Source organism: Talpa europaea, assembly GCF_964194135.1.
Source record: "Talpa europaea genome assembly, chromosome: 6".
Classification (NCBI taxonomy): Eukaryota; Metazoa; Chordata; class Mammalia; order Eulipotyphla; family Talpidae; genus Talpa; species Talpa europaea.
Genome location: NC_140072.1, coordinates 25,122,532 through 25,244,557, shown reverse-complemented (window position 1 = coordinate 25,244,557; position 122,026 = coordinate 25,122,532). Strand labels below are relative to the sequence as shown.

At 39.0% G+C, this 122,026-nt stretch overlaps 1 protein-coding gene across 2 annotated transcripts; it reads right to left on the bottom strand.

Moving 5' to 3' along the window:
• Positions 1–2,359: 2,359 nt before the first annotated feature.
• On the bottom strand, positions 2,360–120,439 carry MTA3 (metastasis associated 1 family member 3; the record flags this gene model as incomplete). Of its 2 annotated transcripts, XM_084235737.1 has the most annotated exons (16): positions 2,360–2,514; positions 5,146–5,232; positions 12,336–12,558; positions 13,393–13,544; positions 16,224–16,345; positions 21,825–21,883; positions 23,724–23,798; positions 28,787–28,975; positions 41,353–41,452; positions 44,188–44,290; positions 52,248–52,365; positions 55,977–56,040; positions 75,552–75,678; positions 110,614–110,707; positions 118,689–118,756; positions 120,412–120,439. In XM_084235737.1, the coding sequence occupies 16 exons, from the start codon at positions 120,437–120,439 to the stop codon at positions 2,360–2,362; spliced, it is 1,764 nt and encodes a 587-aa protein (XP_084091863.1). The 2 variants fall into 2 exon arrangements, with proteins under 2 accessions (XP_084091863.1, XP_084091864.1); XM_084235738.1 differs by lacking the exons at positions 2,360–2,514; positions 5,146–5,232 and having other exon boundaries at positions 12,214–12,558; positions 16,224–16,348.
• Between the last annotated feature and the right edge of the window lie 1,587 nt (positions 120,440–122,026).

Below are 122,026 nucleotides of genomic sequence, written 5' to 3'. Positions count from 1 at the left end.
GTCTCTCTAGATCTCATTTTTCTCAATCACTTTCATTTGTTTAATTAACATTTATTGAGTACCTACTAAGTGCCAGGCAGTAGAGATGCACTATGTAGGGTAAGGAAAAATGTCAGGTTTTTCTGCCCTCCCGCCATCAGGATAGATGATGGATCCTTGAGGTCCTGAATGCATGCCTGATGGCGGGCACCTGGAATAGGGTGTGGGCAGAGGTAGATGGGATTCACCTGGGCTAAGACTGTGCTTTTTTTTTTTAAGGGCGGCATCATGGGGACGCCAGCAGAAGCCGAGAGAGAAGCAAGAGAAGCAGAAGCTGAGAGAAGGCTGGAGAGCCCAGATAGAATGAAGACTTGCTGGGGGCTGGGAGGCCTGCCAGCCTCCCGGCCCCCCAGCACCCCCTGCCTGCTGTGTACCGGGTAAATCCCAATAAAAAGACCTGCAAAAAGCCACTAAGGACTCTGATTCCTCCTTTACCCGATCTGCTGGATCAGAAAACCTGCACTGTGGTCCTGTCCTGCCCTTACACACTGTTATACGAAACTGTCAAATTCCATGACCTAGAACCTTCTGCCATATGAATCAAATGAGATAAATCAGGTAAGGATCTTGTCATTAGTCTCCCTCTGAATACCATGTCAGGAGAACAAAGGTGAATGTGTCTTGAAGAAAGAAATGTTTGAACAGCTAGGGCTCTTCAGAAAATGAGACAAGTGTCTTTTCCTCAACAAGAGTGAAGATCTCATGCAATACGACACCAGGATTCACTGTATGTCCCATCCATTCCTCCTGTTCAGAGCAGAGAAGCAATGACCTCACAGCAGAATTTAATCAGATGGAAATGAGTCAACAGCCCAAGAAAAGAACACTACATTATTTAGAAATTCCAAGGAGTCAGGTTAACTGTGATACAAGGCAAGAGCAAAGGGAGCTAGGCACAGGGATAGGACTGGAGTGCAGAATAATGATGATATGAGATGCAAGTAGAAGATACCAGAAAATGGCTATTCCAGCATCAGTCACAAAGAGTCTTTGCATTATAAACTATATATGTTTATATACTAAGTTTCAATTCATTTGAGAGATATAGCTTAGAGTTTACTTTAAGCTTTCTGCAGTATGACTATACATCTGGAGATGCCAGGAAGGTGATGAAATGGAAAAGAAAGATCCTGATTCCCTTTAAGTCTGAATCCATAGGTCCCAAACTGTAGGCAGAAAAAAGCTGGGGGAAAATCCAATCTCCATGTTCTGACATGTCCTTTTGTCTTCTGCTCTCTGGACATCAAGCATATTGAGTCAAGGGTGGCCAATGTTCTCAGGAGCAAGGAAATATTTCTGCAGGCCTACTATGTAGCTAAAACCACTGTCTACAACACATTGCTACCCTACAAATGCAAACTAAATTCCTATGTTCATTTTTACTCATTCTGACAATTCTATGACCATCAAAAAATATGCTAAAGGAAAACTACCATGGGAAATTGTTACTTGAAGGTCTATTCCACATCCTTGCTCTAGGGCCTCATTATTAATCATTTGCTATCACTGAAGTAATTTAGAGATCCATAAGAGAGCTTTATTCATAAATAAATATGCCAACATTTAAACAATCAAGAGAGCGTCAAACTCTAGGACTACTAAAATGAAATACATACACACACACACACACACACACTGCCTGGATGATTTATTATGCTTGTGTTTATAGTCCAAATGGGAAGATAATTCAATTCCACCTGAAGAGGCATTATATGGCCAAGCCCAAGAGAAGTACTTTGGACAAGAGGTGACATTTCTCAGTTTCTCCATTCCAAACAAATTATTATATCTGATTTTAGGACATCACTCAGGCAATTCCTTTCATGAATTGCTACACTCTTGGGCAATTAAAAAAATTATAAGGTAAAAGAAGTAGGGGACAAATGCCAGATTCAAAGCGATCCAGAGAACTGAAGAACCCCCAGAGAGCAGTGCTCTCTCAGACATAAGGCCAGATAATCCCTTCTGCTCATGAAAACATAAATGAGCAGTGACTATGCATCACAGCAAGAACATTATTACCCAGCAGAGGCAACCTGCTAAATGCAGACTTCATCTCCAAACAACCCTCCCAACAGGAATATGAGCAAAAAGATCCCTCCCAATGAGATGGAGAAATAACACTTGGCAAAATAGCTTCACTGTGGCACATGGCAGCCTTCCCTCTTGCACCCTCCCCCCGCCTCCACCACACTTTTAATTCAACCTGGTATTAGAAGAATCTGTTTGGTTTATATCCTTGAACTTGGCAGAGGATAATCTGGTGCCAGCAAGGGCAAAGACACCCTGGCTTATCAGAATAGCCCTGGAATTCCTGGGCTTACGTACCATCCAGGCCATTGTGATGGCTGTAGTTTCTTTTCCCCAAAATGCTCAGAGACGTGTGATTCGGGGTAGTTAGCATCCGCTTGGTAGTGGGGGTTTGCAGGCTTGGTGCAGATCGAATTATATTAGGTTTCTTCGAAGGATGAATCTCTGACAGGGGAAAAAAAGGTTTCTCAACTCAGAACATGATATTAAAAATCTCTGTGTGCACTCACGTTGGCTAATAGACACACATCTCATTTCTTAATGAGCTGGGAGTCAATTCCTCATGAGCCAGCCTGTTTTAAGGACTTGCATAATGAATCAGCTTCAAGGGCTGTTACCATGGCTTTGCTTATCAAAAGTGAGCTGGCTCTCCTGTTAGCTGGAGCTCTGTGCCTCATGTTGTGAGTACAAGGTGGGGGGGAGGGTAGTTGCAGAGACTACTTCTACTTCGGAAGGTTGCTTAAACACGAGGTTTACTAAGCGAATAAGGCATCTGACCCTTCAAGGTGTTAGACATCCAAAGGTTAGCTACACTGATCACCTCAGAGAAAAAGATACCTCTGTGTTCTAGCAAACCAGGAAAATAGCATGTGGCATGTCTGGTGTGTGAGAACTTCCTGGAAAACAGGATCCCTCCTGTCTCCACAACTGGGGTATTGGGCCAGGGTCGATCACTCCCACTCCAGAGCATTTTAATACAGACAAAATCTGACACCAAACTCAGAATACTAGAGTCCGAGGCTGTCCATGAAAAGCTCTGGTGGAGGATCACACAAACAGGTAAGGGTGCATAAGTGTGATGAAGGATGTTGTCAGTCACACAGCCCAGAACAGCACTTTCTGCACAGTGTAGGGACGGAAATGGTAATACTGTTGGAACTGGATTTAGGGACCTCAGTATATTAATTCTGGGCAACCTCTTCCCTAAGACTCACCATGCTCACTGATTCTCAGGGTCATTACCCATGCAGACTACCAGGCACAAGCTGCCCTGTCTCCTCAGGTGACAGCCAGGATTTTTGTCTCATTTATTGAAATTTAGCAACTCATTAGGGTTGTTGTAATAACTATATCTTTGTCTGATTAAAATCCTACATTTGCCAAAATATAAGCATGGATCAAGTACTAACCAAAATATAGCAATTTTTTTTTTTCCCAAGTGGCACTGACAATTTGCCAACCTCGTTTTTTACTATAACCTCTAGACTCTGTGCTCCATCTAGACTAAAGAATTTGCCTTCTCTGAACTTTTCAGGTCCTTGAGATCTTTGTTCATCTGGCTCATTTGGTCTCCTAAGGGGATATTCTTTTTCTATTTTTCTACCAATTCAAATATTCATACTTTCAAGGATGAGATAAAATATTACTTTTTCACTTAGTTGTGCTAACACTCATCAGAAAGAATTACTCCATCCTCCAAGTGCCCCATGCATTCTAGCTATGATTCTTTCATGGTATCTAATCCTTATCCATGTTTTCCCCAACAGACTAAGATTTTTGAATGCAAGGACTCAAAAATCCTAAATCACTAAGCACAATGTCTTGTACAGAGTAAAGACTCAGAAATATGTGATGTAGGGAAGTAGTTTGTTAATAAGGAGAACACACCTTACAGCTTATCTGGCAAAGATAGGACAAAGGGAACACACAATTCATGGAAAGACTGACTAGTATGCAATGCTGTATTTCTTTTTTTTAAAATCAGAAATTCTCCCTTCTAAAAGGCTTCTAGGATTAGGTAACACAAGGGAATACAGACAGCAGACTATAAGGTTTGAGCACCATGAATTGGTTTATGCCTGTGCTGATATGTGACATTTCCAGGGGCTATGAAAGCAACTCTTTAGCCCCTAAGGAATAAAACAAGAAATAAGATGGCAGAGTAACATCAAAGAGGGAGCTGTGAGCTTCTGATTTCTACAATGTTCTGAGGATCAGATAATATACCAAGTTCAAGGCTACACTTTGATTTTTAAAAGACTGGGTGTCTGAAGTCTGAACACTTCATAACTATAAATCTTTCTGACACAGCAATAAGGTTCAATGTAACTCTGAGCACATATTTCACTTTCACTGAGAAAATGGAAAAGCAAGAATATTATTAGAAGTATAAAAACATGTCATTATAGCTTGTAGGTATATTAGGCATCGTTATTTTATAATCTGTTTTCCTTAAAACTGCAATAAAAAGATTACTGCCAAGTAATATTTATACTATTTTTAATTGCAATATTTCAACATGCAAATAGAAACATCATCTTTATGACATTCAATTTAAATCACATAAAATCAGAAAGCATACAAATGCTCCCTTTTAAAATAACATTAGCTGGCACATCAAAATTATAAATATTTCTTTGAAGGTAAGTTAAAAATTATTTTTATCTAATTTTTTATGAAGAAAGCAAACCAACCATTCCTTCTCTATTTAAGGGAAGAGGTAAAAAGTGAGTTAGAAATCATGGAAGGAGCCAAATAAGAATATGGACTATTCATTTCTAATTTGGTGATTTTATTTTCATCTTTTTGCTTAATCTGACTGAATTTATATCCATAAACACATATTTTTATTCAATAATTTTTTTGGGGGGTGGAAAGTAAACCTACCCATGATATGTTTGTTATACATGTTTTGGTAATAAAAGTTTCCAAAACCAAATAAATTATTCATATGAAGGTATCCAATTTCAAGTATTTGAAATATTTGAGTATAGTTTAGATAAATCCATTTAACATAACCAAGTATTTATATTATGCAGAAACTGTTGAGTTTTTACTTTATTAGAAAATACCCACCTAAATACCCAATGATACATGCCAAAGGTTTCCTAGTGCTTTTGCTTTTCAGAGGACTTCCAGAAAGTTCAGCATGTCTGTCTGCATCTGAGGAGAGAAAGAAACATGGAGACAACCAGTTAAGCTGCTTTCTCTACCTACACTCCACACATGGCAGAAATAAAAGTTGCACATGGAAAACAGCACAAAATACCCACCAAATTCCTGCATAACTTCCTGTGGGACTTGAGAAAACCATTTCTATTCCTGGTTTCAAATTAGTGGATGAGGGATTCATCTGAAGAATACTCACTTCAAAGCCCAACATAAGTGCACTAATACACATCTTACATATACACGCTTTCTTTCCATGCCTACCTGGAAAGCAGTGGAAATATACCTCCTGTCTAGCCAGGGCATTTCTACAATATAGTAGACTTTTTCTGTATAACACAAGGTGGTATGAGAACTAACATAAGATTAGTTTGTCACAGAAGACAAAAATAAGAGCTAACTAAAGCAATACACTTGGCCATCATGACATTGACGGAATGGGTCTCCACTGAGAAGTCTTTATCTTGGTGAAACTGAATTCTGATAGATTAGAGCTTCACAGGGTAAAAATGGGCTACTTGGTTTTATCACTGGGTTTCTTCTATTCTTCATATCCTGGGATGTCACTAGTGCTGAAGTTTAAACTTATATGTACACAGAATATTTAATACAATAGTCATGAATAGTAAGATACTCTAAGGATGGATATTACCTCATAAATGTTGACATTATACTTGTCATATTCTACCATAAAACAGAAAGGTAAAAATAAGGCATAGAACACAAATATTCCCTGAGTTTTACTTAGCTGTTGTTAGGATGGAAGAAAAGTGGAACATTGCTGCATCTCATAATGAAGAATTAATTTATAAATATAGAATTTGAAAGGATGAAACAAAGCATATATTGAAATATTTAACTTTGCAGACACTGTCATAAAGCTGAGAGTAATTTTTAACAGATAAGTTGTAACATTTATGCCGCTCCCTGTCTTTACATATTTCACAAAGATGTCCCAGTGGTTTTCTGATACCACTGAAGAAACTGTGCTTTCAGAGACTGAGACCACATTTTCAGGCACACACACTGGAAATTCTCTTTGGCAGCCATAGAAATTCTCTATTAGTGTTAAAATGTATAGTTCAATCAGGTACCTCAAATAATTTAAACTTTTTCATAAACTCTAGCATTCTTTTTCACCAAGAAAGCCCTTTTCTAATAAGGACTAAACAGGAAAAGGTGAGAATGCAGCATTTTAAAAATATTAAAACAGACAAAGCAACACTGCAGAGAACCTTGAACAAGAATCTAAATATGTATCCCAAGCACTGGCTAATTACTATGCAACCACTGACAACTATAAATGATGCAATTTCTTTTCCTTCTATTCAGATGACTTCCTTTGGGGAAAAAAAGTTACTAAGCCTTGAAGCTTATCACCTGTTGTTGAATAATAGTGAAGATACAGGGAGAACCATAATAAGTATCTTTTGGAGAAACAATCCAAACAAAGATTAAAAAGCAACTCCAACCCTGCAAAGATCAAACACCTGTCAAATTACTGTCAGTTAATACTAAATAATTCCTTCCTGATATTCCTAAGACACCTGAACTTTAAATTCTATTTGGGATGAGGATAAAAGAAAATTTTCTCTCTTTTATTAATAAAATATACCTTGAATGACTATTATTTATGTTCTCAATGTTTTAGACAAACACAATTGTTTTATTACTAGCAATAAGATTAACTTTGCCCTTTATTCCTTTACCCTTTATTAACTTTATGCCCTTTATAAGGTCCAAAGGAAAATTGCCAATGTGCTGTATGATGGACTCCCATGTCACCGTGCATCAACAAATCCATCAAAGGATTACCAACACCATATCTAATGTATTTCACTCTGAACTATACTACTCTGCTCTTAATTTCTCATTCAATGAATGAGATTAATGATGGGATGTTGCAAGTGACAATTTACAGAGCATCTGAATGGGACATCAAAGCTCTTTATAAAAAGATTTCATTAATTCTCATTTTAAAGAAAATAGTGGCAAGAATTAACAGTCTCAACTAGGAAGAAATGGGGATGAAAGGTGCTGAAAGTACCCAGTCACCGTTTAACATCAAAATGCAGCCATTCGATAATATACAGTGAATACAAAAGAGAAAAATATCCTGTTCCCAGGGGATGATCATAAACAAAGGATTCTCAGGCCCACACTTGAGGTTTAAAAAATGTGGTCTGCATTCAAAATCAGACCAAAGAATGACTGAAAGTGATTGGTTCTTGTCAGTCATTCTTTCTCTCAAACTATTCATCGAATCTCTTTCAGCACCAGTAATTCATTAGTATTCATTAAAAATGCACAGAAGAAAGCAACCTGAGAAATGCCCAAGGAACCCAGAAGGAATCAAAACCTGCCTAAAGAGAGGGAAAGCATTTGCGTCTCACTCAGTCTGAGCCCAGGCACATCTCTTTGGCTTCCTAGAGGAGGAACTACATCTCCTTGAGGTAAACTTGGAAAAACACAGCTGCTTTTATTGCAATTCATGACTACTTTTCTAAAATGTTTTAGAAATATTAGGAGAGAAAATGAAATAGAAAAATTACACACTGGATTAAAATTCACAAAAACATCTCACACGGGCTTTCACGATGGCTGTCAAAATGAAACCATAAAATTTTCTTAAAGGAATTGTAAAAGCATTTCTAAATGAGACAAAAAACTCAGGTACCATAAAAAAATAATTCAGCTACATTATTTTTAAAACTCTGCTTAGCAAATATATCATAAAGTCATTGACAATGGAGGAAGGGACATATTGGCATCACATATCACAGATCAAGAGCTAACTTCCTTGAAATGTAAGTTCCCAAGTCAATAAAACTGCTATCAGAAAACAGGAAGGTCAGGGATGAAAACATTCGGCTGATGAAAATACAAATGATTTTCAAATATATGTAAAGATTTCTATCTCATTCAAAATGAGAAATGCAAGCTAATGTAACTTACATTGTCACCTGTCAACTAGTCATGATTTCCAAAGACAGATAACACTGCTGCCAAGATCCTAGAGAAGTGGAATCACACTGTGGGTATGTATAAGTTTTTAGTTTTTTGGAGAGCAACTGAGTAGTGACTATCAAAATCCAAAATTCTTGTTCCCTGGCCCAGATGTTTTATTTTAGAGATGTTTCTGAAGGATGTATATTCACATTTCACATACCTGCATTAAATTTGTATAAGGATATTTATTGCGATATATTTATAATAAAAAAATTATTAGAAATCACCGGGGCAATGTCTAACAGGAAAATGTTAAAAGTACGAAATAATTATTGTGCAGCTGATGTAAAAGGAGTTATCTCTCAATGGACTGGTATAGAATGGCCTTCAAATATATTAGGTAAAAAGTGCAAGGTGCTGAAGAGACATTAACAACTATATAAAAACAAGAAATACACCTACTCGGATTGTTTTACACAGAATTTCTCTACTTTAGGCACTGATGACAATGGTCGACTTTAGAGAGGGTAAATTAGGAATGGGAATAGAGATATGTCGTTATTTTGGTATCTGTAGAAAAATGTCACATATCCACTCAAAAACAAGTTTTTATTAAAAAACTCTACCAAAAGTATTAAAAGAAGCCAAAAACAGTTGTCTCCTAATGCTGTTTCACAAAGTGTGTATAATAGTAACTTGCTGAGAAATGTCTAGAAAAACTCAAAACATTTTCTTATGAATATAGTTTTGGGATACGTAGGAAGTTGAATTAGGATTTTCAAAGAGAAAAAAAAAAAAAAAGGCCTCTGGGAGAACTTCCTATTAGGGATTCTGCTGCTGTCATTCAAATCTGGTATTTTCAACTCAGAAACCACTTGATTGCCCATGTAAGCCCAAAGATGACAGGTACATGAGTTGGATCCACTTCTCTAGGCACTTGGGCTTCATCTATGGAACACTGCTAATACACCTTCTACTTAACCTTCATCTCTGAGGCTCCTCAGTCTTAAATAGTAACCCTATGGTTGTTAGGTGTCACGTGATTTTATAGCTCGCGGATGACATCATCTTGGTAAAAACTCACTGGTAATGTCTGATAGCAAGAACAAATAAGGAACACCATCACCACATCATGGCTTTTGGAATGCAGGGAGAGTGTCACAGAGGAGAAGAGACAGGTTCTCTGAAACTTGGTCAAAGTTAATAAGGATGTCATTAGGCTGCAGATTTTGTCAAGAACAGGGTACCTCTCTTTGTGCAATGTTTTATTAGTTTTTGGTCTATCAATCCATTTTCAATAAGCACTATCTATGTGGTAGAACAGGCATTCCAATGTTTACTATGGACTTACATAGTCACATATAAAGCTCTATTAAAATAAATAGGTATTTGGGGAAATTAGTTTCCATATATATGGAAAATGATTTAATATATATATCATATGTAGGTATTTATAGTATTTTTGAACATGTTGGCCATACTATATACTTATTTCAGCTTTTAAATTATTTTTAAAAGTAGGCAGTCTCTTTCCATGGTTCAAAACTAAAGGCATTTAAAATGATCAGCAGGGTCTCCTTCCAACCCTTTCCCCCCAGCTTCCCATCTCACTAATGCTATTATTTCTGACCTTTCTTGACATTACATACATATGCAAACACAATTCCTTTTACTATAACATATTCCTTACTACCAACTTTTTAATGAAAAGTCAGAGTATTGGTATAACCAATCAAAATGTTTTCCTGAACAAGGATAAATTTGTAAGTATTCATTCATGGTTATGATTATCTCTCCCAAACTGAGTTTCTCTCCTTTGCACCTCATTTCTTCACTGTTACATAATCGTCATCTCATAAACTGAGGCCATAAAATACTCTCTGTGATGGTGCTGCCCAGGGGCAGACGTCACAAAGGGATCAACTTCCATGAGAATCTTGTAAGTCTCATAATTACAGGAGAAAATGATACTCCTTTCTCAATATTACAAGGAATTATTCTAAAATGCATTAACTGGAGCTCTTGATCCACCAATATCTATAAAACTACAAACTTTCACCTGATTTGAAATTACATTCCTAACGACCAGTGATTAATTTGGGGTAGTGGTGGAAGGGGTCGCCACTACCTTTGTGAAACCATCAAACAAAAACACCTATCCACTCCTTCAGGACATAGACATGGTTGCCGACGAACATCAGGTGATTAACGCTTCATCTTGCTAACAAGCCAAGGCGAAGGGATCTGTTGAAGAGGTTATATGTTTCATATAAGGAAGGAAATGATGAAAAGAATTAGATGCTAGGAAAAGTGCTAGTTATGTGGAAAAAAAAAAACTGAGTAGCTGACTGCTGAAACTATTACTTTAAATCTCAATGTAAATTGTATGAGAATCTGTAACTTGACCAATTATGGTAGGTATAAAATATACTCTATCTCATCACAGTAAATGATTCTGCTCTTTTATTATCTGTTTGTAGAAATTATATGCAGGTAATTTAATTGAGTCTTTTTTTTAAAGCAGCATAACAATTGAGAAAAAAATTAAAACAAGATACTGAAAAATATACTTCATTGAAAAATAATCAAAGACAATCTGCAAATTAGCTGAGAAACTAACAGAATAGCCAGGGGAAACAGAAGCTTCCCCAGCAGCCAATTCAGACAGTGATGGTTTCTTTTCCATTCACAGGAACAAAGATGATACTGGATCCTGGCCAGTTTTCATGGAAGAATTTCATTCATTTTCTTTCTCAAATGTTTTATTTTAAAAATTATATAAAAGTATGTTTTAAATGAACTACACATTTAGATGAACATAAATATTTTCCAGTTCCTTGAAATGGGTAAGAAAGTGGTAACACAAACCTATGAAACCTCACTATAAGACATGTTCTCAAATATACAAGAATCTACTGTAGCTGAATTTCCCTCCCGGGGACTCAAAGATTAATAGCAATTTTTACTCTTTTAAAGCACTTTTCTTGTAAAGCTTTTACCTGTAAGTTTTAATGCCTTTCAAATGTTCTGCTGAAATTATCTTTAGGAACAAAAAGTTTTCTTCAATCATTACTCCTTTTATGGAGTCCACTCTTTAAATGAAAATGGGATGTCTCATAGTAAGAAATGTATTACCTCACAAGAAAGATCATCTACTGAATGACTCTAGGATTTCCTATCTATTCAGCCAGGTGGCAAGCTTTCTTATTTTTTAAAGGGACAAAAATTTGGTGGCACGCTGACACTGTAGTCAGGACTGTGATTTAAAAGTATCAAGACTAGAATCACAGTTAACATACAATTCATGAACAGATTTAGGGGGACATAATTACAGAATAATCCACAATTCATTGGCACATATGACCTTTGTTCTAACAACAACAACAAAATGAAACATAAGCAAGACTGAATGTGTTGAAAATGAGAGTAATAAAGTCACATAAATGTTATGTGATATTTATGATATATGATTATGAAATGGAAACCAAATTGGACAAATAGAAAGAATGCTCAACCCATAAATTTGGACACTATTTGGTAAAAACTTAATATGTACTTTCAAAAATCCACCCCAAAAGACTTCAAATTTCATTTATAAATTGCTAAATCTTCTAATAAATGTGGTATTTGTGATGAAGCACTGTGAATGTCCATAATATCGTATAACTGTAAAAGGTTTGTGAGAAAATAAGAGATTTACAAAGACATACAATTTCTTATTAGTGCAAATTGGCAAATTTTATTTAAACCTAATGAATTCATGTAAGATTAGACTGCATGTCTCAATTATGGGGTTTCACTAATCCTGAGGGATGATATTGTGGCACTACCTTGTAGGTAAATGTGCCTCGATTAGCGTTGTTAGCAATTCTATCACAAAACCCTGTAGGCAGCAGTACCTCCCACCAATTTCTTGTTGAGCACTACTCTCTCATAAAGCCTGCAGAAGTTTCAGTGTTTTCTTTTCAGGTTGGCATGATACAAATGGCAGCAGACAAAAACAATGTTAAAAAAAAATAAACCAAATAAAAGGCTGTACACAAGAACTTATGTTTATTGCAAACAAAAACAAAAACGAGAGAGAGAGGGAAAGAAAGAAAATGGTCAGAAGCACAACATATAAGGTTAAGAATTTAAAAGCATCTTACATTCTGCCCTAATGGCAGCATAATTAATAGGAACAAACGGCCGTCTTGCTGCCTGCCGCAGCCGGAGGGTATTTTTGCAGACCTGACGAGCAAATTTTGTGAAATATGTAGTGTGAAGGAAGAAAGCTTGGCGGGTCTTCACGGCAGACTTTGGGCTCCCGGTGTTTCGGACCGGCATCCCCTGCATGGCCTGGCGGGACATGTGACTTCTAACACGGGAGTCCTGCAAAATAGACACCAACAAATGTAAAGAGGAGAACGTGCCAAAACAGCAGCACTACTGACATCACCCTTAATGAAAAACGCAATTTTGAAACCTTCCGCTGAAGCACCTTTAACTAAATGCAGTACCCTGTCCCCAAAGGAGAGGACTGCACAGTGTGTAGTACTGGGAAGGAGAAGGGGAATGCAGAGGGAAACTGGGAGGTAGGGGAATGTGATCACACACTTCTGTTTTTAAATTAACCCTAGCAACCCGAAATCACAATCACAACAGCAAAAAAATAAATAAATAAAAATAAAAATCACTAATGTTGAAGGAGCCCTGAGATGAGTTTAGTACTCAAAAATAGCCTCCCCAGGTAGACACAGGTATATCTTCAATCTCTGAGAATTTTACCAAAGTCACATTTCAACTGTTGATGGCCTCACCTGCTGAGCCCATGACAGCCCTGAGGCGGAAAAGATGCTCAATTTGTATTTGTTACTTCATATAAGACACATTTTCCAACAGTATCTAAAGGTTGCATTTCAAAAAAAGCAATTAACACAAACATTTAATTTGGAAGCTCTCTACATCTCCTACACACATTGTTCTCCTTTTGTCTGAATAATCTCACAAAATCAATATTTTGAATACCTGAAAATTTTTTATTTGTCCCTAGACCATTCTCCATCACCACAATGAATATTGTGGTGCTGTTTATCTATAAAAATAGCTTTGTTTTTAAATTATCCCATACTGTACTTCTGGTTTCCAAGGTGTGATCTAGCCACTGAAAAACATGACATTTCTCTAGACTCCTCCCCACCCCCCAAAGGACTATTGCTTCTGTACCTCTGTAGTCGGGCTAGGAGATAACTTCTCTTCTTCTGACTGGGTGGGCATTTTCAGGCCTCCGTATTTTTTCCAATAAAGCCAACAGGTTGCACATAATCTACACTGCATATTGGGGGGGCCCCAAGAATACCACTGATGAGACTGTGTAGCTAAAAGATATAGGAAAAAGCAAATAATGCTATAATATGAAATATTAATATACATATAACCAAATATTTAAAATAATATCCCAAAGCCATCTTTTGTTTACAATGCTATTTTTCTTTCCCTAGCTTAAAAGCCAAATGTGAAAATCTAACACATATACATAGATTTTTCAAGACTCAGAATTAATTAAGTCATTTCTATCTATATCTCAAGTACAGTAGGTGAAACATCCTTCATTATACAGTGTGCTGCCTAGGGAGGTTTTATTAATTTAAAATGTTTCCATTTTGTAAATTTCCAGAAGTAAGTTATCATAAAGGCATTATTATTAGTGTTTAAAGTTTCCAAACCCATGATTCAAAATCAGGATAATTTTGCTCAAAGGGGACCCACTGATAAAGACAGGAATCTAATAGAAACAGGTCTATATCTGCTTTCCATTCCTTTATTTTAATCAAAACACAAAATAATTATTTTAATATTCTCCCTTTAAAAACAGAATCCTTTTCAAAACTGGAAGTCCATATCAAGTTAGCACTGCACAGCTGAGCTCACAGCATGCTTAAAACCTAATGATTCGGTTGATTTATCACTTTGCAAAATACTGCAAGCCTGGGTTAGTTTTGTTCTGCAGTTTAAATTACTGTCATATAGCATCTAAAGTCCCACCATGGATCTGAAGTTTAAGAAAGAAAACACTCATGTTAAAACATTAAGTTAATGAGGTACATAAATCATTGTAGTTCTATAAATTAGCCTTGGAAAATATTCTTCCCCTGGATCTGTAAGTTACCTTACCCAGTTCAAGATGCTCAGATAGCACATCAAGGCATTAACACTTCACAAACCAATGTCAGGAAGAGGAAATACAGCGGCCACCATAATCAAACTGCCTTTTAGTTTGCCAAGAATAACACTGTACACCTTACACTCTCTGTCGTGTTATTTTTGGAGGGCTCCTGGCAAACAGCAGCCTAAAGACCTTTCCTCTTATGATCTAAAAATCGGTAACAAATGTGTTTCTTGTTACATAATTAACTCACAGTCAGCTAAAATGTAACAAATAGAAAACACCAAATTCTGTCTTTCCACAAAAATTGTCTTATTTGTATTTGTATATTAAGGTATAGTTTATGATTTATTATTTAATATATGGATCTAAAATATTATAAAATATTGCTTATTCGTCATGCACACATAAAAATAACTAAAGAGGTAAGTGAAACTACATTTGATTCTGAAAGGGGTTTCTAAATCAAAAGTAAAACAGATTAAAGCTACTACCATTTGTCTATAGGATTCTTTTTATTTTCACTTAAATATACATGAAACTCCAAAATCTAAGAATTCCCAATTCAAACACTTTCATGATGTGAGCTATATAAAGTCTTGACCAAAAGAATCTAATTTTCCACAAACTGTTTCCCTTTGTGTCCCCGTGGTGCAGAGGGTGGTTAGATACGTACCATTTCTATGAAGTCAGTAATTCTCTGGCTCACACCTTCCTTGGTCTCAGGGGAGATAATTAGATGATTTGGTTTTAAAAGCCTTTTCTAATGCTTAAGGCTGGTGTGGAGCAAGAAGCAAAGTGGCAAACTTCCCTTATCCCTACATGTTAGGGCAACAGACCACATCCACCCCAAAGAGCTGCTAAGAGACAAAAACTGGGCACCAGTTTTAGTTTCCTTCCCTCTTCCACTCAAACCACATTGATAGGAAGGGAACACAGGTGATAATGTCACCAATAAGTAAGAGATTTTATATTGTGTGAGATTTTAAATAAACATAAAAAGTTTATCACCTACCTAATAGTTGACCTCCCCAACTCAATTTAGCTCCTAGGGCAAATATAAATAATACCATCCACCTCTGGTAGGTCTCTTGACATGAACAAATACTTTGGGACCCTGAGACCAAAAGCAAGTCTCACAGAATAGTACTCCCTAAACTGGTGCCTAAGAAGAACCCGGTCTGGGATTATAAACAGCAGTTTGTCCACACACAGGTCTTTCCTACATAGAATTATTTGGAGTCTTTAACTTGTCAAAGTATAACAAGACACACTAAAGGGGCTCTTGGTAGCTTTCATGGGACAGTAACAACTCTGACAGCAGCCTTTAAAATGCTGCCTTGGTGCAAGGGGTTAAGACGCAACCTATGAAGCTGTCCGCAGCCACTGCAGCACGAGTTTGATCCCCAGCTAGGGAACTACTCACATGGCACAGCAGACCTCTCCTGACTCACCCGCTGCTCCCCTCAGCTGTGTATTTCCGTCAGTCTGCCTGTTCTGTTCTCTATTCTGTCTCTGGTGAATCCTCTCACCACCACCCCCACCTCTGGCCTGTACCCCAGTTCTTGTATACAAAAATAAAATTAATCTTTTAAAAAAAAATAAAGAAAATATGTATCTGGACCTATTGGAATGAAATTTACAAAAAAAAAAAGCTGCCTTGGAATAGACAGCCCACACAGGACCCCACAGAAGTGAGGCAAAGGAAACACAAGGTCAAAACATGTCGTGTCCAGGTGCAAGGTGAGGATGGGCTTCTCTCCTTCTTCAGAAACTGTACTGCTTTGTGCAGGACCCACCTCTCCCCCTTCCCACGCCCTCCCACTTTCCTGAACTTCACCCCAAGGTAGGCCTCAAGCCAGAAAAGACAGCCTTGTTGGAGGAGACTTACCATAGCAGCTCTCACAGGCTCGCCCCAAAAGAGGATTCTGTGGCTGGAATGTGGTCCCCACAGCTCCATTCACAGTGCCAGGCTTACCATTGCTTGTGGATATTTGGTTGGGATTTGGTTTGCTGCTTTCAATAAAATATAAAGTGAGGTGATAAAAATGGCATGTATAACAAAGACAAAAGACTTTATACCCCATTACTGATTTAACAACACATTAATATCTGAATGTTTGGTGAAGAAAAAAACAAACTGGTTAAAGTGTTAAAAAGAACCCAAACCATTCATCTTTATGAAACAGGGCTATGTAAAAACTATTCTTATGCCTGACACTCACAGAATAAATACAGCCATATCTCTTCTCTATCCAAATATGATTTCCTTACAATACGCTGATATTTTTGAAAGATAAATGTTATTAAGCTTTATTACTTATCACAAATTCTCCTAAGAAAATGATATTTTTGATCATATAAATTAAGCCAAAGGTAGTGTGCTCTGTTCAGAGAAAATCACGCTCCCATTCCTGCTGCTGGTGTGAGAACTGCTAACTCTACCCACTGGCTCTGGAGGGAGCTGCCCAAGGGCCACACGTCCAGGCCAGACAGGTACATTAGCATTTCAGAAGATTTAAACTGCTCACCATAACTTCTATTACCATGAATGTGTATGAGACTATACACAGCACTTGAACATACAAAAACTAATAAATGTATTCTGAGGATTTGCATTTAGAATATAAAATTTTTGGAGGACAAAAGGAACATCTATTAAAAGTCTACATGCAAATTCCCCAGAGCTGTAATTCTTCACCCAAGGTAGGGTGTGTCTCAGATTATCTTTGTCCTTAATGTGGAAACATGGCCAGCTTCCTCATCTAGGATAGGCTAACTCACTGCGGATCAGCCATGAATCCGCATACACAGGTACATACAGCACGTGCTCAATAAACTCACTGTTCATTTAGCATGTATTTATCCAGTGCCTAGAGTAAACGAAAGTGCCTGACCTCAAAGAGTTTTCATTCTAGAGGCGCTTTCATGTCTACTGCTAGAGAGAAAATAAGCAAAATAAATTAGCAAATTATTTATTAGAAATAAATGCTGATGGACTGAATGCAGACTGTCTTACTGTGCTTCAGATACAATGAGAATTCACAACTATCAAGACATTTGAGTTTCAACATAGATGGCTCAGTGTTTCCTCTTTGTTGCTTCCCTTTCCCGCAGTTCTGTTTACCAGTGAAATCCTAATATGTAAACCTAACTTGATAGCAAATTAAGGTTTCTCTCTAACACCGCTGCTCTGCCTCATAGGTGACACCTCACCACCGTCCCAGAAGGAATCACTTAACCCCTGTGAACACTGAGGTCCCTATGTAAACAGGGGTATTATTTACACTTTGAGCCAGCAATGTTTTGAAGACAGATTAGCATTAAAAACACATTTTCAACAAGGCAGAATTGTTTATCTTCTTACAGTTTTCAGTTGAAAACATACACAATGAAAAGTGATGATTTAGAATAACCAAGATTTCCAGGGATATATAATAATACTCTTGATTTTAAAAAATATACTGCATATAAATGATGGATCAAATGACTGATAAAATGTCAGAAGGCTTCCCAGAAATACAAAAATCCTAAACTAATGGCTAAATATAAATGTTGAAATGGAGCTGATACAAATCTACAGTAGAGCTACCTGGGGAAAAAAACCCCACAAATTTAGGTATTCAACTGAATCTATATCATCCTTTCATTTACTAAACCACTCGTCTTAATTATAATAATCATAAAAGGAAAACATATGTAAAGGCTGACTATAGATTTAAAAATGTGCTAAGAAAACTAAGTACCTACAGATTCTCAGAGGACTAATGATTGATCTCAATGTGACCATTTGAATAAACATTTACTGTAAGACAAATATTTGAAAAAATGCTTTCAAAGCTGCATTATATGAAACTGCCCTTACTTTTACCTCATGCCCAAATCTTTCCTCCTCTCAACAGTGTTCCAGATTTCACTCTCCAGCCCTCTTGAGAACTTTCCCCAATAGATTCTCTTTCCTGGAACCTTCCCATTATCATGTAAACATTTCTGCCATTTAAAAAACTCTCCCATGGCCCTATCCCAACACACACACACACACACACCCACTCAAGAACACTCTCAACTGCCCTTTCGACAGTTTTCTTGAGAACTGTCTGTATTCCTCAGCTTATACACAATCCTCACCAGTACATTAACAGTCACCATGATCTCTGTTTGTTGCTGAAGTCCTTGGCAATGTCTTACCAGCACTATTAAGCACAATATGACACTACTAAGCTCTTTCCCTCTTTGAAATACATTTCTTCAGCTTTTGTGAGAATGCACTCACCTCCAGATCCTTTTTGCTACCATACTCTGATATATAAGCACTGAATTTACTCAAGACTTGATCCAAGATCCTTTTTCTTAATGCACTCCCTAAGAAATTTCATCCATAGTTTCAAAATCAGAATTTTTTTTTTTAATTTTCTAGAGGCATGTCTTATTTATTTATTTATTTATTTATTTATTTATTTATTTATTATTTGTTTGTTTGTTTGGTTTATACATGCACTGGGTACAGTCAGAAGCACGAGAGGGTGAGAGAATTCACCAGAGCCAGAGCGGGGAGCAGAGCAGGCAGAAGGACCGAAGTACACTGCTGAGGGGAGCAGCGGGCGGCAGGAGAGGTCTGCGCGCCATGTGGGACCCTCCTCAGGTGGCCGGGGAGCAGCCGGGGATCGAACCGGCGCCGCAGAGGCCGCGGGCCGCTTCACAACCCAGCGCTCAACCGCTGCGCCACCGGGGAGGCCCTCAAAATCAGAATTAAATGCTGATGAAAAGCTCAAAGTTATAGCTCTAGCCTAAACTCTTCCCTGAGTTTGGCAGCATATTTAATATACCTCCTTTTGAATAGTGCAAACTTGAAATGACCTAACTTGTTCTCTGCCACAGTTTCTTAGCTTAGCGAGCAGCATAGCAATCCACCTAGTTATGCTAGCCAGACACCCCCTTCTAGCCTCCACACCGAGTTAATCACCTCCAAACAGCACACCATGTCCAGGGCCACTACTCTGTCACGCTCCTACTCTGTCACACTCCTCTCCAAGAACCTCATAGTCCTTACACCCACTCTTCCTCTCCCCTTCTCCAGACCATTTCATGGTACAGCCAGTGGTATTAAAGTACAAATTTGATCATGACACTTCTTTGTTTAAATCTGTTTCTACTGTTCACCAAACTAGGTAAGCTCGTGGCTCTTGCCTACCCTACCAGCCCTCCTTCCCTCCAAGCTTTCTCTTTTTATGCCAGCCACATTGTCTTTTCCTCAGCTCCTCAACTATATTCTGCCCCTTCCCATCTCAAGATCCCATAGGTCTGGAAGCTTCTACCAGAGTTAATTCCTCTTCATCATTCTCCAGAGTTCATTTAAATTCACCTCCTCCAGAAACCTTCCAGACAGTGTCGACTGAGTTTGGTCCCTCCAGTATAAATTCTCATAAAAGTTATTCTTCTGAGGCCTTGCTGGTGGCCTAGGGGTTGGGCCTCAGCACCATCACACTGTGGCCTGAGTTCAATTCGTGGCCAAGGAACTAACCTACATGGCACAGCAGACCTCTCCAGGCTTGCCCGCTGCCTATTTCTGTAGATCCACCTATTGTGCCCCCCACTCTGTCTCTGGTGGGTTCTCTCTCTCTCTCTCTCTCTCACACACACACACACACATACACACACACCACACACACATACACACCCCACCCCGCACCACTGGCCTACACCCCAGTTCTACTATGCAGAAATAATTTTTTTAAAAAAATGTTATTCTTCTCAACTGTAGTACTCATCACACTGGGTGACTAGCTGTTTGGCATCTTTCTCCCTGCAAGAGAATATAGGCTGCAGAAGACAGCCTGTCTTCTTAATCTTTCTAACTCTAGTACTGAACAGGATGCTCTCATATAGAAGACCTACCAAGCTCAAACGAATGACAGAATAAAATAATTCTTGATCTGTTATTTGTTTTAAAATATTTCATTTCACAGTCAATTGGAAAATTTTTCAAAGTGTTCAGATTCTTACCCAACTCAGAAATGCAGCTTCATCTAGTCTATTTATGTATATAGGCTTATATAACTTTTTTAAAAGTATGATTAGAAACTCTGTCTTGATCTCTAAAACCATTCACTTAAATCAGGCGTTGGCATAGTAACCTTTGTGGATATTGTAATTTCTGCTGCAACCACTGAACTCTGCCATTGTAGCACAAAAGCAAACCTAGACAAGACATAAGTGAGCATGGTCGCATTACTGCAACACTTGGTTTACAAAAACAGGTCAGTCAGATTTGGCCTGGAGACTATAGTTTGTTGGTCTTATGACTTAGAACAAAACTCCAAGGTCAGTGCAAAGAGAACAGAAATAATTATCTGGGTTAGCTCTTCAAAACTGGTTCAGTGTTATTTTTCCTCTGCTGTGACACACTGCATAGCACAAGAAAGTTGGTGTGCTTGCTTCTGAAAGTCTAAGACAGGTGGATCACAACAGTGCTTTCTTTAGGGAATGGCTCTTTTATAAACTAGTCAAATAAAATATATAATTTTCTAAAATATTAGAAACCACTCTGCAGAAGGGACATTATAGTTGAGTTAAAAATTATGGACCCTGTAAATCACATGTTTTTAAAATTAAGCTAGAGTTATCTGCTTGAGGTAAAAGATGAATAAGAAATATCACAAATCATTATCTATGAATAAAATGTATTATATATAAAAATATGTATTAACATATCAAAATTCAGTAAAAAAAAAATGCTGGGTATAAAACAACTGTACTGAACTCAAAGAGTAAGGAAAAATCTTGGGACACAAAACTCTGTAGTAAATTTCATTTTAATTCCCAAAGACCGTAGGATAGCACTATATTTCTGGTACTCAATAAACAAAATTTTCCTGAACAAATGAACAAGAGAACTCTTAAAGATCTGAAGAAAACATTATAATTCATTTAAAACAGCAAGCAGTGCTTGCTTCAGCAGCACACATACTAAAATTAAAACATAGCAAACAAAAAAATAAGAGGCATTCATTTGGATGGGACAATGCTTTCTAAATTCAAAGGATGATACTGACTGAAGGCTAGGCACTAGAAACGATCAAACACCTTTATTTCTCCAACGTGTACAAAAGTATGGTCCTGATTACTTTCTCAAGCCTTTCCCCCAAGCAATGCACACTACCCAAACAAAACCCACTCTATAACAAAGAAATTTCAAAAGTTGTTAGCTTTCTGAAACACATTTGCTTCAAACTACAGACTTTCCTGACACTTTTCTGCATTTGATGGGGGAGCAGACATGACATTCTTCCTTGCTACTCCTTTTGTTAGTGTCTACCCGGGGTCTGTCTTACAAGCCATCTTCTTTCTAAAAAAAAATCACTCTAGGAATACAATGCAAAGCATGTCTCATTCTTTGAGTATAAGAAATTTGCTCAAACTGACCAACATGACGTATTTTGTATTGACGGAATTAACACCATAACAAATATTTTAAAATATCTCCACTACTTACTAAGTTGGGATATATACTTGTTTCAGCTTACTTTCAGCTTCTGCTGCTTTTAGACGTTTCTAATTCAAAAGAGAGATAAGACATTTTACATATAATGCTTAATAATTATTATAAACTCACTGTCTTTAAAAAATCAAAACAGTGAAATATTCAAGCATAATTCAAAAATTACCACTTTTAGACTGGCTTTTCTTTCATGTGCATATTCTTAAATTGTAGCAATTTGTAAGCAAAGCCACTAGATTCTGAGGTATAGTACTACAAGCATTAAAAACATCTTAAACATGCATTTAAAAAACTAAACCAAGAACAACTTCATTTCCCATTCCTCTGTGAGTGAATCCACAGGATTTCTAAGAAAACATTTTTACTTTTCATATTTAATTTCTACTTTATTTCTTTCCTTACTTCTGGGAGAAAAAAACCCACAATCCTTGTCTTTGGAAAAAATATTCAGAGATGGTTAGTTTCCAAAGTCTATGCAAAAGAAATAGTAACTACTCTAAGTACAATTAAATAACCATTTACCCTCAAATGGTGGGAGATAGGCAGTAAATTTTAAAGCTTGGCTGAACTCACATCCTATTTTAGGAACCAATTAGGAGTCAAATGCAAGGAAAGGAATGGGGGGAAAAAATCATACATATATCTATAAATCTTATATATACTAAAAAAAATCCCTCTCTCTCTGAATGCAGAGTGGAAAACAATGAATGCAAATGAAGAAGAAAAAAAATATATGTTAGATAACCAACACGAAGACAAACCAGAATATAAGGTAATCTTTCATTTTCTCATTGAGAAGAAAACAAACATTAAGGGGAACAACTTAAAACTTTGAGAGACAAAATTGAAATTTTTGGAAATAATTTTATCCAAATACTTTCATACTATCCCTGATACCATCACCTCAATCATCTTTACAGACTCCTTTATTGCTTTAAACAAAACTTATTTCCAGAGTACATAGCCTCTGTTTGAAATTTGCACCTTTTGAGTTATAAGACACTGATACCAAAAATTATTCAACGAGCCATGGGCACTTTATTCACTATTCATATCTCAACAACACAGGATGGTTATTTTTAAAGTGATCCTTAAGTGTATTTTTATAGTATCCAAGGCGTGCCACTATATGATCACATATTTAGGAAAAATAATGTCTGTGTTAAATATATTTGCCCCTTTCCTTACCAGTTCTGGCATGTGACCAGAAGTATATAAAAACAAGTGCCAACTAAGAGAGGTCACTTCAGGAAAATGTACCTTTTTCCAAAAGTAGTACTATTCAAAATAAAAACCTCAATTTGGGACATTTCAGAAGCACTCAAAAATAAATAACACCCTCCTTTCAGAAATAATTTTGTAGAAAAATTTATGTACAGTACCAAAGACTCAAATTTGTAAGATTAACTACTACAGTTAAGATCAAAGACTTGGGGGATATATTCACACAAATGTTACACAGAGGATTTTTAGGTGTTTCAAAATAACTCAGATTGTATGGCTGATGGCATGGGTCTACATTTTCAATAGTTCATAAAAATAACTTGTTCAAAAGGCTGTGCTGGCATCACATCTTAGGTCATTCCTGCCAACTTTCCTCATTACCCAAAGACGCACCAGCTACCTGAGAGGAAAGTAAAGTGGTCACTCTGCCTGTCATCTTTCTAAAATATTTGTCATAATGAATTCTGAAGTTTAATATCAAGACTAGAATCATGTTAACATAATGTTTTAAAGGTAAAAAAATCATGCAGTTTAAAATAGTTTAAATAGTCTAGAACAGACAAAGCAAGCAAAACAAATTTTAAAATAGATATACTGCTAAGAAATATTAAAATATAAACAACATTCACTTAAACGCAATCATATTGGTCACAGTATGAAAACAATTACCTGCTGCACATATCTGTCAGTAGTTTTCCACATGTAATAATATTCAATGATGCTAGTCAACGATTTCCAAGGGAGCTGAAAAAAGAAATTAACATTAATGAAGACAAGTTACTGCATAAACTGCTTTCTTTTAAAACCACTTCTTTAAAATGAGGCAATATCCACATGGAAGACTGGTTCCAGAAGAAATGTTTGAAGAAATTTAAGAGAATTTTTAGCAAAGGTTACCTTGAACAGGTTAGAGAGTTGAATACAACACACTATATATTTTGTTTAAAAATTATAAACATAACGACTGACAGTATTTCATGACTTAGGAAAGTTGTTCTTGGGCTGAGGTGGGGCTGAAGTGCAATTTTTATAAAGGATTTAGTCTGAGTTGCTTAACTTCCAAAGATGCTAGCTACAATTGGGTGTCATTACATCTCCACCGTATTTTCTGTCCTCTTCAAAACTGCTCTATTTTTACTTACTTTGTTATACATAAATAAAAACCTAAATCTCTAAAAAGTGTGGTTCATGGGCCTCCCTGGTGGCGCAGCGGTTGAGCGCTGGGTTGCGAAGCTGCCCGCGGCCTCTGCGGCGCCGGTTCAATCCCCGGCTGCTCCCCGGCCACTGGCGGAGGGTCCCACATGGCGCGCAGACCTCTCCTGCCGCCCGCTGCTCCCCTCAGCAGTGTACTTCGGTCCTTCTGCCTGCTCTGCTCCCCGCTCTGGCTCTGGTGAATTCTCTCACCCTCCCGCACTTCTGACTGTACCCAATGCATGTGTGTATAAACAAACAAATAAATAAAACATGCCTCTAAAAAAATAATAATAATAATAATAAAAAGTGTGGTTCATAATTATCCAAAAGTGGTCAAATGAACTATCGAGACCCACAATCAAAGAATATATCCAGTACGTTCCTCTGTAAAGGGAGAAGCTGGTCACACGAGATGCAAATCAGGACAAGTCAAGTCTCCATACAAAATGACTGATGCTACATAGCTGTCGCAGCAGATACACAGATAGTGACTGATCACTCTCTCTGACTCCCACCTAACTTTCCCTAATGCACCATTACGAGGGTTAAGGAGTTAAAACGGTGCTTCCCAGAGCAGCCAGGGGTCTGTTAGTGACTTGTGTACAAACTCCATGCCATTCCTTTGATCTCCACATTAAACCCATTTGCTTGGTCTGAGGAACAGATAGAGTTTAAAGAAAGAAATTATCTTAAGTTTAATTGGGTGGCAACTCCAACACTACTTACAAGTAGTGCAGGACAAAATCAGCAGTCACTGGCATTTGCCTTGCAGTTACAGCAAATACAGATTTTCCCCAATCCTACAAGCACGCTAATGGAGTTCAAAATGTCTAAAGGATGGTGTAAGGCACCTGTAAGGCGAGACCTCACAGGACAGTCACTGGCATGGTGCCCTAGCGTTTTAAGCAAGCTAAGACTGCTTCAGTTCCAAAGTACTTCTCTTTCGAGAAATAGCCCCTGGTATGCAATTGCACAGAAGGCTGAGAAAAGGAAACCAAATGACTTTGTAACCTGAGCCTCACTGTGAGCCAGATTTTATCTAAACCAACATGTCCTAATCAGCTGTGCTCTCAGCAGCACCACTCTTATCAAGGAGAAGTGAAGGTCAAGGAGGCAGGTGTAATACATCCCAGTCTATCTACTCTCAATGCAGCATCATTTCTTCTCCACTGTCACTCACAGCTTCAAGGGAGTTCCCTTTGACATGTCAATTAAAGAGGAAAAATTCTACTATGGCAGATGGCATTGTATGATACACTGGCACTAACCAGAGTTATACTGCCAAGCATTTCAGCCCCAAGCAGGAGTGGATTTGAAGCACAGTGAAGAAGAGTGAAGGGAGATCCTAATGGAGGACAGAACATTAGGGTGAACATTTGGTTGCCTACTTAGAGTGGAAGAGATGGCCAGAGGCACTAATCCAAAACCATTGTGTTATTTAACTGTCACAATGAACATGGCGAAACCAAGAAAGGAGTCAGATTAGAGGATTCCTAACTCTGAGGCTTTGGAAAGAGGCTTGTGGGAATGGCAGTTTGGGATGGACTTCCTCTGTAAAAGATGTTTTCATTTGGTGACTAAGATTGTCTTCACTGTGGCTATCAGTCTTTCCCTAGTCATCCAATGATGGCTCAAAGGATACATAAACACGTGAACACAGAAGCAAGGAGACAGATCATACATGGTACCACCATGTGGATGTCCTCTCATCCAATCTGATCTGACTACTCCAGGTGACCAATCTGTGAGGAGCAAAGCGCACTGGCCTCCGATCTGGCACCACTCCTTTTATTTATTTTTATTTAATTTCTATATTCCCCATACAATTACAACCCCCTTATTTTGACCCCAAGCCCTCCTTTCCCCGCCCCCCACCCCCCATAGAGTGTCTTTGGTTCATAGTTGTTTGTTGATTTTGTTATTTTCTTTCTTATAGTTATTTTTTTTCCTGGTCCCTTATTTAAGTTTTCTAGATTCCTGCTATGAGTGAGACCATCCGGTATTTTCCTTTTTCTTTCTGGCTTATTTCGTTGAGCATGATCCCTTCCAGCGCCATCCATGTTGCTGCAAATTGCATGTGTTTATCTTTTTTGAATGCTGAGTAATATTCCATGGTGTATATGTACCACATCTTCTTGATCCAGTCATCTATTTTTGGGCATTTGGGTTGTTTCCAAACCTTAGCTATTGTAAAAAGGTGCTGCTATAAACATAGGGGTGCAGGTGCTCTTTGGAATTGATGTTTCTGTGTCCTTTGGGTAAATACCTAGGAGTGGAATTGCTGGATCACATGGAAGCTCTATGTCTAGTAGGTCAAGAAATCTCTACACAGCTCTCCATAGTGGTTGGACCAGTTTGCACTCCCACCAGCAGTGCAGGAGAGTTCCTTTTTCTCCACAACCTCGCCAACATTTGTTGTTGCTAGTTTTTTTAATATGTGCCATTCTCACTGGTGTAAGATGGTATCTCATGGTAGTTTTGATTTGCATTTCCCTGATTACAAGTGATGTCGAACATTTTTTCATATGCCTGTTGGCCATTTGCATTTCCTCTTCAGAGAAGTTTCTTTTTAGCTCTTCTGCCCATTTTTTGATTGGATTATTTTCTTTGTTGTTGTTGAGTCTCATCAGCTCTTTGTAGATTTTTGTGATCAGTCCTTTATCATTAGGCACCACTCCTTTTAATACCTCAGTTATATTAGACTCTCAGCATACTGGAATAGCAGTTATCTATTTGTAGTGAGTTAACAATTATTCTAAATATGATTTGCCTTTTCTGTCTGTAATGCAGACTAATACCCAAAGAACACTGAATCTAATCCAGAGCTCAGACCCCTCAGGAATGAAGGTTTAGGTCACTTATCAGACTAAGAATTCTGGACATCTAGGGAGGACAATAGTGGGGAAATTTGATTTTGAAAGCCAACAAAGAATGAGTTTCAGAAATGGAAAAAAGACTAAAGAAGCTACACACACACACACACATTTCTGCCCTTGCTTGGTATAATTATTTTCCTTCTATACCTTAATTCCCTTTCTATTTTTATATAAGGTTTATAGGTGTATACTGCTTTCTCTCTTTATCATCAGAGATCCAGTTGGAATACTGTTAATCTGGGAGGCCACTCCTGAGTTCACTGGCACAACTAATAGTTTCCTTTCTAATATTCCCATACTTGTCACACTACATATTTCACTTGGGAGTATGTATTTCAATCTCTTGGTCTTGACAATGAACTCATTCCCTAGAGTGAGGACTTTGTTAGATTTCTGGTGTGTGCCTAGCACCTGCTGTAGCTAGTGTTGAAGGCCTGGCATGGTGTGGGCGCTCTATAAACAGATGTTGAACGGAACAGCTTGATTCCTAGAACATAAAGTGAGCATGCCACACTCACTGCAAGGAAAAGCGGTCTCATGTCAGTGTTTCTTACCTTCCGCTCCTTCATCAGACCTGCAGATTTTGTTCTTCAGGGGGTTTTGTTTTTGCAGTTTCTATCTAGTGGTATTGCTATGTAACAGTAATAACTCCTATATTAATAACATTGCATTAGTGTACTATTCTATTTGAAGCTAAATGCCACCAATGCATTTTAAATTTTCAGCTGTACATCCTAAATGAAAAGATCTACCGATCTGGGTATGAGTGAAGTCTTCCATTAGAAAAAATGTCAGTGACACTAACAGCTCCAATTATCATATCTGGGATTTCACATAACAACTCATATTGTTAAGTAATAATTCTGCTTCAGAAATAATTTTTAAAATGCCACAACATAAGAGGTAGGATATATTAGTTTACGCCAAATATTTCAGTCTATAAAAATTTTATTTTCTTAACTAAAAATGAATGACCTCTACCAAAATATATTTATGAAATTATCAAATAGATACTTTTCCATTTAAAAAAATGTGAAAAAAACTACATAAATATCAAATATTAACATACAATGTAGAAAGACTATATATATATATAAATATATATAACACAGACATATATAATAGAGACAAAGACAAAAGGAAGTACCTAAAAATCTAGTATTTAAAATGCAAGTAAGATACTGCATATCATTAAGAAGAGCCAAAGATCAAAAACTCATGAAGCCAATTTTCACTCTGCTTTTTATCTTACAATGATAAAGGTCCACATCAAATTCGGGATCAATGGTAAAAAAGGCACCTAGAAAAATATCAGAGGTCTAAAGCAGAGAAACAAGAGTAAACAGCAGAATTCAGAAATATTTAGTGCAAATGGTTAGAAAAGCTGAACCTAATTTAGACCTGGAACTCAGAAAGAGGTAAAGAGGATGTCCAGGTTCAGAGTATGAACTTAGGTCTCCTGACCTTGAGCCTTATTCACAATTACTTTCCAAACAAATATCAAATTCTCCTTCTACTAGACTGCCTTCATTCTATGCTGAGCAGATGAAATTACTGAAAGTCACAGGCTTGCTAAATGAACACGTTAAGGTTTGCCAGATTACTAAAACTGATAAATATTCCCAACCCAACATTTTATTTTATTCATAATCTTCTACTTACAAAGTCTTGACGTATATCGTTGAAGTCTTTGCCATACTTTTCCAGTGCCTCTTCAAATAAACTAGCTTCAGAGGCCGACCATTCTTCCATTTCATCTCTGCATAAAACAGGTCCTCCAAGGGGTACTAAGACACTAATAGCACTGCTCAAATCATAACTGTGTCTGTACAAGGTATCCATAGCATGAAACTAAAGAAAACAAAATAGAGAGAAATGATCAGCCAGAAAGACTAAAATGCATGATGCACTTAATTGACAATTATATCTTTAATGACATTTTAAAAATATGAATATCACTTATTGCTTTAGAAAATGCTGATACACCTTTAAAGGTGTGTACTTATAAAAATACATGCATTTGTTATAGCAGCCTAACTGTGAAGATCAAGGACCTCGAAATATTAAATTGTAAACCCAGCATACTTCACCATGCTTTTGGTTAAAAATACCAAAGTCACTTTAGCTATTCCCCAAGGTTGGCACAACCTTCTTTGACCACGGGGAATGAGATAATTATCAGAGAGTGAAGAAAATTTTTCTCAGGTTGGAATAAGAAAATTATACACTAAGATTAAGATATGGAAAGAAAAAGAATCTGAGAGTGATGGTAAGAAAATAACTATACCTCTATGTTAAACAGACAAAATTATATATCCATGTTAAAATCATAATTTGGTTAAAAATTTTTTATAGATTTTTTTTGGGTAAAGATTTATCTATTCATACAAGAGCCGGGGTACAGGCCAGAGATGTGGGGAGGATTCACCAGAGACAGAGTGGGAAACAGAACAGGAAGACCTACTGAAATACACTGCCGAGGGGAGCAGTGGGCGAGCCAGGAGAGGTCCGCTGCGCCACGTGGGTCACCTCCCTGGCTGGGGATTGAACTTGTGCTGTAGTGGCTGCGGATTGCTTCATAGGTTGCGTCTTAACCCCTTGCACCACCAGGGAGGCCCCTACAGATTATTTTTTTACTTGTTTGTGCATGCAAGATCTGGGGTGTAAGCCAGAGGTATGGGAGGTGAAAGGATTCAGCAGAGACAGAATGGATGGTAGAACAGGTAGATCTACTGAAATACATTGCTGAAGGGAGCAGTAGGTAAGACAGAAGAGGTCTGCTGCACCATGTGGGATAGCTCCTTGGCCAGGGCTGTAGCTGGTGATAGCTTAATACCGCTGAGACTTTAACCCCTGCGCCACCAGAGCGGCCCTGGTTGAGGTTTTTGAAGACCAAGAATAGATGAACTGGTTTGCTTGAAACAGTTAGGCTGCTGGAGGTTTCCCATATATTTCAAGGGAGAAAGATTTAAAGAGTAATTTTAATGGAGTAAAGATATATTAGGATAGTATAATTGGCTTTCTGCAAATAAATACCTTGGACATAGGTTACGTAGAAAGCATTTTCCAACCACCAGAAGCAGTGAATAAAGTAGGTCCCAAAGTTTTAAAAGTTTTAGGTTCTGAAAAACTTTAGATGGTTTTTCTACTGGAGAGGAAGAGATTCATTCATAACGTGTGCACACCTATATATGTAACAGGAAAAATTGCTACACAGGACAATCAGTTCTGTCTGTGCCCAAATCAGCACTTAGGTATGGAAAAAATTTGGTCGGCAAGATAATCAAATCCTTGCCAAGGGAGAACTAGATTGTTCAAAACTGCTAACATATGAAAGCCAAGCATTATATCTTTTACATTACCCCCTAATATTAAAAATGTCACAAATAAAGTCCCAAATGGGGATAATATTACAATTATGGGAGATAACACATCTCTTTAAAATATAGCTTATTAAGTGGTCACTAAATATCTGGTAGAGAATAGTGGACAGCTCGATACTGTTACAAGGGCATAAAGTGAGCTCAAGTATCATCTTACATCTATTGTTCAACTTACATCTATGGAAGAGAAAAAATTATTAGCAAAAAAATATGTCCATGGGGGGCCTCCCCAGTGGCCTAAGGGTTAAGTCTCAGTGTTATCACCACAACAGCCTGAGTTCAATCCTTGGCCACAACAGGTTGAGTTCAATCCCTGGCCAGGGAGCTAACCCACACATGGCGCAATAGACCTCTCCTGTCTCACCCACTGCGCCCCTTACCAGTGTATTTCAGTAAATCCACTTCTTGGGCCTCCCTAGTGGCAAAGCATTAAAGTCTCAGGGCTATCAAGCTATCACCAGCCACTGCAGCATGAGTTGGATCACCGGCCAGGGAGTTAATCCACATGGCACAGCAGACCTCTCCTGTCTCGCCCTTGCTCCCTTGAGACTTAACCCTTAGGCCACTGGAGAGGCCCTCCTTGGACATATTTTTTTGCTAATATTTTTTTCTCTTCAGTAGATGTAAGTTGAACAATAGATATAAGTTGATACTTCAGCTCAGTTTATGCCCTTGTAACTATATGGAGCTGTCCACTATCTGCTACCAGATATTTAGTGATCATTTAATAAACTATATTTTAAAGCAGTGTATTTCAGTAGATCTGCCTGTTCTGCTCCCCACTCTGTGTCTGGTGAATCCTCTTACCCCCCACACCTCTGTTCTACATCCCAGTTCTTATGCGCATAAATAAATAAAAATAAATCTTAAAAAATATGTCCAGTGCCTAAAAATGTATACTAGTATACATTAAGACACTGAATAAGGGGCAGAGTATGGATTTGCTGACAGAGCTAAAGGCAGGATACATAGAGATGTTTAGGTACAGTAACTGTTTTAACAAGGGCTGACATCTCACATAAATAATTGAATTCCACAAAATAAAAGCAAGAGGGGATTTCACTATCAATTTCCTAGACCACTGACCATGTGTAGTCATAACTTCAACGTTCAAGAGAATTTCTTCTTACCCTCCCACAACAGGGGTTACAAAATGATAGAAGTGATCTTTGTTCTTTGCTCATGTTCTGCAAACTTCAACATCAACTGAACTCTACTTCCCTAGCTATTCTTCTCACAGACTTGGCAGTTTAGTTGGAGCGTTCATGTTTAACATCATCTCTGAAACTAAATAACTGCTGTTTCTGGATAACTTATCCATGAAAAGAAAGTTCAATAGTACTTGGGTCCTTTTAATCAATAATACATCTCTATAAATGGTTATTTTTGAAAACACCTAAATTTACAATGGATAACAAAACTGAAAAAGATTAAATGGTATTCAAAATCAGTAAATATAAAGTTAACTAGGATGCTGAGATCCCTCAGAAGGTAGAAGTAATTTTTATGATTAACAGGTTCTCTGAACTCAAAAGTCATGGATTAAGTGAGTTTTTCTCAGCTAATATTATACCAGCCACTCAAAGCATGAATGGATTTTCAGTCTTTTGTTCATGTTAGATGGATGAAAATGCCTTTTTTATAGGCACTTTTAAAAATGATAATGGGCTGTTACCTAATTAGGTTTCAAAAAACCAAAGCAATATCTTAGCTTTTATAAGTGATTATGACCAAATCATTAGAAGACTAATTCCTGCTGTATCACAAATCAAATGAAAAAAACGGTCAGGCTTTTAGCTCAGAAACCTCCCAAGCCCACATGTATCTCATAGCCCAGAGGAAAGTGCAGTAACAATCAGTATGTGTAAAAAATAAACACCCCATCAGGCATATGCTCTATAGGATTTCTAGGGAACAAATATGTTGGAAAAATGAATGACCAAATTCACAAAGGAAACCAAGGGCTGAGTCACAGTATTTGCCAGGAGTCCAAATGAACTTGAACTCCATCTTTTTTGACACACACACACAAGTTTCTTCAGAATCACCTTTGATATAGTTTAATCATACCCTAAAGAACATTTGATAAAACACAGAATGTACTTTTTACAACAGAAAATATAACATCCAATTTTTAAGATTCAAAGAAATAAGTTAACAAAAGACAAAGAAGTTTAACATATGAATGCGTTATGGTTTATCAGTAAGATAATAAAAACCTGAAGAAGCAGACACATTAAGAGAACATAATGGCCGACTCCATATATGTGAACTTTGAGAAAAACAGTCAGTGGTAAGAGAAGGGAGGATTACTGACTACGAGATTAATGAGGGAGCCTTTTGGGATACTGGGAATGCTCTTTTTTCTCCCAGATCTGGGTGGTAGTTACATGGATGTATACATATGTAAAATTTTTTAAGTGGTACACCTAAGTGTATTTAATATACTTCACCATGTGCATACCCCAAATTAAAATAAAGAATTTAGAAATTAAATATAAAAATAAAACTAAACAAAATCTCCAAGATAAATACTTTGCAAAGATACCATCCTTTCAATAGAGATACAGATACACACAAGACCCATTCAAATCTAAATTTTAAAAAACATAAGAACTCAGCACAAGCTGTTCCCTCTGCCAAACAGCAGTGAAGGTGTTGTCACATTTCATCTCATTCATAGCAGATGGAGATGACAAACAGAAGTATTTTAGGAGAAAGACTGACAATGAAATCCTGGCAGTAGAAATATCATCTTTTGTTCATTAAGTAGAATCATACTGTGGTAGACTTGATTACTGTTCAGCAAATATTCCCCCCTCCCCCGGACCTTGATAGCAGGGTATTCTTCCACATCACTGAGGTTGGCCCTGGCCACGCAGCTTATATGGCCAACAGGATGTTAAAACACGTGACTTAGCAGAACCTTGACACGTGCCTGTGCATCTGGACTTGCCCTCTTGTGTTACTGACTTTTGTCAACAGAGGATGAGAAGTAAGTATAGCCGATCTGAACTTAACCTGTAGTTTGGCACCTAAGTCACCCCAGATATGAAAAGCTATTTACTACAGATAATAGCAAATGTTTCTAATTAAAAAATAATGTTTACAAGTTTGAAAACTTACGGGCAATCTCCCAGACCAACTTAAGTGACCACAATAGACATAGAATAAAAGCCTATTCCAGCCATAAATCAACTTATAGCCACAACCCAAAATGAGGCACAGTCTATAAAAATAAGTAGTTTTTACTCTCAAAATGCCATTGTCATGAAAGACAAAGAATGAGGAACTTTTCAGGATTGAAGGAAATTATTAAAGAGAGCTGACAACTGAACACAGTGAGTGACTCTCAAGCAAACCCTGGAATAGAAAAGTGTTTTTTTCTTTTGTCATAAAGGACACTGAGACATCTAGCAAGTCTGACTGAAGTCTCTAGATTAGATAATAGTACTACAGTAATGTTCATTTGCTGCATCTGAGAATTGTACTGTGGGTATATAAGAGAATATTCTTGCTCATAGGAAATACCGTCTCAAATATTTAGCAATAAAGGGACATCCATTCTGTAACTCAGTCTAAAACTTTTCAGAAATAAGACTATATAGAGAATGATAAGGAAATGTGGTAAAATGGGGAATGTGGGTGAAAGAAATACAGAAGTCTTCCTACTGTTTTTGTATTGCCTCAAACTATAAAGATTATGAGTTAAGACATTATAACTCATAGCATTCATTAACTTACACCTGTAAATTCAAATCTCTTCACAATAACCCTAGGCAAGTTAAAACGATTTTACGGTATTTCCTATAGTTCAGATATACAATCATTTTCTGATGCTAAGTGTCAAATTCATAGGGTAGAAAAAAGTGAGAAGCAATATATAACCAAAAAACCTAATTTAGGCTTAAATTTAAACGAGAGATGGATAAATAGACCTAGCTCACACAGTTCTCCTATGAGAATTTGCAGTGCCTCTAAACTCATTTAACTGTATTCTAAAAGTCTTATCTGCAACAAATCATCAGACAAACTATGCCAAATGTAGGTTATTGCCTTAATGATGTACTGAGAAGACAGGAAAACTTCATGTTTCATATTTTTACTGCAGTGGTAGTCTATTAGTTCTAATTCTAATTTTACAGTCTTGGAAACATGGACAGCACTTACAAGCAAATTGAATTTTAAAAAATTATAGGAATTCTCATTTTACCAATTTATATTCATTTTGAAGACTAGACTTTTGGTGTAAGTTGATAGCTAAAATTTTAATCAAAAGATGTATATGTTCTATTGAGTACATTTTCTTTAAATGATGTAATGACAGTGATTTAAAAACTATCCTCAAATTTCCAGTACCCTCAAGGCCCTAAATGAAATAAATGTATGTATGAGTTGAACAGGTCTCACAGAAAATGAAGTACATGATTGATGGCTAGCATTTTTACAAAGAGCTAATATTTGAAAAAATAAAATTATGTTTCATTATATCAAGTTTCTTTTATCAAGGAAATAAGCTAATTATTTTCCTAGGATTTTCCTAATAGGAAAATTTTTATTGTAAAAATACAGCTCATTTTAAGATCTTTAAATTTTATGATGATTTCCTTTCAACAATTATATTTAAAGCCATCCTAGCTTAATAGTCATATTCAAATTGTATAATCTACTACAATGACAGTAAATATAGCATGATAAAACTCCCTTCAGACAATCAATAATGATATAAAATCAGAAGAAAAATGATACTCAACAAAGATTAAAGAGGTGGGGAATCAAATGTTATCATCTCAACAATTACTAGTGTTTATTGAGTTTTTACAGTGTGCTAGTCACTGTTCTAAATGATTTATAAGTTATCTCATTTAATCCTCAAGTTAATGCCACATGGCAGCTCACAGAGACAGGCTTTTCTGGAGGCTGGAGAAAGGGTGTCGGAGAACTGGTTGAGGACACTCAGGCAGCACCTGCTTTCTCTCCCAGTGGAGGACAGGGCACACTGTTCGAGAATCAAAACAGCCCAGTGTTTATGACCATTACCTTAAATGGATGTACGTAAACTGCTGAATGCAATTTAATGTTGGAATGGAATGTGGATGAAAGTTCAAAGTAAAGATTTGTGACAAAGCAATAAATCAGTTCTCATCCCCCCAAGCCAGACAGTTGATTTCACAGAGTTGGATACTCCTCTGAGAAGCCACAAACCTAAGAAAAATAGCCCTGAGACAAGATCTAGGGTACTAGTATAGTTAGATCAAGTTCTACAACCTTGGGCACATATATCAGCAACTTACAGAGAAATGTCTGCATTCCATTTTCCTGTCAATCAATAAACTCTCTGAAACGGGACAGATAAATTCTATTATTCCCACTGGAGATGAGGAAACTAAGACACAGGGAAGTTAACTAACCTGCTAATGCTACATGGCTCAAAGCCTATAAATCCAGGGTGGGAACCCATAGAACAAGAAAAGTACATAGATTTGTATACCCAAGCTCATGGCAGTATTTTTCACACAGGTAGAAGAAACCAAGTATCTATTAATAGATGAACAGATAAAATGTACTACACACATAAAGTGGAATATTACTCAGTCTTAAAAAGGAAGCGCTAGCAAGCCACAACAAAGATGATTTTTGAAGACTTTACATTAAGTGAAATAAGCAAGTCACAAAAAGGCAAATGTCATGGCTCCATTTACATGACACACCCAGAGTAGTCAGATTCACAGGGACATAAAGTGAAAGGGTGCTTAAGACAATTTGCAAAATATGTTATCAGACATATTAATTTTTAACCACTCCTTATTTTTATTGAACTGCCTCAGGAGCTCATATTTTAACATCAAAATAAAGAGAAAATACACCTGGGCAAGCAAGATTAAAGGTGTAGGTCATAGCATCCGAAATAACGAAGATATTATCTATTTCTCTCTGCTTCGATGACTTCAAGTCATAATTTTATGGCACCAAAAAATGATATAATCTCAACCTAAGAACAACATAAAGAATCCAAATAAAGTTAGATTTTGAGTAGTCAGAACAAGAAACCAAGGCATTTAGATGTTGCAGATAAAAGAACAGATCATCCTAAGTATTACCAAATCCAAGACAACACTACTGATCTTTCAACCCAAGGCATTTTAATGAAAATGAATTAGAAGGCAGGGATAAGACATTTTCTGCTGGAGTAGAGAGAACTCCTCAGTGGCAATTAAGAACAGATTCACATCGCATCTCAGAAACCAACTGTACAAACCTAACAAAACACAAAGTCCTGAGCCTCTTAGTATGCTTCTGCCGTCTCATCAGTCACCAGTAGTGGGAAGCAGAGAGCTGCCACAGCTATGAATCAAGAATTCATACACCTGGTCACCTGTCACCCCCATCTTTTCAGGCAAATGAGCTCCAATAGTCACAAGAGCTCTGTAATTTCAGAAACCGGCTTTCCACTCTCGCTCTTCAGGCAGAGCAGAGGGAATTTACTGGTCTATAACAAGGACAGCATCCCCAGTTAATATAGAAGCATTCTGTCATAAGAACAGTGTTAAGACCACAGAGACTGCTTATAGAAATAACAGCACATGGGCCTCCCCAGTGGCACAGCGGTTGAGCGTTGGGTTGTGAAGCTGCCCGCAGTCTCTGCAGCGCCAGTTCAATCCCCGGCTGCTCCCCAGCCACCAGAGGAGGGTCCCACATGGTGCGCAGACCTCTCCTGCTACCCGCTGTTCCCCTCAGCAGTGTACTTCAGTCCTTCTGCCTGCTCTGCTCCCTGCTCTGGCTCTGGTGAATTCTCTCACCCTCCCACGCTTCTGACTGTACCCAGTGCTTGTATAAATAAATAAATCTTAAAAAAAAAAAAAAAAAGAAATAACAGCACAGCTGACTCATGAACAGCACTGGGGTAAAAGGGGATGGGGGAGCCAACTAGTGTGTAGTAAAAACTCTGCCCATAACTCATCGTTGGAACTCCTCATCCGTGGGTTCAGCATCTTTGGATTCAACCAAGTGAAATGCACAGTTGGCTGAATTCAAGAGTGCAGCCACCTGCAGGGAGAAAAAAACCTGCACTCAGTGGACCAGCCCTGTTCAAACCCATGTTGTTCAAGGGTCAACTGTATCTAGAAGGTAAGATCATGCAACATTAGAAAAAAGCTTTCCTAGTATGGAAAATTAAAAAGAAAAAGAAAAGGCTTTCCAGGTCCTTATAATGACATGAAAAAGTATTTCTATTGTTATGAAAACACTGGGAAGAAAAGACAAAGAACAAAACTGTTGTAAATGACCACAACTATGCATTAAAAAGACAGTCACATGGGGCTTGTCTTAGTTATCCAAATTTATTACAATGTATGCTTACACAAAAACAGATAAATAAATCAACAAACGAGAAGATATTAAGAGTCCAGAGTAGACCTAAGTGTAGTTGAGACCTTGACATTAGATATAGAGGGAGCATTACAAAAGTATGAGAAAACTTTGTGATGATTAATTGGAGAAAAACAGAATTAGAACACCCTATATCTTACTGAGTTCTTAAAAATATATTCCACATACAGTTATGGTTTTTTTTGTTTGTTTAAAGATTTATTTATTTATTTATACAAGCACTGGGTACAGTCAGAAGCACTGGAGTGTGAGAAAATTCACCAGAGCCAGAGCAGGGAACAGAACAGGGAGGCTGACGAAACAAACTGCTGAGGGGAGCAGCAGGCGGCAGGAAAGGTCTGCGCACCATGTGGGATCCTCGACTGACGGGGAACGAACCAGCGCTGCAGAGGCTGTGGGCAGCTTCACAACCCAGCGCTCAACCGCTGCGCCACCCGGGAGGCCCCAGTTATGGTTTTAAATATGAATAAAAATTTAAAACTATTAGGAAAGAACTAGAATGCAAATGAGGAATGGACAAAAAAAAATCTAAATAAAATATAAATATAAATCTACAAAATAAAAAAATATGTACCTACAAAAAATCTACAAAATAAAAAATATAAATCTACCAAAAAAAAATCTAAAATACAAGAAAAAAAACCTGGAGAGCTAGTAAATACACTTAATCCTAGGAAGATACAAATTTAAATGAGTAGCATCAGGCTAGTAAAAATTTTTAAGTCTGAATATATCAAGTGTTGAACTGGATGAAGAAAGAAAAACTCTCATTAACTGCGTGTGGGGATATATATTTTTACCATAATGTGCAGAGTAATTTTGTTGCATGTGGTCAAATTCAAAATGAGCACTGCTCTGTTAGTCACCGCTCTCTGGAACTATTTCAAATCTAGTAATAGCCTAGAAAGCTCATGCACGGGCTCAGGAAAGGGACATGTGTTGGAATTTTCAACGTGGCATTATGGGTAAGGAAAAATGTTTCTAAAGCAGTCTAGAGTTCACTGGTAAGAAAATACACAAATAGGGCCTCCCTGGTGTCGCAAAGTTTAGGACACAACCTATGAAGCTATCTGCAGCCTGAGTTCAATTCCCAGCCAGCCAGTTCGATTCCCACATGGCGCCACAGACCTCTCCTGACTTGCCCGCTGCTCCCCTCAGAAGTGTATTTCAGTAGATCTGCCTGTTCTGTTCCCCACTCTGTCTCTGGTGAATCCTCTCACTCCCCCATACCTCTGGCCTGTACCCCAGTTCTTATATGCATAAATAAATAAACCTTAAAAAAAAAAGAAAATACACAAATAATGTGGTGCAGGATATTCATAAAATACTAGATACTATAAAGTACTTAAAATGGATGAACTAGGTATGCATTTATTAATCTCAGTAGTAGGCAAATAGCAAACATTGCAGAGTAGGTTTATGCTAAACAATCAGTTGTTTTTGGATACATAAATACATAGTAAAATACAAAGACATAAACGAGACATACAGCAGATTTATTAGAAAGGCTCTCTCTTGACTAGAGGCAGGGTATTGGGGGTCAGAGGTACAGATAGAGGCCAGGCAATAAGACTAGGGGAGAATATTACAATTTGAGAACTCAACATTAACTAAAATGGCTGAATATTTTTTAGTCCAACAAACTAAAATATTAATAACCTTTGCTTAGGTGACATCGTGTAAAGTTTAATTACATTGTCCCCTGTTTCAATTCTGTAATTTTCTGTTATTGTTGTTTCTAATGCACAAAAAGTCCCTGAAAGGAATTCTAAGAACCGTCTATTCTGGGCAATGAGAACAAAACTTTTGGGGGGTGAGTGGCAGTTGCTATACTGTAGTTTGTAAGTATAGGTCCATTTTAGAATTGGAAAAAATCCTTTTTTCCCAATCTTGTGTGTGCACACACATATAGGCAGTGATTAGATTCCATGTAGTTTTGGCTCACATATACATATACTAACAGGATTTTGAAGGTTTTTATAAATGTGACTTGTACACTGTTCTCCAGTAAAGTACCCTATGGGTTCTTTTTTTTTTTTTTTAAATTATTCAGAGGCATGATACCTCTGAAATTTATTCTTTTTTAAAAAGATTTATTTATTTATTTATACAAGCACTAGGTTATAGTCAGAAGCAGGGAGGGTGAGAGAATTCACCAGAGCCAGAAACAGAACAGGCAGAGTGACGAAATACACTGCTAAGGGGAGCAGCGGGCGGCAGGAGAGGTCTGCGCGCCATGTGGGACCCTCGCTGGAGGCCAGGGATCGAACTGGCGCTGCAGAGGCTGTGGGCAGCTTGGCAGCCCAGCGCTCAACCGCTGCGCCACCAGGGGAGGCCCCCCTATGGGTTCTTACACTACCAAAACACAAAACTATTTTGAAACCCCTAAATATTTATATAAAATGTTAAAGCACTGAGAAGAAAACCTGCTTCTATAAACAACATTTTAGTCCTTGAAAAGAGATAAAGGGTTCCACAATACCTATAGACTATCAATGTTTTATAACGCTTTATTGGCTATAGTGTCCATTTATCTATAGTATGCAAAATTACAAGAAAATGCTATAATGAGAAACAAATTTGGTGTGCATTCCAGAATGAACTTTTACATTATTGTGGCAGCTTGTGGAAAATATGTCAAATTGAAATATAATGAGAAAGCAATAAAATCTCTCATTGTACTCCATTCCATCAGAAAACGAAGTTGAAACTGTCATTACATATAATGAATATTGGTCAAATAACTTCACTGAATCTGTTTTTTCATCTTTAAAATAAGCATCCTACCATGCCTATCTCAAAGGGTTATGGTAATCTAATATAGTAACTTTGATTGGCAAAAACCTGTAGATCTACTTGGCAGGTGCGGAGAAAGCAGCTAGTGCCAAGTCAATGTCCAGGCACAGCAAGCCCTAGTGGTATAATTAAACTGAACAAGGAGAACTTCCTTTGATCACCCACAGAAAAAAGGGAGCATAATCATAATGAAATAATGTAAGAAAACAACCTCCTCCCAATGTATAGACAAAAAACTTTTAAATATGGAAATTGAATAACATGACAACAGAATAACTTCTACAGCAATGGTTTCAAGAGGCAATCCTTTCAATTAAAAAAATTGTAAAGCATTATGTAATACATAGATGGAATACAGTTTAAGGAAAAAAAAAAAAGAACAAAAGTGAAAACAGATGGGTCTGAATGCTGAATGGTGTTCCCCAAAATATTTTTTACCATTTTGTGATAACTGTTGTTCTTACTTGTCTCAGCTCACAAACATAAGTGGTGCATTAGGAATGAGACATCCCGGTTAGCCAACCTGCCAAGCCAAATCACCGCAGTACACAGCAGGGCTATGTGCCAAAATGCTCTCACATCTACAGTGTTGCTATACTGGCTTCAAAACTAAAAAGAGCAAAAGAAATAATATGCCCAAACTTTTAAAAAGCATCTTACCAGAGTGATGTCTCGAGAAGCTGCAGCTGCGCTCATATGCAAACTAGGCTGCCTCACAGAGCTGCTGCAATCAAGGGCACGGGCAAATGTCCCGACAGCCCTGGGGAGAAGAGAGAGAATTAAGGTTGATGCTTTTTTATTTTTTATATTTTCACACACACACACACACACACACACATTTGGGTAGTGAATGAAAAACAGGAGAAAAAACAAATTCTTGGGTGTGTATCAGACAAAGTATTTTCTAGAAGATTTAAGAACTGACAAGTCAATTTGCCACATATTGGCCATTATAATTAAAAAGTAGCCTGTGTGGCATATAGGAGGTAAAGATTATTATGAAATGCCAAGGAGTAAACAATTTGTTGTTCAAATTGTGCTCAAAAATCGAGGAGCGAATAAGCAGCAGTTTCACTATTACAGCAAAGCAAGTTCTGACCACGTTCTTAGCCCAAAATCGGGTAATCCAAGTAACTTTTTTTTCTTGAAATATCAATTTGAAGCAACCTCTTCCTACAAGGAGTCAATATATAACAGATTTCCATTAAAAAAGCAAAACCATTATCTCAGCACTTGCACTCACTACACCCCCTTTGCCAAAGGGCAGCACCACCTGGATTCTAACCACACAGGTTTGTTGTGTTCATGGGAACTTAAACAGAAGAATCACATGTGATTTACTGTTTTCCAGTCTAGCTTCTTTTGTCCAAAATTATGATTGTTGTTTCATTCATAATGCTGGACGTAGCATGTTCATCCCTCCCGAGGTCCCGACCACAGAGGATGATGCCTCTCTCTCCTCCACCTCCACTCTCTGGATGGACAATTGTTTCCTATCTGTGGGTAGCAACAATGGATAGTGCCACCAACACCATCTGTGTAGGTATCTGCTGGTGCAAGGGTATAAGGATGCATTTCTGCTGAGCACATATTTAGTAGTGAAATTTAAGGGCTGTGTATGCTACGCGACAGCAAATAGTTTTCCAAAGCAGCTACACACCAAATGACACTGTCTGCCCCAGCAGGATGTGAGAGCACTGGCTACTCCACTGAGGCGCTGCACTGCTGGTCAATTTTACCATCGTGGTCGGGTGTGCATGGGTCTTTCATTGCAGTGTCTTAATCTCTATTAAGATTTTTTTAAACAAAAATTGAAAAAGACATTGGATGTATCACCTTGGTGCTTCTCATGATAGCTTCAGGGATAAAGGAAACATATGCCCCCTGGCAATCAGGAGAAGGAAATAGAATGAAGACAACTCTGAAACTGCAATGTCCACTAAACAATCCAAATCCGGGCAACCTGTTTGGACTCTTTAGACAAGTGGTTCTACCTTTGGCTCTTTTCTACTCCTGAATCTTCAGTCTTTATTCTACTGACAGGCTCCTTCCCAACAAAGTACATCAAGGCTCTTCACCTAATCACTTCGTGTCTAGGCGAGGGAACTCTGGAGTCTAAACACCTACCTGCCTATTTAACTTCCCTGAGGACAGGCACACAGGTCCAGGTCACACACCTGAAATCTCTTACAAATCCTAAGAATAAATTTCCCCAACACCTCTAGACCATTAACCCTGGCCCTTCCGAGGGACCCAGTAGGAACAGTGAGGCCCAGACAGAATAATGAGTAGTTGTTCTGAGTAGTTGAGGCAAGGCCAAGTCCCCTCTCTCCTAAACCCCAACTTGTTTCCATTCCCCTTTCAACGACTGCACAGGCACCCCCACCTGAAGGCCCTCCGGGGGCCCAGCCCTTAACCATGTCATGAGATAATGTGAAATTCCAAATGTGGACTAAAGGCAACAAAACCTTTATTTATATATATTTATCTATATATATAACATATAGATACACACACACACACACACACACACAACTAGAGAATAAAATGAAGACCCTTGTATTCATGTCCAGATCTACCTGATTTTAATATTTTGCCATGTTTGGTTCATTTATTTAAAGCAATATTACAAATTTTGTTAGATTCCTCTGTATTTATTCCCAGAACTCATTCATTCACACACATACACACACAACCTGTGCCCAGTAATGAAATGACATTATTTACCCATTATGAAAATTTTCATAGGGGATTCTACCGGATGTATCGTCTCTCAACATTACTTGCAAGATTTATCTCATTGCTACATAAAGCTCTAATTTATTCATTTTAATTGAAGTAAGTATTAATGGATCACTGAGTATACCTCCGTTCATCATTTGCTTGCTGGTGTACTTTTAACTTTTTTCTAATTTTCCCACGATCACAATGCTATGCTAATCTCATTTTACTTTCAACTTTGCAGCAACTCCCCCATGAGCATTGCTTATTTTTACAACTGGGAAAAAAAAAAAGGTTTCTAACCCATTCATTTTCTCAAGAAAAGATAAGAGGAAGGAAGCAAGTCAGCCAGACTGAGAGTTCTCAGAGGGGAGCCTGTGCTTAGCAACAGGCCTTCCTCACACACAGGTGTAATCACAGGAATCTGAGGTGTGCAATACTGACAAATGAATAATCTCTGTCCAGACTAACGGAGATCGCTACCTCACTTGAAAATATTAGATTTCATGTGTTGAATTTCCTCTTTGTATTGAATTTCTTCTCTGTAGTAATTAAATTCTACAAGATGTATTTAGTGTCATCTTAGTAAAAATCTATTTTTATTTTTCAAATACAAACTAATGATAATAAATGTTATTATTCAGGAAACAGTGTGATAGACAGCAGGCCTTCTTATACGAACAGAAAAAGCATACAACCGATGAAAAAGACATATACCTATACATTCTTTTATAAAAAGAAAGTTATTTCTTAACTCAGTAGCACCATACTCACCGTGCTACAACTAAAAACTGGTCGATCTGACGATCAGTCAGTGGGCTATTGGGATCCCAAACTTTAACTTCCAACTTCGACTGTTCTCTCTCATCAGATTCTCCTGTCAGAAAACAAAGGAAATAAAGTCTCGTCACTCACAAAGCACACTGTCACATATGGTTGGTGACTGCAGTCACCACAGCATTCAAAATATAAAGTAAGTGGCGATGATCTGAGTATCTTCTCTCAGATAGCAGAGGTACAGCACTCTGTAAACACTGACAATAATACAAACCAACCAACTACAAGATACCGTCTTTTCATCATTAATATTTCCCAAGAAGCTCTACTACATGAGGCACTAAGCCTTTTGTCATAAAGACAAGAGAGTGTGCCTGCCACAAAGACACTATGCTAAAACTTACACATATAAAAAACAAAAACTATGATTCAAAGAGGAAAAAAAAATGTCACCAGAGACATACAGATCTAGCTCTAAGATTCCAAAGATTAGAGGAATTGTTTCACGATGCCATTGCCTTGTGAAGGAGGTGGCATTTCTACTAGGAACTGAAGGGTGTGAATGTACTGGCAGAGAAAGAGGACTTAAAGAAATGAGAACATGAACAATGTTACAGGGCTTTAAAATGCAGGAGAGAAAAGTAGCTCATTTTGTCAAGAGTACATTGAGAGTGTGCCTCCCCGGTGGCGCAGCGGTTGAGTGCTGGGTTGCGAAGCTGCCAGCAGCTTCTGCAGCGCCAGTTCGATCCCCGGCTGCTCCCCAGCCACCGGAGGAGGGTCCCACATGGCGCACAGACCTCTCCTGCCGCCCGCTGCTCCCCTCAGCAGTGTACTTCGGTCCTTCTGCCTGCTCTGCTCCCCGCTCTGGCTCTGGTGAATTCTCTCACCCTCCCGCACCTCTGACTGTACCCAGTGCTTGTCTAAATAAATAAATCTTTTAAAAAAAAATTAGAAAAAAAAAAGAGTACATTGAGGGGAATGAGACGAGGGAGCTAGGAGAAATGAGTTATAAATATACTACTCAAGATGTTACATAGACCGGCTGAATAGATTTCATGTGGAGGTAAAGGGAAGCCCTTGATTTTAGTAGGAATGTAACCAGTCCAAAACCAAGCTTCACATCATACACTTAGCAATGGTACGTATTTCCTCTACAGGGACACTGATGACGATAGATATGGTTTTAAAAGTGATAGCATGGAGCAAAGAGAAGATTTAGGAACATCCGTGATGAGCTGGAGGTAACTGGCAAATTTGAAATCTTGAAATTGTATGCACAGAGTTGGCAATAATAGAAAAAAGGAAACAACAGAGTGAGGGTTGACTACTGATAAAGCAGGATGCTTTGTTTCAGGAATCTCTCGTAGAGAGATGTAACCATCAGGCAGGACTCACTGTCCGGACGAAATACAATAGTGGTAAGTAGACTTGGGCGTCAACTGAAATTCTGATTTACAGCTAAGGATCTCTTATTGAGGCTAAGGGCTGGTTTTATCTGTGTTTCATTTTTGACCACTGCATCTATAACATCAGGAAGAGGGCCTTGCACTGGCTGACAGAGTGTGAAGGTAAACATCTCCTGGGTGACTGACAAACCTAGGCTATGGTTCTAGTCTTAGTGCAGGAGCATGCAGGCATCCAAGGCTGAAACAGAGAATAGCAAAGGGACAATCAGATCTTTCACATGCAGTCTCCTAAGTCAGTCACAGCTGTCTGGTAGGAGGCTTGTCCATTCTGCCCCCTGTTTAAAGGCAGGTCATAGAAGGCCAATTGCAACTCCCAACATAGAGAAGCAGAGCAAGTATTAAGATTAAAGAGATCAAGTGTTTTACAAGGATTTCAGTCTACACTGTTTTTATTTACATTTATTAGCATGTGGAGCCAAGACATTTAACATTTGGTTCACCTTTAAAACACAGTTATAAACCAAAAGTTTACAAATCATTCAAATTTGCTTGAGAAAGGATAACATTATCAATATACTTGCCTCTATCTTCAAATAACACATTTTATTTTATTTTATTTTTAAAGATTTATTTATTTTTGTATAAGAACCGGGGTACAGGCCAGATGCGTGGGAGGGTGAGAGGATTCACCAGAGACAGAGTGGGGAACAGAACAGGCAGACTGACTGAAATACACTGCTGAGGGGAGCAGGAGAGGTCTGCTTCACCATGTAGGATTTTCGCCAGCCGGCCAAAATCAAACCCGCGCTGCAAAGGCTGCGGACACCTTCACAGTGTATCACTCAACCGCCTGCGCCACCAGGGAGGCCCAAATAACACATTTTAACTTAAGATTTTAAATAATGGTTAAAAAGACAGTAGTAGAAAAAAAAAATAAGTCTACATTTGAAATCTGTTTTTTGAAATAATACAAGATAAAATGATGAAGCTGTTTGGTATTAAGCCCCTTTTGTAATATGTACCAGAATGTAAGGAAGGGTAACGAAGGGTAATATAAGCAAGGGTAAAACTGATATTTATGTTTCAAATACAAGGTATTTAAATTGATAAATTTCAATCCTATCCATACTTTCTGGAGCTCACAGTAGAAAGAGAATTCAGTAGAAGAATTTAATTCACTATAAGCAATCAGTGAAATACTCCCAGGTGCATTTCTACTACCACCTAAAATATAATCCCATGGAGTGAGAACAAAAGTAATAAAAACAAATATATATACATATACTCTTCTAGTCAATCTAGACTAAATGATATTTCCTCATTTTGGATTCATCATGTAACTATATATCACAGTTTGATTACTTCACAGAAAAAACCTTTAAGAAGAACTTGAATTAAGTTATTTAGAATATGTGCAACAAAAATCCTAAATTAAGCTAGCAGTAATCGTTGGCATGGTCTTAATAACTATGCTATGAACTCTTTAAGATAACTTGAGTAGATAATAAGGAAGATTTAAAATTTTAAGGATATCACACTTTTACACATGTACTTCAATATAAAATAAAAAAGGATCAAAAGCAGAGATGTAGACTAGTTCATATAATTTATATTTAAGTGTTTAAACATTATTATAATTATGTAGATACTAACATTTACTCAGTGCTTACTGTGTGTTAAGAACCTTTTAGAGCGGTATTTCTCACTCTCTGCACCACTGACACGTTGGGCTAAATACTCTGATCTAGAGGCTACACTGGGCATTATAAGATGTTCAGCAGCATCCCGGTCTCTACTCACTAGACACCAGTTGTATCTTACCCTTCCCCAATTGGTACAACAAGACAAAACTGCCCCAAGTTGAGAATTACTGATCTACATAGTTGCAATCAACTCCTGCTTACACCTTTATGGTATGGGCTGGTATTCTGTAAGTTGGTTAACATTGACCACATGTAGAAAGTATATTCAGCAAATTTACAAACAAAAGTTATTGGGCTTATGGAAAAATAGGATAAAGCTTTGAAAATCTATTAAACTTGGTAACCAAAGAACTAAAAAAAAAAAAAAAAAAAAAAAGCAACAATTATCATAAAAATACCAGTACAGTTACATCTCTGCTGACATTTGCAACAAGCACAAAGGTCTTCCATCCTTTATCTCCTTAAGCCCTAGACTCATGCTTCTCCCACAGATATGTAGGTCATTATGTACGGTGTCAATAAAATTAAAAATAGAATCCAGGATGGGTGTAGGTTTTTAGAACACTGGGAGAAACCTCTTCATAGCCCCTTCATACACAACTGCAAGCTGCCCCACCTAGCAGAGTGGAGAGTGCCACAGATTCTGAGGCTACTAAATCACTCTACTTGCAGTAGGGGAAGGTACTTCTGTAGAATTTCCTTCTTTTTGTTCTTAAACTGCTCATTGGTGAGACTACTTGCTTGGAAAAGCCTGAGATGAACTAACACAATCACTGAACTACACTGACATTTTACTCTTTACTGACTGTGTATGAGCTAATTCATTTTTAAAAAGCATTACTGTAGCTGAAGAAATTATCATTTTTTTAACTCTCAAAGAGAGACCTCCTAAAATTCCCAAACACAAAGAAGTTACTTATTCAGTAGCAACAGACAATGGTGACCAGGTGAGAAGAAACTGTGACAGCTAACATTGAGCGCTGGGGACTGTGGACTGTGCTACAAGAATCACTTCACTTAATCATCACAATATTATGATGTACATAATTATTCCCTTTTTAAAGAGGAAGAAATGGGAAAGTGGAGGGGTTAAATCACTTTTCCAAGGTTATTCAGAACATAGCATAGCCAGGTTTCACCCAAACCTGTGAATCCAGAGTCATTAATTTAATAACTTACGATGATAATAATGCTTTTAAACAGTTACAAATTTTAATTTAATATGCACATAATTTCATTCTTAAAATTCCAGTGTTACAATACAGTTAAAGAATAATTGAAAACGTCCCACGGATGACATCTTCTCTATGAAAAATTTCCTAGGTGGTTTATTCAAAGATTTAAAATCTCAAACTTTTACCTGCCTTTGCAAATGACATATTGATCTTTCTAAATCTCAAGAGTTAGAAGATTAGCGAACATAACAAATTTAAATATTCTGAAGTGACAAAAGGTTTATTCACTAACTGCCACAATCCATCAAGACACACTCAACAAGAAAGCGAGTCTGTAACGCATCCTGGCCCAGTGTGATGCTGCTGGCTACTCAAAATACTAATTCAGGTTTTACATCTCAAGTCAGTGCATGAGATTGGAAAACGGGTCACCAAATGAAATGTAGTCCCTCAAGAGCATCAAATAAGTTAACAGCCACAGACTGCAGCAAATCCTCAGTATCTGTTCATGAATAAGATGTTGTCTACTGGTAATGGCCATGTTTTTCAAATGTGGTTTAACAGTTAGTTTGACTATATTGTCACCCTACACCATTCTCCTCTGGAAATACAAACTTTAGGGAAAAGGGACGGAGGGGATCTTTAAAACTTCAAACATTTTGAATATGCTAAAAGCTAAATGCTTGAAGTTGAAATAACAGTTCAAACTGACTTATTCATTTATACTAAAATATATGATGCTTTTCTTTGTTAAAGATGAATACTTATAAAGCAACAAGTTATAAACTTAAAAACACACTTTATAAAAAAATATATAAAATCTATATAAAAAACAAAAACATTCGCAAAATCCGAGAGCCTCGAACAAAGGGTAAGGTTAGAAAATGTAAAAAGCATCAAAATATCTATTCTCCCCTAAATTAACTTAAAAATTAATGGCAACTCCAATAAAAATAGGAAGGGAAGTTTTTTTCTTCTGGAGTTAGTCAAACTGATTAACAAATTCGTTTGGAAAAATAAGAGGGGAACTAGCTTTACCAGATGCTAACATATACAATCCAAAGCTCCATAATTACAAGTCAGTTACTAAAGCATAAACAAACAGACCAGTGGAACAGAATGAAAACCTCAGAAATAGACCCACATACTGCTAATAGTATAAAAGGATCAATCATGTCCCAAAACAATAAATGATATTAATACATTTGCAATCAGAATCCTAATGAAATCTGGCAGTAAAGAAAATGACTGACAGTTTTTTTTAAAAGCTACTAAGATGAGGCTCCCCAACACCAAGCAATTTTAAAGAAGAATGAGGGGAAAACTTACCATAAAATATATGATAGATAACATAAATTTGGCTCTATCAAACAATGGAATACTGTACAGACAATACTATGGAATTCTCTGTATTTATGTAATGAACAGTCTGGGAGAACATGCTGAATTAATAACAGAGGCTAAGTTTGGGTTAGAAGGAATGACCTGAATATAACTGCATTTTGTACAATTCATAAAGTTTGCAATAAAATAAATTCAAAGACTTAAAAACTGGGGGAAAGCTCCCTCTGCTAAGCTATGTTACAAAAGGACTTCACCATAAGTACTTAAAATTGTGCAAAATTTATTTGGGGACTTTGACTGTAATGACAAGATGGGATTCTAACAGCAGCCTTCAAACTAATTCTCTGAGTACTAAACTGCACTGGAGTACCTTGGGACACTTAGTGAGGCCTCCTCCCTGCAAAGGTCTTATTTTTCTCATTTTATTTAGGGTTATGTACAATATTTCATTGAAAGAAAGGTTTCTTTTGCTCAAAGTTTGTAAGCCACTCACTCAGCAGACTACCAGGAGAAACGTTATGTTAAAAGCAACTAATAGTTGCTAATGAATATAAGATCTATTACATTAATGAATATTTATTTAGTCACATTTTATAAATACAAAGAATGCCCTTGTCAGATAACTGGCATAATTCTCTACATGCTGCAAGCTGTTATGCAACATTCCTTTTGTAATGGAAATTCTTTTTTTTTTTTAAGATTTATTTTTTTATTTATACATACAAGAGCTGGGGTATAGGCCAGAGGTGTGTGGGGGTGAGAGGATTCACCAGAGACAGAGTGGGGAGCAGAACAAGTGGATCTACTAAAATACACTTCTGAGGGGAGCAGTGGGAGAGACAGGAGAGGTCTGCTGTGCCACGTGGGTCAGCTCCTTGGCGGGGGGACTGAACTCATGCCACAGTGGCTGCAAATAGCTTCATAGTGTGGAGAATTAACCCCTTGCGCCACCAGGGATTAGACTTTCAGTGAACATAATGTAGCATGAACAGATATTAATTTGTAACACTGTATGTCTAAAACATATATAACCTTATAAGCCAATGTTACTTCAATAAAAATAAATTTTATGTTTAACTTTTTTTTTCATTTTTATTTATGTATTTTTACATTGTCCTTCACTTTTGTACAATGTTTGATTTCTCCTCTCAGGAGTTTTTCCCATATAATTACCACCACCAAGGCCCCCTTGAGCAGTCACCATGGACTCTGGTGCTCTTTTGCCTCCCGTTTTGATGCTTTTCCCTCTCCCTCCCCTGCTGAATGTCTCCTGATTCATAGTTTGCCTACTAGTTTTGTCTTTTAATAAAAAAATATTTTATTAACTCCATTTTACCTGCAAGGTTCTTACGCTTGAAACCCTCAAGTCCTAGAAAACTATAGAATAACTTACTGTCTTTCATGCTTTGTTTTGATTACTAAAATAATGTTTTTTTAATTTCTAAGTGAGACAGATAAGCTTTCCAAATTATGTCACTCTAACTGGCCTTCCTTTACATTTTTCAGGGCAAATATCATTATCTAGTTTTTCAGAAAAATGGGAACTTGTGGAACTGACATTTCTGCCCACTGTTACTTGAAACATCCCAACTTCATTGCTTAATTTGTCATTACCTTAGCTGTACACAAAAATTTGGGGGCTTTCCACAAATTTGCTGACTTACATTCACTGCTCAAGAGAGAACCACACTAGGGCCTCCCCGGTGGCGCAGCGGTTGAGCGCTGGGTTGCGAAACTGCGCGCGGCCTCTGCGGCGCCGGTTCGATCCCCGGCTGCTCCCCGGCCACCAGAGGAGGGTCCCACATGGCGCGCAGACCTCTCCTGCCGCCCGCTGCTCCCCTCAGCAGTGTACCTCGGTCCTTCTGCCTGCTCTGCTCCCCGCTCTGGCTCTGGTGAATTCTCTCACCCTCCCGTGCTTCTGACTGTACCCAGTGCATGTATAAACAAAACAAACAAACAAACCAGCAAACAAATAAATAAAGCATGCCTCTATTAAAAAAAAAAAAAAAAAAAAAAAAAAGAGAGAACCACACTAGCTCAGAAAATATGAGATTTTGAGTCAAAAAATAAAATGGCATATAAGATAACATGAGTGACATGTGTGATCACATGTAACTGTTCACCAGATTACATGGCCACTTCAGGTAGCTGTAAAGGCACAAGTGTGTCCCATAAAAACTCAAGTTCAACAACGCTAACATTCTTAAAGTTATACCTAAAAGAAAAACACAGCCAGGAAAATCATAAACATGAATAAATGATGAAATAAAATATTTTCTGTTGTTAACTGTTACTTTTCTAATATTGGAAGAACTACTAATTCTTTAACTTTTGCCTAAAAGTTGTTTCGCTCCCATATAAAGAAAACAACATTCAAGTTTTAAGATATATTTGTTTTCACAGGTGTTGAAACCTGAAGAAAAACATACCTTCTAAGAGCATTTCTGGAATGTCTGCTTGATATCTAGGTCCCACTCTGATTTCACCTTTGTCAGCTAATAGTGTTTTCACTGAGGGGTCATAGACCAATGAATAGAAAAAGGAATCCTGAAAAATAATGACAGAAAATATCTAGGTAAACTTAATTCCTTATACTTTTTATAAAGAAATAAATTGTCACAATGAAACTATTTACTTCAGAGCATGTACAAATTGTCGTATTGGAGAATAATTCCTAAATCCCTAAGGAGAGCATGATGTTATTGCCATCATGTAAAACAGTTTAAAATTAAATCAAGCCAAAACAAATAGCTGACCATAAATGCATATTACAAAGTTTCATTATTTTTATTAGTTTAAAAGACAACCATTTAACTACTCTAAAACAGGATTTTGAAAAGCCAGTAAAGTTAAGCTATAAATCAAAGGCAGGACACCTGGAATCACATAATCATTTAAACTTCTAATCACATAATCATTTAAACTTCTAAGCCCAAAACAAACAGTAAAGGTAGCTTTATAGATACCAGGAGCTCTGATTTTTGGAGTGTGCATCCCATATTTTATCAAAAAAAATTAAAATGCACACATATCTCACTTTAAATAAATGATATTACAGTTAAGCTTACATGTGGTTTACTAATTAAAATGCCATATTGCATAATTTAATTAAACACTAATAATAAGTCTGTAATTCTTTAAATTCTGTAGCAATCATATTTATATACAGATAGGCATATAAATTTAACTTTACATGCCACTAAGATCAATACATCCAGCTAACTTTCCCACAGTTCCTTAAAAAACAAGAATGCTCTAGTAGCTAAGCCTCATGAATAAAATGCCCTGGCCACTAGTCCTTTGCTGAATTCTGCACAAACAGTGGAGGTCATTTAAACCAGCAAAGTCCTGTCTCTGCTTCCCACTGTAATTCTAAAGGTCATCTACTGCATGACTCTTGTAAGGGGCTATCCCTACCATCAGCACCTTACTAAGACCCAGCTGAGCACGGCGCAAATAAGAAATAATCTGTCAGATGGTAAATCTCTCTCCTCTCTAGGTCTTGCAGACTGAAAAATGGGAGGGAGAAAACTAGAGATGGCAGTATCATCTCTTGAAGAACTCTAGCGCTGTGTTTCACTCATGGATCACTGTGTCAGGAGGAAAGATTAAATAGCAAAAAATGTTTAAAAGTCACACCAGTGTGACAATTTATGCATGTAAAGAAATGCCATCTAAGGGAAACAAAAAAATATCAGTGGGGATATATAAACCAACCTGCTAAAATGGATAATGTGAGAATTCAGTATGTAATCATTGTTTTTTGACATTGTTTTCTGACCTAGTAACAGAAAGTTACTATGTAACTAAAAGCTACTGCCACAGGCTCAAACTGCATCAAACTTAAAAGTATAATTTATAGTAAATTGAAATGCAATTATCATTTAGGTCCACATAAGTTGCTTAGACATGGAGATTTACATGTATTGATAACAAAATATTCAAAATGTTCAGTAAAAAAAGGGAAAGAGTTCCAAAATTTGCTTAATGTGCCAATTTTAAAAATATTGTATTTTAAGAATACAGAGTTAGAAAGTTGCCCTTTCACTGGAGTTTTGGTGGAGGGTGAGTGAATCAGGTGTACATTAATATGGAGGGTGAGGTTGTCCTCCCAAAATTAGTTATGCAAAAATTGGAAAATCAAAAAATTTATTTATTAATGCCTTTTGAGTTACCATCTTCAAACATAACAATCTCAAGAGTTTAATCTGATTGAAAAACAGGACAGATTTCTATCAAGGAAAGCATTATAATAATAAAGTAAGTAGTCTAAATCACAAAAGTATTTTTGAAATTTAACATAATGTAAGCAGTTTTGGTTACCCTAAACTGCCCCTCCTACCAAATTAAAAAAAAAAGTTTCCTTAAATATACTGCTATAAAGTCAGTTTGACTCAAAGGCTGAGAGACTGATGAAAGAACTTAGGGGTAAAAAAATCAAGAAAAATCAAGAAAGTAAGAAAAAATTTCTTTGCAAATGTTTATCTACTACAGACCTTTGCAAATATTTATATACTATAATCTTTAGACTATACAACAAATTAGCAGGCAAAAAAGAATAGTTAAAAGGAAAAAAATCTCTCTTAGCAGCCAAATGCACTAAAATAAAATATACTTCAACATACTAAGTGTTTCCTTTTATTTCTGTCTCTATGAACTAATGCCAAATTTCTCAGCATCATATTCAAATTATTATCCATCATTCTGTTGAACTGACAATAAATCCTCCTTCTTATTCTAAATGTCAAAAGCCTAAGTTATAAAAATTATTAATCTTTTTCCTGCCTGAGTATTTACTTTTCTTTTTCTTCATAGATATTTCTAAAGCATAGTATTATAACAATCTTTTTTTCTGGTTGAGTATATGAAATTTTTTTTAAAGATTTATTTATTTATTTATTTATGCATACAAGAGCGGGGGTATGGGCCAGAGGTACGGGAGCGTAGGGGGGTGGTGAGAGGATTCACCAGAGAGTGGAGAGCATAAAAGGCAAATCCACTGAAATACACTGCTGAGGGGAGCAGCAGGCAAAACAGGAGAGGTCTACTGTGCCCTGTGGGTTAGTTCCCAGGCAGAAGATCGAACTTGTGCAGCAGTGGCTGCCAATAGCTTGATAGTGCTGAGGCCTAACCCCTTGCACCACCAGGGAGGCCCAAGTATATGAAATTTTTTAAAGGAAATATGTCTATTTAATTCTTTAAAAAAACAACACATGTAATAAATATTTTGGGAAAATAAAAATAGCATGAGAAAATGAAGGTTAAATACTGAAACATCACCAAAATAAAATATTTTCCCATAATCAAATGATAAATCACATAAAAGTGCAAAAATGCAATACTGTTTTACAAGAATTTCTTCCCTTCAATGAAGTACTTGCTTAAATTTAACTTGTGAAAAACACATCAGAAATGTCTCTTGTTGACATTTTCAGAAAGAAGTATTTTTATTAACAAAGCTTATTAGGTTTCCAGGAAAGAAAACAGATCACCAAAAATAAAATCTCATTTGGAAAAAGTTTGCAAGTTATTTAAAAAATAGCAAAAGCAGAAAACATGGAGGACCAAATAAAGGCACTTATTTCATAAAAACAATAATATATCTGCTACGAACTAAATCATGTACTTCATTAAACTTTATAAAAACTTCCATTACCTGTGGCCTCCCTGGTAGCGGAAGGGGTTAAAAAACAACCTATAAAGCTATCCACAGCCACTGCAGCATGAGTTCAATCCCCACCCCCGCCAGGTGACCATGTGGCGCAGCAGACCTCTCCTGACTTGCCTGCTGCTCCCCTTGGCAGTGTGTTTCTGTCAATCTGCCTGTTCTGTTCCCCCCTCTGTCTCTGGTGGATCCTCTCACCCCCCACACCTCTGGCCTGTACCCCAGTTCTTGTATGCATAAATAAATAAATCTTTAAAAAAAAAAAAAAAAACTTCCATTACCAAATCAAAAAAGATAGTGAGATACAGGAATTTTTGCCAACTTTTCTTTCAGTTAACCAGAAACATTTAATTACCCAAATGCATTCTGGTAAAAATAATTTTATTATTACTATTGCTATCAAGGGGCTCTAATTAGCTACAAGAAGAAGTAAATTCAAAAGTACTGGCTTCATGTGAATTAAAAGGGGGAAACAAGTGTAACTGTTAGTTACCTCTTTATCAAGATATGACAGTACTGACTCTGTCTCATTCAGAAGGGCAACACTGCATTTTCCCCTGTCAAAAGAAGGAAAAAGTGAGTAAATGAGGGAGAAACCACCTCACCTTCACAATGATGACATATACAAAGCTGATAATATTCAAAATATATTAAGAAATTAGATAACAGCTGGGAATATATACATAAATACATAGACACACTTTGCGATCCTAATGTTACGTAACCTAAAAATAAGATTTTCTGTAGATGTTTATTAAGAGGCTAACCTGTGGAAGGAACTGTGTTAGATAGTAAATTCTCATAACAAAAAACTTCACAGGCATTTCCTAAGTATTCAAGGGAAAAAATTATAATGTAACTGCAGATGAAGTGTCAATTTCTCAATCTATAAAAGGTTAATATAAGGTAATTTTAAATAAGAGAACTTCAAATCAAGACATCACCATGCAAACTGATGCATAAAGTAACACACATTCATATCAGGATTAACTAATTTATATCAATAATGAAAAGCTCTAAAGACTAGTTAAAATTTAAACACAATGAACTACTTTCTATACAACAAGAGGCAAAATAAAGATCTACAGATCCACAAACCTTGAAGTCTAACAGTATTTTACCTCTGGTAATAGCCCTGAATGTGAGTTTGAAAATGATGCTTATTTAAAAAAGCTTGTCTAGATTTCAGAAAAATTAAGGTTATCCATGTAGGAATATTTATTACAAGCACTTTTAAAATTTTTCTCACCAGTCTGAAAAATTCAGTTCAGCTACAAATTTGATAGATAATTTTGACAGATTATTCCAGTTAAAAGTATTGGTCAAAGCACACAAAATATTTTTAAATGTCATAATATAATTTGATTTTCTAAACTAAAGTCATTATTTCCTCTCCACAAAAAAAAACAAAACCAAATATATCACATATACATTAAATAGGAAGCTCGAAGAGTCACTGTTGAATTATCAGAATGAGATACAATGCAAAAGAAAAAAATTACCAAAAGCACAAAAAAATAGCAAGAGTTAAGTGCTATCACATAGTTTAAATTATAATTTTCTAAACATCTTACAACTGATAGTCCTTAATTAAAATAAAAAATCTCCCTTCTTGAAACAACATTTTCTGGTACTCATCTTAGGTCAGTGACACTTCAAAGAATTCCTCTGAGACCATCTGGTATTTCTATATTATCCTATAAAATTTCTAATTTTATTACCAGGATTAGGATTATAAAGGTTTGTTTTTCTAATATATATATTCATATTCCTGAAGTATTACAATTAACATTATTATTTCTGTACACATAACAACATTCAAAATCAACATTTACCTAACATGCACTCATGAAAGACAGAATTATGAGCAGAGAAATCGCTATTTTGCTATTAGCACATCTACAGCTGTCACAGAAGAACTTCTATGACCTGTGAATACAAAGCAAGCTTACGTAATAAATGGAGTTTCCAAAAATAGTTCTCATTTACTTTTTTTGCCTCAATACTCTGGTTTCTCTGAAATCTTTCCCCATTTACTTTTTTCCTCAATAAGAGCTGACAAAGCATTATTTCTAATTCTTAATACTTAATCACCTAGAACAAATAGTCTTTGTAAATGTCTCTAAAGTCAGGTTGTTGTTTTTAATGTGGAGGGGCAAAACTGCTGAATGTTATTTTAATAAATGCCACTTTAAATACCTGAATTTTAAGGGTTACAGATACTGAAACCTCATACAAACAATACAGCATACTTCATACTGTCTGAAATAATGAAAGAATTTAAATTGAATCATTATTTCCATAATTACCTTAAGACACAAAGAAATGCTGGTTACACTGTTTTATAGGCACAACATGGGCCTCCCTGGTGGTGCAAGGGGTTAAGCACCGAAGCAATCCAAAGCTTCTGCAGCAGCCAGGGAGCAACCCACATGGAGCAGCAGACCTCTCCCATCTCGCCCACTACTCCCCTCAACAGTGTATTTCAGGCAGTCTGCCTGTTCTGTTCCCCACTCTGTCTCTGGTAAATCCTCTCATCCCCTGCATCTCTGGCCTGTACCCCAGCTCTTGTATGCATAAATAAATAAATCTTTAAAATATATATATATATAGAGAGAGAGAGGGGGGGGGGCACAACATAATTACAAAATCAATAGGATACCACAATCTAAAATACACATTATTTTTTGGAATATAGCTTTTATGCAAAGATGAAATAGAAAACTTTAGATTTTAATTTTTCTTTACTGCAACTGTAGTGTACTTTCCCCTAAATTAAAAATGAAAAACCAGATTCTTCTTCTCCTAAAGCGTCTAGGTGATCTCTGAAAATAAATCTTTAAAAAAAAAAAAAAGTAGCAGTAGTTCAAATACTTGTGTTCACAGTAAGAAGGCTGGTAATACTGCCTAGGCCATCAAGGCGATGCATGTCCCAGAAGCCACCAAATATTGGATGCAGCATGTATTCCATTCTGCTGTTACATGGTGGAGTTAGGTGTTAGGAGTTAGGTGGGCCCAGGCCAAACAAACACTGGGGTTGGACTCAGTGTCAGAGTCCAAAGGGTTCTGAAGTGTTACTGCACATGCTTAGCAAATGCAGAGAGTGATGCTCAACTTGAAGGTTTAGATATATAGATTCTGTGGTCAAGCACATCCAGGTGAACAAAGGTCCCCTCCCCCACAAGATGTGTGTCACAGAATTTACAGAGTTTATGGCTGGATTAACACACATGTGTCCTCCCTGCCACACTGAGATGGCATTTACTGAGGAAGAGCAGACTATTCCTAAACCAGAAATGGAGCCTGCAGAAGAAAAAGAGGTCCCACAAGAAATAAAAACTTAGGCCCAGGAATAAATTCTGCATAAAATAAACGCAAATGAAAGCAGGAAAAAAAATGAAAACCCAAAACTGAAAATTTTCATGTAAATTAACAGCTAACACAAAAGTAGGAGGCTGAGTCAGAATTCTTTTGTGAAATAAATACGAATATATAATTAAGAATCGAGAATTGTTGGGCCTCCCCTGGTGGCGAAGCGGTTGAGCACTGGGCTGCGAAGCTGCCTGCAGCCTCTTCAGCGCCGGTTTGATCCCCCCCAGCTGCTGGCGAGGGTCCCACATGGCGCGCAGACCTTTCCTGCTGCCCGCTGCTCCCCTCAGCAGTGCATTTCGTCGGTCTGCCTGTTCTGTTCCCAGCTCTGTCTCTGGTGAATTCTCTCACCCTCCCAGGCTTCTGACTGTACCCAGAGCTTGTATAAATAAATAAATTAATCTTTAAAAAAAATTTTTAAAAAAATAAAGAATCAAAAATTGTTGATAAATATAATTTTAAAAGAGATTTAAGGTGTTGACTTCCTGTATGCCAAACAAATCTTGGCTCATAGATAAAAACCTAAGTTGCAAGCTAACCCCAAACTAATGGATTTATTGTCAATTTCTGAATACAGATAACCCAACTGATTTATATTGAATCACAAACAATAATTCTAATTGTTCTTTTCCACAATATTTCAGTCCTTCATGAATGACATTCTCAGCTAAAACATGATGAAATAAAACACATAAAAGGCCATAGCACAAAGGGTGGTTAATCCAGGTCTGTAAATATTAATACTGCTATTTTCCAGGGAACCACATAGGAACTCTGAAATCCAACAGATCACATACCTTCTCACAGATAATTAAGAAGTTTAAAAAATATACTTTCGGCCTCCCTGGTGGTGCAAGGGGTTAAGCACCATACTATGAAGCAATCCGCAGCCTCTGCAGCACAAGTTCAAACTCCCGCTGGCCAGAGAGAAACCCACATGGTGCAGCAGACCTCTCCTATCTCACCTGCTGCTCCCCTCAGCTGTGGCCTGTACCCCAGCTCTTGTATGCATAAACAAAGAAATCTTTAAAATACACACACACAGTTTTGGAGACTGTGCAGGTTGCTGAGACAGAGAGACATGAATAAATAAGACACAAAATAGTTCCATGCTGAAGGGCAGCTGCTGATCAGTCTGAAACCTGCTATTTGCTTAACAGGAAGTCCAGTATAATCCCACTGCCTCAAAGTCATATGTAAATATGTGCATACAGCTTATATAATGCTTTTATCTCAAAATGCCACCTATTTGTATAAATGAAAAAAACTAAATCTTCGTCCATTTCCCTGAGGTTCATACAACTTTTGGAATGGCTCTGGACTACCCCACTGTTTGGAATACATGCAAATTTCTCAGTGCCACACCACACTTACTGAATCAAAATACCTTGGAGGGGGTGGGTACAGGACTCTAGGTTATTAACAAGGATCACATGTGATCTTTAGACACAACGAGCTTGGGAAACTAGGCTCTTTCAACTTTTCTTGTTCAATGAAAATCATGACTGAGGCATTTTTCTCACTGACCTTAACTTCTGCCATATTTAAGTTCTTCATTTCCCAAACCCTGGTGGCATAATCTGGCATTTATGTACACTGGATAGGCAAGCCCTAGACCTGAGGGTATCAATTCCTTCAAAGTTTTTTGTTTTTAAGATTAATTTATTTATTTATATAAGCACTGGATACAGTCAAAAGAGCGGGAGGGTGAGAGAACTCACCAGAGCCAGAGCGGGGAACAGAACAGGCAGACCAACGAAACACACTGCTGAGGGGAGCAGCGGGCGAGGCAGGAGAGGTCTGCATGCCATGTGGGACCCTCGCAGGCGGCTGGGGTTCGAACCGACGCTGCAGAGGCTGTGAGCAGCCTCGCAGCCCAGCACTCAACCGCTGCGCCACCAGGGGAGGCCCAATTCCTTCAAAGTTTTAAGGGAAAATCATTTCAACCCAAAATTCAATAGCAAGCAAAACTACCTACCATGAAAGAGGAAATAAATTATCTATGAATTTCATTTCAGAATAGCATAGGATGTAATATAAAATATGTGAAGGAGAAACTGATCTATCTGATAGAGTTGAGAACCTCTGCTGTAAGGTATTATACACTAAAATATAAAACTAAAACTAAGAATCAGAACAAAAAATCATAGAAGTCTTCCAACGAGCACATACAGAAAAGACAGTGTAATTAGAGTATCACCCCTGTCTAACAATGATGAATGAATCTCTACACAATAATCAAATGTCAGCAACAGTCAGAAAAGAAATATCACATACCTTCTGATGTACAATATCATACCTATGAAGAACTTGTTTCTTGCAAAGAAGGGAAGGGAGGGAGGAACTGAACTATACCCTCTATCTATATTTATTCACCAATTCAAGAAAATATGAGGGAGAGCAAAACATAGGGATATAATCAGTAAAAGCCACACAGTAAGAAACCAAACTCATTCAGTCAACTGATAACAGCAAGGAAGAAAAGAGAGAGAAAGGAAAAAAGGACGATTCGCTTTTCCTCTCCTATTGACTTGGCACCGCTCTACTCTCTACCATGCAGTGGGGCCTTCATCAAATATCAAGTGGGATTATTTATGTAGATCTGATCTGGCTTTTCTATTCTGTCCCGTGTATTTTTTCTTATCCTAATTATTGTAAGTACACAGGTGTCTCAACAGCTAATGGCATACGCCTTTACCACTTTGGTTCTATGGGCCTGACTTTGTCAATGGTTTCAAACATTTGGGTCTCGAGATCGCTTCACATTTCTAGAACTATTAAGGAACTCAAAGAACTTTTGTCTCTGCTGTTATAAATTAAAATTGAGGGGAAAATTAACATTTACCAATTCACTTAAAATAAAACTACATATTTGCGAACACTTTCCATATTACTGTTTTCCAAAAGAAAATTTTCATTAGAACAAGCATCGTCTTTATTTTTTTGTGAATGTTCTCAATGACTGGCTTCAATTGCAACTGAGTATGCCATTGAGTAACAATGCTACTTCATATTAAAAAATTATCCATAAAACACTGAGTCCAAATAACCCTATTCTGCCGTTGAGTGGTTATTTAAAGTGAAAATGGTATTCCATAAGAAGGCACTACTTTGAGCTCACACTGCACACAAGCTTGGGGATGTTCTCTCAAGGTGACCATCCACGTCCACCTGCTGCAAGAATGATGTTGTACACTTGCCACTTCCTCACACAGTTAGATGTGTCATTGGGCCTCCCTGGTTTTGCAAGGGGTTAAGTCTCAGCTCTATCAAACTATCACCGGCCAGGCAGCTACCCACATAGCGCAGCAGATGTCATCTCTCTTGCCCGCTGCTCCCCTCAGCAGTGTACTTCGGTCAGTCTGCCTGTTCTGCTCCCCACTCTGTCCCTGGTGAATCTTCTCACCCCATCCCCACACCTCTGGCCTGTACCCCAGTTCGTGTATGAATAAATAAATCAATCTTTAAAATAAAAAAAAGATGTGTCACTTCTTGGAAGGAGACAGAGGTGATGGATGCACAACTTGATTGGCCCTGAAATACACACCGTGTGATGGTTATTTTCATGTTGTAGGATTTTTATCTCTTTTTTTTAAGGCACGAAGGATCAAGATTTATTAAAATAAATAAATTGTATTGTTTTGTCAATAACAGTCTTAAGTGGAACTTTGTTCTTTAACTGCAAGTGCACAGGGGAAGAAAGCAAGCACACTGAAGCGCAGCACGCTGCCACTGGCTTGACACCTGCTAGGATGCCAGCAGTTTCACCCACCATGGCTTTGGCACCATCAGTGCAAATTCAACACAGGGAAAGGGCAAAAAACATCTTTTTATTTTTTTAAGATTTATTTATTTATGCATACAAGAACTGGCGTACAAGCCAGAGGTGTGGAGGGTGAGAAGATTCACCAAAGACAGAGTGGGGAAGAGAACAGGCAGACTGACTAAAATGCACTGCTGAGGGGAGCAGCGGGCAAGTCAGGTGAGGTCTGCTGCACCATGAGGGTAGCTCCCTGGCTGGCCAGGAGAGGGGTTGAACTCAAGCTGCTATGGATAGCTTCACAGTGCTGTGCTTAACCCCTTGCACCGCCAAGGAGGCCCTCAAATAACATCTTACTGTAGTTATCAAAATATGGGCCTCCCCGGTGGTGCAGCGGTTGAGCACTGGGTTGCGAAGCTGCCCGCAGCCTCTGCAGCCCCGGTTCGATCCCTGGCTGCTCTGCTCCCTGGCCACCGGAGGAGGGTCCCACATGGCGTGCAGACCTCTCCTGCCACCCGCTGCTCCCCTCAGCAGTGTACTTCGGTCCTTCTGCCTGTTCTGTTCCCCACTCTGGCTCTGGTGAATTCTCTCACCCTCCCACGCTTCTGACTATACCCAGTGCTTGTATAAATAAATAAATAAATCTTTAAAACAAACAAACAAACAAACAAAAAAAAATAGTTTCGATTTCACAAAGCCCCTGAAAGGATCTAGGGTGACACCCAGGAGAAAGTGAGCCACGCTCTAGAAATCCCTCATTTTCACTGTTTGTGGTCCTTCCTGTTTCATAAATTTTGGAATCACTGCCCCAATTTTCAGACACTTAACACACACACAATGCTGCAGACCCTTTCTATGGAACTATACTGAATCTTTGAAACAATCTGGGAAAAACTGATATATCGACCTGTATCTCCAGCAATTTACTCAAATCTTTAATTCCTTCAGCATTACTTTGTGGTTTCTGTGTAGTTTTTACACATCTTTCTTTGTTTTAACACATCTTGTTTTAGATTTATTCCTGTGTTCAATGTTTTATGGTGATATTGTAAATGGCACCTTTTTATACTTAGTTTTCTAACTGACTCCTTGTTACCGGATATACCTAGAACAGAAAAATACAAAAGCAAAACCTGGGTCCTCCCCTGGTGGCGCAGCAGTTGAGCGCTGGGCTGAGAAGCTGCCCACAGCCTCTGCAGCGCCGGTTCGATCCCTGGCTGCCGTCGAGGGTCCTACATGGTGCACAGACCTCTCCAGCTGCGCCCGCTGCTCCCCTCAGCAGTGTACTTCGTCAGTCTGCCTGTTCTGCTCCCTGCTCTGGCTCTGGTGAATTCTCTCACCCTCCTGCGCTTCTGACTGTACCCAGAGCTTGTATAAATAAATAAACAAATTAAAAAAAAAAAAAGGCAAAACCTCAGGAGGAAAACACAAGAGGGTATCTTCACATTCTTAAGAAATCTTTGCTATTCCAAAATGATAACATTGGATTCCATTTTTTATGAGCTCTCTGAGTTAAGCATTCTTACTCTAGTTTCATTCTGCTCCTTGATATTCTGTTCCTTCATATATATCAAATCTAACAGGCACGTCTGTTAACTTCTCAAGAATGGAATCTTTCCAGCCTTTATTTAACTGTCCTCCCCTCCTCCTGCTGCTCCATCTTTCATTTTCCATCCATATTTCTCACATATTTAAAAACAAACCAGTCAACCTAGAAAGAGCAAAGATGACAATAGCAGCACTGAAGAATAAGCACTAATTTATGAGAGGAACCTAAAACATACAAGTAACACAGCTCCCCTGCCATTCCAAGTAAATCCCAGCAAAGGAGGCCAGGTTCCAATGACTACACATAGATTAGAAAAGAAAGATACGATAATGATACCTCCAGATGTTAGCATTTATGGGCAGGAGAATTACAGGATTGTGAGGTAGAGATTAGGTGTTTTTCTGTATTTTCCACATATCACAGCCAATTATCATGCTTTCATTATCAAAAAATAAATTTATTTAAAAATTTTAATAGGCAATAATGTCGAGGGAACAGCATAATGTACATAAGCACAGTATACTCTAGTGGGACTATAAACTGACACTAATTCTTGAGGGAAATGTATGTTTTACAACCAAAATATTTGAAATGAGTGCCCCTAATTTAGAAACAGGTTTGTTGTGAAAGTGTTACTACTTTGGGCCTCCCCGGTGGCGCAGCGGTTGAGCGCTGGGTTGCGAAGCTGCCCGCGGCCTCTGCGGTGCCGGTTCAATCCCCGGCTGCTCCCCGGCCACCTGAGGAGGGTCCCACAGGGCGCGCAGACCTCTCCTGCCGCCCGCTGCTCCCCTCAGCAGTGTACTTTGGTCCTTCTGCCTGCTCTGCTCCCCGCTCTGGCTCTGGTGAGTTCTCTCACCCTCCCGGCCCTTCTGACTGTACCCAGTGCATGTATAAACAAATAAACAAACAAACAAATAAATAAATAATGCATGCCTCTTTAAAAAAAGAAAGGAAAGTATTAGTACTTTACTGCCACAGGGGAAGGGGAGATAAAGAGGGACTTTTGGCAGATTTCCATCTATCCTATTCTGCCTTCATCAGAAGAACCCAATCCTGTAAGGCAAGGAATGGGCTAAAAATGAATGCAAAACAGCATTTTCCTGCTCTACTTATTGTCCAAATGGGCAAATTAAAATAATTTCCTTTACATACCTAATGTGTTTTCATTTCAGAAAATTTGGAAATAAAGAAAACCGTAAGTGTAAGGTTGTATGCATTTGCTGATATTTAAACAATTTTGAAATCTCTCAGATGCCCAAGTTTGTACTTATGTTTGTAAATCAGACATGTGCTTATGAATGAAAATGATCTCATTTGTTCACAAAGTAAAAATCACTAAGTTAAAAAAAAAAACTGCAATAGATTTATCAATATACATTTTCTCACAGACTTGCATGAAACTTCGGTTAGATAAAGTCAAAAAAGTGGAATTTCCAGGTCATAGGATAGGCACATATTACAATTTGATGGATTTTTCTGATTATACTAACACTTGAATATAGAAAAGTTATCTATTTCCCCACCCTTACCAATAGTGGGCATTAAGATAATACCTGTAGTGTTCTGTCCCTCAAATAAATTTTGTTGGCTAGGAACTTTCCATTTTTCCCTTTCTCATGGCTATGATATACTGCTCACAAACTCATTTTCCTTAGTGACAAATAATATGTCTATAAAAAAGATTCCCTGCCCTCCGCCTAGCCTACCACGTAAACACTTGGTGGTACTGACTCTCAGTGAGTCACCTCCCACAGAGTCCTGAGCAGTCTGTGAATCCATATATCCAATCTTTAATTTTCATGAAAAGAGAAAGGGACAGAATCTAAATTTTTATTTAAAGTCAGGAATAATTGAGAAGAGGTTATTCTATTATATGTCAAGGACTTCTATTTCACTAAAGAACAAAAATAAATGTGAACTTCAAATTCTGACTGTCTATTCTGTTCTGTATTCCACACAAGGAGGGGAAAAATAAAAAGATACTGACAACCACCAGGAGCTAAGATGATGTCTGAGTCGGACAACCTAGACAAATTTTACATAAAACCTAAGATTTTTATCAGCTGCATGGGATACTTTTTCTACTTAATTAAGAAAGGCACCCCTAATTTCAGAGGTCAGGAGACCACAAAGAAGCATCATGGTCACTTAAAAGATGAAAAGTCCTCTACAAACTGTGGTTGCTGTCAGTCTTTCTGTAATAATAATGGTGATAATTTTTGTATTCTGGAATATGGAATATGCTAAAAATGAATTAAAAGGAAAAGAATGTAAGGCTTTCTCTGAAATATCCTGCAATTAAGAGATCACTTGGACACTATGTACTTTAAGACCTAAGCTTACTAGTGACATCAAATTGAGGTTCTGGGGGCCTCCCTGGTGGCACAGGGAGTTAAAGTCTCAACGCTATCAACCTCTCACCAGCCACTGCGGCATGAGTCTGATACCCTGCCAGAGAGCTAACCCACATGACACAGAAGACCTCTCCTGTCTTGCCCACTGCTCCCCTCAGCAGTGTATTTCAGCAGACCTGCCTGTTCTGTTCCCCACTCTGTCCCTGGTGGATCCTCTCACCCCCCTGCATCTCTAGCCCACATTCCAGTTCCTGTATGCATTAAAAAAAAAAATTTAGGGGCCTCCCTGGTGGCACAAAGGGTTAAGCACAGCACTATGAAGCAATCTCCAGCTTCTGCAATACGAATTCGATCCCCAGCCTGCCAGGGAGCAACACACATAGCGCAGCAGACCTCTCCTGTCTCGCCCACTGCTCCCCTCAGCAGTGTATTTCAGTCAGTCTGCCTGTTCTGTTCCCCACTCTGTCTCTGGTGAATCCTCTCACCCCTCAAACTTCTGGCCTGTACCCCAGCTCTTGCATGCATAAATAAATCAATCTTTAACAAAATTTTTTTTTTTTTATATATATACATATATAATTTATTTATTTTTTACATTGTTCTTCCTTTTCCTACAATGCATGCTTTCTTCTTTCAGGCGTAGTGCCCGCAAAATTCCCATCACCAATTCACCCGTGCACCATCACCAGAGTCCCTTGTGTAAAAACACATTCCTTCCCCTGTTTTGATCCCTTTTCCTCCCTCACCCCTGCTGAGTATCTCTGATTAATAGTTGCCTGTCAATTTTGTTTTTTAATTTATTATAATTGTTTCTTTTTCCTGGTCCCTTATTTGGTTTCCCTACATTCCTCTTATAACTGAAACCATCCAATATTTTTCCTTTTCCTTCGGGCTCATTTCACTGAGCATAATCCCTTCCAACTCCATCCATGTTGCAGCAAATGCCATGAGTTTATCTTTTTTGATTGCTGAGTAGTATTATTTGTCTATATATACCATGTCTTCTTGATCCAGTCATCTATTTTTGGGCATTTGGGTTGTTTCCATATCTTGCCTATTGTAAATAGTGCCTGCTCTTTTTTTTTTTTTTTTTTTTTTTTTTATAAATTTTATTGTTATATTCCCCATACAATTGCAGCCCCCCATTCTGACCCCAATCCCTCCCCTCCCGCCCCCGCCCCCCTAAAAGTGTCTCTGGTTCATAGTTTTTTGTTGATTTTGATTTTCACTTTCTTATAGTTATTCATTTTCCTGGTCCCTTATTTAAGTTTTCTAGATTCCTGCTATGAGTGAGACCATCCGGTATTTTTCTTTTTCTTTTTGGCTTATTTCGCTGAGCATGATCCCTTCCAGCGCCATCCATGTTGCAGCAAATTGCATGTGTTTATCTTTTTTGAATGCTGAGTAATATTCCATGGTATATATGGACCACATCTTCTTGATCCAGTCATCTATTTTTGGGCATTTGGGTTGTTTCCAAAGCTTAGCTATTGTAAACAGTGCTGCTATAAACATAGGGGTGCAGGTGTTCTTTGGAATTGATGTTTCTGTGTCCTTTGGGTAAATACCTAGGAGTGGAATTGCTGGGTCATATGGAAGTTCTATGTTTAGTAGGTCCAGAAATCTCCACACAGCTTTCCACAGTGGTTGGACCAGTTTGCACTCCCACCAACAGTGCAGAAGAGTTCCTTTTTCTCCACACCCTCGCCAACATTTGTTGTTGCTAGTTTTTTTAATATGTGCCATTCTCACTGGTGTAAGATGGTATCTCATGGTAGTTTTGATTTGCATTTCCCTGATGACAAGTGATGTTGAACATTTTTTCATATGCCTGTTGGCCATTTGCATTTCCTCTTCAGAGAAGTTTCTTTTAAGCTCTTCTGCCCATTTCTTGACTGGATTATTTTCTTTGTTGTTGTTGAGACTCATCAGCTCTTTGCAGATTTTTGTGATCAGTCCTTTATCATTAGTGTTGGGTGCAAAAATGTTCTCCCAGTTGGTGGGGTTTCTCTTTGTTTTTGTTATTGTCTCTTTTGCTGTGCAAAAGCTCTTTAATTTGATATAGTCCCAGCTGTTTATCTTTGCCTTCACTATCACAGCTTTGGGTGATGTGTCTGTAAAGATGTCTTTGATGTGCAAATCACGTAGTGTTTCGCCTATATTTCCTTCTATATATTTTATGGTTTCAGGTCTTATGTCTAGTTCTTTAATCCATTTTGAGTTGATTTTTGTGTATGGTGTGAGGTGGTGGTCAAGCTTCATTCTTTTGCATGTAGCGACCCAGTTTTCCCAGCACCATTTATTGAACAAACTTTCTTTGCTCCAATGCATAGTCTTTGCTCCTTTGTCAAAGATTAGTTGACCATAAATCTGTGGGTTTATTTCTGGATTTTCTGTTCGATTCCATTGGTCTGTATGTCTGTTCTTGTTCCAATACCATGCAGTTTTGATGATTATGGCTTTGTAGTATAGTTTGAAGTCTGGGAGTCTGATGCCTCCATTCCCTTCTTTTTTTTTCAGGAGAGCTTTGGCTATTCGGGGTTTTTTGTGATTCCATATGAATTTCATCAATAATTGTTCTATTTCTTTGAAGAATGACATTGAAATTTTGATTGGAATAGCATTGAATCTGTATATTGCTTTTGGAAGGATGGCCATTTTAATAATGTTTATTCTTCCAATCCATGAGCAGGGGATGTCTCTCCATTTCTTTGTGTCTTCTTCTATTTCTTTTAACAGTGTTTTATAGTTTTCTTTGTATAGGTCCTTTACCTCTTTTGTTAGATTTATTCCCAAATATTTGATTTTTTTTGTTTCAATAACAAAAGGGATGGTCTTTTTGATTTCTTCTTCTTCAGATTTATTGTTTGTGTATAGGAAGGCTACTGACTTTTGCGTGTTGATTTTGTATCCTGCCACTTTACTGAACTGATTGATGAGTTGAATTAGCTTTTCTGTGGAGTTTTTGGGGTTCTCTATGTATAATATCATATCGTCTGCAAATAGTGATAGTTTGACTTCTTCTTTTCCTATTTGGATTCCTTGGATGTCTTTCTCTTGTCTTATTGCCCTGGCTAGGACTTCCAGTATTATATTGAAAAGCAATGGTGAGAGTGGACATCCTTGTCTTGTTCCAGATCTTAATGGAATTGCTTTCAGCTTTTCACCATTGAGAATGATACTGGCTGTTGGCTTGTCATAGATGGCCTTTATGATGTTGAGGTATGTTCCTTGTATCCCAAGAATTTCAAGGGCTTTTATCATGAATGGGTGTTGCACTTTGTCGAAAGCTTTCTCAGCATCTATTGATATTATCATATGGTTTTTATATTTCTTTTTGTTGATGTGTTGGATAACGTTGATTGATTTTCGGATGTTAAACCATCCTTGTGTCCCTGGAATGAATCCTACTTGGTCGTGGTGAATTATCTTATGGATACATTGTTGGATTCTGATAGCTAATATTTTATTGAGGATTTTTGCATCAGTGTTCATTAGGGAGATTGGCCTGTAGTTTTCCTTTTTTGTGTTGTCCTTGTTCGGTTTTGGTATTAGTGTAATGTTGGCTTCATAGAACGTGTTTGGTATTGTCCCTTCCTTCTCAATTTTTTGGAAGAGTTTGTGAAGGATAGGCACTAATTCGTCTCTGAATGTTTGGTAGAATTCATTTGTAAATCCATCAGGTCCTGGGCTTTTGTTTTTGGGGAGGTTATTGATTACCATTTCAATTTCGCTAATTGTAATTGGTCTGTTTAGGTGTTCTATTTCTTCTTTATCTAGCTTTGGGTGATTGTAGAGTTGTAGGAATTTGTCCATCTCCTCTAGATTGTTAAACTTGTTTCCATATAACTGTTCATAGTAGTTACTGATTATTCTTTTGATTTCTGCTGTGTCCGTTGTGATTTCTCCTCTTTCATTGATGATCCTGTTTATTTGTGCTTTCTCCCTTTTTTCCTTTGTGAGCCTGGCTAGGGGTTTGTCTATTTTATTGATTTTTTCAAAGAACCAGCTCTTGGTTTCATTGATCTTTTGGATTGTTTTTTTAGTTTCAATTTCATTTATTTCTGCTTTGGTTTTTATTATTTCTTTTCTTCTACTGGTTTTGGGGTTTTTTTGTTGTTCTTTTTCTAGATCTTTGAGCTTCGAGATTAGGTTGTTTCTTTGCGTTCTTTCTTGTTTCTTGATGTGAGCTTCTATTGCTATATATTTTCCTCTTATTACTGCTTTTGCTGCATCCCATACATTTAGGATATTGGTGTCCTCCTTGTCGTTCAATTCAAAAAATTTTTTAATTTCTTCTTTGATCTCCTCATTAGTCCAATGGTCTTCCAGTAGTGTGGTTTTTAATCTCCATGAGGTAGGAAAGTTCCTTGCCTTCTTTTTATGGTTTATTTCTAGTTTGATGCCTTCATGGTCAGAAAAGATGGTTGATATGATTTCAATCTTGGTGTATCTGTTGATGTTTGTCTTGTGCCCCAGTATGTGATCGATCCTAAAAATATGGAACGCTTCACGAATTTGCGTGTCATCCTTGCGCAGGGGCCATGCTAATCTTCTCTGTATCGTTCCAATTTTAGTATATGTGCTGCCGAAGCGAGCACAAAATTTTTTTTTTTTTTTAATGTAGTTTGTGGGATGGCTTCTTTGGCCTTTCCAAAAAACCTGGTCAAGGTTAAGCAATGAGACAGACAGGTACCTCACCAGTGATACTCTGAACAAGAACTAGGTCTACCAGTGTGGATATAATATGGCTTCTCTACTTTCTTAGTCCTATCAGACTTGGAGAACAAATCATCAGGCCCACGCCCCTTACAGTATAACAAACAGAGACCAGCAATCAACAGGTGCCTAAGGAAATGCCTTAGGGCACACAGAGGCATCACTTCAGAGAACTGTGATCTAGATCCCAAGGTTGGCAAGCAGGAAAGGATTGGTTCTTCTAAAGTGAGACCAATAGCTGCACCAGAGGCTAGGAAGAGGCATTCATCATTACATGCAGGATGCTAAAACTGGCAGTTTTTAAAAAGCCAGTCTTAGCGTTCAAAATGTGGAAAAACTAACAAAGGACCAAATAAGACACATTCATAAACTTAGGCACCTAGTGAAGTAGATCATGCCAGTTGCTACAACAGATCTAGTGCTGTAACATCATCTTTCAGTATTTAATACTACAGTTTATATGCTCAACTCAGCTTTTAATTTCATTCTGTCCATCTGATCAAAAGTCTAAACAGAAAAGTCATGTGAACAAGAGAAAGTCTACCTATCCAAGGCAGATCTGAATAGATAAAGTGTCTTTCTGACTCTGACACTTTTTAACATTTAAGAGTCATGTACACACAGTAATGCATATATACAGCCAGGTAAACTGAGTTTAATTTCCGAATCTGCCTATTTATTAGCTCAGAGAACATAGTTACTCACTCCTTTGTGTTTAAGTCTCTTTATATGTAAAATGGGGACCTATAACAGGACCCACTTTTTACAGAGTTATTGTGGAATTAAGACATGCAAAGCAACTTGAATAGCACCAATCATAAAAGTTCAATAATCGTTAGAATTTTCTAAAGCCAAATTCAATAAACATGGGCTACCTTTAAGACTGGGCTATATATAAGAATAAAATATAGTAAAATAAATACATATACCAAGTCTGGAGATGATATAACAATAAATTGTATAGTGTTTATACTGTATGCAGCATAGAATCTATTTTTAAAGATTTATTTTTAATTTATTTATGCACACAAGAACTGGGATCTAGGCCCAAGGCAAAGGAGGGGCAGGGGAGGGTGTGAGAGAGGATTCACCAGAGACAGAGTGGGGAGCAGAACAGGCAGATCTACTGAAATACACTGCTAAGAAGAGCAGCGGTGATACAGGAGAGGTCTGCTGCTCCCTGGCCGGGGATCCAACTCATGCTGCAGTGGTTGGCAATAGCTTGCTAGCACGGAGACTTTAACCCCTGCACCACCAGTAGACCCAGAACCTGTGATTAATGGCCTTAACAAGCATGAAGCATGCTACCTCCCCACTTTCTCCTAAAAATATTCCAAAGGCATTCTCATTGCTCAAGTGCTCTCTATCTCACAAAAAAGAGGCAAATCACTAGCTGTACCCAGAACTGTCCCAATCCTATTCACTCGTTTTCTCTTCCGGTGGAATTAGAAGGAACAAAAAGTTGCCTCCCTGCCTATTTGAGAAGCTTGCAGCAACCAGTGAACATCATAGTTCACACACTACAAAGGACCTCAAGAATGCCTCAGTCAGGTTTTCTCCTATATTCCACATAGCACCAAGAAAATTCTGGGCACTTGATAATGTCCCTGAGAATATAAAGCTAGTATTCACCAAATTACCCCTCTTTGCTGCCAAAGAACAATGGGGCTTCAGTAATTTTCTCTTGTTATAGCAGAAATAGATAGGGCATGACTTCAACATTAGCAAAATGTCAAGATCACTCCAACGTGCATTTGTTCTAAATCAGCATGATGGCTGGTTAGCACTGCTCCGTGCTTTGGCCAGAGACTGTCCCAACCCCATTCAGCTGTTTGAAAATGAGAACCATAGTTGAGAAAATGTGCCTCTGCACTACTCCTGCTCAGCTTAGAAAAAAGAAAAGCCCCAAATGTCAATACTTCCTTTTAATTTGGAAGATTTACCACCCAGTAACTCTTTGAGTTTATGAGCTGGGGACCCCTGTCTAACTTATCAAGTACTATGTAAACTCCCTAATCTAGAGCATACCCAGAAATCTATTCAACAGTGACTGAATGATCGTGTATACTATGTACTTTGTGTTCAACACAGAGGTAGCTTGACAATTATAATTCAATATATTTTCAGTCCTTATGGAAGATGAAAAACATCACTAGTTTTTCCATTCGAAGCAATCTGTTAAAGGCAACCAGCATTACTTGTAAACAGATTCCAAGCTATCAGGGGGGTAAATTAAAAATATACTTGCATGTTTTAGATACATTTTTAAAACCATTTGTCAGATTCTTATTCTGGCAAGATTCTTATGACTGGCCACACAGCTTCTTGAGTTTAAAAATGAATCTTTATATTACACTTTCTTCCAATTAAATAATAAATGCATATGGCTCTTTAGCATTTATTAGTTAAACACATTTTTAAGAAAGTTACAAAATGTCTTCATGTTCCACTCTAAGCAAAAACTTACTTTTCTATTTCTTGAAATACCCCTAATGTTGATAGGTAAAATGACTGTTCTCACATTACCTGGCCTGATTATCTTTTCCAGCAAAGGACGAACATATACAGAACATAGTAATATGGATTGATTATAGTCAATCTAAACATAATGTCCTTCCCAAAATTAAATAAATAATGGCAGAATGTTAAACTATTGAAGGGGACCAAGTGATTTCTAAAAAGATTTGAAGATAGGGGAAAGTCCAACACCTCTGTCATACATTTCCTGCCTTCAAAGACCTCGGTGTCCATTTCTGAAATGAGAAGTATGCACAAGGGTTTCTACGGTGAGGAGGTGGGGGTAGGGCGCACGTTCCCCCCCACCCCCAATTTGTGTGTGGTACAAGAACAAAACCAGGGCTTTATGAAATCTCCAACACACATTCGTGTGTGTGTGTGTGTGTGTGTGTGTGAGAGAGAGAGAGTTTGTGTGTGGTGGGGGGGGTGGTACAAAAACAAAAACAGGGCTTTAGGAAGTCTCCAAACCTCCAAACCCGTCTGAGCTCAAAAAAGCAGACTTAGATTCAATACTAACACTGGAAAAATAAAGTAGAGGGTGAAGGTTTGAGATAAAAAGTTAATACATTTTATTTCCTTACATAAACATTCTTAAGACAAACATGACTAGTAGAGAGCTAAAAAAAAGAAATAGAGACTGTACACAAAGGTTGAAGCTATTTCTTTACCCTGATGGGGAGTGAATACTGCATTCCCTCAGCCATCACACACTCATGCTCACCTATGCGCTCCACCTGACATATGCCCATCGCTCTCTTGAAAGCAGATGAAATGCCAAATCTTTCTGTGGTTTTCCTGATCCTGAAGGTCAGCAGCTGCCTGTCTTTTTAGTTCAAACATTCATTACGCCTACAAGATGCAGCTAGTTACAGACTGTACGAGTTAACAACTCAACTGTATTTATGCTTAACTTTTAGTACTGATCAGAAGATCATTAATAGCCAACCACCACTCTTTCATAATCCCATAACTCAACGCAGATACTGAACTCACTCTCTTTTGCATCCCACCAAAGCACAGAGCAGTTGCAACTTAATGAGTAATAAAGGATATAGTTTTTGCCCAGGAGTTCCTCGAAAGAAAATAAAAAGTCATATCTTAAAAGATCAAGAGTCTCGGGCCTCCCGGTGGCGCAGCGGTTGAGCGCTGGGTTGCGAAGCTGCCCGCAGCCTCTGCAGTGCCAGTTCGATTCCCGGCTGCTCCCCGGCCACCAGAGGAGGGTCCCACATGGCGCACAGACCTCTCCTGCCGCCCGCTGCTCCCCTCAGCAGTGTACTTCGGTCCTTCTGCCTGCTCTGCTCCCCGCTCTGGCTCTGGTGAATTCTCTCACCCTCCCGCGCTTCTGACTGTACCCAGTGCTTGTATAAATAAATAAATAAATCTTAAAAAAAAAAAAAAAAAAAAAAAGATCAAGAGTCTCCTGTCTGAGAGCCAGATCTTGGGTTTTAGCTCTTGGATTCTAATGACTATATAATTTTCTCAGAAACTAGAGGAGACAAAGCATTTCTTGAATGGTGGCTGCTGGACACCACTGTAAAGGATGCTAATACATACATAAATAAACGGGGAAAGTGAGGGTTAAAACAAAACTAAAATGACTACTTTATTGGAGAATTTTTGCAGGATGTTAATATGCTAATATACATGATAAATTCCCAAAATAAATTCCTTTAGTGAAGTCTTTATTAATGTGAATAAGATCGTCTGGAGAATTTGGAAAATGTTTCAAAGCAGTTGTTTGTTTTTTTTTTTAATTGTCAAAATATTAGAACACCAGATCAACTTCTGAAAAATTCTTACCTGATATGTGTTGCAGGCAGAGATTCATACTGTCGTGACAAAAAGAGTTCCCTATGTTTCAACTGATGCTTCTGTTTATCAGTCAAGTCAACCTCAACTGTTGTTTCAGATTCTTCCTCAATTTCTTCTACACAAATAAAAGTCAAAGAATTTATTATTATAAAACATTATCTACTTAGATATTAAGATAGGTCAAATCAAAATTTCATTTTCAATCTTTTAAGACTATTGATTTTAAATTTAACTTGTCATTTGAATTCCACCATAAAATTAAGCAACCAGGGTCTCAAAGGGAGAGAAAGAATTCCAATTTTAAAATGGCAGATGAAAAATTAAATGAAATAAAAATAAAAATGGCAGATGGAACATATGCAAATATCTTCTCATCCCCCATAAAACCACACCAAAATGGCAATTAAAATGTATTAAAATTACAATGGAAATGAAAAATGAAGTAACAATGGAAGAAAATTTTCCAACAAAAGGAATTTTAGCTGACTGAAAGCAGATGTGATAAAACAAACAAACAAAAGGGCAAACTTTTAGCTTTGAGAAGGGAAGTGGCAACCAACATGCATACAGAAGAGTTTGCCATTGAGAAGGAAGGCATGGAGCCTGCTATGAATCATGACTTAGCCTGTGAGCAAGAGGAGTGGGGGAGAGCTAAACACAGTGAGGAAGGGTTAAAAGTCTACCTACAACATTAGGAATAAATCCCAGAACACAAGAAATAAGGTAATACATTTCAGATTTGATTACACACACAATAAAAAGAAAACTAAGAAGGTTTGGATTAGAAGGTAATGCTGAGGAAATCTCTCCCAGAAATTAGAATGAAGAGATAACAACTGAAAAATAAAAAATGAAATAAAATCCTACATCCTGGTAATAAAAGGTCTAGTAATAGAAAGAAACAATACAGAAAACAACTTTGATTCTTTGAAGGGTAGAGGGGGGTGAGGAAACACCATTCAAAAAAATTATTCAAGAAAATTAGCTGGCACGTGTCAATTTTTGTTTAAAAAATGTATCACGGGGCCTCCCTGGTAGCGCAGGGGTTAAAGACAGCGCTATCAAGCTATTGCAGGAGCTGGTCAGGGAGCTGACCCACATGGCATAGCAGACCTCTCCTGTCTCTCCTGTCTTGCCCGCCGCTCTCCTCAGCAGTGTATTTCAGTAGATCTGCCTTTTCTGCTCCCCATTCTCTCTGGTGAATCCATTCACACCACGCACCTCTGGCCTACACCCCAGTTCTTGTATGCATAAATAAATAAATCTTAAAAAAAATAAAATTTAAAAAAAAATCACAAAAGTTTATAAAAAGGAAACAGGTCAATTGCAAAGAAACTAGACTCATATGAATAGCAACACTACATGCTAAAATGGTAGCGTGATGCCATCCAAAAGGAAAAATATTTATCCTAGAATTATATAGTAAATTATTTAAAAATTCTGTACATAAGAGTATGGATAACCTTTCATTCATCCAACCAGTATTTATTAGGTGTCCCAAGAGGCACTATCCAAGGTGCTAGCGACAAGCATGAGCAAAAAAATGTTGCTAAGAAGAAGCAATTCAAAGTGACTGCTTTGGGAAACAGGGTTGGAAGTATAAACATCAATTTTCTGGCAGGAAAGAGAGGAAAGCCATTTGCAAGTCTGAACCAGCTATGCAAAATCTGATGCCCGCAGGTAAAGCCAGCTTTGTCAACCCCACTGGTGAGGAGTCAGTAAAAAAAAAAGTTTAATATCAGATCCCCCAACCTTTGCATCTCTGCAAGGCATTTCTGCAGAGGAAGAGATTAAATCCTGCATTGCCTTCCTCCGGCATCAATGTATCTTTAAGTTAGGACAATTTAAAACTATGAGTCCCTCCTATCAAGAATAACTACATCCTTAATTTCAATGACTCACCATTCCTACCTTATAAATTAAATTCAAACTCGTGTTTACTGGAACAGTTCTCACAAAGCAAAATCTGTGAGACTGTTTCCCAGGTTCAAACCTTCATTTGACTACCTAATAAACTAACTTTATGTTTCCAGTCAACAGAAGGAAAAGATGGTAAAGACAGGAGACAAAGTTTTACATGAGTTTTGTTTTTTTTTTAACACTGTGCTTAGTCATTTTTCCAATGCCCAAATGTCATTTTTTATAAGCTAGATATAAATCCAACTTATTTTGGATATAAAAATTCTTAAATATAATAATACCTCTAGTGCTCACAGACCCTCCTGCAGGCTTACTGGGCCAGAACGGCTATGGGAATAGCGGGAGCACTGAGAACTCAGAAAGTAAGACCACTACATGGGGGAGTACATTGAGAGAGCTGGCCCCCCACAAAGGAAGAAGGGGCCTGAATTTCTGAACATTAATTGGCGACACATAGAGCAACAGATTTCTGTTCTTCACAATTCTTTTTTTTTTTTAAAGATTTATTTTTATTTATTTATATAAGCACTGGGTACAGTCAGAAGCGCGGGAGGGTGAGAGAATTCACCAGAGCCAGAGCAGGGAGCAGAGCAGGCAGACTGAAGAAGTACACTGCTGAGAGGAGCAGCGGGCATCAGGAGAGGTCTGCACGCCATGTGGGACCCTCCTCTGGTGGCCAGGGATCAAACCGGCGCTGCAGAGGCTGCAGGCAGCTTGGCAACCCAGTGCTCAACCGCTGCGCCACCGGGGAGGCCCTGTTCTTCACAATTCTTATAAATTCTTATTTACGGACCCAGAGTCACAAGAGACTTTACCACACATAATCCGTTGGTTGTTGCAATTCTTTTGAATTGCATGAGGGTAATCACTGAGCTCAGCATCAGATCTTTTCTACTCTCAAACTTTTAAAACTGAATTGAAAATGAATCTAAAAACTGATTAAAAAATTTTTTGACTCACCTAGCTCAAAAAAAGAATAAAATGAACTAAAATTCTTTGAATGTCCTTTTTTTATTATTAAAGATTTATTTATTTTTTATTTATGCAAGAACTGGGGTACAGGCCAGAGGTGTGGGGGTTGCGAGGATTCACCAGAGACAGAGTAGGGGAACAGAACAGACAGACTGTCTGAAATACACTGCTGAAGGGAGCAGCGGGAGAGACAGGAGAGGTCTGCTGCACCATGTGAGTAGCTCCCTGGCCAGGGATCCATCTCTTGCTGCAGTGGCTGTGCACCACCCTGAATGTCCTTTTAAATGAACTACTCAAAAAGAAATACAGCGCTAAAAAAGCCATTCATTTGCAAGTTCTGTAACATTTCACCAGTGGAGATCAGAGAAGTTAAGTCATTGCTGCAATGGCCCTATTAGCACCAGCAAATATCACACACAAAATTAATACTCTTCACATGATTAGGATTTGATAAAATGCTGCTGTGTAAAACAAAGCTAACTGAATGCTACTACATGCCTAGACAACTGAAACAGAAACAAGCTCTGTAACAATAACAGCAGTAAATTATTTTCCTATAAATCTCTTGGTACAGGACGAAAAGGACCAAAATCACTGAAGTCTAACCTACTCAGAAACAGAAACCCACTTTAAAGTTCTGTCAGATTTCATGTACATATTTCTATAAAGGTCTGTTGGCTTCTACATAGAAATGAAGGAATGATTCGTGTGCCACTCACTTCCCATAAACATTGAAAAACCACCGTGGCAAAAGATGATATAAAGACACTGAAAACTTTAAGAGACCCAAGTATAACCATCACCAAAGATCATGTACATGGTAATATATTTATAATTAACATCATTTGAAAAATTGTTAGATTTCAAAATTTTACATTACAAGATAAGAAAGAAGCCAGGGCCAAAAAGCTCAGCAAGGCTAATCAAACAAGCAGACTAACAGGGATAGGATAAGGTTAGCATAAACAAGTCCAAGAAACACAAGTCAGAGAAGAAATCAAACAAGCTGAGTAGTCCAGAAGGCCAGGGCATCCAGTTACGGGACATGGGTGATAAGTCTTTGCCACAGGTTACAATCAAGAACTTGAGCAAAGTTTTAGACTTTGGGTATGTGGCATGTACAAGGCCAAGACAGGTGGCTGATGAATTAAGGAAGTGCAGCCATGACTGATTCAAGGAACTTCATCTGAAACTGGGTATTTTTCAGAACACATCAGAATTATAATTGCACCTGTTAGGTGAGAGGAAGTAGACGGGAGTTTTTTCCAGTATTATTCTCAAGCATTCTCTTTTTTTTTTAATAATATGTCAATTTATTTATTTATTTTTAAAGATTTATTTATTTATTTATACAAGCACTGGGTACAGTCAGAAGCGCGGGAGGGTGAGAGAATTCACCAGAGCCAGAGCAGGGAGCAGAGCAGGCAGAAGGACCGAATTACACTGCTGAGGGGAGCAGGTCTGCACACCATGCGGGACCCTCCTCTGGTGGCCGGGGAGCAGCCGGGGATCGAACCGGCACTGCAGAGGCTTCGGGCAGCCTCGCAACCCAGCGCTCAACCGCTGCGCCACCAGGGAGGCCCTCTCAAGCATTCTTTATTCTCTATTTTAATAAAATATCAGTCCATAGTGATGTTGATACAGAAAAGCTGGTGATAAAAGATTCATCTACAGTTACATTTAACTAATATCCAAATGTTTGAAAGCCTGCTACTAGACTGAAAATAGCTCAATGTTGATGCAACTCAATCCTGCCGGAAAAAAAAAAAAATCCTCACAAATATTAGAATTTTTATGACAATTGAAATTTAAGGAACTATCTGAATGAGAGAAAAAGTTTGGCAGCCAGAGGCAAAAGATCAATACACAAAAACTAATTATATTTCCATCACTGGTAAACAATCCAAAACTGAGTTTAAGTAAACTTCATTTACAACAGCATCAAAAGAAAAAATACTTAAGAATATATTTGACACAAGACAAAACTTAAATACTGAAAACTGCAATAACTTTTTAATTTTTTTTAAAGATTTATTTATTTATACAAGCACTAGGTACAGTCAGAAGCGTGGGAGGGTGAGAGAATTCACCAGAGCCAGAGTGGAAAGCAGAACAGGCAGACCGAGGAAATACACTGCTGAGGGGAGCAGCGGGCGCGGCAGGAGAGGTCTGCGCGCCATGTGGGACCCTCGCCTGCGGCAGGGGATCAAACCGGCGCTGCAGAGGCTGCGGGCAGCCCCGCAACCCAGCGCTCAACCGCTGCGCCACCGGGGAGGCCCTGCAATAACATTTTTAAACAAAATTTTAAAAGTTCTAAATAAATAGAAAAACATCCCGATATTCATGGATTGGAAGATTTAATACTATTAAAATGGAAACATTCCCAAAATTGATACACAGAGTTAATGCAACCCCTATCAAAATTCCACTGCCTTTCTTGCAAAAATTGACAAAATGGTCCTAACATTCATTTGGACAGGTAAGTAACCCTGAAAAGTCAAAATAACTTTGAAAAAGAACAAACTTAAGGATACAATGTCAGGATTACTTTTTTTTTTTTTAAGATTTATTTTTATTTATTTATATATACAAGAGCTGGGGTCTAGGCCAGAAGTGCTGGGGGGTGAGAGAATTCACCAGGGACAGAGTATGGAGCAGAACAGGCAGACTGACTGAAATACACTACTGAGGGGAGCAGTGGGCAAGACAGGAGAGAACTGCTGTGCCATGTGGGTTAGCTGCCTGGCTGGGGTTCAAACTTGTGCTGCAGTGCCTGCTGATAACTTCATAGTGCTGAGACTTAATCCCTTGTGCCACCAGGGAGGCCCCCTCAATATCCAGATTTCAAAGCAACAACCAAGACTATGTGGTACTGACAAAATAAAGAATGGACAGGGTCCCCCCTGGTGGTGCAGGGATTAAAAGCTATTGCCAGCCACTGTTGCATGAGTTCAATCCCCGGCACAATAGCTAACCCACATATGGCACAGCAGACCTCTTCTATCTCGCCTGCTGCTTCCCTCAGCAGTGTATTTCAGTGGATCCACATGTTCTGCTCCCCACTCTGTCTCTGCTGAATCCTCTCACCCCCTGCACCTCTAGGCTGCACCCCAATTCTTGTACGCATAAATAATTAAAAATAAATCTTAAATAAAGAATGGACATATAAATCAATGCAATATAACTGGAATGTCCAGAAATAAATCTATACATTTATGATTGATTTTGGACAAGGAGAGCAAGACAATTCCCTGGAGAAGGAACAGTCTTTTCTACGAATAGTGCTGAGAACAACTGGATAATCACATGCAAAGAATGAAGAGAACAAAGAATATCAAATGTAAAGTTGGGGGGAGCATATCTCCAGATGGAGTCCCCTCCTCTTTGCTACAAAGGAGTACCCATGCAAGCTTAAGGTCCTTATCACAGCATGCCTTGCAACACAGTTATCTGATTTACTGAGTCTCTTGCGAGCAAAGACAGGTTATTTGCCTTTGATCCATGCTGTTTTATTCATTCAATAAAAGAGATGAAACCTTAAGAAATGCTGACAGTAGATTAGGTAAGAATTACCAGGTAATTCTCAAGCTAGTGACCGCAAGGACTGACTCACAAAGTTATGACATAAAACACTGTGTAGTTACCATCAAAAAGTAATTATTTGGGGGCCTCCCTGGTGGCGCAGGCAGCTGAGCACAGCACTGTGAAGCTGTCCGCAGCCTCTGCAGTGCCTGTTCAATCCCTGCCGGCCTCAGAGCAACCCACATGGGGAGCAGACCTCTCCTGCCTCGCCCACTGGTCCCCTCAGCAGTATGTTTCAGTCAGTCTGCCTGTTCTGTTCCCCACTCTGTCTCTGGTGAATCCTCTCACCCTCTCCCGCACCTGGCCTGTACCCTGGTTCTTATATAAATATTTTTTTAGAAGTGATATTTATTTATTTATTCATTTATTCATTCATTCATTCATTCATTCATTCATTCAAGCACTGGGTACAGTCAGAAGCGCGGGAGGATGAGAGAATTCACCAGAGCCAGAGAGGGGAGCGGAGCTGGCAGAAGGACCGAAGCACACTGCTGAGGGGAGCAGTGGGAGGCAGCAGAGGTCTGCGCGCCATGTGGGACCCTCCTCCAGTGGCCGGGGAGCAGCCGGGGATCGAACCAGTGCTGCAGAGGCTGCGGGCAGCTTCGCAACCCAGCGCTCAACCGCTGCGCCATCGGGGAGGCCCTAAATAAATAAATCTTAAAAAATAAATAAATAAATAACTATTTGGGCCTCCCTACTGGTGCAAGGGGTTAAGTATCAGCACTATGAAGCTATCAGCAGGCACTGCAGCACAAGTTTGATCCCCTGCCAGGGAGCTATCCCACATGGCACAGCAGACCTCTCCTGTCTCACCTGTTGCTTTCCTCAGCAGTGTATTTCAGTGGATCCACCTGTTCTGCTCCTCACTCTGTCTCTGCTGAATCCTCTCACCCTCCCCCGCACCTCTGGCCTGTACCCCAGCTCTTGTATGCATAAAATATATTATACATAATAATAAATATAAATATATAATATAAATCCTTTTTTTAAAAAAGTAAGTATTTAAGGAGATGTACATGTCATGTTTCGGCCCAGTGCTTCTCCACAATTCTTTCGAGATCTAACACAGGGTGAACATGGGAGACTGGGCTCTCAGAGTTGCATCTGAATTCAAAGTCTAGTTCTGCACCTTGTTAGGTGATCTTGGACAAATTATTTACTCTGTAATCCTCAGTTTCTTCAACCGTAAAATGGGCACATAATTCCTCCTTGATAAAGTTATTGTGAGGATTAAGATAACTGCTTGGCCCGGTGCCTAACACATCGCTAGAATTTTTTAAAACTCCTATTAACAATTTTTAAATGAATTTTAATATGATTTTCTTTGACATCTGGAAAATTATTCCTAGTAAAACAAATTTTAAAAACTGCCTTAGCTTTTTATAAACAAAAACAGATAATAGATGTCATCCCTAAAGATCCTGATTTAGAAACTGGGGTAGATCACGCCAGTTGAGTCTTGGTTAAAAACTATTATAAAACTATAAAACATTTTTCTGACATTACACTGTCAGTCAGCCATTCTCAAGCTTCTATCAGAACCCTTTTACAGTCCTAAATTATAATGCAGACCTCAAAGGAGCTTTTGTTCAAATGGTTATATGTAACACTGGAATAGAAATTAAATCAGAAGTTTTTATAACACAGGAAATCACCAATACACGATCCATTATCATGAGAGTGAGGATATTATTATATGTCATACAGCCTCAGGAGAAATTTTGCCACCTACTTAGGGAGCCTCAGGGAAGGAATTAAATGACAGCTTAGTATTACTGTGAAAAGTGTTTGACCTCACAGACCTCAGGAAAGGTGTTCAGGAGTAAATGAACTGTGCAAAAGAAATATTAACTGAAAGTCTAACCTGAAAAGAAAAATGAAAACTAGCTAAAAGGAGGGTTTGGTGTTTTTTGTTTTGTTATGTTTTGTTTTGAGTTTACTGAGTTTAAGAAACCTGTCACGGAAATTTCATCTTCCTGTTCTAAAATGCAATGACTCATAAATTGTTCTATAGCAAGTTAGGATCCCATCAGAAATTTAAGCTATTTCTGTTTTACATTTCTTTATTCAAAGAACACTGCAGCACCTGGCAAAAGCTGCCCAATTTTGTACTCAAAGTCAATCTGGAATTGTATATAGCCTTAATATGCTACCACCTTCCAGTCAGCTCCTTCCTATAACCTGACTCATGTTTTTATTTAGCTTTAATTTAAAAAGAAAAACAACTCAATAGCTTTCAATTACCATTCCAATCAAAACTAAACTCATTGTTTATAAATGTAACCATTTTTCCCTTCCATTTGCTTCACCTATTCTCCACCCCCCCAATTCCAACCACTCTGGGGGTGGGGGGGTGGGGAATTGACTTACCTGCCAGTATGTTCTGGAGATATCAATGAGGAAGACCAGAAAGTGCTAGCTAAATAAAGATTATAGTAGTTCCAGGATTACAGATAAGAATATATACTTTCAAGTGTGTTAAGCATTATAAAATAATGTAGGGTGCTCTAGACATACACAGGGAAGTAATGTAGCCTCGTGGGGCGTGGGGGACAGTCTTCCCTGAAGACAAAGTTCAAGCAAAAGGAGAGGGAAGCCAGTAGATCCGTGTCTTTTTTTTTTAACTAGAGAACTAGGTAAGAACCTAGAAGTAAACCATTGAGAGTTTAGTTGGTTGGAATGGTGACTGAATGCTATTGAGTTGTTTTTCTTTTTAAATTAAAAAACTGGGTCCTTATCTGTACTTGGGCGTGGCTTTGTCTGCTTGTGAATTTCCTGCTTTTACCTTTACATCCTGCTGACTAACTCAATTGAGAGCCTAGTTTAGGGTGACAGGGATGGTCCTGCCTTTAAAACTGCAAGTCCTGGTTTCAGAGAACCCCTGAGGTCCTGATAAACCAAGACAACTGTCACTCTAACCTTCATATTATTCAATCAAAGTATTATGCTTTGGCCACTAATTTGTAGTTCCATATGGCCAAAACTTAAAGGCTGAAAATACCAAATCTCATCAAGAAAAACATAGCCTTACTGGAATTCCCATACACAACAGTGGAAGTGAAAACTGTTTGGCATTATCTACTAAAGTAAACAAATGTATTACCTGCCCCATGAACCAACAATTCCACTCGTAGGTATTTTACCCAAGAGGAATCCAAGCTTAAGTACACCAAACGTTCACATATGAAAATCTATACTTGTATGCTCATAGCTTCTTTATTCATAGAAGCCCCAAACTGGATGTTTGTTGATAGGAGAATGAATACTACTGGCCCAGAAAAAGGGACACACAATCATGGTGCTGAACATAAAGTCAGGCAAAATAGGGTAAATACTGTAGGCAGCTGAAGTTAAAGATCAAGCAAAACTAACAGATGGTAGCAGGAGCAGAACAGTAATTACCTGGAGAAGAAGGTGGTAATGACCAGGAATGGGGACAAAAGAGCATTTCTCTATCTTGAGCTGAGTGGTTGTTATATGAAGCTATACATCTGTGATAACTTCTTAACCTGCACATTTTATTCATTCTACTGTATCTTACACCACCTCAACTTGAAAGAACTTTTTAAATAACTAGGATTACCGCTTCCAGACAAATGAAGTACGAGAGACCAGATCTACCTTCCTGACTAAAGCATACAGAAAGTTAAAAATTAGTAAATAATTTTAAAAGCATACAAAATATATGAAATAACCATTGCACATCAGGCAGTGAACAGTGATTCCTGAGAGACAGGAAACAAATGAGGTGAGCCCTGATACTGGCACCTCTTGTGCCTTGAGAGTTTCTAGGCATCAGTGCAAAGAAGAGAAACTGAGGCAGCGTCTGGCACACTGACAGAGGTAAAGAGACAAATCTAAGACATGGGGAAGACCAAACAACTTGACTTCAGGAGATAGAGTACCAGAGAAAAAAGAAAACTTGGGGTTCAGCAGAGGGTAATCCTCCAGCACAGTACCAATCACGAAGGAAAAGGAGGAAACTATCAGCACCCAGAGGAAAAAAAAAAAATCATTGGAAAGAATTAAAAACAGGTCTAAAGGCCTTTAAGAGTACTTGTTGCCAGTCAGACTAGAAAAACCCATCATTAAGTGTATAATGAGTGGAGCACATAAAAAGGTCTTGTCTTAAGGAATGGAGGGCAATTAAGCCCTAGACTGAGTGCTGGCTGCTCCATATTCACCTAAAAAATATACTTTAAATCATAGGTGCAACCACCAAAAGAATGAAAATATTTCCAAGTAAGTGCACCTCAGAACAAAGCTCAAGGGGCCTCCCAAATGGCACAGGGGTTAGAGTCTCAGCGCTATCAAGCAATCGCCAGCCTATTGCCAGCCATGGTGTGGGTTCAATCGCCGGCCAGGGAGCTAATCAACAAGGCACAGCAGACCTCTCCTGTCTCACCCTCTGTTCCCCTCAGCAGTGCATTTCAGTCTGGCTGCCTGTTCTGTACCCCACTCTGTCTCAGGTGAATCCTCTCACCCCCAAACTCTGACCTGTACATAAATAAATCTTTATTTATGTAAATAAATACATAAATATCCTTGTGTGCATAAATAAATCTTTAAAAAGAAAAAATAACATCACACGTAACAACACATAAAAAAATAAAATTATAGAACTTCTTGAAGAAAATCGAATGACAGCAAATAAAAGTAGATTTATTTGTGCTTTTTATTTTTTTTAAGATTTATTTATTTATGCATACAAGAACTGGGGTACAAGCCAGAGGTGCAGGGGGGTGAGAGGAGTCACCAGAGACAGAGTGGAGAACAGAATAGTCAGAATGACTGAAATACACTGCTGAGGGGAGCAGCGGGCAAGTCAGGAGAGGTCTGCTGTGCCATGTGGGTAGCTCCATGGCCCGCTGGGGATTGAACTCATGCTGCAGTGGCTGCAAACAGCTTCATAGGTTGTGTCTTAACCCCTTGCACTACCAGGGAGGCTCCCTATTTATGCTTTTTAGAAGGCTCTTGTGAACATGTATTAAAATTTTTGAAGCTGAGCACGCCCTCTGACCCCACCATTTCAAGAAAAGAAGTCAAATGCATTTTTAAAAGATTTACTAGGATAGTCACTGAGAAATTTTTCTCCTTTTTAATCTCCAAACTACTAAATAATCTAAAATAATTTTATAATGGTATACTAAAATTGTATTGTGTGACCCATGAATTATCAATATAAGAACATGAGTGATATCATACTATAGATATAACTTTTTTTTAAAACTTTAAGCAGTCTGAAAACCAAAGGTCAGAAAATTTATTGTCTACCATGGGCAAAACAGGAACAAGAATCAATCAAAAGTAACAGGATTACAACTACATTTTTACATTTTCTGCAATACTGTTTCCTTCTGGGAGCCTTTCACTAATTAGTTTCAAAATTTCTAAAAATTTCTTATACTCCTGTCATCCTTTCCCTATCCTATTTATAGCCATTAAGATGAAAAGATATGTAATCATAAGCCTGCTTTTTAAATGTCTTTTCAAGTAAGGAAAAACTTGGAAAATATATCCCTAACTGTATAGAATACTGAGTTACCTAAAAACAACCTAAACAAAATAAGAAATAGAGGAGTTGCTTAAACTATGAAAACCCAACAAAGGAATCAACTATATTACACCTTAAAGACAGCCTTGAATAGACATGGCACTAGCCTGCATGCTAGAGAGACTGGTACCAATGATCCAGCACGGGTTTTTTAGATTCAGGGTGAGTGCTGATCTGCGGGCCCGAGGAGAGATGGGCTGAACCTGGATGCACGGACCGGGGGTATCAGATGAACCAAGAATCAAAACGTTGAATTTATGAGCTTCGAAACAAGGAACGCAGCTCCGTAGCAGCTGCCACCAAACTGCTTGCCATCATGACCTATCAGTATAAAGGCATGGGGCTGTGCCACGAACACCATAACCTGTGGCTAGGATAAGAAAGGTCCTGGCCTCTGCTACATGGAAGTGAAGGAAACTGGACCTCAAGGGCCACCTTCTTTGTAGGTATTTGTATGGGTATGCTTATGGGGTCATGGATCCAGAAATGGAACAGGCCTGTCATCTTGCCTTATTGCCCAAGCTACCTATCAAGCCACATATAGAGACACCTACTCAAGAGGTCTGATCAAGCACTACCGTGTCCCGGAGGATGGCTAGAGTCAAGTCTCCAGTGACAATGGGTCTGATTCGCACACGTACAGTGAATCTACTTCACTGAAGGAGGGAGGATGTGGCTATCTGGATTTCTTGGGGTCATGGCTAATATGGGTACAAAACCTCATCCCCTACAATGAAGGGATCACTAAATGTATTGATATTTTCTTTTTTTAAAAAAGACTTATTTTTATTTATTTATGCACACATAAAGTGAGTTCTAGGCCAGAGGTGTGGGGGGTGAGAGGAGTCACCAGAGACAAAGTGGGAAGCAGAAAAGGCAGATTCTGAAATACACTGCTGAGGGGAGCAGTAGGCGAGACAGGAGAGGTCTGCTGTGCTATGTGGGTTAGCTCTCTGGCCAGGGACAGAACTCATGCCTCAGTGGCTAGCAATAGCTTGATAATGCTGAGACTTTAACCCCTGTGCCACCAGTGAGACCCTGTATTTGATATTTTAAGCTCTGATGCAGTGACCTCTATGTGTTATCAGTTAATGAGCTGCTGCAGCGGGGGCTATTTGTTATATTTTCTTGGATAGTAATGTTTCGCTACTCCACTTCAAAAAATAAGAAAAAGCAATATAATATTTTAAACGGCAATATATTGTTTTATTTTGTTGTCTTTCTAACACCCTAACCGTGAACAATTTTTCTACCAGGTTGAAATGAACTCTTATTAGAAATTACAGTTTCACCTCCATCCATTAGTAATACTCTTAAATGCAAAGCAAGTCTGGCTAGCCAGCAACTTTACAGCCTTGCCACAAGACCCACAATATGAAAATATTCATGCAGCTTCAGAGGTTAACGGAAGTACAATACACTCAGGTGGAGGTGGGGAAGACAAAGAGGAGATCACAGGAGAAAGTGTGCTTCTAAGAAGGGAAATTTATCAAAATCTTCATTTAAGAAACTGAATTTAGGGCTTCCTCTGGTGGCGCAGCGTTTGAGCACTGGGCTGCGAAGCTGCCCACAGCCTCTGCAGCACCAGTTCGATCCCCAGGCACCGAGCGAGGGTCCCACATGGCACGCAGACCCCCCCCCCCCCGCCACCCACTGCTCCCCTCAGCAGTGTATTTCGTCAGTCTGCCTGTTCTGTTCCCCGCTCTGGCTCTGGGGATTCTCTCACCCTCCCACGCTTCTGACTGTACCCGGTGCTTGTATAAATCAATCAATCAATCTTAAAAAAAGAAAAAAAAGAAACTGAATTTAAGAAACTGAATAGAACCAACATATTGTATTAGATGGTATCTGAAGTCACACTTTATTCCAGCATCTATAAACACTGGCCAACAGAAAGATTTAATCTCACTTGAAGAAAATGATTTCAGTAAACTATGGGGGAAGGGAAGAATCACACTCAAAATGGTATGGTTGGAAGGCCAACCTTTAATTCAGGAGATAAGAACTATTTAATTAGGGTAATAAATTATTCTCATTTGACCTGGAAGGTACAGTTTCACTCTCTTTAAATAAAGGGAGTCTAAAAAATAAAACACAAAAGTCGACGTGATATGGAATATCAAAGAGATTACAAAGAAAACACAAAATAAGCAGTAAACCAGGTTTTTTATTGCCCTTCAAAATCATATACTTATCAAGCCCTAAAAGTTATAGGCCTAACCAGCAAAAATATAACCTTTTGGAAGTTTCAAAAATCAATGTCAGGGCCTCCCCAGTGGGGCAGCGGTTGAGCGCTGGGTTGTGAAGCTGCCCTCAGCCTCTGTACCACTGGTTCGATCCCCAGCTGCTCCCCGGCCACCAGAGGAGGGTCCCACATGGCGCGCAGACCTCTCCTGCCACCCGCTGCTCCCCTCAGCAGTGTACTTCGCCCTTCTGCCTGCTCTGCTCCCCTCTCTGGCTCTGGTGAATTCTCTCACCCTTCCACACTTCTGACTGTACCCAGTGCTTGTATAAATAAATAAACAAACAAACAAATAAATAAGTCTTTAAAAAAATCAATGTCACAAATTTATGCAAGTTCCAGTATGGAATAAAAAAATTACTCATTAGAGTGAGCATATAAAAAGTAATGATATTTCAGGGCCTCCCTGGTGATGCTGGGGTTAAAGTCCCAGTGCTATCAAGCTATTACCAGCCACTATGGCCTGAGTTTGATCCCCAGCCAGGGAGCTAACCCACCTGGTGCAGCAGACCTCTCCTGTTTCGCCAGCTGCTTCCCTCAGCAGTGTATTTCAGTAGCTCGGCCTGTTCTGCTCCCCACTCTGCCTCTGGTGAATCCTCTCATCACCCGCACCTTTGGCCTACACCCCAGTTCTTGTATGCATAAATAAATAATGATATTTCATCATTCAATTTCTACATCAGAATACAAAAGCTCATAAAATAGCATAACTATCCTACCAAAGTTGTATGGATCTCAGAATTATTTTATTTCCCATTCTTTCACCAATCAAAGGATGAAAGGAGACAGGGCACAGCACAAAGTTCTGTATTCATCATTCTGAGCATCAGATTAGGTTTACAATACACTGGGGGAGCTTTATGGAGAAATGAGGCTTTAAGGAAGGCTTCTGATATAAGCATGCTCACTAGAGAAATGTAACATAACTGCTATCTTTACTGGTAACTGCTATGTGCATTAAGTGAAACAACCCTTGCAACTTACCCACAGTTCTTTACCTTTTGCCAACTTGTGGGTGGTGGCTGATGACAATGTTGGTGGTGGGGAGTGCTGACTGATAGGGAGGGGGAGGACTGATAGTGCTGGTAGTGGTGTAGAAATGTGCTGCAGGGAGGACACATAAGGACTCATTGTCCCAAAGAGGCCAGGAGCACCAGGCAGTGCTAACAACGGCCATTCTATCAATCAGCTATGTGACATCAATTTTAAGCTATTAATATAGGACTGATTCTATTTAAAAAGATAATAGAAACCATTAACATTCAAAGTAACAAACCAATAAGAAAATCTGTATCATAAAACATAATTAACTTGTCAAATAACAAACCTCTGTAATATTTACAGTTGATAATCTGGTTAATGAGACACAAACTTGCCATAACTGCTAATTATAAAATGTCATTCACAAATATGATAACATTATAAAATAGCAAGAGAAAATGTCCTTATAAATGAACATTTATTAGTTTTAATGTTGTGACAGAAATTAGATTCTATGCCAACTCCAATAAACTGGTTGAAGCTGCCTGGAAAGGGCTGAATAGTGTCCCCAAGGGGCAGACAGAGTTAGGGCTCAGTGTCTCAGACAAGCCAGGTTTGGCCCTGGATTTAGAAAAGGGGTATATCAGAGTGAATAAGGTCTATGCACCTATATTTTATAGACTAAGAAACGAGACCTGTAGGCTTTGTTGTCACAATGTCAAACTTCACAAGAAAATACAAGACATCTAGAAATCAAATACGTTTAGCGTTATCTGTGCTAATAAAATTTGTTATCAGGGCCTCCCTGCTGGCACAGGGGTTAAAGTCAGCGCTATTAAGCTACCGCCAGCCACTATAGCACAAGTTCAATCCCCAGCCAGGGAGCTACCCACATGGCGCACAGACCTCTCCTGACTCACCCGCTGCTCCCCTCAGCAGTGTATTTCAGTCAATCTGCCTGTTCTGCTCCCCACTCTGTCTCTGGTGAATCCTCTCACCTCCCCCACACCTCTGGCTACACCCCAGATCTTATATGCATAAATAAATAAATAAATGAAATTTGTTATCACAGTAGAAAAATTAGAAACATGAAAAAAAGTTATTTAAATCCACAGTGACTTTGTTATTTTATTTTCCTTTCTCTCTTTAGTATTCTGTGAAAGTATTACAATTTCAGTAAATGGGATGAATGACTCTTAGACAGACACAGTTGCTGATCAAGTTAAGTAGAGTGGAGAAGAATTCTTCCAATAAACCAAACAAAAGGTCTAAGAGGTGAATGAATGATTCAGTTAACAGCAACCACAAGCTTTCCCATAAAGAGAATGAAAGGGATGATAAAGAAATAGAAATCTTAGAAGAAAACATTCCTGAGCTGAAAACAAATTATAGGCCCTAACTCACTCCAAAATACTCATCAAAAAGCATCCAATAGTTACTGAAATAATTTCAATATGTAGACTTACCCTGCTAAAACCCTCAGAACGCCAATTTTAAAAAGAAAAGTTTCCAGAGAAAAAAAAATATTTTACCTACAAAAGATTAAGAATCAGACTGACATCAGACTTCTTATCAATAACACTGGATTCCAGAAGAAGTGAAGCAAGTGTTTCAAAGTTCTGGGAGGAAACTATTTTAAACCTAAAATTCCATAAAGAACCAAACTAGTATTCAAGTATGATGGTGAAATCAAGACATTTTAAGGCATGCAATGATTTAGAAAGTTTGCCACCCACAGACGCTTTCTGCAAAAAAGATTCAGATGAGGACATATTTCAGCAAAGCAAACACAAATGTAATTCAAAAATAAAGTTAACTTGGATATAAGAAACAGTGGAAAAGAAACAAATGAATAAAACTAAAATGTAAATCTTTTATTTTTTTTTTAAACATTTATTTATTTATTTATACAAGCACTGGGTACAGTCAGAAGCGCGGGAGGGCGAGAGAATTCACCAGAGCCAGAGCGGGGAGCAGAGCAGGCAGAAGGACCGAAGTACACTGCTGAGGGGAGCAGCGGGCGGCAGGAGAGGTCTGCGCGCCATGTGGGACCCTCCTCGGGTGGCCGGGGAGCAGCCAGGATCGAACCGGCGCTGCAGAGGCTGCGGGGCAGCTTCGCAACCCAGCGCTCAACCGCTGCGCCACCGGGGAGGCCCTAAAATGTAAATCTTTTAAAAAGTAGCTACAACATGTAAGATGCACTTAAACGGAAAGCTCTATGAATTAGTGGCTGGTGTCCCTGTGCTGTTAATACAATGAAATAATTGTTAGTAGTAAAAATTTAGAACTGGGTGCTATATAGTTTCAACATGAGAAGGTACAAAACAAGGAAGAAAGATAATGTGAATTAAAGTTATTTCCTTATTCTAAGAGAATAAGTGGTGGGAAAAATATAGGAAATTCAGAAGTAGACTGCTATCTTGTAGATATGTACTAAAAATTATTAAAATTGGAAAAGTGAGACTTTCTGACAGAAAGTAAGGGTACGTTAGCATCCTGGCTTGCAAGTAAGAACTAGCTTCTCTATTAAGGTTACTATGGTCACGCTCTTTAATGGAAAAAATGAAATCAGCAGTTATAACAATTTCATGAAAATATACTAAGTTTGTATTATATATAATTTTACATCATATATTTAAAATGTATTTAAATAAGTGCATGGTATAAGATCTAAACATTTTACCAGGCATTTTATTTTATTACTTTCTTTTTTTTTTTTAATTAATTTATTTATTTACACAAGCACTGGGTACAGTCAGAAGCACAGGAGGGCGAGAGAATTCACCAGAGCCAGAGCAGGGAGAAGAGTAGGCAGAAGGACCGAAGTACACTGCTGAGGGGAGCAGCGGGCAGCAGGAGAGGTCTGCGCGCCATGTGGGACCCTCCTCCAGTGGCCGGGGAGCAGCTGGGGATCGAACCGGCGCTGCAGAGGCTGAGGGCAGCTTCACAACCCAGCGCTCAATCACTGCACCACAGGGGAGGCCAGAGGCATATATTTTAAATGCACAGGTATATTTAAATATTATTTCAACTTTCCCAAACCTTCCTGGGTATACTGCTATAAGGAAATAAGATCCCTATGATGGTTTGTTTTGTATGTGGACTTGGCTAGGCTACAGTCCTAGCTATTCAAATTCTAATTGGGGTGTTATAGTGTTAGTATTTTGTGGATGTGACTAACATTAGCTGACTTTAAATAAAGGAGATCATCCTCAATAATCTGGATGGGTCCCCTCCAATCCACTGAAGGGTTTGAGCAAAACTATGGTTTCCCAAAGAAATTCTATCTACTAGCTTATCCAGCAGATTTCAGACTTGCCAGCCCTCACAATCATTTAGGCCAATTCCTTAAAATAAATCTCTCTTTTTTTAAACATTATATTTTTTTTTTTAAAGATTTATTTATACAAGCACTGGGTACAGTCAGAAGCGCGGGAGGGCGAGAGAATTCACTAGAGCCAGAGTGGGGAACAGAACAGGCAGAAGGACCGAAGTACACTGCTGAGGGGAGCAGCAGGTGCGGCAGGAGAGGTCTGCGCGCCATGTGGGACCCTCGCCCACGGCCGGGGATTGAACCGGTGCTGTAGAGGCTGCGAGCAGCTTCGCGATCCAGCGCTCAACCGCTGCACCACCGGGGAGGCTCAAAATAAATCTCTTTATATATTTATACCAGGTGACGTGTGTGTGTGTGTGTGTGTGTGTGTGTGAGAGAGAGAGAGAGAGAGAGAGAGAGAGAGAGAGATAGAGTGAGAGAGAGAGAGAGATTTTATAGGCATAATCTCCATCTGGTTCTCTTTCTTTGGTAGGACCCTAAGTGATGCAATCCCTATAGGTGAAAGAGTAAGAAGTATAATGAACAGTCCTTTGTTAGGCTGGATAAAGCCTTTCTACTGTGCTGCTCAGAAAATAAGACTGTAGGGCCTCCCTGGTGGCACAGGGGGGTTAAGATGCAACCTATGAAGCTATCTGCAGCCTCTGCATCACAAGTTCAGTCCCCAGCCAGCCAGAGAGCTACCCACATGGCGCAGCAGACCTCTTCTGACTTGCCCGTTGCTCCCCTCAGCAGTGTACTTGGTCAATCTGCCGGTTCTTTTCCCCACTCTGTTTCTGGTGAATGCTCTCCGCCCCCCCGCCCCCCGCCCCCGCCCTGCCGCAGCAGACACACACACCTCTGGCTTATACCCCAGCTCTTGTATGCATAAATAAAGAAATCTTAAAAAAAAAAAAAAAAAAGAAAGAAAAGAAGACTGTAAATGATGCTAATGACTGGTTGACAAACCTCTTCCACCTCTGGTGGTTTCAAATGCTCTACTTTCAGTAAAACTGAAATTGAATTGTTAGCTGCTAAACCATAAAAAATCACTTTTGATGAAAAACTGCTATATGATTTCCACACAAAACTCAGAAGAACAAAGAATAAGACACTTCTAAGTTCTGAGGGCCAGGATTTCTGCTGCTTTGCTCATAACCAGTGCTTTAGAGGAGTGTCCAGAACACAGTATGAGCTCAACATGTACCCGACAACAAAACACATGAGCTAAACACCATCATTCTCATCTATGTACTAAGATGAAAAATTTACTATCAGAACCTACCCCTACAGACACAAAATTTGTACACCAAAATTTGTATAGAGAGAGCAAAATAGAAACAAGTTCAAGGAGGGATCAGGCTGTTAATGAAGTGTCTTTATGCATTTTTTTAGCTGTGATGATAGACAAACTGTCTGTGATAGATAAAATAATTTATGTAACTGTATGTAATATAAAATTTATTTTTTAAATGTGATATAATACTTTATTTTTAAATGTCAATAATTATAACACACTAGATATTAAATTTTTGCAACTATTCATGTTTATGATAAAAATTTTAGACATCACCTTTAAATTATATAAGATTCTAATATCAATACTAAGGGAAATTCAAGAGCAAAAACTATGGAACCATTTTTATAAAGAGCATATTTGGGATGGATGGATGTGTGTGTGTGTGTGTGTGTGTGTGTAAATTTTCTTCTACACACATTGGTCTGACTCTGGAAGTACACTGTAAACTAGTAACAATGGTGACCTGTGAAAAAGAAACAGGTTTTTGAAGGGTCTCTCTGGAGGTATAGGGGGTTAAGCCTCAGCACTATCACCACAAGGGCTTCAGTTCGATTCCCAGGCCAGGGAGCTGACCCACATGGCACAGCAGACCTCTCCTGTCTCATCTGCTGCTCCCCTTCACATTATATTTCAGTAGATCTGCTTGTTCTGCTCCCCACTGTCTCTGGTAAACCCTCTTACCCTTCCACACCTCTGACCTACACTCCAGTTCTTTAATGAATAAAATCAAGTAAATCTTTAAAACAAACAAAAAAAATAGGTCTTTGAAGACCTGATATGGGAAGTTTTTGCACTGAAATTTTGTAACTTCTAAATGTTGACTCATATTCAAACATTACCTTTCAAAAACCAAAACAAACCAAAAAATAAAGTGAAGGTAACCATTATAAGACTACAAATAGGGTGAATACCTTCCCGAGAAACAAAAAATTTTATCAAACCAAATTAAGGAAGGAAAATATACACCAACACACACATAAAGGAATTAAATGACTGAATATAAAAATAAAATATCTTCACTAAAGTTAAAGATTCTCAGAATAGGTTTGAAAAGACAAACACAAACCAAAAATCCAACACTATGTGGTTTAAAGAAGCCACATAATGGGACTAACAACAGTATCCAAAAATAAAAGGAAAGAAAAAAAGAAAACGAAATTCAAAGTGAAAAGCTTTAGATAAAAATATTTCCTACTATTTATTTTTGTTTAAAGAATACATCCGAGGGCCTCCCTGGTGGCGCAGGGGTTAAAGTTTCAGCACTATCAGGCTATCACCAGCCACTGCAGCATGAGTTGATTCCCGGCCAGGGAGGTGACCGAAATGGCACAGCAGACCTTTCCTGTCTTGCCTGCTGCTCCCCTCGGCAGTGTATTTCATTGGATCTTCCTGTTCTGCTCCCCATCCTGCCTCTGGTGAATCCTCTCACCCCCAACCCAACACCTCTTGCCTATATCCCAGTTCTTTCGTGCATAAATTTAAAAAAATAATAAATTGTTTCTATTAAAAATAAATAATTCATCCAAAAAAACCTTCAAGTACCTTACAATGTAACTTCAAAATCAAAAAGGGGAAGGGACTGATATACTTACCAGATGCAATCAACAGTTCAGTAATCAACAGATCAGACAAACTAAACCTATTCGTGTGTATATATATATATATACATGTTAGGTTAAAAACAAGTCATTTAAAGAGGAAAATATGGGCTGGCTGGTATTTGGGTTTGGAGGATAGGAGCAAAGTACAAATAAAACAAGATTATGTTAATTGTTGAAGCCAGGTAAAGGTTAAATGGGGTTTCATTGTGCTCTTTTACATTTCTGTTGTTTGGGAAAAAATGGACTATTCAGAAATGAATGACAAAACACTCAGCAAATCCAACAGGAGATGACCACAGTCTCGCAAAGAAAAATTTATTAACCTGAAATTCATTATTAGAAAACAAGAGAGAAAAACAAATGAACTTGACTTTTATTTTCTGCTGTTATTTTTTCGTATAAACTTCCACATAAAGTCCTATTAGGATTAGGGACTCCCTGGTGGCACAGGGGGTTAAGTCTCAGCACTATGAAGCTTTCCACAGCCAATGCAGCAAGAGTTTGATCCCCTGACTCTACTGGGAGATAACCCACATGGCGCAGCAGATCTCTCTTATCTCACCCACTGCTCCCCTCAGTCAGTCTGCCTGTTCTGCTCCCCACTCTGACTCTGACCTCTGGCCTGCACGCTAGCTCTTGCATGCATAAAGAAATGAAATAAATCTTAAAAAAAAAAAAAAAGTCCTATTAGGAGTAAGTTTTATTAAATGTAATACAGATTAAATTGGGAAAATAGCAAACATTTACAATACTAAATCAAAAATCAGCTTCTGATTTTTAACCTCTACATTTCCCCCTATTTCATCTTTCCTTATTTTGTATTTACTTATCTATCTTGAATGCCTGGCTCTAATAATTGTTTCCAGTCATTTTTTTTTTTTCAAGAGCTGCTGTGAAGGTTTTAAATTTTCTTGTGATTATCTCTCTAGCCTCTTCCAATATGGTTAAGACATAGTACTTTCAATGTCATTCATTTTGGAATAATTCACAATTGCAGATTTTGTTTCTCCTTCAGTACAATGGCTACTTATGTGCAAATTTTGGTTTGTTTGTTTGTTTGTTTTTTAATTCCAAATTGGATGGTTATACAGCTGGTCTCACTGTTTTACTGTTAATTGTTTATTTCATTGCCTTGCAGACAGAATGTTACTTGTGTAGGTCCTGCTTTTGTGCCTCATTTATACATGAATGTTATGAAAAGCATTTTGTCTTTTTAACAGAATTTATTCCATTCACATTTTTTGTCATTGATATGTTTAGACTCATTCTATCTTATGGTGACCAACGCAAGGAATGTTACTTTGGCCTGATCAACCGCGGGTGTAACTTGGAAACCACGTTGGGCACCAAACTGTTATTGGGCAGCCCAGATACAAAACGGGTTGCCTGACTGTGGGTCCTTACCCACGGCACTTAAAAGGACTTATCAATACTCTACTGCAGGAACACATGAAAGGTTAATAAAAGGTTTATTTACAAGGGAAGGGCAAATGAGGAAATGTACAACTCGGGGAGAAAAGGGGGAGACAAAGTTTTAAATGCATCCTACCCGATCCGCCAATCTAGAATCCCAAATGGCACTCTGAGAGCTGGCCGCAAGCAAGGAGCCATGAAGCCAAGAGGCGAGCGACAGCGAGCCCCCCAAGGCCCACGTGTTTGGTTTTTATATCCAACCTGGCTGCTTAACTCCACCCTCAGGTCCCCTCACCTTTCCTTTGGTGGTGAAGGGATTTGTCTTTCCCAATGTCTTGATGGCTTTGGCCTGGTGTGGGGGTGGAGTCCACAAAGCCTGCATGGAATTAGCTCAGGACATCCTTTCCCCCTAACACTTCTACCAAGTGAGAATCTATTTGAGATCATTTTAATTTCATCTCTTTAGTAACTGAAATTTAGTCATGAAGTAAAATTAAATGATTCATCTGTAACTTTAAATTAGCAGATATAATACGGTAAGCTTTTTACCAAAACAGTAAATTGAATAGTAACTATACCTTCCTTTCCCCTAGATATCAGACTGTGAGAAGACTTTTACTTCTCTTCCCCATGTCTAATGTTCTGATGATCTGCAATTCTACTCTGAAATTACTGATTTATGATACACATCTTGTTATGTTGAAATACCTTTATTTGGTCATTCATGTTGTTATTGAACTCTTCAGTTTAAAATAATTTGCTTTCCAGTATCTAAGAAGTCTGATCCTCATTCCTTTATTGCTAACTTTCTCCCTAAAAATTTTACAGGATCCTCATTTTGGTGTTCTGAAATGAAGTATCTGTTTCTTTTTTTTAATTCAATTTCAAGATACTTGTCTTTTAGCTCTAGGGAAATGCTCTTCTTTTTTAATAATTTTTTCCTTTCATGATTTTTATTATGTAAATCCATCAGTTTGTCTTTATTATTCAGTTTATTATTTTATTAATTATTCTATTCATTAATTTTTTCAATAAGCATTTTTAATTTCTTGGAACATTTCTATTTTGATTGTTCCTTACAACTGTTCTTTATTTTGTAAGATCACTCTAATCATTCAATTCAATTATATACAGTGTTATCTATGTTGACCTATCAATCTATTTCACTCACTTAAAAGACTGCGAGTCTATCAGAACATGCAGTAAACAAAATTTGTTTAGTTCAATACTCTATTGCTAAACATGTACATGTCTCTTATTTTTTGGCTCTTACAAAGGCACTATGATTAGTATCCAATAATGGAAATACTTAGTTTTAATTTTGTTAAATTAAATGTTAAATGCTACCTCACATTCCAGGTCAAGATAGTATCAAATCTTGACAAAATAATTTTAACTTATTTATTGCTTGAAACTTAATCTCTAGCTTTGAGGAATTAGGGGATCAATAAATTTTTAATAATTTATTTTAATTTGTACATTCAAAATTACTTTCATATTCTGAGCACTATGTTGAATGTTAGCAAATATATTAGTCAATATGAGAGACATAATTTTTGTTCCATGTTAATAAGTTTCTTGCAGTGGTTTCTTAATGAGTGCTAGTCTCAACCTTAAGAGTCTATTAAAAAGGGTGAGGTGGGGAGGTAGGGGAGCAGCACAAAGAGTGGCACTAACATTTCGTAGCTGGAAGACAAGGATGTTCAACATCCTCTAGATACAGTCATATGCGGAAGATAGTCCAGTACCAAAGAACCCATTCACATGACTTTCAAACGTCCCTCTAGCCATTTACATAGGTGAAAAGCACAACTGCATACCTAAGAGCTTATTCCATTTTAAGTATGAGAACAAAAAGAATTTTGGTATGTCTTTAATATAACTGAATCTTCTAGGAATGTAACCATCATATGAAAAGAGAAAAGAGCCTTTTGTTTTGTTTGGAACTTGCTAAGAGTACCACTTAAAAAATTTTTAACAGCAAATATCAGAGTTCCTAATACAACATATTAGTCTAACCTGTAACTGCTGCACAGCCAGTGATTCTATGCATACATGCAAGCACGTCACAATTTCACTGTGTCATCTTATAGTCAGAATTTATACATATTGAGATACAGTACATGTGATTCTATTATTCTATTCTAATTTTTTCTTTTACCTTTCAGTTAAACCATAATACTAAATTTTAGTTTTGTTTTTTATATTATATATGTAAGTCATACTATCAATGACTTCAAAATCATAAAAAGGGCATTTTCCCTAATGTGCTCATTGTCACCAAAAATCATTTAAAAGGAAAACACTCAGTGTGAGACATCAGTACAAGATCTCTCCATTTAGTCAATCTGTTGAAATAAAATGAGGTTTTCTTAAAACTAAAATTCATTAAATACTTTTAGTACATGGTTATGAGCTTAGATATTGATTTTAAACTGTCACTGAAAATGTACAAACAGAAGCTATAATCCTGTTTGTTTTCTATGTTGAGTTACAAAGCACCCTAAGATTTACTGGCACAAAACAACTATTTTATTTTGCTCACAGGTTCTCACAGGTAGGTGAGAAATTCCAGCAGAGCATCCCACAGAAGTCCTGCCTGGGGACTTTGGGGACTCACATGGCTGAGTCTGGATTAGCTGGTGGCTCCTTCAGCACCTGAGCTCAGCGAGGATTGTCAGCCACTGCACCTGAACCTGGCCTTTCCATGGTCTGGTCAGGAATATTCAGAGAGCAAACATTCCGAGAGAACCAGACAGAAGCTGTATGGCCTACTCCTGAGAGTCACAGAGCACTGCTTGTACCTACTGCCTCAGTCACAACCTGATCCAGATCCAAAGAAAGAAAACATGGACCCCATTTTTCAATGGAAGGTATGGCAATTTGGGGACCACCTTTTAAATCCACAAGAGATCCTTTTCTTTTTTTTTTTTTTTTTTTTTTTTTTTTTTTTTAATAGAGGCATGCTTTATTTATTTGTTTGCTGGTTTGCTTGTTTTTTTTTTGTTTTTATACATGCACTGGGTACAGTCAGAAGTGCGGGAGGGTGAGAGGATTCACCAGAGCCAGAGCGGGGAGCAGAGCAGGCAGAAGGACCGAAGTACACTGCTGAGGGGAGCAGCGGGCGGCAGGAGAGGTCTGCGCGCCATGTGGGACCCTCCTCCGGTGGCCGGGGAGCAGCTGGGGATTGAACCGGCGCCGCAGAGGCCGCAGGCAGCTTCGCAACCCAGCGCTCAACCGCTGCGCCACCGGGGAGGCCCCACAAGAGATCCTTTTCAACCAAGGTACTAAAACAAAACAACTGGTAACCTGGCTCTGCCTCAGATTTTTCTCCCCTGGTAAATTTAAGGTTACAGATATGTGTAGAGCAACTACTGTAAACAAGAAGGCTGGAAAGATGATCTAAACCATAACCTGAACATTAAAGAACTTAACAACTGGGGGGCCTCCCTGGTGGCGCAAGGGGTTAAGCACCGAACTATGAAGCAATACTCAGCCTCTGCAGCATGAGTTTGATCCCCAGCCAGCCAGAGAGAAACCCACATGGTGCAGTAGACCTCTCCTGTCTTGCCCGCTGCTCCCCTCAGCAGTGTATTTCAGTTAGTCTGCCTGTTCTGTTCCCTACTCTGTCTCTGAATCCTCTCACCGCCCCCACCCCCACCCCACACCTCTGGTCTGTACCCTAGCTCTTGTATGCATAAATAAATAAATCTTTAAAAAAAAAAGAACTTAACAACTGAGAACTCAGAATGCACAAATTATGTTTCAAGGTTGGGAAACAAAACTGCAAGGGGCAGAACAGATGTATTCAAAACAGCCAATGTAACAATCAATTGTGATTACTGGTGTTAAATCTTTTAAGAGGTGCCAACTCTTTTTTAAAAATTCCATTTTAGTCTAAAAACCCTATAAAGCATATTAAACAACCTACATCTTTTTAATAATTCTGAATCCTATACTGCATGAATATTGAAAAAATAAAGATCCCAATATGCCCTTTGATAGCAAAACATTTTATAACAGCATGATGACTCAAACCGGATTGTGATAAGAACTGGGTCTAGAAGTCAACTCACCTTTTACCTAAACCAACTATAACCTTATTGCCTAACAATATTACCACATCTTAAAATGTTTCCTTATTTACAATGTTAAGAATTGTGTCAACACCACTTTCTGATTATACTCACAATAATAACACAAAGATGTCAGAATAATCAATAAGGTGGTAAACTAGATGCATGGGACTTAGGCCTTAGGGTAGCCAAAACTAGCTTCTCCCCAATTATCTCACACAGCTAATTCTAGTTCTACCAAAGCATGGTGAACTCAGATTCCTTTTTGCCACAAAACACTATAATTCAGAGTAGATACAGATAAATCTTATATCTTTGTTTCTTTTCTCTTCCCACAAATCTCCAAGTGTATGCATGATGGTGTTGAAAAGCAGGGATAAAGAGAATGAGCATAAGTAAAAGAACTATTCTCAATTATGCCATTTTTCCTTATGTGCCAACTTCAACCCAGAGTAAACGACACAACTACTAAAAAGTTGGAAGAAAATTTCAAGGAATAGTGTGAGTTTAAGTGAATACTTTCTCTTTTACCTAACAGGTTAAAGCTGAAAGTAACAAAACTTTAATTTTCTAAAGTTTAACATTTTAAAGACCAAGGTCTCCTGGGTGGCACAGCGGTTGAAAGCTGGGCTGTGAAGCTGCCCGCAGCCTCTGCAGGGCTGGTTCGATCCCCAGGCACCGAGCGAGGGTCCCACAAGGTGTGCAGACGTCTCCTGCCACGCCTGCTGCTCCCCTCAGCAATGTATTTCGTCACTTTGTTTTGTTCCCTGCTCTGGCTCCGGTGAATTCTCTCATCCTCCTACACTTCTGACTGTACCCCGTGCTTGTATAATTAAATAAATGAATGAATGAATGAATGAATGAATGAATGAATGAATGAATGAATTTTTGAAAACAAATTTTAAGGACCACAATCTGGAAGAATATATGAGTATATCGGGCCTCCCCGGTGGCACAGCGGTTGAGCGCTGGGTTGCGAAGCTGCCTGCGGCCTCTAAACCGCCGGATCGATCCCCGGCTGCTCCCAGGCCACCAGAGGAGGGTCCCACATGGCGCGCAGACCTCTCTTGCTTCCCGCTGCTCCCCTCAGCAGTGTACTTCGGTCCTTCTGCCTGCTCTGCTCCCCGCTCTGGCTCTGGTGAATTCTCTCACCCTCCCGCGCTTCTGACTGTACCCAGTGCTTGTATAAACAAAACAAACAAACAAACAAATAAATAAATAAAACATGCCTCTATTAAAAAATAAATAAAGACAACTGTTTTAAAAAAAAAAGAATATATGAGTATATCAAAAAAAATTCTAAAATATGTGAACGAGTATTATCAAGACTACCAATGAAAATTCTTCATTCCTGAAGAGTCAATCAGGCTGAAGAACCACACCCATGCCATAAAATGGCATCACCTCTTTAATCTGAAATTCCACTTCTAATTAAGAGAACTGAGACTCCCTTTCAAACACAAAGTACGGACACTGCTTTGATCAAAATCACCTTAGAAAAGAAGAACTAGTAACAAGCACTCAAGTCAAATTTCCTTAACTCTGAAGAAGACAATACAAAACAGTCCAATTTATTGAAAGCACATAGTAATCTAGGTATCTCCAAAGTCGATTCCCAGAAAAGACCAGCGCTCCCAGGGGATGAGGTCTTCAGCAACAGGATGAGAAGATGATCCCAGAACATCTGTATATACCAGAAGGCAAACCAGGCTAACAAAGACCACTGCAGTCATTTCAAAATTACTTAAGAGACAACCTAAATAAACCCTGCTGGCAGAAAATGGGACAACTTGAGCATCAAACAGGATATTAACTGACAATATCAAATGTCCTCAAGTACATGAAGCTAAAAAAGAAATGGAAGTGGTGATCTCCGCAGGATGCCAGAAATCACCTAATTATTTTTCAAAAATGGCTAACTGAAAGGGCAAAAAACATTTAACCTGCCTTTCCTCTAAGGTCTGTACTTGGAGAGTAACCTAAGTGTTGAGAGAGGGAATATTCTCTTCACAGGAATATTCCACCTTACGTAACAGGGCATAACAGAAATAAAAGCATGATTTTGCAACTTTAATGATCCAACCAATTAAGGTTCAAGCAATGGTTCATAACATCACAAAAAATAGCATGAAACTTTTTTTTGCTCTAAAAGGTATAAGTAGAAAATTTTGCAAAATCTGAATAAGTCTACTGAGTACCATCATAATGAAGTTAGATAAGATAATGTCCCTGTTTTTAGAATATATTGTTAGGAGAACTAGGCCTTCAACTTTCAAATGGTTCAAAAATACTAACAATATATACATCGGGGCCTCCCTGCTGGTGCAAAGGGTTAAGGCGCAGCACTATGAAGCTAAGGCGCAGCCACTGCCCACGTGGCGCAGCAGACCTCTCCTGTCTCACCCGCTGCTCCCCTCAGCAGTGTATTTCTGTAAATCTGCCTGTTGTGTTCCCCACTCTGTCTCTGGTGAATCTTCTCGCCCCCCACACCTCTGGCCTGTACCCCAGTTCTTGTATGCATAAATAAGTAAATCTTTAAAAAAAAAAAAGTCAGTCAAAAAAACACAAAGAGGGCCTCCCCGGTGGCGCAGCGGTTGAGCGCTGGGTTGCGAAGCTGCCCGCAGCCTCTGCAGCGCTGGTTCGATTCCCGGCTGCTCCCCGGCCACCAGAGGAGGGTCCCACATGGTGCACAGACCTCTCCTGCCGCCCGCTGCTCCCCTCAGCAGTGTACTTCGGTCCTTCTGCCTGCTCTGCTCCCCGCTCTGGCTCTGGTGAATTCTCTCACCCTCCCGCACTTCTGACTGTACCCAGTGCATGTATAAACAAAAAACGAACAAACAAACAAATAAATAAATAAAACAAAAAAAAAAAAAACAAAAACACAAAGACTGAGACTGGTTCCACATAATAAAGACGATGTGACAATAAAGTGCAATGTGTGAGCCTGATTTCTAGATCAACAAAGAAATGTGTTGTTATTAAAAACACTGTTGGGACATGAAAACTTAATAAGAACTGAATAAGAGAATAGTCTTGTGCAAATAATTACGTTTTCTGACTTCTTTACTATATTACTGTGGCTATATAAAAAAGTTTTCTTCTGTTTAGGAAAAACACACATAAAGATGACATCAACAGCTTCCCCTTGTTGCAGAGTTCAGCTTGAACAAAGTTTACCAGTCGTTGTCTCTAAAGACAACAGTCACCACACGTAGCAGGGATTTTGTGCTCCATGATCCAGAGTTCTCCCCCACATCCCAGGCCAACTTCAGACTGTGACTAAAGGATGGAGTCCCTTGTTTATACAGACTGGGTTTGTCCCAGCTCTACCAAGTCAAGAATCCCAGATACAGTGTTTCAGCCTCCCCTGCAGATCATGAAATATATGGTGGGTGGGGCCTCCCCAGTAGCACAGCGGTCCAGCGCTGGGCTGCAAAGCTGCCTGCAGCCTCTGCAGCGCCGGTTCGATCCCCGGCCGCCGGGTCAGGGTCTCACATGGCGCGCAGACCTCTCCTGCTGCCCGCTGCTCCCCTCAGCAGTGTACTTCAGTCCCTCTGCCTGTTCTGCTCCCCACTCTGGCTCTGGTGAATTCTCTCACCCTCCCGTGCTTCTAACTGTACCCAGTGCTTGTATGTATGTATGTATGTATGTATGTATAAATAAATAAATAAATAAATAAATAAATCTTTAAAAATAAATAAAAAATAAAACCTTAGGTTTTAGGGGAAAAAAATATATATATGGTGGGGACCCACAACTCCCTCATAAGCTGCACTGTTAGCAGAACAAAAAGGACAAAAAAAGACGTTCATGCTGGGATAAAGAGGTAATAAAGATGCTTGGATAAGAAAAAACGCATGCTCCAAGTTCATAAGACTATCCCTCCAGTGAAGGCAAAACGAAAGCAGTTCAACATTTGATAAGAATCCAGTCGTGAGTTTGCCACAAGGACTTCTAGCAGAGGACAGGCTAGCACTTGCCAGGAGCATAGGGATTAGGAGTGGGGGGCCCCTAAATCCTCGGGGCCACGGGGCAATTAAGTCCTAAGTCCAGAGCAGCTACAGATTAAAAAGTGCAAATCATTTTTATTTAAAGATGGTGAAAAAACATTTTCATTAAAATATATATTAAATATTAAAAAAAGAAAGGATAAAGTCAACAGTAAATGTTCACTGCTAAATATGGATAAATGGCACATGGGAGTTCTTTGTATATTCTTGGCACCCTATCTGTAAATTTGAATAAAGCCTTATCTTTTAGAAATACATACTGAAATATTCACAGATAAAATGTTAAGACTTCTGTATCTTCAGTTCTCAGATTACCTTTGGATCCAGCTGAACAAATCTTTTGCTGAAACAGGGATCCTATATTGATTGGGCAAAATAGAGTTCTTTAACAAGTTTTGTGTAATCGGTCTACATTTTCAAGTAATGTCCTATAAAAAGGACTGGGGCTGTTAAGGCAATAAGAATTTATTTAGGGCCTCCCCCGGTGGCGCAACGGTTGAGCGCTGGGCTGCGAGGATGCCTGCAGCCTCTGCAGTGCCGGTTTGGTCCCCGGACGCCGGCAAGGGTTCCCCCCCCCCCCCCACACACACACACACACAAAAATTTATTTAACTAAGCTGGGTCTGATTTTGTGATGAAGGGGGATGAGGAGCAAAAATGCTACCATCAGGAAATAAAGGTACTTTGTTCAAGGTGAAAAACAGAAATGTTAACACTTCTGTGATAAGTTTCAAAATAATGGGGCAGGGGCCTCCATGGTGGCCCAAGGGGTTAAGTGTCAGCACTATGAAGCTATTGGCAGCCACTGCAGCACAAATTCAATCCCTGACTAGGGAACTAACAACATGGCCCAGCAGACCTCCTCTGTCTCACCCACAGCTCCCCTCAGCAGTGCATTTCAGTAAATCCGCCTGTTCCCCACTCTGTCTCTGGTGAATCCTCTCACCACCCCACCAGGCCCTGCATCTCTGGCCTACACCCCAGCTCTTGTATGCATAAATAAATAAAGACCGGAGTAAATTTGTGTGTGTAGTAAAAAATATGTAACACAAAATGAGGTGATTTTTTTTTTTCATTTCATTCTAAAGATGAGGAAAATACAGATGAGTGAGAAGTTCAGACATTTTTTCCAAGGCAAGCAGTGAGTAGCAAACCAGAATTTGAACTAAGTCTCTCTAAAATGTCTGATTACCACCATTTAATCTGATTCTTAAATCTCTTAAAATTTGGTTTTTATAAGTCAATACCCAGAGCCTGATCAATTCTGAAAATACCGACTTATTGCATAAAAAAGCCTAAAATAGTACCAACATGCAGACATGCTAAAAACCTCCCTGAACAATCAGCAACCCCCTAACAATCTTCACACCTCACTACCTTTGCAGCAACAACTTTGGAAGCTAAATTAACTCCAAAAGTATATGAATATAAATGAGATGTTTGATCCTTCCTAAGCTTATATGTGTAAATAGTGAATAAAATGCAAATAATTTTGCCTACACTTGAATAACAATTTATTTATAGATTTTGGCTATAGCTAAAACAACTCATTATTCTGTATGTCATTTTAAAAAGCATTATTTTGGTCTCACACACCAAAAACAAATATGAATGCCCCAAACCTATTAATTTGTAATCTTTAAAAATTACAGAACATGTACTTTCTGTACAAAAAGAGAAAAATATTGGGGCCTCCCCGGTGGTGCAGCTGGTTAAGTGCAGCGCTATGGGGCTGTCCACAGCCTCTGCAGCGTGGGTTCTATTCCAGGCCAGCCGGGGAGCAGTCCACATGGCGGAGCAGACCTCTCCTCACTCACTCGCTGCTCCCCTCAGTGTCTTCGGCCCATCTGCCTATTCTGCTCCCCGCTCTGTCTCTGATGAATCCTCTCACCCTCCCGCACCTCTGGCCTGTACCCCAGCTCTTGCATAAATAAAATAAATCTTTAAAAAAAAAATTGAAAAATACTATGAACTATAGGAGAAAATACAGAATGAATTTAACTTATTAGACATCCATCCATTGGTTAAACTAGTGACACAATGGGGAAAATAAGTCTCAAGAAGACACAGAACAAACCTGTGCACATAACGCCTCTTTTATCCCATTGCCAATGTCCAAGCCAGTGTTACATACAAATCCCAGTATCAAACTAAAATAAAAAAATTACACATACATACGGGCTTATTCTTGTTACATATTTTGCAGGACAAATGGCTTTAAAACAAGGTACTTATATTCAACATATACCATTTTAAATTTTAAATCATTTTCATTATTATTGCATTTGTCATTTAAAAAGAAGTACATAGGGCTTCCCTGGTGGCGCAAGGGGTTAAATACCACACTATGAAGCAATCCGCAGCCTCTGCAGCACGAGTTTGATCCCAGGCCATTCAGGGAGAAACCCGCAGGGCGCAGCAGACCTCTCCTGTCTCGCCCACTGCTCCCCTCGGCAGTGTATTTCAGTCTGCCTATTCTGTTCCCCACTCTGTCTCTGGTGAGTCCTCTTGTCCCCTGAATCTCTGGCCTGTACCCCAGCTCTTGTATGCATAAATAAATCAATCTTTTTAAAAAAATAAACATAAAAAAGCGGTCCAGCCTCCCCTGGTGGCACAGGTGATTGAGCGCAGCATTGTGAGGCTGTCCGCAGCCTCTGCAATGCAGGTTCAATCCCGGCCTACCGGGGAGAATCCCACATGGGGAGAATTCCACATGGCGCAGCAGACCTCTCCTGTCTCACTGCTGCTCCCCTTAGCAGTGTATTTCAGTCAGTCTGCCTGTTCTATTCCCTGCTCTGTCTCTGGTGAATCCTCTCACCCTCCTGCACATCTGGCCTGTACCTGGGTTCTTGTATGCATCAATAAATAAATCTTTAAAAAAAATTAATTAAAAAAATAATTAAAAATAAAAAAGAAGTCAAGGGGGCTAAAATATGTTAAAGCTACCGACTGGGGGAAAAAATTAAAGATTAAACTATAAGACAAAGACAGATTAAAAAAATTTTTTAATTAAAAAAGATAAAACTGTGGGCCTCCCCGGTGGCGCAACGGTTGAGCGCTGGGTTGCGAAGCTGCCCGCAGCCTCTGCAGCACCAGTTCGATCCCCGGCTGCTCCCAGGCCACCGGAGGAGGGTCCCGCATGGCGCGCAGACCTCTCCTGCCGCCCGCTGCTCCCCTCAGCAGTGTACTTCGGTCCTTCTGCCTGCTCTGCTCCCCGCTCTGGCTCTGGTGAATTCTCTCACCCTCCCGCGCTTCTGACTGTACCTAGTGCTTGTATAAATAAATAAATAAATCTTTAAAAAAAAAAAGATTAAACTACAAAAAAATGCTGAGAGTTGCTATCTACAGGAATTTTACATATCTAAATATCACTGTGCACTTCTTTATCTTGCAAACTTTTTATCTCATACTCACCCAATACTATAAATACCAAAAATATTTTAAAATGTAAATATTAGCCAGTCAGTTTTAGAAGGAAAAAGTCCTTCAAAAAAATACCAGTGAAGTATAAATTTCCTCATATCTTTACCCTCAAACCACCGCTTGAAATGGGAGATGGCGAAGCACTGCCCTGTCTGCTAAATGTTCCACAAAGTCTTCTATTTTGACTAATTAATAAACATTAATTTATGTTTAATAAACATATACTAACCAAGCACCACCAATATTCAGATGGATAGTTTGCTTCCATCTAAACTAAGAGGAAGGGCCTCCCTGGTGGCAGAGCGGATTGAGCGCAGCGCTGTGAAGCTGATTCCCGGCCGGCCAGGGAGCTACCCACATGGCACGACAGACTTCTCCTGCCGCCCGGGGGCTCCCCTCAGCAGTGTATTTCAGTTAGTCTGCCTGTTCTGCTCCCCACTCTGTCTCTGGTGAATCCTCTCACCCTCCCGCACCTCTGGCCTGTACCCCAGCTCTTGTATAAAAATAAATAAATCTTTAAAAAATAAATAAACTAAGAGGAAGACAAATGGGAAAGCAAAGAGCCAGATGTAACAAAAAGTATTTTCCCTCCTTTTTCCTCCTGTAATGGCAAACAAATGACTTCAAACATTTTTTGTTAATCCAAGAAAAAGACAATTAACTTACTAGCATGCTTGTCTGCAAGCATTATAAGCGTGTTGGAAATATCTCGTCGTCTATAAAAGCACACTACTTTTGCTTCCACGTTGCCAGTTGCAGTCTAAGAAATAAGAAAAATAAAAGTCATCTGTACTGAATATTAGATTCAAAGAGTTTATAATACAAAGCTAGACACAGCCCAATTATAAGTACCCTCATTTACACTGTGCCCCAACAACTGCAGGATAATCACAGAGCTGAAAATTTCAAATAAAAATGAGCAACATTTGTTCAGGTTCCAAGTGAAACTGAAATGTCAAACATAGAATAACGCACTGGCATTAATTAAACCAAAGTGATGAGACCGCTTTAATGACTAAAGCCAGACATAGTTAAATCTAATTTGCCTTAAGAAACTAATTCCAAAATTTTTTTAAGCCACAACATAACTTATTTAAGACAGTTAAACAGAGCTGCTCTAAACCTACTCCAAGAAGCACAGGCTGAAAGTAAAGCCAGCCAGTCCTCTCCTAGACACCCACGCACACCCACACACCCCACCGGCAGGGAAGCTCTGGAGGTGTGAGGCAGGTCTGAGTGTGCAGAAAGGACCAGAGGACTTGGCAAAGCATCCTCCAACCCAGGGGAGTCTATGAATCCATAAAAGTCAATATTCTTAGTAGTATTCAGTCTACCTTCACATATGAAAGTATTAAAACCTTGAGTTATGAACAATGAAGCTCTTATTTCTTTTTTACTCCAGTCTAGAATACGATCAATATTCAGTTAGCTTGTAATTTACTGCAGCTGGGGTCCTGGCTCCTACTCGCCTATACTTTCTGAAATTCTGAGCGCTTTCAAGGTCAATCATTTATTACAAAGTTCCTTATAAAAATACATAGATTGCAATAAAATGTTACTGTCATTTCCCATTTCAAACAAATTTGAGAACAAAATTTCAGAATTTCTCTGGACTTACAGATATATATATATGTATTTTCAAACATAAAGAAATCAGAATATTTATATACGTGCTGTGGTAAATTTGTCAATTTTATGAAGTTCAGCGGCAGTATTTTATTTTTCCAGCAGCAGTATTTTAGAATGAAAAGCAGTCTTGAAGAAATATTGCCCCTTAAAATTGAAATCATATTAAATTCTAACCAAAGTACTTCTTATATTTCACAATACTGTGATCAAATACATCCTCCAAAAGTAATGATCCAGCAATCTGCTAAATGAACAGGCCAATATTTCCATGTAAATAAAATCTATCAATGACTTCAACTATAAACTCTTTATCATTTTCATCGTCTTATGACAAAAACATGTTAAAAATTCAAAGCAAGTTTCAAAGCATATTTTTTTTTTCTGCCTCATGAGTGAGTTCCTCCAACAGGGATACTCTAGAAAGCCAATTATATTCTTATTAAACCTGTTATGGTGAAAGGGCAGAATTCAAAATAAATACTCTCTTCTGGATCATGTACACACTTGGTCAGTGGTTAGTTTACAACTACAGTATTTCTCTTGCCTTTTATAACACACACACCCTCCACACACACCTTCTACAACACACACACACACACACACATCTCTTCTTCCAGCATTTCTCAAAAGCTGAATTACTCAAATCATAGTCTAAGTCTACCACAGTTACTAGAGTGAAATGAAGAGATTAAGTATATTTAATTTGAGAGTTAATTTTATATCTATTAAATCTAATAATAAAAAATAGAGGCTTTGTATTTTCAGAAGACTTACAAAATTTTTCTACTAATTTTTTTTTTAATTTTATAAAAGTAGGGTCTTCCAAGTGGTGCAGTACTATCTATGAAGCTATCTATAGCCGCTGCAGCACAAGTTCAATCCACGGCCAGGCCAGGAAGATGACCCACATGGCGCAGCAGATCTCTCCTGTCTTACTCACTGCTCTCCTCAGCAGTGTAGTTCAGTAGATGTGCCTGTTCTGCTCCCCACTCTGTATCTGGTGAAACCTCTCAACCCTCACACCTCTGGCCCAGATCCCAGTTCTTATATGCATAAATAAATAAACCTTTTAAAAAAAAAGTCTCAGTGCTATCAAGCTATCACCAGCAACTGCAGCAAGAGTTTGATCCCCAGCCAGGGAGTTAGCCCACATGGCTCAGCAGACCTTTCCTATCTCACCTGCTGCTCCCCTCAGCAGTGTATTTCAGTCAGTCTGCCTGTTCTGTTCCCCACTCTTGTCTCTGGTGAATCCTCTCTCTCTCTCTCTCTCTCTCTCTCTCTCTCTCTCTCTCACACACACACACACACACACACATACACACACACACACCACCCCACCCCCCCTCACCCCAGCCCCGTATCTCTGGCCTATACCCAGGCTCTTGTATGCATAAATAAATAAATCTTTTTAAATAAATAAATAAATAAATAAATAAATAAATAAATATCTGAGTTAAATATTTGGTATACATACATAGTCTGGTTATTCTTTCAACTCACCAAACTCCTATGTACCAAGCACTCAGCTAAGCACAGGGGATAATGGTGGCCGCCCTCAAAGCCTCCACTCTAGCAAGGTAACTGCTCCAAATTACCTCTCCAACCTTCCAAAGTCCAACTGTAATCATGTCCCCCACCTGATTCTTCACAGGTTTCCCACAGCAAAACAATAAAGACGCTGCTGTCAATTTTTCCTGCCTGATTTTCCATTCCATCACCCCATTGCCACTCCAGACTTCACTTCTCACTCAAAGAGGAAGTAACAACCTGTGGGGGAAGGGCAGAGTAAAGCTTCTGGAGGAGGATCCCGGGCAGAGGGTCCTTAGCTAGGGGAAAAAAAGGAGTCCAACAGGTAAAGACAGGAGCATCTAGTAAGTTTAAGGAAAAAGAAGAACATGGGCAAAAAAAACCCACAGGTGGGAAAAGTGGAGATATGTATAAAGAACCCATAATAAACATTTCTCTTCTATGTTTTTTTCTCCATTTAGGTTGCAATCTCTAAGTCCCTATTCTCCCAAACACTTCTTATTAAAATATACTCTAGCAGTAAGGGACATTTCTTAAGTTCTAAAATCATTTTAGGGGCCTCCCTGGTGGCGCAAGGGGTTAAGAAACAACCTATGAAGGTATTCACAGCCACTGCAGCATGCGTTTGAGCCCCAGCCAGGGAGCTACCCACATGGTGCAGCAGACCTCTCCTGTCTTGCCTACTGCTCACCTCAGCAGTGTATTTCAGTAGATCTTCCTGTTCTGCTGCCAACCCTGTCTCTGGTGAATCCTCTCATCCCCACACCTCTGGCCTGTACCCCAGTTCTTACATGCATAAATAAATAAATCGTAAAAAAAAATCATTTTAGTCAAACTCATACCGCTGTTTCTACCCCAGACTATACTTTATTTATAAAAACACTTCCCATTTCAGACAGTTCATGGTTTAACACAAACTGAAGGACAAGTGAAAAGGGACTTTCCTTTCCCAATTTTTGTCTATTCCCAACAGATCCCACATGGCAGGAGGGGTCTTAGTTTCCATGAAAAGGTTTTAAAAAGGAGTCTCCTGAATTTATGTGCAAAATCTTGTACACACAAATGTATATAGGAGGAGTAGGCAGTAATTAGACGCTCAAATTAATGACTCCCTTCCCCCATCAGAAAAATACAGAGACCCTAAACATTAAAATGAATCTCAGAGCAAATTAGATAGCATATAAAATAAGCAGAATGTGAACATACAATGAGGTATACAATATACACATCAAAAACACAGCCACTAGCAAATAACACACCAATTTATCCACAAGCTAACTTCCAAAACTTCAGACTATACCCTCATTATTATGTGCACAACGCTGTCTCAATATGAATGCAAGACCAACACTCAATCTAGGTAGTAACTAAGTAAAATTTACCAAAACGTTGTTTTCTACTTTAACCTATTATTCTTCCTCCAAGAATAACTGAGTAAAAATTAGGGGAAAGAAAAAAGGGAATAGAAGATAAACAATGTTGAAGTGTGTTCATCAACTGATATTTAGTTAAGCCCCTAAAAATTCTCAAACTTTTAAGGAAAAAAAATTGAGACAAGAAAATCTATTACTATTATTAAAAAACAAAAACAAAGAATACTGCAGTCCAGCTTTCAAACTGAGCAAACAACATCTCAAATAGGTTTTCATAAACCAAGGACCATCCTATAAAAGTAAATTTTCTCTAAAAATGATTGACAGTGTATCCTAGGAATTTTATTTCAAAAAAAATTCTATTTAAAAGCTAGGTCAATGTCTCTTTTTCTCCTGGCTAATCAATTAGAACATATATCAAATGTTCTTAAATTCATTGTTTGACTATTCCAAACATGTTAAATTTCCCCACTTTGCCTCTGATGTTGCCACTTCACCCCTGATGTTCTCAGGGTCTTTATCCACACCACTCTTGTGGACTCTTCCCCTACTGTATTTTTTTTTTCTTATCTGTTAGCCTCAACTTCAATGTCTTACAGTCCTTTCCTTCCCTGACAAAGGAAGAAACCTCTGTTCTTTTCTATGTCAAGCAAGGCTCATGCTTATTTTCTTCAAAGTAAATACCACTTATTATTATTTTCTTTCTGCCTGCCTGTCTTCTCATGAAGAACAAAGACAATGGGGCCTCCCCCGTGGCGCAGCGGTTGAGCGCTGGGTTGCGAAGCTGCCCGCGGCCTCTGCGGCGCCGGTTCGATCCCCGTTCGATCCCCGGCTGCTCCCCAGCCACCAGAGGAGGGTCCCACATGGTGCGCAGACCTCTCCTGCCGCCCGCTGCTCCCCTCAGCAGTGTACTTTGGTCCTTCTGCCTGCTCTGCTCCCCGCTCTGGCTCTGGTGAATTCTCTCACCCTCCCGCGCTTCTGACTGTACCCAGTGCATGTATAAACCAACCAAACAAACAAATAATAAATAAATAAATAAATAAGACATGCCTCTAGAAAATTAAAAAAAAAAAAAAAAGAACAAAGACAATGTGATGGCAGAAACCATATTGTTCATTAGTTTTTCTCCAAGCCTCATAGAGTCCCTGGTACATAGTAAGTGCTCAATGAATACCTTCTAATTACTTACTTAAAATGAGGTGACTTTTCCACATCCCTTCACAAATAAAAGCCCTATGTAAGAATTTTGTTAGATTTTAACAAGACAAGCTAGTTCTTATTTACCAATACTCCATCCATTCAAACTGCCATGCTCTGAAATTGCAGAGAATCTAGTTTCTTATAGTTCCTCATCCCCAACCTTCAAAGGACCATTATTACATTAATGACTTCTTGCTGAAAGCAGACTGGTCAGAGAGAAAGTAGGGGGTTGCTGGTTATGCTTTGAAAGTAAATGGTAATGTAATGATAAAGGAGTTTGAAATGATCCAAGTTCAAGTGAGATATGTAACCCAGTCATTTGACTACTATGTGCCTCACAAGAATCCATGATGCATCTACCTTAAAGGTTTATGGTTGTGAACTCCAAAAGAGGCAACAGAGGTTGAGTCTGCAGATGACATGCTTTCAGAGGCCCATTTATAAATTTAGCACAGGTACAATTTTCCCTTTATTTGTGGGATTACCTGACTGATGTCTCTTTCCACTATTAGACCTTTTTTTCTTTACCCTTGAATTCTGAAAAGTACATATCTAAAAGTGCCTGGCAGGTAGCAGGTTCTCAGCAATACTTGCAAAATGAATGAATCAAAGAACTTTGTAAACAAGAAAGATATGTCTAAGTATTAGTATCAGATGTTTGAGAAATTTATTAATGCAACAAATATTTACTGAATGCCTTACCTACATATCAGTTACTATTCTAAAACATTTAGGATGCAATAGTGAGTAGAAAAAAATCACTACATACATAGAGCTTGCATTCCAGTTTGGGAAAACAGGCAATAAACACAGTAATTAAATATTATTAAGCATATCTGAATGTGATAAATGACATGGAAGAAAAAGCAAGATGGAGGGTGAGGGGGAAAATGGACTAGTTAACAACTAGGCAGTCTTATGGGTGCATATGAAAAAGTGAAGAGTCTATTGTGCTTGTAGCCAAAAGACCAAAGCCAAGAGCAGCCCGGGAATATATCTCATACAGCAACATTGCCATTTGACTCCCAATTAACATTCTAAATAAACTGATATAGATAACAGTTTAGAGATACCTTACATTAAAACATAAAAGAGATGAGGGGCCTCCCCTGGTGGAGCAGCGGTTGAGTGCTGGGTTGCAAAGTTGCCCGCAGCCTCTGCAGCACCAGTTCGATCCCCGGCCACCAGCGAGGGTCCCACATGGCTCACAGACCTCTCCTGCCACCCGCTGCTCCCCTCAGCAGTGTGTTTCTTTGCCAGTCTGCCTGTTTTGTTCCCCGTTCTGGCTCTGGTGAGTTCTCTCACCCTCCCGCGCTTCTGACTGTACCCAGTGCTTGTATAAATAAATAAATCTTTAAAAAAATATATATATAAAGAGAAATTTAAAAAAAAAAAAAACATAAAAGAGATCAGAATGACACCCCAATAGTTACACCCCCACAAACTGATCTAGGCCATTTTTTTCCTTTGATGGTGGTATCAAATACGACAGGATTTTTCTAAATGCATGGTCTCTGGGATATGCCCAGAAACAAACTAAGATCTCAAAGCTCTTTTAACCCAGAAATGCCATAGGTCAGACCTGCCTTTTTGAGACTCAGAACCAGAGCAGTCTCCAGAACCAGACCAGACCAGATAGTATGTTAAGGTATCAGCTAGACCTAGCCCTAAAGAATCTAACGCTATGAACTTTCATAAGCTATACAAATAAACCTCATATTGATTTGCAGAAAACCAAAGCATCACTAAAATCTTATGGTCCGTGTAGTTTATGACTATTTTCAAGTTCCTCCTTCATAAAAGCTCATCTATTGTAAACAGCTACGGTGCTTCTGATGTCCTGGACACTTGGGATCAGGGACAAACATTAATATAAAAGTTTTATTTACTTGGGCCCAAAGCACAAAGCCATTTTATATTATACCAAAACTGTATTCTGACTGGTTACCCTAACCCAGAATTTTACAAATTCCTTTCAATGCTGTATCTCCTAGCTTATTCTGTTTAAAGCTGGAAGAGAAAAAATTCAGTTCACTAAAAAGAAGAAATACAAATTATGACTCTAAATATTGAAAAGGGGACTCCCTGGTGGCGCAAGGGGTTAAGCACAGCACTATGAAGCTATCCGCTGCAGCATGAGTTAGATCCCCAACCAGGGAGCTACCCACATGGCACAGCAGACCTCTCCTGTCTTGCCTGCTGCTCCCCTCAGCAGTGTATTTCAGCCAGTCTGCCTGTTCTGTTTCCCACTCTGTCTCTAATGAATCCTCTCAACCCACACACCACTGGCTTACACCCCAGTTCTTGTATGTATAAATAAATAAAATAAATCGTAAAAAAAAAATGGAGCTGCATATATAATACACCCAAAAGGGTGTGTGTGTGTTGGGGAGGGGAATGCTTGGATCCATACCTTGCACATACCATATACAAAAATTAAGAAAAAATGAGCCATAACTTAAATGTTAAATCTAAAATTATAGAACTTCAGGGCCTCCCTGGTGGCGCAAGGAGTTAAGACGCAACCTATGAAGCTATCCCCAGCCAAGGAGCAACCCACATGGCGCAGCAGACCTCTCCTCTCTTGCCTGCTGCTTCCCTCAGCAGTGTACTTCTGTCACTCTGCCTGTTCTGTTCCCCACTCTGTCTCTGGTGAATTATCTCACCCCCCCCCCACATCTGATCTGTACCCCAATCCTCGTATGCATAAATTAATCTTTAAAAAAAATAAATATTGAAAAGGTCTGATTCACAGCAGGAGTGATGTTTTATGAGTTTCTAAGCAATTTGAAGAAGTGCACAGATATTAAATACACAAAAATAATTAGTAACAGAGGTAATTACAAAAAGCAAAAGAACATTCAGAATCCTGCCTAACTCTCTAATCTGAAATCTCTACTTTCACAGAGTCTGGAACTGAAAGTAAAATCACCTGTTATGTCCTTTACCCAATTACCCTTCAAAAGAAAAATATTTTTTAACATTAGAATCAAGGATACTCAGTGTCTATACCTTGTTGAGTTCTTCTATTCTTCTGATTAGGTATGGGTTGCTAGATGAATTTTCAAAGTAGACATAATCTGTAATTAAAGGAAGTAAAGAGCTTAATCTTTTCAACAGAATGTACACATTTGTCAATTTATGACTTTCTATATTAGGCACTTCACATTCAAAATGAAGCATGTAATTCACTCACTGGTAAAAAGCTTAGTAATGCAACCTTAATATATTCTCTCATGTGCCTACTATTCACAGACCCTTATTTTCCTGGCATTTGCATTTCATTTCATGTTTTATCAGCTTCTCCTAGACTTTTGTCCCACACGTGTCATTTTCTTCATAAGAAACAAGACCCAACTCTTCTCATTCCTTCACAGTCAGGACTGACTAAGCACGCGTCTTTCATACTGTAACTGCTTCCCCATCTTTTCCCTCCAATTTGCCCTGAAGTAGGTTTCTCACATAAAACCATTAACCTAAGACAAATTCTGAGCATCTTGAAAGCATTAGCAGCCCAAAGTGCATGTGCATTCCCAATAGAAACTCAAAAAAAATAAATAAATAAATCAGGTGAGCAGAGCAGGTAACAGGAGGACCCTGACTAACTTTCCCTCAGCTGTATCTAGGAAAAGGAGGTGGGGGGAAAGCCGCAGGGGGACCCTTTCTGAGAGGCCAGCTCTCTGGAGGTGCTATCAGAATCTTTTTTATTCCCTTTCACCAAATTTAATCCAGACCCATTTAGTGTCTTGTTTTAGAGAACTCGCCTGCAGGCTTTCCACAAAAAGGATCAAATTTTTCAAATGTGGCTTTTCCTCTCCTCTAAGAGGCTCACTGGAAACTTCCCACTGTGTGCTTATTGGAGAGGCTGAACCGCATTTTTATTGTCTATCTCCGTGGGCTCTCCTGTCTCTCTCCAGCGAAGTGGCCTCATTTAGCCAGGCCATTCCCACCACCATCCATCAGGAGCTCGGCTAATGAGCAGAGAGGGAAGAGCAAGTCTCACACAAACACGCCACTTATCTGAATTATTATTTTAGCAGGAAAGAGGGAGGAGGGCGTCGTGAGCAGGGAGAAAGTTTGTTTGACCTTATTTCTCTCTTCTGCACAACACCGGGAAGGAGGCAGCCCGCAGGAGCGAACGTCCAGGCAGGACTCAACTCCCCACCTCCGGCTCGGGCGTCCTGGCCCGACGAAGCCCCGTTCTTGGGGGACAGGGCAAGAAACGGAAGGGGGGGAGCGGGAAAGGAGAGGTGCAGGGCCCTGTCCCCGCAAACAGGCCTGTCCAGCTGTGCTCGGGCTGCGCCCCCATCTCCCCCACCCCCACCACACCCTCCCCTGAAGGGGGGGAAGTAGAGAGGGGTGTCTGTCCCCACATTTCCAACCCCCACAGCCCAGAAGCCCCGCGAGCGAAGACCCCCCTCGTAGGGGGCTCGACGGCCCCGACCCCCAGGGGGCTCCTGGAAGGGGGCGTCGGGTAATTTAAACCCAAGTCAAGGCCTGGCCCTCAGGACCCGGGTGGGGTGCCGGTGGGCCCCGGCCCCTGGCGGGCCACGGTGGGGGGAGGGGAGAGTGGCCGGGTGGGGAGCCCCGGCCCCCCCGGCGGGCCCGGCGCCCCCCGCCCTCTGCGCTCTCAGCCCGGGCGCCCGGGGCTCCCAGCGGACAGGGGGGACTCGCCCCGACCCCCCGTTCCCGCAGCCCGCCCCCAGACGGGCCGGGTCGGGCCGAGCCTTCCTACCTCCGACCCGGTACATGTTGGCCGCCATGTCCGCCCGCCCGCCCGCGGAGCCCGAGCCGAGCCCCGCCCGCCGCCGCCTCAGCTCGGCCGCCGCCGCCTCGCCTCGGGGGGAGGGGAGGGAGGAAAGGAGGGGAGGGGGAAGCGCAGGGGAGGGACGCCGAGGGGTGGGGGCAGGTGCCCGCCCCCGGCGCCCGGCTAGCGCGGCGGCGGGTGCCGGCCCTGGGAGGCCGGGGCGCTGCGGGGCCGGCGCGGGCCGGGGGAGGGCGGCGGTTTGGGGGGCCTTGCTGCAAGTGGAGGCGCCTAGGGCAAGGGTCCCGGCCGAGGCCGAGGCCTGCACTCGCACATGCGGACCCGGGGCTCTTAGGGAATTGGGGGGGCAGGGACTCGGCAAGCCCCGTCACCTGCCCGCTCCCCGAAAGGGGTCGTCTTCCCTGCGTCTGTCCCCGGGGAGTCGAGCACGTGAGCGCCTGATTCGATGCAAACACTTGGATGCAAATAAATGCACGCAGCAGGGCGCCCTTCCTCCTGGTGCTGCTTAATGCGGCGGTCTTGGAGCCCTCAGGCCTGGAGGCCAAGGGGACCCCGGGTATTTTCAGCTTCCCCAGGCCAAGACACGGCTGGGGACTAGGTTACCAAAATTGACCCCCTTCCAAGTGCATTGGCAAGCCTAGCAGAACTGAACCCTTTCCCCTGCACCTGGAGGCCCTGCCTCTGGCCAGGCCGGGTATACAGTGCAGGGGCGCGGAAGGCGGGGCGAGAGGGAGGGGGACCCCGAAGGCTAAGAGACAAAACCTTTGCAGGTGTGGGAACTGGATGCTCCAGTTCACCATCACCACTAACCCCAGCACCCCCACCACCCCGCCAAAGGAGGATAGTGCCAGTCAGCTTGTTGTTGATAGTTAACTGGTTATGTGCCTACAGCTTTTAAATTTATTATTTATTTCCCCATGCTAATTCTCCAGACAAACCGTGTTTTTTCAGCCTTCATACCCTGAAAGAAATCAAAAACCAAGGAGAGTTGACTCTTAGCTGCCTATTCCCCAAATGCACACAACTTTCTTTAGGGAAGCCAATCCACTCCAAACTGCTCCCAGACATGGTTGTATAATAAATATGAAGCTGATACCTTATTACTGTGACTGTTTGGAGTTTCTAGTGATTTATAGCTAGGTTTTATTGACTGGGTTTGGGATCTATGCAGTGATGGAAGGTGTCCCCAGAAAAGACTGTTTTGTCTGGTGATGACATTTGAGATTTGTGATTATCACAAATCATTGAGATGAAAAAAAAGTTTTCCAAAAAAAAGTTTTCCAGATAAATATGCTAAAGTAAAAAATAAGATATAAAGCATCTCTGCCTGAATTACCTTGATTGACTGTGACTCCAGTTTCCTCATCTATAAAATGGGGACACTTCACAGAGGGAATGAGAATCAGCTGTGATGGTATCCGAATATACTTGGTGAAACACACAACATAGAGTACTATGCAAATAACAGGTGTCTGGGGTTTTTTTTAACTCCAGAAAGTTTCAGATTCCCAAGGGTTTTTAAGCCACCAGCCAAATTGTGTGCCAGTATCACCCCTTCTGACCCAGAGGAGAGAAAAAACAAAAG